The 144,179-nt window shown below is 36.4% G+C and overlaps 2 protein-coding genes across 6 annotated transcripts; one reads left to right on the top strand and one right to left on the bottom strand.

Annotated features, from left to right (window-relative positions):
- Positions 1 to 55,388: 55,388 nt before the first annotated feature.
- CCDC59 (coiled-coil domain containing 59) lies at positions 55,389 to 62,479 on the bottom strand. Its single transcript, XM_061454693.1, has 4 exons — positions 62,218 to 62,479; positions 60,818 to 61,043; positions 58,311 to 58,410; positions 55,389 to 55,639 (listed from the first exon to the last, which is right to left on the bottom strand). Exons 1-4 carry the CDS (start codon positions 62,339 to 62,341, stop codon positions 55,478 to 55,480), a joined length of 612 nt encoding a protein of 203 aa, XP_061310677.1. The 5' UTR covers positions 62,342 to 62,479; the 3' UTR covers positions 55,389 to 55,477.
- On the top strand, positions 62,461 to 123,587 carry METTL25 (methyltransferase like 25). 5 transcript variants are annotated; one of them, XM_061454692.1, is made up of 12 exons: positions 62,461 to 62,695; positions 69,761 to 69,925; positions 74,707 to 74,807; positions 80,679 to 81,215; positions 84,142 to 84,286; positions 101,675 to 101,769; positions 104,266 to 104,295; positions 105,373 to 105,446; positions 107,852 to 107,945; positions 120,973 to 121,047; positions 121,667 to 121,738; positions 123,321 to 123,587. In XM_061454692.1, the coding sequence occupies exons 1-12, from the start codon at positions 62,461 to 62,463 to the stop codon at positions 123,417 to 123,419; spliced, it is 1,722 nt and encodes a 573-aa protein (XP_061310676.1). In that variant the 3' UTR covers positions 123,420 to 123,587. The 5 variants fall into 5 exon arrangements, 3 of the variants coding, with proteins under 3 accessions (XP_061310676.1, XP_061310674.1, XP_061310675.1); XM_061454690.1 differs by having other exon boundaries at positions 80,679 to 81,308; XR_009743625.1 differs by lacking the exon at positions 123,321 to 123,587 and having other exon boundaries at positions 80,679 to 81,308; positions 107,899 to 107,945; positions 121,667 to 121,739.
- The last annotated feature ends 20,592 nt before the right edge of the window (positions 123,588 to 144,179 follow it).

Raw genomic sequence — 144,179 nt, 5'->3', positions numbered from 1 at the left:
GGAGCCACACACAGGGGAAAGTTCCTTACAAGATATATAAGTTGTCTGCAATTTATCACAAGTTCTGCAATTATATGTATTTACTAAAGACATCTTTCACTGGATATCAATCAAACAAAATCAGTGAGAAATCTGTTAGTGAGTCAGAGCTGTGTCAATTGATTTTCAGTTTCACTCCTTGGAAAGGTGGATAAGCAGTCATACAGACTGCTCACACCCCATCAGCAAGTCCAAGGGTGGAATCCCATTTTGCCCTGTGTAGCAACATATTACAGGTCTCACTGTCAAAGCTGAAGCAGATTTATGCCAGTTTTCATTTATGCTCTTACCCCCTGACTGTTTTGCATGTTAGCATGAGCCCTTCCTAAATCAAGAGCCCCTGAGCTATTACAGGACAGCACTGAGAAGCTATCCAGCCATAAGCATGTCTCTCACATGTAGTCTGGCAGCTCCTATTGTAACACCTTCCTGAATTATGTCATGTCCCTTATTATGGGATTTGCAAGAGGAACATTGGGAAAGAAATATACACTGCATCTCCAATCTAATAGGCTGTCTAACAGAATGAGTCCCAGTTACCACATTCAAAGGATGGAAGTAGAGAGTGGGAGTAAAACTAGTTTCTTTTCAGTCTTGTTACTGAATCTTAAAGTTATTTTTCCTGTAACATGCTTTCTGTTAAATATACAGATGGGAAAAAGATACAGCTAATAGTTGAATGCAGAGATAAATGTATCTCTAGCTCAATCTGTGCTAAAAGGAAGCCTGTGTATACAAGTAGCTATGCAAATCTTTAAGGAGCATACCAGTAGCTGATGGTCAAGAAATACTCAGATGCTTAAATGCCTAAGAAGAAATTACAGAAAACAAGTTGTGTAGAACAGAAACCATGAGCAGTAAATAAAGAGTGGCATTTTTAGACATCTCGTTAGATTTACCATGTCTGTGGTTTGCCCTGGAAGAGAAATGTCTTTTTTCTTTACCTTCAATTTGCCGAAGGAATATTATAAACTGTCATAAAGATTTCCAAAAACATCTTCTTCATCTTTGTAATGGGGTAAATAAGCTACATCCTTAGGGAAACAATGTTAGGATTAAATCCTCTACAAAACTACTCAGCTGCCTGACTTTGTTTTAGACATTTGCAAAAGAGTACAGCTGGACTTGCTGAATGGACTTCAGACTGATACTAGTGTTCTTTAATAGAATAAACATCCCTTAATGGAAATGTGCACACAAACAAGTAAAAAATGAGCTCTGTGTCTTCCCTACTGTAATCCCATGGTATGGTGAGTGCATCACTGATTATAATGACCTGATGCAGAAAAAAGAGAGAGTGGTGATCCATAAAACAGTAAAATGAAGATAGGCATCAGTAGCAGGCTCAATACCAATGTTCAGCACGCCAAGACAGGACCTCCATCTTGTGGGCAAAGCTTTGATGAAGCCAATAAGCTAGCTGGGAAATGTGCTGTATTGTCAGCACTTTTTTTCCTGTTTAAATCTAAAGGCAGTGAGAACCAGCAAATGGATGTTTGTATAGCTGAAAATGTAAAACTAACACATGTGAAATTGGAAAATTGCATTTCTTTTTAGTAAAAGACAGGCTTGTACTGACACAGCAGAGTGTGGAAAAAACCAAAGCAGTTGTATGAGGCATACACTGTCCCAGGAAGCTAATTTAATCTTAATATGAGCCATAGACATCTGTCAAGCCAGTAACATTGGAAACAGATGTAAGCTCTATAAAAACCCACTGTAGGATGAACAGCTGATTTACGGGACATTGCTTTAAACACAAAAAATGAAAAGCAAAAGGTAACCAGATAAATGAAACTAATGGATTAGTAACAAGGAAAATCTTACTTCCTGACAGCTGAGAGAAGCACAGGCTTGAGGCAAACAAGATAGATAAAATGGAAAATAAAATTCTGTGGGATGCAAGTCATTTCATTAACAAGGAGTAACAGGAGTATTTCTCCTCCAGTGAAAATATTAAAGCAAGCCTCAGAGAAAAGTGTGCTTTTTAAAATGGGTGCTATGATGAGATTCTGAAGGGGTCTTTAAAACCTCCATTAAACAAAACATGTACAATGTCCTTTAGCTACGTTCACATAGTCAGTTGAAAGAGCAGACAAAATATTGAATAAGAATAGGATGGCTCAGGAACCAAATCCAAAGACCAAGGATTGTATTAAAAAAACACTGATTTGGAGCTCCATGTGTCTAATTCAATAAATTTTCATCCCATGCTGATTATGTCTACTTCCATGCATTCGTACAAGCTGAGATTTTCCCATTTTACAGTCTTTTAGAGAAAATGGAGTATTTGGCTCTATGCTTTCAAAGGACCATGAAATTTCTTTCAGTTGTTTTACATTTTATGCCTAAATACATTATGGAGCAGACATACAGACAGGTCCAGATACCAGGACATACTATTTGTTTAAAAACAATGTTCAATTTCTACAAATTTATTTCAAAAGCTAAGTCTGGAAGCAAAAATTCATATAACTGCTCAGTGCTTAAAACTGCAAATTCAATGGACATGCAAGTTATGTAATACACCCTCATTTGTTTTCACCCTGACATTATGCTAACCCTTCGTTCTCGTACAAGTTCTTCATTTGTTTACCTTGAGGTTGCCTGCTACTTTTTCAACCATAAGCTTGTACACATAAAATCTTGTCTGTTGATTCCAGTTACCTCTGTTAAGCTAATAATAGGTTTTGTTTTGATCCATTGCTAAATGTATCTGGCATTTGTAACTTGTGAGTGTTTTGTTCTCTACTTTTAATAACTTTTTTTTAAGATAGGGTTCCATGTGTAATAGCTATATTCATCAGCAGAAATCCATGTTAGCAGTTTAGGTAGCCATTGTAGTACTACTGTAAAACAGTAATTCTGTGGATTGCAGAAGAATGTCATATAAAAGCAATAAGTCCTTGCTTCTATCACTAACTGCTCTTTAAAAATTTTATGATTGCATATTTACTTAGACATCTGCACTTGGATGTCACCCTATAGCATTACCACCTAAAAAACCAAAGGAGCTTTGGCAGACAAAATTGTCAGTAGTTTTCTACATTGCAGTTTATAAAATGATAGCTAAAATAAAAGCAAATCTTTTCTCAGTAGATCTGAACTCTTCATACTACAGTCTGCATCCCCTCTAAGGGTGTTTTGGGGGGGGGGTCTCTAACTCAAAATTTTTGAAAGGCAAAACAAAAAATTATGCAATATATCACAGGGGAATACTCTTCTTTAAAAGTAAATTAGGATTGAAAGACTATCTTTATAATTAATATGTTAAAGAATATGACAGATGTGTTGTAATTATGCAGAAGTTAACAATAGAAAACCCCAAATCTCAAAAGTAAAATTACTGTTAAGTAAGCAGTTACTAACTCTGATATAGGTTAATATCATGATAGGGAAAATGCGTATAAACTCCATTATTTTTTAAAATTCATTTAATCTACTTCATAACTATCCACAACCAATATAAATAATCGATGAAAGATATTATATGTTGCCATTACATGGAAGATTTATGGAACTCAGATGCTTTATCAAGCATTCATTCAATGCTTTATCAAGCATTTTCTTCTTTGCATAAATTCTGTCCTTAGATTTACATTTTGTCTAGAAATACATTCATTAACAATTTGCAATAGCTTGTAACAGAATAGAGACAATAAAGGGTGGTGCCCAGTGCCAGAACCAGAGGTAATGGGCACAAACTAAAACATAGGAAGTTCCTTTCGAATAGCAGGAAACACTTTTTTACTGTGAGTGTGACAGGAGCACTGACACAGGCTGCTCAGAGAGCAGTTGTGTAGTCTCCATCCTTGGAGACACTAAAAAGGCATCTGAACATGGTCCTGGGCAACTGATTATAGGTCGTCTGAGGAGGGAAGTTGAATCAGATGCCTCAGTCACTCAGCAAATCTATGATTCTGTGAAATTACAGACAAGACACCAATTCCTTGGATGCATTAAAAAAAAAAAAAGAGAGGAAAAAAAAGTACCTAATGATTTTTTGTAATACAGTAAGTATTGTCTTTTGTAATTTAATTCCAGTCATTATAATTAAAAAATAAAAATAAATTAACAATAAAGGAAAAATAATAACAATAATGGAGAAATTCTAGATCCAGTGGTCAGTAAGATTTTACTATTTAATTCTGAAAAAAAAAGAGATCAGAAAAAATAATAAAGGGTTTGGTATTTATTCTTTCGTATACTACAGTACCAGAGTGCTCACATTCTTGGGCAGCAATTTACATCCTATAGAGGACATTGTTCCCTTAAATATAAATCCATGTTTAGGACATCTCATACAACTATTGTAGCTAAAAGTGAACTAAACAACATAAAGAAAATTGAATAACTGCAAAGAACATGATCAATATTGCCATCATTAGAGGCATGCTAAATTAAGACAGAACAGTTAGATATTATACAAATATAGGTTGCCCTATAAGTGGTAAATGCTCCATCCCTGGCAGAGTTCAAGACCAGGTTGGACAGAGCCTTGGGTGACATGTCTGGGGTGAGGCATCCCTCCCCATGGCAGGGGGTTTGAAACTAGATGATCTTAAGGTCTTTTCCAACTCTAACCATTCCATGATTCTATGATTCTGTATATAGTATGCAGGTATGTACGTATTTTTATATGTAAAATATATGTGTAAAATACATGCACAAGAGCAGATATATATATACTGCTGTACTATGGCTATGTAAAGGAACTTTCCAGGGATCCTAGGAAATCTGAGAACCTTCAAATAAGAGAGTATTTGGGATAAAGAATAAAACAAAATTATCTTGAACCAGATAAAAGCATGGGTAAAATATAATGTCTTCAAAGAATGCTAATATTTATCTCAAAAAAGCTTACTCTGGTGGATGGTCCACAGATGACCAGATTATTTTAGAAAACAAAATGTTCAAGGTGAACAAATCATATAAGAAAATATATATTCATGGACAGTCTTCAGAATGTGTTAACAAATTAAAGAGAAAATTTCAATGGAAAAACCTAATCAACGTTGTATCATAGGATCATAGAATAATTAGGGTTGGAAAGGACCTTAAGATCATCTAGTTCCAACCCCCCTGACATGAGCAGGGGCACCTCACACTAAACCATGTCACCCAAGGCTCTGTCCAACCTGGTCTTGAGCACTGCCAGGGGTGGAGCATTCACAGCTTCCCTGGGCAACTCATTCCAGGGCCTCACCACCCTAACAGGAAAGAACTTCTTCCTTATATCCAATCTAAACTTCCCCTGTTTAAGTTTTAACCCGTTACCCCTTGTCCTGTCACTACAGCCCCTAATGAAAAGTCCCTCTCCAGCATCCCTATAGGCCCCCTTCAGATACTGGAAGGCTGCTATGAGGTCTCCACACAGCCTTCTCTTCTCCAGGCTGAACAGCCCCAACTTCCTCAGCCTGTCTTCATACGGGAAGTGCTCCAGTCCCCTGATCATCCTCGTGGCCTTCTCTGGACTTATTCCAACAGTTCCATGTCCTTTTTATGTTGAGGACACCAGAACTGCACACAATACTGCAGGTGAGGTCTCACAAGAGCAGAGTAGAGGGCCAGGATCACCTGCCATTGATCAGAATCATGTAACTTCACCACCTGGGGAATTATCCATATTGTCCACACATCAACAGGTGAAGCTGTTTCTAGATTGGGCACAAGACAGCAACAAACCCAGATGAGCTGAGCAGATACTTCTTTTTTTAGTTCACACTGATATCCTATACCATACTGCTGTTTATGTAAATATTGCCTTATGAGCATTAAAAGGAATTGTACCTTGGTATTTGGTCTAAAGTGCTGTCTAGATAAAACATCACTTTAGATCAAATTGTTCTAGTTACCTGCCCTTGCACTGTTAAATCAGGATAAAACACAGGAAGCAATAAGTATAACCCCAATGCTTTAGCCCTATGACATGTTTCCAAAGCCTCTGATGTTCTTGTGTTTATATCACAGCTGCGATACCAGAATATACCTATACTACCTGACTGCTGATTAAAGTCAATCTTTATTACAGTTTAAAGATAGGTAGGGTACCCGAATAATCTGCTGAGAGTCAAACGTCATCTTGAGATTCAGCCACGTAATTATATTTCTTTAACAAACTATGCAAAGCCATGTTTTTGATATGGGATATTCTATGGAAGAATAAACACATAGCATTTCCTGTTCAGAGTGAAGATGGATCTGTGCTTGATTAAGACTTAGATGAAAAAGCATGTGGGAATTCTCCGTGAAATCATTGCAAGAGTACTCAGCAGACAGAAAACTGAAAATCAAATGAGTGGAATAGGTCTGGTATACAAGGGAACATCCAGCAGCTCATGTGAAAGGAAAACTCTACTGGAGAAGGTATCCACTACTCACTAGAAAATGTCCTGTCATTCAAATAAGTAGAAGTGGAAAAATGATGAGATTAATTTTCTTATTCCACTAGCCTTTACAAATAGTGTAGTCATATTAAGTTGACTAGCTTTAAACAGAAATCCTGAAAAAAAAAAGTTAAAGATGCATCAAATAAATTAGAATGTAATTGTCTATTATCAATCAGCTGTAAAATTTTAATTTATATTAAAATTGCATTTAAAATTACATTTAAAAATAAATGTAAATTTACTTTAAAATCAGAATAAATGAAATTTAATTTACAAATCAACTGAATCGTATACTCTATGTCTACATCTGACTGATATGATAATTTCACTTACAGCTAAAGAAAATAAAAGAAAATTTCCTCAGCATCTACTGTACAGATAGCTTTCTTGAGATATAAACGTTTGAAACTGTTTGATAAATGTATTTCTTCATTTAAAGTGTACCTGTATGTTTTGACCTTTATCTGATTGATGCTTTAATCTTGAATTAAAACCATAAAGGGCAAAATTCTCTCAGCTCAATATCATGGACACAATTTTTATTTCTTTATTCATTTCCACATGCCAAAATATGACTCAACATCACTGTTAAAATCCACTTCTGTTCTCAAAGAGAAAAGTTGTGCCTTTGGCTGAAAAATTGTATATAGAATAATAAAATATTGTTAACTGACTATTTTTTCCTTTAAAATTTTATTTTTAATATAAGTTTTATAATCTGCTTTGTGCAACCAGCTTTAATCCAGTGAGAATGAATTTATGTACAGTTCACCTTTGTCACCCTTCCCAGTGCTCTGTTGTGACTCATGTCTAGCAGCTCCTTAATATAAAATGTATAGGTAGCCCTGGGAGCCAAACCCACAACCCTCTCCTGTTTGGGTTGAAGGAGCCATGTTCTTTCTACTCTTCTGGCTTAATGAAGCTTTCTTTCCTTTGACGTGAGACTTTCCACAGAAGCCTGAAACATCCTTACCCTTCCTCTTCCTTCATCTGGTAGTTATGCCATCTCATCAGAAATGGAAAAATATAGATTCAGATTCCTGAAGCTTAGAGGTTATAAAATACAAACTTACTACTAATGCATGTTGCCGCAGCCTCTAGAGCACAGTAATTATAGATAAGGCGTAAAACCAGTCCGATGAACCCATTTGCTTGTTTCTCCCACAAGAGACTCGTATGCTACTCATATTTGCAGTACTGCAGTTTTGCTCTGACTCCCAGGCCTTATTAACCAAATTAACAGAGCCAGAGAAAAGCTGTGGAAGGGCTTTGGAGGTGCAAATGCGACCATAATGAGGCAGGGAAGGGGAGGGGGAGGTGGTGGTGGTGGTGGCGGTGGTGGTGGTGGTGGCGGTGGTGGTGGAAAGAGCACAGAAGACCGCTACAAGAAGTGCCCCTTTCCACCCACTCAAAAAGGCAATATCCTGCTGTGTGCCCAGTGGGAACTGGAGAGGGGAGGGAAGGGAGAAAAGCAAGCTCAGCAGCCTCCTCCCCTCTTCTCCATTAATATCAGGATATTTTTGTACCCACAGCTGTGTTACTATACTTGCTTTTTCTTGTGTTGAGTCTAAGGAGAGTCACATCTCCTGCGACATGGGGAATTTGTCGTGTACAAATAGCAGGGGCATCAAAACCTAAAGTGAAATTTTGGAGAACCACAAAGGTTTAGCTACTCAGATTGGAACAGGAATGTGAATAAAATGTTACATATCTAATTTTTGGTAAAAGTCCTCGGGCTAGACCTCAGTTCTGAACATTACTCCTTTATACAAATATATCTTTGTAGTTAAAGAGGAAGGACAACTTCCAACAGCCACCTTTACGCTTTCCTTAGTATTCTCCACTCACTCAGGAAGTCCATACTATGTTTTAAGCACTACATCAGTAAAGATGTAGTAAATAGCAGTATTTGCAGCATTAAGCAAAAAAAAAAAAACAACCATCTGTGAAAAAAGCATATCAGTATATCCTGGTTTTCAGTACCAGGAGGCACATGCCATTTTAAGTTGTGGGTTCTCAGTCTGTTGTCCTAAATATGGCATCATATTGGCTACAGATCATATATCAGTAGTTTAAGAATATAGTTCACTATGGTGAGAAGTAAATTAATAATTATTGTACGTATAATTGGATATTTAAAACTTCATCCACATGTGCACATTATACGCTTGTCAAAGTATGGAGTGCTCACACTTGCTGATACTATTTGCCAAATTGAGGAACTGAATAATTGTTTTCTTTCAACAAGCACCTGTGTGCACCTGCTGCCAGCAAATCTTTCTTGGACTTCTTATAGCTTACCAGCATTTAAATTATGCTATACATTTAACAGTACTTTTCATACCGTTGTCAAGACTGTAGGGACTCAGAGAAATGAGTAGTCTTTAAGAAAATTCCCCACAAAGCTTAACCATTCAAACCACTGATTAGAAGATTTGAGATATGCAGAAAAAAAAAAAAAAAAGCAGAAAAATAGAGTGGAATAAGAATTATACCCCATAGAAATTAATATAAATACAAAAAATTCAGATTATGCTCATGAATATATACTCATACATGTGTATATATAGATAGGTATGTATGTATGTATGTACATGCATATGTTGTCACTTACTGTGAGTAGTTACTATTCATGCAAAAACAGCTAAATTAACGGGTTTAGTCATCACTGAACTGTTAGTATTGAGCATTCTTACATTTAACCATACAGAACCCTTTTAACAGCAAAAAATATGTGGAAGAGGGTGAAAACCATTACTACATTGAAACAGCCACACTGTGAAAGGAATATGTTGTTTTCTGTATGAGAACATCCTTTGTCTTCCTTTGAACCAACCTTCAGTTCATGCTTGACCCATTTCTGACAGAATTTCGCATCACAGGAAATTTAGAATGGTCACAGCCCTCAAAGGTATTTTAACTGCAAAATCTGTGTCACAAGACGTTTCTACACTACTGTATAAATAACGGAGAAAGCATGTAAACAACAAAAAGACTAAAGCTTGTCATTTATCTACAAGATTTTTGCCTTATACAATTTGGCATCTTTCTTGTATTTTGAAGAACATTAAGGTTCTGTCAGAGCAAGCAATAGGTTTGCAACAGCTAGGACCACTTTTATCTTATACATGTAAACATGTGAAAATCAATTCATTACACTCAAGTACTGATGAGAGCTTAAAAATATCTCATTATGCATTTGTCAAGGTCAATCTTTTGTTATCTTGTAGAGAATTCTAAATTCAAGATGTTTCATGTCAAAGCTGTGTACTTCTGAATGTATCCCGTTGTCTGCTTTACGCAAATGCTTTGGCAAGTGCAAGCAACCTGTCAAACAAAGAGCATTACACAGGAATAAGTATGCCTTTCATTTTCTGCTTAGTTGTACTGCTTCTGTATTCTGCTTACCTGCACTCAGTTCAGCCCCCTTTCCTTTCAAGTAACTCTAAACTCTCTAGAGCAAATTGGCTCAGTTCCAGGTTTTCTCTTAAGGATATTTTAAAATGAGGTGTTACTACTTTTAACTGATTATTAAAACAAGAGCAGGCACTGGAGCATTTTATCGTCTGTCTTCTATTTACAAATCTTTTAACTTGCATTACCCCTTTCTGAAAAAAAATAGAAAATATCGACTCTTGATACTAGTAAATATTTCACATCACTATTAGATTAATGTAAACAAAGCCTTTCTTTCTTTCTCTTTTTAAATGTGTTACTAAACTAAAGTAAAAATTCCTTTGAAGTGGGAATATAATATTGCCTCTTATTAGGAAGGCAATAATTTTAAATATCATGAAGTGACTCAAAAATTAATCCTGTTCACTTCTGTGGTGTTTTAATGTGAGAAGTTGAAGTGTTTAATCCTTGTGAACCATACTGAGCAATTATCCAAAGCTTTGTTTGTACTCTGTGCAAATCATAAAAATAGAACTCATATAAACATGGAGCAAGTTCTGATTTTGCTTAGTAATTGTTCATTAAACTAATAAGAAACATTTAAGTAGCCCATCTCCTCCACCCCCTATCTTGAAAGTAAAGAAAAAAATTGCTGCATTATAAATTATTTGAAACCATGCTTGTAGATATTGCTTCCCAAAATGAGGTGTGAAATTGACAAGATTTGAATTCAAATGAGTCATTAATCAATCAATCAAGCTTCCTTATATCTGCCAGTAATATGAAATATGTTTTAACATGTAATTGAACAAGGTTAGGGAAACACATTGAGGTAAACGCTGAGATCAGAATAGCTGCGACGTAATGAGGTATTACTCTGCAAGTTTTCAGTCTGGAGGGAAAAAAGAGTGAGACCCATTTTTTGCAAATATATTTTGCTATAGTGGCACAAAGTGCATTTCAGTTTCATGAAGATGTTTTGGGGATCTTATTTTAAAATATGAATTCTACCTCTTGCAAAAGCCATTGTTTAGTCTAGGATTGTAAATTATAACTGCCTTTCAGGAGTTGCTCATAAAGAGATTTCCTAAGTCATGTCAGTAGGCATTTTGGCAGACATCTGAGCAAAGACTTCTGCTCAGACACAGTCTAAACCTGAAGCTGCTATACGAATTTCTTAGCTTGTCCAGGGCTGTTGCCATTTGATACATGCGTGCATGTGCCAGTCTGTCAGCAAATCTGCTTAAAAAGCAAAGTCCTAGAAGAAGAAAGCCCTCACCCCCAAGCTTCCTAATGTGAAGTTTAAGACCTCCTTATTTTTGTCTGGTGATTAAAAGAAGATTATACTTAAAAGGGTGAGACTAACGGTATCACCTTTGTTTATAATTTTTAAAATATGTATAATTAGGAAAAGAAGCAAGAGCTATCTAGTCACTTAAATGCTGGCACTATTTTTGTGTCCATCCTGTGACCGATACTGCAGATGCAGGACAAAATGCAAAGTATATGCTGTCTATATATTAATTTCATAACTTTCTGAGTAAGCATTGAACTTTGGACGAAATTTGTTCCCATCTAACGATTGGACTCCTAAATTCCTTTTAACACCCTAAGATGACAATTATAGCCATCTGAAAATATAATTATAATTAAAAAAAAAAAAGAAAAAAATGTTATCTTGCCTCCTACATAGTAAAAGGAGAGGAATAGGCATTTCTGAAGGACAATTGATCCTTTCCTAAGATATGTAAGGCACATTGCCCCATGGAGGTGTTTTTCTGCTTAATTGCAACATTTTTTAACTTTTTAAAACTACTGAAAAACTAATTGAAAACAGTTTGGGCTTGATGAAGCATGAACATCCAATAATATGTTTTGAAATTCTGTCTAATAATCATATATGTCTTATTTGTATTAAATGTAATAAAATTTCAGATCATCTTGAGAGATCCATTGGTGGTGGCTTTGAAGCTATATAATAGAAGCTTATTCTTTAAAACTTTGCATTTTGCTTTATGCAACACTGTCATACAACATGGAAGTTTCATCAGAATAATGAAGAAGGTCCAATGGAGAATGCCTTTAGCTAATCATAATTCAGGAACTTAATTGCCTATGGGCACATGCAGTCAAAGTGGAAGAGTCAGTAATGCAAGTAGTCTTCTGGTGACAGAATGACCCAGCTAATGTTAAAAGACAGAAAATTTACCTTCTTACAGGTCAAGAGTAAGTTTTAGAAATATAGTAATTGTGGCATTAGTAGCTTTAAAATAATATTTATGACATAAGCCCTGTCCCTGCAGTCCTTTAAACAACAGAGCAGAAGAGAAAGATTCAGGAGTCAGTGAGGACACTTTCAGAGGTATTTCACCTAGAGAAGAGGCAATTTTTTTTCCCTAAACTGCATGCCATAATTTCTTTTTTAGTGAAGTGCTTAATTGCAGCATGCCTGTCTGCATTTTCTAGCATCTGTAGAGAACCTGTGGATGAAGCACTCTATACACAGATAGGAAAAGCCTCATGCTCACAGGCCCTTATTCTCATGGGTGACTTCAACCATCCTGACATCTGTTGGAAGGATGGTACGGCCCGGCACATGCAGTCCAGGAGGTTCCTCGATTGTGTGGAAGACAACTTCCTTCTGCAAGTAATAGAGGAGCCGACAAGGAGAGGTGCCATGTTGACCCCGTCATTCAGTGTACTTAGTACAATTTTCATTTAAGCATGGAAAGATGTAGACTTTTATAACATTAAGACTCAATGAGACTTGAGAAAGAAAATTGCAAAACCTAGCATGAATGCAATAATTTATAATTAAGGAAAGATGATCAAAGCTTTTTTAACCTATTGTCACTGCTGCTAAGTAGGTAATTCAACAAAAAGTTTTTTTTTCCTATTTAAGGGGAGAAATTTTGATTAAAGCAATAGATTAAATTATTAAAGCCATTATTAAAGCAATATAAGAAGGAAACTCATTTTAGTTTGAAAAGCTCTTATTGCATCTTCCAATCTATTCTGTTTCCGTTCTCAGGAAATTAAGGTGAGGTTTCACTGTTTTTTTATTTAGACTTCCATCTCACTAGTCATTATGCTGATAATTCTGCCTGGTCACATCAGTCAGTTTGTGTAAGGACGTAACTGGGTGCAGTGCATCACAGAGCTAAAACATCAGACTGAAGAGAATGAAAAATAACCTGCAGCCTGAGGGACTCCCAGAGACATGATTTCAGATGAACCACACTCTGAAAAGAAAATTAAAAAAAAAATTGGAGGGCCTGTGATGAATCTGGTTTGTCCTTAGGTGTACAATAAAGAGGACAAGGTAACATTTTTTTTTTCAGCTACAGCCGGTACCACATTTCTGAAAGCATGTGTAACAATAACAACATGTCAGATTCCAATCACTCTTACTTCTTTTGATGCAGGGAAACTGGTGTGCTTGGAATGAAGAAATAGGTTGATCCTTTATACAGGATTTTAAGATTCTAAGGTGACCCATGCACGAGGTCATTGAGCTGGTTTGTTTTTAAATAGACTTAGTTTAAATCAATGCAATCCTCCTCTTAGACAAGTCAAACAATTATATTCTAAGCACATAATTTTGGCTGTTCAGCTGGATAGTCAAAACAAAGCAATGTGAATCTCTCTCATATCTTTTTGATTTAGGTTGTAGTAATTTAAAAAAAAAAAACAAACAGCTTCACACAAGGGTAAACTATATGTTCTTTAAAATGATTTTAATTATACAAAAAAAAAATTCATGTAAATTTTTGTAAATAGTGGCCCTGCTACAGTAGGAAGTTACTCATACTAGTGAACTAGGTAAGGCTTTGATGCAGGCATGAATACTGGCCTGTTGTCACCCATGTGGCCCTGTCCAGGCTGCTGCCAACCCTGCTGCCAACCCTGCTGCCAACCCTGAGCTACGCCTGGACATGGTTTGGGTGGTGGCTCAGATTAGTGGGTAGTGTGAAGGAAGCTACCCCATTTCAGGGCAAAATCACAAATTTAACTGTATTGATACAAGCAGTGTCACACAACTTGTCCAGAGTGTTGGAGTTATGAACTCTTTTTTTCACTGGTGTAGAACCGAGATGTTCCTGTCTCTTCCTGCTTTTCTTCCTCCTCAGGTAATACCAAAGCAATTCTTAAGGTTTGTCTTTGTCTAAATATAATGATGTTATACCATTTAACTACTGCAACTTTATGTTTACTTTCATTTATTTAATAATGTACAGTAATAGAGCTTTATGCATTAGTATAATGGTTCAGACAAGACAATAAACTAAAGATAGTGATTTTAATATAAGGGAAATTGTAATTATGATGAAAACAAAGAGCACTGTATTTCTTTGTGTATATCATTACAGTTAAAGCAATGCAAGACACTGTGTATGTTGCAATGAAAAAAACAATGAGGAGGCAGAGTAGTAAGTCTTGGAAGAGGTGTAGAATGGAAGAGGTGTAGAATGACATAAGCCCAATAGTTCACAAATAGATGATGCTACTTACTCCCCTTGGACAGTAAATCTTTATCTACCTGCACGCATATTTGTAACCAAAACTCCTACCTTATTTTATTCTATTTACTTTTCAGCACCAGACATTGCGGTTTTGTCATCAGACTGGAAATACTCATCCTTCACATTCCATCAGAAGCTCACAAAAATAAGTTTTCAGTAAACATTTTGCTTCCTTAGTAGCTGTATGGTACAACTAGTATTACTATCCTGACAATAAAATTCATATGCAATTTCACTGAATTCAAATATACCTGAAGGCTCATCTTTGGCATGTTTTTAGCTGAATATATATCTTGCTTCACAAATGTTGTGAAGCTTAAGATGCAGAAAACTTAAGAAGAAATCTTCAAAAAAAAATGGCTTTGTACCTATGTAGAAAACTTCTTGAAAAATAAAACTATAGTCATTAAATACTTAATCCTAACTATCTATATTTGATAGAACCTGAAAACAGCTTCCCATTATATTACATATATTTTCCCATTCATCTTGTATATCAGAATTCCAGGAATTATTAATGTAAGGAACAAATACATTTTCTGGGGAAAACCCTATGAACTCAGGGTCTTCACATGATATAAAATCCATTAGGAAGCTGTAAGGTACCAGCATGGAGACCAGCTGATGGTGAGACAAGCATGACAGAGCTTTTATTTTTCTGGTCTTCATAGGATTTGTTTTGAATTGTTTTCAAAGACAAATTTCCCATCCCATGGCAGACATCTGAGGGTCCCTTGGCTGACACAATGTACAGTTTAGGGTAGCCTCCTAGCCTCTTCACTTTCAGTGCTATGTAGTCCCACTTTGTAACTTCAGTCTGTTGGTGGGATTTCTAAGCTTAGAAAATGGTGGACATTTAGATACTGCAGTGATTCATTTGAGTTTTCTTTTAAAAGATACTACACATATTTGATACATGTAGATATTAAAAACTAATAGTCTACAATTTCATTTGCATGTGTGTCCTGTACATATGCATGCATACGTGCCCTAAGCATGTATAAAGTATGCATGCATATAAGCTTGACATGCCTTCAAACTTAGGAACAAGTGGTGATGTCAATCATAGGAAGGATGCAAGCTCAGGAGCATATAGACAGAGGTACATTTGTAGTTCCTTGTACTAATGATGGTAAATTTAGCCTCCAAACATGCTAAGTTGAAAGGTTATTTTAAACCTTTTAATAATACAAGGTTTCTTTTCATGTCAATAGCATACACATTAGTACATACTTCAGAAAGAAACGTTCAATTTAACTTCCAGTGTGCCTGACATGTGTTTCTTCGTCAATAAATTAAGGCCTTGCAGGTGCCTGTACGTACAACCATCCATTTGCTAGACGTGCTCTTTTGCTTTACAATGTGGAAAAATAGAAATAAAAGACTTCAAAACTGCACAATTTGGAAACACCTTACAATAGGAAATTAACTGGTTTAATTTTGTTATATTAATGTAATAAGGATTTTTGGGTTACCTACAGTATGATCAGGAAATTGGACCATTTTAAAAGATCTGTCTCTGGGAACCAATTATCTTCAACATACCAACAGGATTCCCCTCAGTCATTAAGTCTTTTAAACATGGGAAAAGACTGAGGTACTGAAAAGATAATTTCATTCATCAAGTCCTTAGGTTCTTTCAGTTCTCCATGGCACTATGAAACTTCACATTTCCTTAACGTCCTAAGACCTCTACTATAAAATTACCCAGGGTCTACCTGGAAATACTGGAATAGCAGAGAACCCTAATGTGTCTCTGTAAATTTTTGCACTAATGAAAAGGAGTTTGCTGACTCCTCAAGTATTTAATGATTTCTTTTCCATGCAGGATTCCTTTTTCAGAATAATATTTCCTTTATTTTATTGAACATGTTTACAACAAAATAAACTAAAATCATGTCAAATTGTATAATCCTTAGACACATGCATATGCCACGTATAATGAGAAAATGAACATGAGCCGGTCTCAGTGTGCACTCTCAGCCCAGAAAGCCAACCGTATCCTGGGCTGCATCAAAAGGAGCGTGACCAGCAGGTCAAAGGAGGTGATCCTGCCCCTCTACTCTGCTCTCCTGAGACCTCACTTGGAGTATTGTGTGCAGTTCTGGTGTCCTCAACATAAAAAGGACATGGAACTGTTGGAACAAGTCCAGAGAAAGGCCACGAGGATGATCAGGGGACTGGAGCACCTCCCATATGAAGATCGGCTGAGGAAGTTGGGGCTGTTCAGCCTGGAGAAGAGAAGGCTGCGTGGAGACCTCATAGCAACCTTCCAGCATCTAAAGGGGGGCTATAGGGATGCTGGAGAGGGACTCTTCATTAGAGACTGTAGTGATAGGACAAGGGGTAACGGGTTAAAACTTAAACAGGGGAAGTTTAGACTGGATATAAGGAGGAAATTCTTTCCTGTTAGGGTGGTGAGGCACTGGAATGGGTTGCCCAGGGAGGTTGTGAATGCTCCATCCCTGGCAGTGTTCAAGACCAGGTTGGACGAGGCCTTGCGTGATATGATTTAGCGTAAGGTGTCCCTGCCCATGGCAGGGGGGTTGGAACTAGATGATCTTAAGGTCCTTTCCAACCCTAACTATTCTATGATTCTATGATAATATAAAATAGAATATACTTGTTTTGATAAAAATGAGTAACAACGTTGTTTCAGAAGTTGAATAAAAAAGTATTAATGAGACTGTGCCGGCAATGCAGCTTCATATTACTCTGTCAACTATGTCATAACTTACTGAAGTGTGGTAGGGTTAATACAAAGAAAGAGTGTCTGGAAATGTTTAATCATCATAAGGTTGTTTCTGCTCATGACTTCTAGATAGCTGCATTAACCTTCTAGATAATATTCCTCTGTTGTATTAATCAGGTCCTGACTATTTCACCAGTGTTTATTAAAGCTCAATCTTTGCCTGAAACTTTCAATGAGTACTGAAGTTACACGTAAATTACTTCAGATCTTTAAAGAGAGAAACTTATGTAATTTTCATCAGTGTTCATGTCATCTGTGTTGGAATGGACCCTTCATCTGTTCCTGCAGGTAAGGTCAGGCAATTTCGTCATGCACAGGACTCAAAATACATTGAAATTAAATAACAGAATCTGCTCAGTATCTCAGAAGCTGCTCATTATGGTCTTCATTTTTTTTTCACGCTTCCTGGGATTGTTTAATCATACAGCACTAAAACAAATGCCCATCATTTTTATTGTAACAACAGAAAAATTTTTCAGGGGGAAGATTTCATATTTTTAATTATATTGTCATGAGTTATGGAAAAGTTCTATTCTGTGCGTAGACAAATATAGCCAGATTAGAATTCATGTGATCCATGAACTGCAGTCTAAGGCTTACCAAAAATTGGTGGCTTTGCTTGAAAATGAGTATGATGTAAATCCACAGATGCATTGGCGCATACATATCTATCCACACCACAGAAAAATACGCTCAGTGAGGTGTCCATCTTCTGGTTTGCTCCCCATGGATAGGCATGGCTTCTGGGGCACTGGTGATCCCAGCAGCCCTCCAGGAAGCATGGCACGGACAAACATGCTTGGTCAAGGATGGCTCAGCTCAGCATAGGGTTGAAAGAAATGAGCCTGCCATCATTACAGCCATAAGATATAGCCTATGATCTGTGGAAAAATATGAACCTGTCTGAAATAAAGCATACTATCTGATGGGTGACATAAGTAATTGAGCTACTGTTAAGATGTCAAAAAGGTATTGTATTGTTAGTCAGAAAAATTATTCTGGCTCCTATGTTTAGACAAGAATGTTTAATCATTAACCGTATTTCCGTGTAGTCATCTATTATTGATGTAAAAAATGACTGCCTGCAGAAGCTGAACAATTCCTCCTTTTATTTGACACCTTTGAATTGCTTAGTTTCTCTGGTTAAAAAGTTAAGAATGAATTCATCAGCATCGGTATATGCATTCTGTATTAATTACCCACTGGTAGTACTTCAGAAGCTACTTCTGTTCATAGTGATACAGATTGATTTCTGTGTTTTATGCTAGGTAGTTCTATTCTAAAAGCATCTTCATAACCTTCTGTAAGTCCAAGTGATTCCTGAATTTATGAAGTTTATGAGTTTGGAGCACTTTCAGAACTCTTAATCCACATATTTATCTACATATTCATTTCAAATGTTGTGAGGATCCAGATGCAGTTCTTGAAATCTTGATTTCTGGGCTCTGCAATGTTTGAAGAAAAACTTCTGTTGACTCCACTGACTAGAGAAATTCTGACTTGGCAAAATCTGCAAAATATACCAGAGCACAGGGAATAAAAAGATTATTTTTATAAACAATTAATTTTGAATCTTCTAATGTACCTTGTGCTGATATTTGAATGAATGTGTTTTCTTGCAGCTTCACTGTTTGGTTTAGCATATGACCTGCAATACATTATTTATACATGTCAGTATATAATATATGTACAAACTCCTTTACATTTCTAATTTAAAACATTCAGTCACATGCAGGTATAAAAAAAATTCTGTGATTGTTCACAAAAGCTATTATGTCTTGTTTGGACAAAAACACAGAAAAGATTTTCAATGGCATTCTTCTGTCTTTCTGTTTTTGTATTAAAATTGCTTGTACAACACTTTTATATTTATCCTTATTCCTATCTCATGTAACTTCCAAATACATTCCTTTGTGGTTAGGAATAGCATTGCAGTCATCATTTAAGAGCCAACAACGTAGATTTCCATGTCACAACATTCTTTCTTAATGGGTTTCAGAAGCAATGCAACACAATAAATTAATTATGAGAAGTTACTTTTGGGAGTTGAACCCAAAGTTTCCTAGATAACTCCATTAGCTGGAGCCAGCAATGTGTCTTTGTTAGTATTCAATCAATGCAGACTTCCTTTCATTCTGTTTCCTCTTTTCAATCAGTATAATTGATAAACCCTACAGTTTGTAGTTTGATATGCTCCTTCTTTGTTGTGCATTTTGCCGCATCCTTGTGGTTCTTTTAAAGTCCAGAAGCAATTAAAAGCAAAAATAACTAAAAGTATGGGTAGTTCTTTGAATATTCACAAAAGGTTTGTTAGCATTTCAGACACAGTAATCTGAAAAATCTCTTGTATCTGTGGTTCTTTCTTCTCCCTTGTTCTTTGTGGAGGAAACAATTTGCAGCTTTAGAATCTCACCTGCACTTGCTCATCTAAGAGGGCTAAACTTCATGGTGTTTGCCGCTGTGTTTCTGTAGCTTTCATCTGTAGAAAGTGCCTTGCACCACATGGATGGATTTCTTTATGTGTCTTTTTACCTAGCAAGAGCTGAAGTTTAATTTATCAGCCACCAAATATTACCTTATTCTTCAGTGCTTACATTTCAGCTACCTGTTTCCTACTTGAACAAGAGAAAATTCTCCCTTTTCTAATCTACCAATAGCAATGTTTCACATCGGTGGAGTTTACCGTGGTTCTATATAACATGTCTACAGGAAAGAGCATTTATTTCGTTAAAAAACACAAACCAAACCAAAACAATTAAGACAAATTTTTCTCAAGGTTCAACAGATCCTAAGACTTCCTTAAAATTGTCAGGTGATTATCAGGTGACTGTATTTCTGTCTTTCTTGCAATAGAAAGAACATAGATATGCAATTTGGTCAGGAAATTTAACTTTTAAAAAGCTGAAATTAGATGCAGTCCTCTCTCCTTCTTTAAACAGAAGGTTCAAATGTATAAATCCAAAGTGCACTGAAGCAATTGCAGCTTGTGTACTAAGCTTGTGTACTAACCTGTGTACTAAGTGTACTAATGCGGCTGTGAAAAGTACTTATGCAGCAGGAGATTAGAAGGGAAAAAAAAGGCGGCAGTCACTCCATAAGGTTCAGCACAGGCTCAGGAATCCATCTAAATAAGAAGTCTTGCAATACAACAGACTAAAATGACATTGGATCAAGTAATATTTTATAGTTATGGATTGGGTAGACTTGATGTAGACTTCTGAACTGTCAAAATAGATGCAACCAAAGAACAATGATTTGGATGTCTGTTTCTCAGAGTTCAGTGCAGTTGTATTAGCTCTGCAAACTGCATTATGAACCATCATAGTTTTGAACAGATTTTATTGTATGTAATCTCTTTCTTTTTAGTCAGATGTTGACCCTTAGTAATAAACAGTAATTTTCTCCTAAGTAGCACATCAGCTTCATTAACTCAGCTGGAATTAGTACAATCTCTTGGTTACTTAAGCTGGACCTTATCCTGCTAACACAAAAGTAAAATCAGTTTCATGAACTGAGTTTGTTATATACCAAAAAGAGAAGAAAAACTTTCCTTCATTTTACAATTATGCAACCATAACAGAACCTTTTTAAAAGATATTAATACTGAATATTTATCACACAAAAGTGCACTACCATAGGTAGTGGAAAACAGAAAAGGTGAGTTGATTTCCAGTTTCCAGCCTGCAAGGGAAAATGCATGAGGACTGAAGAAGATATAACAAAAATACCCATTGCAAGTAATGTATGGATTACATTTAAAAATTGGAATTAGAAATTAAAAATGTTTTAAGTGAGAGTTACTAGTTCAGCTTTCTTCAAAAGCAGTATGTAAGGAGTAATGGTGCACATGGTTAAATATCAGAACAAACCATCTGGTGACTAGGTGAAAGGAAGAAGACACCCATGTTTTAGCCACTATTGTGAGTGTCAGTCTTTATGGTTCAATAGGTTTACCTATTCACTTCAAGTCACATTTACTTTTTGGTAAATACTACATTAACCCAAAATTTACTTTTGTCTTTGCATTCCATTTTTGTTCAACTACTGTATTACTCACTGTCTTTCTTGATATTTTTCAAAGGATTCTAATTATATCCATATATCTCTAGTTTGTTTCCTCTTTTTTTCACTGAAGTTGTTTCATCTCATGCCAAAATAGTGTTTACATTGTACTCTATTTTGGTAGCTATTTCATGGAGACAGTTCTGATTCTTTCAAATGGTTCTGAAATGAATCTTCTGATCCTCCTGTCATCTGGTGTATATGACCATATTTCCACTGACTTTGATGGGTTATAGCAATTTTTGGCAACTGACAGCAGCAGCTTTTCTATACTGAAAAATACCATTGATTTATAAGAGAATCACAGAGCTTACAAATTGAGTTATCCCTCTGAAACTAATACATTTACTTATAAAAATAGTGTTACAATTGTAAATCTTTTTTATCTACTTAAAAACAAGTAAGGACAAATAAAATAGCTAACTATAAGGCGTAGTTTTCATCTGTTTTTAATGGTACAAAAAGTACTTTCAAAGTAAATATAAATAACTTTTTAGAATACATTGTTTCATTTAACTTTTAACAATAAAATGTGATTAGAATTTTTGTCTAGCATGTTTAAGAGCCGGATTTTTGCCTAATCTGCTGCAATGTATAATGATCAGATGCGCTGATAATAGCAGCTTGCTGTAAATAAGATGAGCATCAGGCCTGAAAAATATCAGTCTATGAGTTTTTTATTCTGACATCTTCAGGAAACCAGCATATCAAACATCACAAGTTAATTTGTTCACCAAATTAGATGGGTGTACTTAACTGTAGCTGATCCTTTTAATTTTTAAGGAAATTTTTGGTAACCATGTTAATTACACCAAAAAAAAAAAAACACCAACAAAAAAATTAGAAAAACGTGGCTGGAAAATAGTATCTAGTTTAAAAAAGAAAATGCAGAATTTCCATAATATATTATGCTATTATATGCTATGTATATAAACTTTGTCATACTAAACTATGAAATTTTGAGCATTTGTTGAGTTTGTGTGGAAAGGTGTTGGTAGCGGTGAGTTACAGGAGTGGCTTTTATGAGAAGCTGCCAGAAGCTTCCGTTTCTCTGACAGAGCCAATGGCAGCCATCTCTATCTGGACCCACTGCTGGCCAAGGCTGAGCCCATCAGTGAGGGTGGTAGTGCGTCTGGGATAATACAGTTAAGAAGGCAAAGAAACTGCTGCACAGCAGCAGCTGGGAGAGGGGAATGAGAAAATGTGAAAGAAACAACCCTGCAAACACCAAGAATGTGAGAGTCCTCCCTTGAGGAGGAACGAATAGCAAAGTCAACATGTGATAAACACTGTAATCTGCATTCTCTATTCCCCTGTGCTGGAGGGCTGGGGGGAAGGTTCTCCAAGCGCCATCTAAATTCAGTCTCCTAACAAACTGTTCTGTTCCCAGGACATGGTTTTGATGCCTTCTCAAGTGGCCAATTTGCGTCTCAAACACCAATGATGTGATAGTGCCTCAAAGACAGCAACCAGCTTACTCATAATTCCACTCACTGTTCACATATGGGTAGATCTGTGTTTAGAGCTGTATGTGTCGCAAACTTTGTTCTCCTTTCAATCCTCTTCTTACCCCCTTAATCAGAGGAACACAACGTTCCTGCCTTAATAGGAGAAATGGCCCACCCTTAATCAGAGGAACACAAGCCAAGTTTTGGCACAAATGTAGACTGAAAAAAAATCAAAATGCAGTTGAGATACTGTTTATGTTAACTATTACTAGTTAAAATAGCCCCTACCATAAATACATCTCATATCCTATCCAGAATCAAAGAGTTATTTTAAACAAAATCCCTAGTTAAATTGGTATTGAGTTTTACAATGACAGGTAACATATTATGGAATTTAACAAACCCATAGTGAAAGTCCATACTTAAAGCCTGGACATTTGGGTTTAACTATGAGGTAAATAGGCTCTATTCTCTCTAGTTATATTTGCTGAAGAAAAGAGTAATTTAGATCTTCCTCCTTTTCTTCTAATGGAAGCATTGTAAAGCAAGCTACATAAGAAAAATTGAGCTTCCTGCATATAAAGAGAAAAATCTTTGTGGGTAATGATCTAAACCACAATAAATAAAAATATTTCATTGTATTTTTAATATAAAAATTCTCACTACATACATTTGGCTTGACAGCCTGTTTTAACGTACGTGATTTAATATTGTTAGCAAAGACACAAAGGCTAGGTATGGCCACAGACAAATATTTTCTCTTTCAGCTGTTAAATAAATAGGTCTGTCTTTCCTTTGTGTCTCTCTTTAAGATAATTAAAATGGTAGGCATTTATCTGGCTCTAATGTTCATCATTATATGCATTATTGCTAATTAATAACATTGTCTGAGCAGTAGAATTGCTCATCTAATGCAAAGTAAACAGAACTCTAAAATCACTAAATCAGGGAATTGAACACATCCCGACAGAATGAAAATAACAAGTAGAAGCCGTTGTTCTGTTGTGAAGAATTATTTCTTTTTTTTCTGCAAAAACAGGTTTTTGAGTACTGGGGGCACAGATTTGTAGGACTATGTTCCAATGTAGTGGTCTCAGGGGTTTACTTAACATGCTACGTTAGTAGGGAGGAGTATGAGCTGTCTTCAAGGAGGTGGAACTGGGTAGAATAGTCTCAGGTGGATTAGAGATAAAACTACCAAAAACAGGGCCTTAGGACTAAATCAGATGTTGAAACACAAGGCATCAGTGAGACCTGTACTTACCAATCAAAACAAGAAGAAGCCACACCTGTTAGCTGTAGGTAATGTTTATAGAAATAGACATTTTATAACAATAATAAAGGGAAAAAATGGGAAAGTGTTAAGTGTTATAGAAAACCAACCCGTTAAAAAGAATATAATTTGTTATTGAAGAGCTAATTTTCATTTTAGTTTTCACTCTAAAGTTAAAGAATTATAACAAAACAGTCATCTTCAGCCTCAAACTTACCACTTAGCATATTTAGATTTATACAAATGTATCTTTGCAATTTCCTCAGCTTACATATTCATAGGTGCACAGTTAATTTTATGACTTCTGAGTACAGAAAAATAAAAACCCAAGGGTTTTTATGACAACTAGTTCTCTCCTTCCTTCAAGCTACTTCCACAAAGGTTCTGTGTTAAATGTTGGCATTGTCAACAATAGAGTTCTCAGCAAAAGGCACCGAGTATTGCTGGTGCTTTCACTACTAAATTTCAGGGATCTTATCTCAAAGAAATTGATTGTGATTGCTGTGTCAGATTATGGATATCAAAGAGATGGTGATACAAAGTCACAGTACAGCAAATACTAGAACAAGTTTAATGTACATGCTTTGTGAAGTTTCAGTTAGAACATTGCTTTCAATATTAAGTGGGTGTTCTGAGTTATGTTGCAGTTCAGATGCACAGACAAAAATTGCTTATTTGAAAACCTAGCTAAAATAACCTAAATTCTTTCTTGCTTTTTTACCTTTTTCTCTAAAATGTTTTATTATCTCTTCCTCAAGTTCCCCAGCTAGGATTTTTTACCAAATGTTATCAGAGCTGTATACTTCAAGTGGCTCATCAGCTTCTCTTTTCAAAGTCATCAGTATAACTTTTAAGAGAAAACCTATGTATTTTAAGAACCAGCTAGCTCAAAAAATAAAAAGCTTTAAAACCCATGCCAGATGTAATTATTGAACTGCCATCTCCTTCCACAGAATGTACACTTAGCAGCAATGTAATCAAACCTCTGTCTCTCAATAACATGTTGATTTTTGATTTCTGATTTCTGGAGCAATATATTCTCAAGTTAGGGCATAAGTGCCACCTTTTATTTATTGTTAATTGTATATTAATCTATCAGAATCAGTTTCCCACAAAGAATACACAGTTTGGATTGTATCTATCACTTAGCAGGCACATTTCTTGTCTTTCATAAAGAACTGTTGAAGCACACAAAAAACTTCCTGTGGCTTTACCTGTGGACCAATGCCTATCACACAGCAACATCTGCTAAGGAGTATGTTGCAAAGATATCATCATATTTTTCCTCTCTTCCTGGAAATAAATTTGTCTGCTTCTGGGAGATGCATCCAACATCTTCACAGTCCCTGTAACACTCACAGTAAACATTTGAAAGTGTAACATTGCAAACAGGCAATTGGCAGGTATTAAATACAATACCCTGGCTAATATAGTTGAAATGGAGACAGTATTGAATATAAATTCCCTATTATTTACATCTACAGAATTTAGCAGGAACAACCTTAGAGCAGAATTCTTAGAAGCCCTACTCCTGCTAAATGCAACATTAGAAGTACAAGTTATTAATAACTTGAAAGAAAGTCTTTGGTATCTAAAAAACATCATCACCCTGTAAAATATAGCAAAAAAAAAAAATTTAAAAAGAGTGGAATTAAATTTATCTGGCTCCTTGCCTTGGTTTTTTGCATATTGAGCAGCCCTCAACACATTTGCAGTAGTGAAAGCTACACTTTCATTTTCTTTAAAGATAGCTTGTATCCCATTCTTTGAACATCCAGTGTAGAATTATTCCTTGGAACTCAGTCCCTTTCTCCCGTGTACCATTTGTGTAATCCCAGTGCCCTCAAGGGAGTTTTTTTTGTGGCATGCACACATTTATGAGAGCAAATGCTTACAACCAAGACAGATTTGTTTGTAATTGTCTTTCGTACTTCAAACAAACACTTCTCTCCACATATTGAGAATTCACGGTAGACAGGAAAATAACCATTAGGTTGGATTTGGCATTCACAGGGAGCACTTCAGAACTTTGAAACTTGTAATCACCTGCAGAATTATTCAAGTCATTAAATGAGCTTGCATCCAAGCAAGCAATAGGAGAGCTAATTATTTTACTACAATGTCTAATACCTGAATTAACACACTACTGTATATAAGCATTATTTTCAGCATTTCTGAACATCAGACGAAGACACAAGCCATGAGCTAGAATATTCTTATATAAATCCATATTTTGCAATGCAATTTAACACCTTTACACCTCATAAAGTGGGGAGTAATTAAAAATAACTGTTAACACTCAAAGCACTATAACCAAAATTGTTATATATTTTATAATTCCTGAATATATGTTATATATTTAAGCTTCTATCTTTAAAACAAAATTAAGCTCAGCCTTATCTGGCCATAGCCCGTTCATCCCTCACTAGATGTTTAAAGAACAATTAATAGTCCGAGAACCAGCTGTCTAAAGACTAGAGTTCAGACTGTGAATCAGGGACCCAGTTCTGCTCTGCTATGAGACACATCTGATCACAATGTCTATATGTTGGCTGGTAATAAAATGTTAGTGACCAAGAGAATGAATTTAACCGAAGCACATCAAAAGTGAAAATGTTCAGTGATTACTTACCTCACAGGTTCTGACAAAAATGTAGTTTTGTGAGGTCTACTGGGTTTAACTGGAGTTTAACTGGAAAGCACAAAATGTTGAAGAGAGGGAAGAAAAATTATATGCATCATTGATTTAATGCCTGATTTCAATTTTATGAAAGATACTAAAACAAATTATGAATGCAAGAAAAAATAATGGCCGGAGAAAAATAAAACAACATGCAGCACAGGATATGCAGAATTAGATTGTGCCACATTAATCTGTGAGATAACTTTTTTGAAAACCAAAGAAATGCAGTGAATCCGTTCTGTCTGAAGAAGACCACAGAAAAGACTTTGTGTTACTTTTTAAATCTGAAATGTACATTTTATTATAAAAGTCATATATATAATAATATATAATAAATAATATATTATAATTAAATAATATGTAATAAATAATATATAATATATAAAAGTCATGTATATATAATTTTATACCACTGAGTGTAATGTCCTGAGTTCCTAAATTTTAGTTAAAGGAGAAACTTTTGAATTAAAGATGGTGCACTGTGCTTTGCAGAAAGAGGTACAAAATCTTGTTTGACAGAGGTTTTAAAACACAGCAAGACATAAACTTTGCAACATGAACATCTTGTATGTGCGACCTGCTAAATCTGAAAAACTAGCAATAAAAAGATAGAAAATCAGTCAAACTAAGCATGTAACGCTAATATAACAAGGTTTACCTTGAAAAAGAGACAAACTCAAATATAAGTATACAGCAAATACGGATAGAGCTATAGCAAACCAATTCGCAATGAGAGACACAGGCAAAATCTGGTAGCAAAGAAAAGCAAAATAAATTTTAAAAATCCATTACTATTTGTAATTATCAGTTCTAAACAAGAAAGAGTAGAAAAAATCCTTTACATTCATTTTCAAAGGAAGAAACCATTCTTTCCTCTCCAGAATGGCTGGAACAAGAAATGGATATTTTTCTACACTGTTCTACCATGGCTATAGTCAAATTGAAAACAATGAATGCAAGTTTAAAAAAAAAAAAGGTCTGAAACCTTGTCATTTCACCTTTTCCACCTCCACTAATAGCAGTAACCCTGCATAAAGGTTGCATAAAGCTTAATAAGTTAGGACTGTCTACAGCATAGGAACTTTCTGCTCTTATGCATCTTTACCCCAGCCATGTTCCCTTTCCCATGCTCTGAGAGATGAAGCAATTTGTGTGTTTCAATATTGGCTTTGAACTATCAAAACAGAACCGATTTGAAAGAGAGGTCTTTCTGTCAATGGTTCACTTGTGTCCCTGGCCAGAATCAAGAAGTAGCTTTGTGCACAGTAATAAAACCTTGTCTTCATGCATACGAAAACACTTAAGCTGCTATTAAACAGAGCTACATCCCCTTCACGAAGCCCCTGGAAAGAATTTTGCCTCTAGCAGTATTTCTTCAAAAATTACTACGAGCTTCCCTTGCCTGTATGACAAGCATGTCAGTGACAGCATATCTTGCTGTCCTGCTTAAGGAAGTTATTGTGCTAATATATATATCTGCATGATAAAATGTGTATTAAAAATTACAGGGCTGTGCTAAACAAGTTCTAAAACAAACAAAAAAAAAAAAAACAAAACAAAACAACTAAGCATACAAATTGATCAGTCATTTCTTCATTATTTTCCTGGACTTTCACTCATTTTTTGAATAACATGTTTGTGTTTAATCTGTAATAATCAGAAACTCATCACTAAAAGTCTAAAACCTCATGACTGGAGAATATTGAACATGAAAATACTTCAGCAAACTGTTAACTATGCAATTGTGAAGAACCAAGATTAAAAAAAATAGGTCCTAATAACTGTAAAAAAAGCCCCACCAGCAACAGCACCCAACAATGAAAAACCAAAGCAAAAGTATCCTTTTGAGAGCTAAATATTTCCAAAGAACCACTCAAAATACAAGCAGGAAGAAACAGCGTCAGTATGAAAAAGGAGTTCACAGCCAAGGTAGATAGGGTAAAAATCACATTAGATGATCATCCAGAAAATGACAGGGCTACTCACAACGAGAAGTCTGCAGTGTGGTCCCTCAGCTGATTACGGAATGCTTTGCATACATTCTACTTTCTGTAGAAGCTATTACATTTCATTGCAGCAAATGGCAGAGTACAACATATGGAAATCCAGTCAGGTGAATAAATGTTAAAGAGGGATAGTACATGTATGGTGGCATTGTGAACACATGTATATATCTGTATATAAGGGATCATTTTGAGTTTCTTGCTGCCCACACAAACCAGTACACAGGCAAGTTAACATTGCTCTTATAGATGATGGATTTTTTTTGGACATCAGCCAAGTCCCAGTTTCTTGTGGCACTTAGCTCAGGCCATTGACAATCATTGCTCTGAAGATGCTGATATAAAGTTGTTTGATTGGGATATTTTGTTTTACTTCCCTCCTCTCCCATCTTTTCTCTCTGCTGTCTCCCTCTTCCTCTCCACTGATAGAAGCTGTCTTTCCTATACTAGTGTTTTACCCAGTCCCTATCCTCACATTCGCATGTGCACTAAAGATTTGAGGCATTTTGAGCAGATATATTTTAGTGAATGCTTAATACATGTAATAATACCATGTTTCGCTTTAAAAAAATTTAGCATTAAAGTGAACTGGTTACATATTTTGCAGGTCTTCCCTGCTCAGTCAGTGTCCAAATGAAATTAGGGGTTATTTTAAAATTACATTTGCGAATACTGAAGACTCCACAACCAAGAACTCCTGATGATTGAATACCTGTGAATATGAATTTTATTGATGAAAATGGCACCATTTTAATTTATAGTATTAAGAATGTTTACTAAGATATGTGATATAAAATGCATTTGGGTACAGTTTTTCCGGCTGTCCTTACCGAAATGGAGCTTTTGCATACAGCTGCAAAACCCCAGTTAGCAGACCCCTGTGCAAGGTAAAAGTCCTTTTCTCTGCAGCAGCATTCTCTGTTGAGTGCAGTGTAACACACAAATATATTATTCATATTATGATAGTGTTGAATAGCCAAAAGTCCATCCACAGCCAATAGCACTTCAATTCCTCCTGAAGGGTGGAGCTCACGTGAATGGTGAAAGATGGGAAAATGGCATGACATAACATACAAGCAAAGTGTCAGTAGTGTCAAATGGAATGTATTTTCTTAATTCTCGTATTTCTCCAATTCTTTAAATACAGTTTTAACAAGAAAACAAGAAAAATAGGAAGAATAAGAAAGTAAGGAAAAAAAAAGTTGAAAAAGAACAAGTTTGATGACTTCAACATGGAAAAACTTAGCATAAAATAATCAGATTATATATATCCTAACAAACAAAGAAAATGTGCTACTGGACTTATTTTGGCACTGAAAAATATGTCCCTGGGTCATTCAAACATACAAAGGTTTGAGCAACAGAAATCATCCCATGATGTATGATAAAATAGAGAAACTTAAATAATAGAAAGAGGATAGAACAGAGGGAAGAAATTGAGGGAAATGAGGCAGAGGAGACAGGGAAGAAACAGGGAAGGGGAAGGAAGCAGTAAAGAAAGGATAGGAGGAACTTACACGAGCAAGGGAAGGAAACAGATACCCAAGTAGGGATTATTGATCCTGATAAATACTCCTTTTAGATTTGACTTCTTTGGTAGCAAAACATCTACATGGGACAAATCTTGACCACTTTCTTTAGTCATAAAACTATCCATAGCTTGCACATATTTTTCCTATGTAAGAATAAGAGGAACAAGGTTTTAAAGCCTATTTCAACAGCCCAACCTATTCATTTCATTTTGGAGGTAAGCCAGTTCTGAAGATTGAGCACGATATGTAGGGATTATCTCACCCATGTTGACAAACAGCCAGCACTGTTGGTAAGAAACCACTTAATGACTGCAAAATATTTTTAAGATGGGGAAGGAGAATAACCTTAAAACTGAAACAAGCAATTCCTTTTCTATATTGGCAGCACACAAATGCTGAATTTTGAATTTTGGTTTGAATTTTGGCCATGACATTTGTGGCTCAAAAGGAGAAATTGTTGTTGCTAGGTCAGTACTAAAGAAATGAGGGGGGGAAATATCCAGCATTTATCAGTTACTTCAGTACACATCTGGTTTTCCACAAGTATTCTAAGAGCTCTTTTTCAGGATCAGGGGAAAATATGTACACACAGCAGGCACCAGTATGGTTGCCACACATATATGTAGGAATGCTCTTTCTGAACAGATGAAGCAATAGCAGAGTTACAAAGGACTTTACCATATCTAAAATTGTCAGCTCATGTTCTGTGATGGCTTCTTACTGCCCTCTCTTCAGAATTCTCATCTTTCATCTCTTTTGGTCTACAAATTAGTTAGATCACAAATAATCCAGTTATGTAAAAAAAAAAAACCAAAAAACAAAAACCAAAAAAACGCGATCATGGTGTATTGGTAACTGGGGAGTTGGAAGAAATGAGAGGGCTACAGCCCAAGAGAACATTTAATTATCCTCAAATCTCTGATGGGTTGCATTGGAGTCAAGGTAGCCTCCAAGGAGTGATTGCTCCTGGCTTTCTGAAGCTGGTGTATCAGCTTCGCCTGGCTGGATTCTGGCCAACCATCTGTCAACAGAGCTTGCATTGTTTAGCCTAGCAAAACAAAAGCTGAGAGGGAATACAGTGACTCTGTATATAAACACTTCAGGGATAAACAAGGGAGACAAATAAGAACTATTTAATCTAAAGGACAATGCTGACATAAAACCAAATAGAAACAAACTGGACTTGAATAAATTTTGGTTAGAATTGAGAAGGACTCTCATGGAAGTACAGTTCCACTAGATCATTCCTGCAGCTGTAACAGGAGTTAAAACAAATTCAGGATTTTCAGAATTGAAGTTTACTCCATTTATGAATAGAAATTTACTATGTTGTTTCCAAAGACAAAGTAAAATGCAGGCACTTCCTTCTAGTCTGTTCCTTCAGTAAAATTAGTTACAACTGCAAGCTTAACAAAATAATGATGTCTCTGTACAGAAATATTCACCACTTATCACTACTTCCACCCATATTGACACAAAACAGTTGGCTTTTCAAATCCAAATGAATGTTAGTTACATAAGACTATGCACTTCTGAACATGCACTTTCAAACTTTGCACAATCTATTTGTTTTAGTACAAATTCTAGGGAGCAGCTGAAGCAAAATAAAATTAATTCGGTGGCAAGTATGAGTTCTGTCACATAAGTGGCATTCCAGTTCTATTTGCGCAACTGGGGGTGCTGTCACAGGTAACTAAATATCACCTTTAATGCAGATCCTGGGGGATTTCAGAGTAACTTCTACATCATATGACCAAGAAAAATATGCAACATGATCCAAAATACTGACTATGAGGGACTGGAGGGAATATGTACGTTCCATTAACTTTCTAGGTAAATCCTAACTCAACTACACGAAACCTTGATCTAACTCAGTAGGTAAATCCATGCTTGGATAAATCTGTAATTAAGACAGAACTCCAGTACTATCTTCACAGAAGTTAGTTTCAGCAAGGCTGCAGGCAGACACATTGCAGAACTGACTGAATGCATCTATTAGTTTTGTGTTGTAACAGTAGTGTTGCTGTGGTGAAGTTTGCTGCTGATTCCAGGATTTGTCAGGCACAATTTGCCCTTAGTGAAGTGCAATTAGTGATGAACGTCTGAAACAGTTCAAAGATTTGGGGTGCTATGATATATCCAAAGAAGGTGTCTTTGTGTCCAGAAAGGGGCTGAGGAAGTCAGATGTACATAATTAATTTATTTGAGATAAGTTTGTGTGATTATTCATATAGAAATCTTTTGCATGCATTAGCTGCATATGAGAAATTCTTTCATATCTTTTTTATTTACTCAGTATGGACATATGAAAGAACTGAAGACTTGCAGCTTTCATGAAATTGAAAACTAAATTGTTCTTCATTCATTTAAACACTGTCCTATAACAATCATTTGCAATCTCTTACTCTGATCCTGAAAAGACATTTCTGTAGAAAAACCTTGCAACTGATTAGATTTCTTCTCTTATTTTACTTACTGTGACAGTCAACTAGTAAATTTACATTTCATGTACGCATAATACTATTTTTGAAGGAGACAGCAACCACCAGTTAGATACTGGTGCAGACAGCACTGAATGTAGAAAAGAAAAATGATGGCAAACATTTCCTGGGGCAACCTTACCTCTTAACAGAAAAATGTAATGGCTCTTCAGAATTTAGGTTTAAGCCAGTATCAGATATACACTAGAAAAGTCTTCATGTGCTGTACTACTAGTAACTACTTTTTCAGCTAGTGGGCAAAAGTTACATTGCCAACACCATTTAGAACTGCTAGAATAAAAAAGATGAATTAAAGTTTGACCAAAATATTTTCAGATATGAGTAACTCAATCCAGCATGAGTGTTATCCCACTTAAAACATTTGCTGTTGATCTTCATTGGTGAGTTATGAAAATGCTCTAATTAAGCATGGTAGACCTCATAGGAGCCAAGAGTTGGACGGCAGATTCAGCAACGTCTTCATACCTGAACATCAGAGAATTTGAATCTACCTATAGGTTTCCCATTTGGAAATGCAACGGAAATCACTTTTTGCTGTGTTAATCCATATGCAGATATTGGAACTCATTATTAAAAATTAAAATACCAGATAGAAAACAGATGCTTAATGGAGCTAAAGGTGCTGTGTGGAGTCAGTTGAAAACATCTGACATTTCAAAGTGACTGATGAAAAGGTCAAAATAATCTTTAGCACTGTCATGTGAATCCTACTTTTAACTATCTGTGAATCTCACAAAAATGCTCTTATTTTCCTGTGGTGGTGAGACACTGACAGTCAAACCTTTGCAGAACATGCTTATTGTTAATGCATACTAATTTTTTTGCTGTACAACAGTTCTTATGGAATGGAAAAAAAAATGCAGACATAGCATAGAGTGTAGTAAATGTCTTTACTCATTTTTTCAAGAAATTCTGTATTATAAAATAATCCAGACACAGCAGTGAGAACATGTGACTCTCACTAAGGATGTTTACCAACACCACTCTCAGGGACTTGTGGGGACTGGGACTCCCTCACCCTTCCCATTGCTCAGGACCTCATTTCAGCCCCTTGGAGCTTCACCTACCCTGCCTAAAGCCCAGAGCCCCATGTCATGCCCCCAGAGACATCGGCCCTTGCCCCAGAGGTGCCACAGCAGGGCTAGTGCTCCATCTCCCAACAGCCCTACCCTACCATGGACCCTATCAAGCTGGGCCAACCCACAGGCCCACGTTCCAGCCCAGCCTCAAGCCCATTGCCACCTCCATAGTCTTGCTCAGCCATCCCAGGGCCATGTCTGCCCCTGTCCTGGTGTCGTGGCTGAACCTTGGACCCAGCCCATCACCATGATACTGTCTTATGCTATGGGACCTTGATTGGACTTGGCCATGATCTGTGGGTCTGCTTCCTCGCTTAGCTGTACAGCTGAGCCCTGGCTTTGAGCCCTGGCTTTGAGCCCCTGCCTGGATGGCACAGGGACTGTTGGAGCTCCCTGTCCATGCTTTGGCTGCTCCCTGACAGCCATGTCCCCTCCCTAGCCAAAGCTATGTAAGAAAACCCATAAAATTTGCTGCTTGGCAGCTCTTTTTCAACAGAAGAGATATTTTACATGGTCATTAAATAGTTAAGATAGTTTTTATTCTACATTCAGTTTAAACCATATGTACAAGCTATATACACACAGGAAACTAGAAGGGACAAATGCTGTTGCTCAGCAACAAGAAACTGGCAAAAGCTCAAATACTCTACATTTTCAACAGACAACGGCTCTCAGAGCTCAGCAATCAATAGCATTTGATGCAAAAGAAATGCCCAGTTTATCACACTTGCTGTCTAATAACACCTCAAGAGTATTTGTAGATGACATATATAAAAAACATATCTGAACTCCAGCTGTTTGAAATATGTATTGAAAATTTCACCCTTTTTTGTTTGAAAGGCAGTTACAACATATGAGTTTGTTATTTGTAGGTATTCAGTGAATAATTTATGGAAACAAATGCCACCCTATAGGTTATTAAAGAGATTCAGTTTAACTATTCATATGCCAGGTTATTCAAAGATGATTCAAGTCAACCATAAAATGAAAATCTGAATTATGTCTCCTTCTTTGTTCAACAGCCTCTTCCTTCAGAGTTCTTTATATATCACCTTGGTTTTATGAATACACAAATAAGCCCCACATTCTGTTTCTTCTGTTACAGATGTCCTTTTCTTGTCTCTCCATTTCCGTTCAGGCTTTTCCCTTCAAGTTGTCTCTTGGTGCTTCCATCATTTCTTCTCTCCCCTTAGGGACAACTAGTATCTGCTTAGAAGCTGAATTTGTATTATCCCACCCTCATATATAGCAAGCTGCTCCTTTGAGGCAGCAAGTTTCTCATTTGGTACCTGACAGAGGCTGCCATAGCCCCACAGGCTACTGCAGAGGTGGAGCTAGGAGCTGCTGGTCCTCAGGGAGGAGAGAAGGTAGCAGCACCAGCAGACAGGAGCCATGGAGCTTGGAAAGGTTCTGCTGCCAGTGCCAGGATACAGCACAGAAACACACCTTAGAAAATATGAATTTCCTGGTGTTGAAGTACTATGGTGATGAGAATTTCTTTACAAATGAGGTTTATTGTTCTTCATTTCATTAATAAAACCTAAAGCATCATCTGCTTAATGCTTGTCATTCAGATACCACCAGAGTCAATCATGGGAGAGAGCCATTACTAGAAATCATACTACCAGTGTCTTTCACCAGGGGGACCCAGTGTCTGGCATTGCTTATTTTCTCCATGGAATACAGAAGGATCCAAACAATTAACTTAGACCAGATGCCTAAATTTAAGAAAGTGAATGTCGGATGAGATTGATCCCCTCCAATTTTCAAAATTGCACTGACAGTCCATAGGGTTTAATTATTTTTTTCCTTGCTATCAGAATTGCAGGTATGGAAAAAGACATTAGGCATGGGGTTAAGAATTATTTTAGGCATCCCCCTGGAAATTTATAGTGTTGGAGAGAAAGCTTTTATTAAACGTTGCAGTGTTTAAATGTAGGTTCCTCATGTGACCTGAGATATGCTGAGATTGACAATATATGTTTATGTTTAAATGTATTGGTATATGTTTAATTTAATTTCACCCAAGAATTATGAAAAAAAAGTTATGTCAATGAAGGAAGAAACTCAGGAGAGTAGGTTGGCCTTGTGGGGATTATATTTTACCATTGTGTGTAGAATGGTCCTAACAAAAATGTTAATATTTAAAAGCCCCTTTGTTCCTTTTATCTCTAAAATATAACATTTCCAAGCCATTCAACTTTTGGTTATTAAAGCATCAATATTAGTGATATTATTATCCTATTAAAAAAAAAAAAGTGGTCTTAAATCAAGCAAATTTTGGTTTGTGGATATACAGACTGCCTAAAACAAAATAATAACTTCTAGATTTTTCCTACCTGCATTTGTCTGGAAAGTGCAAATTACATGAAGGATATAATCTAAATTAGTGCTTCTCATGTCTTCATTCTTCATAAAGCTAAACAAAAGTCTCATTTATTTGCTTTTATAATGCAAAAAAAAAAAAATCATCTGTAAGACTCAGGGAACTTTCTGTTTCCTTTCAGTGAAACAAAATTATATCTGTCTTGAAAAAAAACTGTTTCCCTCATGTGTCTTAAGATTTTACCTATATCACTGAAGGTATAACCTCAAAGAGGGTAGATCACAAAAAAAACAGCTGTAAAAAAAAAAACACATAACCCTTTGAGGTTATTTTTATTTATTTTCTGGATTGTGTGCCTTTATGGGCTTTTTAAGTCATATTTGCTAGTTTTTATCTGCTTCTATAAAGATGGGATGCTTAATAAGGAAGACACACAGAAAACACTTGCAGCTGAAACACTTAACTACACAAATGCAGGAGATGGTTCAGTGTGATTAAACCAGGAGATTTGGAAAGGTATCATTTAGGGAAGTAATCCTGGCTTTAGGTTTCAATGACACAGTCAAAGTTGAACATGATTTGAATCCGGATGAATTACTGGATAAAGTCAAAGTGAAGTGAAAAAAGAAACTTACAAAGCAAAATCCTCGCTTCTCTTATAGGAACACAAAATTCTCTACTGATATTGAGTTTTCTTCTGCAATTGATATATTTTTATTAATTTCTAAATAACACATTCTACTTATAAAGATTTAACAGAATGTGTTGGTTTTCTGCATTGTTGTTACTATATTATTTTATCTGCTAATATTACCATTTGTATTTTCATATGAAATACTTCGCGTTGCATGAGAATGCCTTTTAATGGATTTTTAGTTTATGGAAGTTATTTTGAAGATTTAGAAATTGAAATGATACATTTTATTGTATTGTTTTATTTATTCTTATCTATTTTGTTTTTATGGCACTCATTAATTTAGTACCTGAGCAAGTCACAAGTTACAGGCTTTTTCTAACAGTATCTTTGTGAACAATAGCAGTGAAATATAACAGTAATACCATCACTTAATGGTGAAAAACTAAAGCAAAAAAAAAAGGATCAGATTTAATAAAATATTTAGGTACATCCAACAAATGTTAAATACTATAATACAAATTCTTTGATGTCTAAAAAAAAAAGAAAACCACCAAAACAACTTTGAATAAAGCACTTTGCTTATTGAGTTGCTGGGACACACAGTCAGCAGATAGCTCCATGGACTATTCAGAAGGCAGAAGGCAAAGACCCCAGCAGAACAATCAGAAAACAGAGGCATGCCTTGTGGCTAGAGTCCTTCTCTCAGAAATGCTTTTGCCATATATTCAAATTCTTTTTAATAAAAAGTAAAACTACCCATAGGCGTAGAGGATAAAAATCTTTGATTACTTATTCACATGGGAGCACCCAAACCATCATGGTCCACCATGGTCATGCTGCCTATTAACCATTAAAAGAAGAAGTTAATTGCTGTAGAGTGCATAGCTTCAACTGAAATGCTGGAGGGTATTTTCCAAAGTCCCTAAACAAGGAGTTAAATGACTTGCATGGAATGTATCTTAGTTTAGATTTGAATCACTTTAAGAGGAAGGGGACAATTAACCCAAGATGTTAGCTGTATACCCAGTGCTCTGATCACTAATTTTCTGTATAGGAAAGGGTACAACATGCTGGTATGTCATAAAAGGTGGGGCTCACCATGACCGATTTTTAAGTACTACTAACTGTATTGATTTGTAAGGTAGTGAAAACATGTAATATTAAACTTGTCAAAAGAGATGGTTGAAAGAACTGTCACTACCAACTTCAGAAAGCCAGTGCTTATGCCTGGACTCCTATTCCTTCTCTTTCTTCCTCTATTTCATTTTCTGAGTTGAAGATATCTATTTAAGTCATAGCTTTTATAATAATTATAAAGAATCCCTGAATAAATCCCAGATCCTTTAACATTATTAAAATAGCAATGGTAATAAACTAGATTTTGCTTGTAGTCTTGGTGAGAAGTCTGAGGGTTGTTGTCTGGTTTTTGTTGAAGCAACCAGAACTCGAATGTCCAATATTTGCTTACAAAGTTTCCTGTGACCAACAAAAGAGAATAACTACTTGTCAGATCAACAAGAAAAAATAAGCCAGAGATATAATTCAGGTTGATGCCAAATATTTCAGGTAAAAGTACCTCTGATTTGGCTGCTTCTCTAATGATACAAGACACTTGTTTAATAAAGTTGATCTAGCTGATCACCAGAGTAAAATGCCCATGTACCCTAAAAGGCAGGATTTTTTTCAGAAGACAGTTACAGATATAACTAAGACCATAGCTATAAACTGGCTAAACCAATTGACCCAGACGATTTTGATGGGCTAATCCCACAAGACAGCTCTTTTAAATCAAACACATGCTTTATTTTGTTCAGGTGTTTCTTGCTGTAGGAGACAGTACACTAACCTTGTGGAAACAGCAGCTGAAGAATGCTTTAGTCCTAGAATAGCTGTCAGTTAACCTGTAGAAAGAGATTCATTTCCAGTGGTGGAAACTTCCTAGGATTTGTGGAGCAATAATTTCTCATCACTTGGATCAAATTCTTTTCCTAATGCTTTCAGTGATAAATTCTGACTAATTTTGGTAGGATTATGATTTCTAATATTCTTCTGTAGGATATTGATTAACAAGCATTCTATGCTCCAGTTATGCACATAAATATTCAGTTACTCTTCAAAAAATCTTCATATTCTTCCATCCTTATCTCCAAAGTATTTACAAGTAATTATCTGTGTTAAGGAACATTAACAACTCCAAGAGTTATAGAAAAACTATGGGAGTCATCATCAGCTTCTTTAATTCAATTTTTCATAACTTTAGTTTCCATGACAACAAAGGAGGCAATTCCGCAAATCCAGCAGCTCATTACTTGAGACAGTTTGCTGTTTTCTCTGGAGAAGTGAGAAACTTTTTTTGAAGTCTCTTGTAAGAAATTCATAATTCAGTGAATGAAATCTGAAGCAAAAATAATTAAAGTGAAGGCCCTCTTTGGAAACAGGGTGTATTTTGTGAGGAACACTTACTGAGCCTTACGTCGGTTCTTTCTCCACTCTCAACTCACTGACTTGTTTCACTAGTATTTCTTCTGTTGGTGACAAAATCTGACATAATTTGAACTCTCACTGAGACATAAATACTTCTAAGGTCAGGAAGAAAATGTTTTAAAACACAGGATCCAGAAGAACTCTGCAGTTCCACAGTCAGTGACTGAGCGTACTGTCGATCTCAGCCATGTGTGTCCTCTTATTATGTTAGGAAATACAAGCTTTAAAAAATATATTTTTATTACTAAGCAAGATCCCAAGTTCTGCTATGATTTTTTTTAAGGAGTTGTTTATTCTTATGTGGTACATTTGAAGAATCCACATAAAGGAAAGCATTTTCCTGAAGAACTCCCAAATCTGGTTTGTTATGAAAATACAAACAGTAAAATAAGGTTTCTTTGTCAATGATCTGATTCTATCACTGGAAAAATGTCCTCTTAGGAAGGATATTATTGCTGTGAAGAATATGGCATGTCTTCCATATTTTTCACTAGTTCCACATGCAGGCAAGCAAGAGAAAATAAAAACCATTGTTAACATTTGAATCATGAAATGTAAGCAGAAAATCCTATAAGACAAAGTTTTTCATGTTATTATCACCATTTAAAATGCAATACCATAATACATGAATATTCAATTTCAGGATTTGGTTCCAAACAAATTCTTCCACATGTTTTAAAACGTCACACTAGTGGTGACCCTGATTTAATCAGATCTTGTAGGAAATTGTTATTTTCTTCACAGTCTTCATATATCATTACTGAACAGTCCTTTTTATGGCTTGAAGACAGTCTTATTATTACAACTTTGGGAATGTGGAAAGCCTGACACCTCTGTTGAGCAGTAAATGTATTACTTTCAATGTTGCCTGCATTTTCTTGTTTGGAATAAACCAGATTAGCTGCACAGAAGTTCATGTCTGTTAAATCTGAATTCACCCACAGTTTGTGTTTCCTGATATTGCATGATATCCTTGGATCCTGGAAGTTTTAGCTAAATGCCAGAAAAAAAGAAATTAAAAACTTTGTCAAAAGAGAGGAAGTGTCAAGTATCATTGTAGTGACATGGTGAGGTCTTTCAACAAAAAACACCCAGAACATTTAGTAAAGAAAAATGGCCCATGCAAAACGTAGAGTGGTTTCAAGCAAGGCAGCGGCAGAGGGATGTAAGATGGGACCAACTCTTCCTCTTCTTCAGCAATAAAAACACATAATCATAGTATCAAGTAGGTTGGAAAAGACCTTTTAAGGTCAAGTCCAACCTTTACCCCAGGACTGCCAAGTCCATCACCAAACCATGTCACTAAGGGCTTTCTCTACACTTCTTTTGAATGGTTCCAGGGATGGTGATTCCACCACTTCCCTGGGAAGCCAGTTTCCCTGCAAGTGATTTCAAACTTCTCAGATTATTTTCTGGTGTGATGAGCACATCCAGCTCTTCTTCCTTAGACTCTGTTCCCTATCGTTCTCATGTGACTGCCCATAAATATATCCTTTGATATGGATGTCACTCTCCCTATTCCTGGTGACCTGAATGTCTTCTCCTCAGAAAATTCTGCCTACTGTTTTAGGTCAAAATGCTATTTATGAAACCACTACATAATGAAAATGTTGATTTAGAAGGGATCCATCTAGAAACACTTCTAGATAAAAGATGTAGCTGAAGATCTGATATACTACCCTATTTTCCCTCCTTCCTGAATGCGATTTGTAGCTGCTGGTTTCAACCCTTAGCTGCTTCTGTCGACCTTACCATCCAGACCACAGCTATAAGTAGGATTGCTCAATAGTAAAGACTGCTTTTTGGCTTGTGATCACACATTCGCAAGGTTCCATGAACTACTTCTAGGGAACTACCAAATTCTGACAAAACTAAACCAAACCAAACCAGGACTATCGATTGTCATGCAGCAATCTCTTTGTCTGGGTTTTTTTATAAAGTGGTGCATGCCATCACTGGAAAAATTCATGTGTGTAGACCACAACTAGACACAAACCTCCTCTAATAATGCAACGGTACGATGTAGTAAGATTGTAACACGTTTTAGAACTGATGAATATAAGCAACTTAGATGTCATTATTTTTGACTGAACTTTATGCTTCATTTTAGACTAGCATGAAATTCTTCAGTGAATTGAAATCCATGAAGCAGTAAAATTAGTAACTACATAAGTATTGAGATTCCTCTGTAGAATTTTGCAGTTTGTTTTCAGAATCGAGTTTTGTAAATGTTTTATTGACCTTGTGATTGAATGTAGAGATGTATTTATTCAGACTATACATTTTCTAACAGTGCTAACATTTTGTCTTTCTATCAAGAAAATGTTGTTTGGAATGTGCAAAGGGAGTCTGGAGCCGTATGATTTCTGTTAAGATTGTACTTTATTGTTTCTGTAGAGGATACAAGAAAGGTTCATTCTTCTGCCTCAGAAGTGAACTGAGAGCATCAAAATTAGTTGTTGGAATTCACTTCCTTTCTGAAATGCACTGAAATGCTCTCTATGTACTGCATGAATGCAGCCTGTTCTATCAAGTGCTTTCCTGTATCATTGTCATATTACCAAACAAATTTGCCTTTCAAAAAGGTGGCCCTGGGTGCCCATATGAGGTGAGGCATTTCTTCCGCAACACCAGAGGGAAGGTGACTTATGTTTGTTACAGGATGTACTACCCCCTGTACACTGACACATGGTATTTCCCAGCAGAGGAAGAAGTCTCTCGCTGTAACTCTTTGAGGGCAGGAGGGGGTGGATGGTTGGGATGGTATAATGAAAAATCAGTGGTTCAGTATGAATTGACTGCATTTTCCTTTGAGGTCATAAAAATCTGTGTGTTCTCTATCACAGAGACAGCAAGGTCTTGACACACTTTGTTGGTATTACATCTTCATACACTAGCAAGAAGAAATAAAATATGTTCATCTGGAGATGTGGGTTACAGTTTGAAAGTTACTGACACATCAAATTAAGAGCTATGGTCCACCAGATCTATCAGGTCTTGTGATCAGATCTTTGAACTCTAGCATTCCAAGAAATGAAAGACTGGAATGGGGGCAAAAAAGGTTAACAAAAGAAATAGAAGGGAGAAAACCTGACACACTGAAAACACATACTGAAAATCCAATTGCCTTCAACAGAACAAAATTTCACTCCAAGAATCAATTAAATACAATGAAGTTAATAAGCTGACTCAATTATGACTAATCACCACACTTAAGCTTATGCCTATTTTTTAAATATTAAAGTGTCTGGACAATTTTACTACTGATACTATGTCTTTATGACAGAAATTTAATTTTCTTTTAGCAAAGAAATTTAAAAAAAAAAATATCCTATATTTTCTCATTAGAATGGTTCTAGTGAGTTTAAAAGCAATTGAATTATCTTTTGTTACATTATTTTCCAGGAGATATCATGATTGTTATACTATGCTAACATATAATGTGATAAAAAGGATGCTAACTCCATAGGGCACTCTACCTGGCATGAATTTTAACCTTGTTTGAAACCTACTGAGCAATGGCCTCATCTTACATTAAGATCTGTCACTCCCAACTTCTCTCTTGATCCATGTAACTACTTAGAGATTTCACTTTATTCCACATTGGAATAGAAGATTAATTACTTTATGGATCCAAGGTAAAATCAGACAGCGGAAAGTATGTAATAATGCTGAGTATGTAACATCTTCACATTTTAAATATGTACACACACATACATTGTCTTTTTAGTGTTTCTCTGCAGGTCAAAACTGCAGAACATGTAATGCTACAGATAATCCTAAACCACCTATATTGACTTTATGAAAGTACACTGGGGGAAAAACAAAATCATTTGGTAGAACAATCAGAATATATATACATATATATCAGCTGAATATAAGTATATAGCATTAGCTTCAATTGCACCACAAGTGGTTGAAGATTTGCATAACATGCAGGCTGAATTGTGTTTCATAAAGCATTTGATAAACAGTGCTGAATAACTGATATAACAGAAAACAGGAGAGTCCCTTATTATTTGCCTCCCTCTCTCCTGCTGCTCACGAATAGACTGATTCTGCTGGATGCTGTTCAAAGACAAAAAGACTATCTACACCACACAGGAGAGAGCTGAGACAAGCCAGCATCATTCCTACCTATTAGGTTGGCCTCTCAATATTAGCAGGTGGGTACTATATTTCTGGGGGTAATTTACAGAAAGGAGCAGATTTGGCAACTACCTTACCCTCTCCACTATTCAAACTCAGATGACCCTTCAGGCTTCACATGACAGACACTACGCTGCCATTATGGGTTGATCCTCCTCACTGTGCCTCACTCCAGGGCTGCATGAATTGCTACTTTACTTCGTCAGGTATGGCTGTAGCCTACAGATTCTAACCACAAATAAGCATAATTGAGTGGGTGTCAAAGAAATCACGATCCCTAGAATTCAAATTCAATGGTCTACAAGGACTGCATTTTCAAGAGCCATCTGAAACAAAACTTGACATTTAAAAGCATTCGCTATTATAAAATGTTCACTGTTGCACATACATTGTTGTTGTTAGAATACTGCTAGAGCTCTAGCAAAAACAATAATCCTTCAACTATAGTTTTCCCCAGGAATTTTTCCATGGGATGTAAGTAATCATACCGAGGACTTTGTCAATCAAAGTATGTAAACAAGCTCTTGGTTATGAGTTCACTTGGAAAACATCTATTTACTGTTAAAAATGGTGAGAAAAATCAAATTTGTAAGTTGCTACGGTTTATGTATACCATACATTTTTTCTCAGGAGAAGAATAGTCAGGGAAAAAAATCTTCATAAATGCATAAGGGCACTTTTTCTTGTAATGTTCTGTATTGGCTTAGTTCATTGTAAATCTACAAGTTAAAAATTTCAGAAATCAGAAACAAGGTATCTAGCTATTTTACAAGCTTATACTGTAATAACCTTATATTATTTTGCTAGAATTGAGATATCCTTGAATAGGCAGTCATGGTTTAGACCCAGACGGTAACTCAGTACCATACAGCCATTTGCTCACACACTTTCTTTCCCCCCTCCCCAGGATTTCAAAGAATGTAAACCACAAGGGTTGAGATAAGAACAGTTTAATAACTAAAATAAAGTAAAATATAGTGATAATAGAAATAATATCAACAACAACAATAATAATAGTAATATTAAACAACAAGAGAAGAAAGGAAAGCTGAGAAAACACAAGTGATGCGCAATACAACAGCTCATCACATGCAGACCAACACCCACCCGGACCCAAGCAGTGATAGGGGCCTTTCAAGTATCTCCCCCCAGTTTATATACTGGATATAACGTGCTGTGGTATGGAATACCCCTTTGGCTAGTCTGGGTCAGATGTTCTGTCTCTGCTTCCTCTTGGCTTCCCATGCCCCTCCTCACTGGCAGAGCATAAGACTGAAAAGCCCTTGATCAGAGTAAGCATTACTTAGCAATAAGTAAAACACTGGTGTGTTACCAGCATTGTTCTCAGGCTAAAGTCAAAACATGGCACTGCACCAGCTACTAGTAAGAAAAATAACTGCTACAGCTGAAACCAGGACAGAAGTGTATGGCAGGATAGTACCTTTTGAAGTGTTACAAGCTTACCACTTGCTCAGCATGAATTTTGCACATCACAAATACAATCAAGTTGTGATCACTGGAACTAAGCTACAAAAATTTGTAATTCTGTGATGTAACTCATCATCTGTCAGGATGAAGAATAAGACCTAATATTACTGTGCTGAATGAAATGATTTCCAAAATAATTATGTAAGAATTTTAGAATAATCTTGGCACAGAAGGCAACATTGGTTTTAAAATTTTCAGTGAAAAGGCCTCTTTTTTCCCAGCTAGATACTATAGATTTGGAGCTCTCCAGGGTAACAGAGTGGATCTTAGAAAACAGTATAAATTACTCTTTAAAATATTCTTGTGCTTCAGGATTGTTAGGTATTACAAGTATAACAGCTATTACTATCTTTATGAGGAGTATCACTGCCTCTTTTACGATGCCCATTTGTTTTCAGTAATACTAAATGAGCTGAATTTATGCACATATATTAGTACTTCTACATTTTCAATTTTATTACATATATACATCTCAGAGTTTTGCAGATAAAAAAATCCTCTTTCTGTTCAAGAGAGCAGAAAAAGAGAAAGATGATGAAATGAATATCAATAAGAAATTGTAGAAAGTCAATAGAGGAAATTAAAGGATAAAAAGGAAGCTCTATAGCTGGCAGTAAGGAAAATAAAGCTAATTTAAGGTCTACTTAGGACAAAAGGAATCCTAACAGTGTTATTATAGGAAAAAACTGACTTAAAAAATCATAAACAAATCTAATTTTAATAAATATTTTTTCCACTACCTGGGGAAAATGCCAAATGAGATAAACGTTGCATATTTACTGTTTGAAAGGTGATTACAAAGCAGACTATTAGACAGGTAAAAAGCTTCTAGATGACTGCACTCAGAGGGTCATGGGATGCTACCTGGAGCTGGTGACAAGTGGAGTACCACAAGGGTCTGTCCTGGGACCTGTGATGTCTAACATCTTTATAGTGACCTGGACACCAAAGGGCAGTTACCAATCAGGCTGCCATGAAAGTGCTGTGAGAAGGTGTGTAAAGAGACAGAAAAGATGAAAGTCTCATCCAGGGTAGGATTGTGGAGACAGCACCATTAGTAGCTCAAAGATACAAGACAGAAAACAGGAACAAGGAAAGGTTCAAAGTCCTAACAGGAAAAGAAAGAAAAAAGAGTAGGGACGATCATTTAGCTGTGAAGCACTGTGTCATCAACCCAGTGTCATCAGGGTTGATGTGGTGGCAGACAGCAGCTTGAAGTCTGGATGATGTGTGGTGGTATCCAACACTTCCCACTCCTGACTGATGCCAGCCTCTCAACAAAGATCCGTCATGCCAGAGGTGGTGAGCACACTGATGCTTAGACTAACAGCTCATTAACTCTTAGATGTTAACTAATAAATTTTTGCTTTGATACTTTAGAGGTGCATATACTCTGACTGCAGAGTGTCTTTGTGCCTGGCGGAAGATGTCTGAGTGAACCAACCCAAGTAAGAGCCATAACAAAACTGCAGCAGCACAGCAGTCACTTTGGTTAACCTTGGGTCTCTGACTTGTCTCAACAATGGGTCAATAATTGCCAAGACTCAACTTACTAACTGGAATTCCTCTGGAAACCTTCTCCAAGCATTTTCCAGGAAGAAGGAGCACAGAGCAAGCATTTGGAGACAAAATTGCAGTCTGACCTTGTGACACTTGTCCCTCCATTAAATAAAGTTGAGACTGTCAAGCATCTAGAGGACTTATTCAACTTTGCTTTCTCCCCCAAAACATTTCCACAGAGAAGAGCTTATACAAAGTTGCTTTGAGATACATCAACAGAGGAACAGTCAATGGCAGATGTCACTGCCATTACAGCTGAGAGACAGAGGTCTGAAAATATGTCCAAGGCTCAGGAAAGAAGATTAGGCAGAGATTAGCAAACCCCAGCACCTCACAGCACTCCATTGAAAATCACTATATAGATATATACATATATATATATATATGAAATGGGTGTCAATAGACTGCTGCTGGCGCACCACCCTCAGTTCTGTCTGCGAGGTCACCAGCCCTGTTGAAGCAACTCTTCCAGCTGAAGCAGCACAGGGAGATGCAGGCACACCCTCTGTGTCATTTCAGGTTGGTCCTCAGTAGAAGAGGCTCACCTGTTCAAAAGCTTTTGAGCTGCCTGTGACACTGCCACAGGGGGCTGCACATGTGGGAGAAAGCTGTTCAGGGAAGCAGCAGGGAAGCTGTGGAGCTGTAGTTAGCTTCTGCTGCTGCTCTCAGTTTCTGTTACATGTAGGGTTGGTACTATTAACTGGGCTAATCAAGTTCAGATGAGAAATTGAGGGGTTATGGATAAGCCTCTTATTTGGCATGGGATAAGTATATAAGGTGTGGAAAACAACGTGTGGTGCAGCCTACATGGCTTGTGGAGCAGTTGGCCTTGCTCAGCTTTGGTGTCCCTATTAAGAGAAAAATGTTGATAAAGTGGCATTTAGCCCTCAGAAGAGCCAAAAAATTACTGAAATAAATAGACTCTATACTGCAAGATTTCAGGGTTTCCTTCTATATAGATTAGGAAGCATAAATACATATGTAACATATATAAGAAACAGTATTGTTCATGTAAACAGCATAGCTAGAGCAGGATATGGCCAAGAGTGTAATTGACCAGCATAAGATTAAATATGAGATACATCTGAGCAGTTCAAAAAAGTTTTCCATAGATTCTCTAATGCCAGAAATAATTTAAAGTTATAATCAGTAGGTTTTAAGGAAGGTGTGCACAACTTCCAATAATGATCAAGTCCTACAGACTTTGTTAAGCAAGTCTACCTAGTTTTGATCTTAATGTCCCTCTTTTTATGTTTGTTAATCTATGAATAGCTGCGTCCTCATGAGATTCAGCTCCATGCCTCCACCCAGTGGCCTTTTCTTCACCAAGAACAAAAAGAGCCCCTGAAAGGTGCTTGCACATATGCAACACCAGGGAAGCAGAAGTGCTCAAATTATTTCTTTCCATCCTTTCTGTGGCAAAGCTGAAAAGGAGACAGGTATTTGATATCACATTCTGAAGATAGATAACCACAAACATGAGATCTTCAAAAAATATTTTTAAATTGTTTTCATAATAAGTTTGCTTTTGCTATAGAAACAGTCATTGAGAAACACCAAATCCAGTTGGCATCAGGGAAAACTTAAATTTCAGAGTGTTTGGTTGGGGGATTTTTGTCTCTTCTTTTTGTTGTTGTTGTTTGTTTTTTGCTTGCTTGTTTGTTTACTCTAAAAACCTGAAAGGAGCTTCAAGTTTTAAAATAAGTAAACCAGATCACAACACTGGCTTTTGGTAATAAATAACCCTTTGCTTTGCAGTACTTATTTCCCACACTTCAAGTAGGGAAAAGTATTTTCTACTTTTCTTTCCCCAGTTGAGATTATTTAGCTACTTGCAATGGCATCCCTGTTTTAAAGTCAAAGAAATAGCCTCGATGTATACCCTAAAAAGCTTATAATAAAATAAGTTCTGTAAATGTAAACTTCTCTGTTAAACTACATGAGTGAGTTTTTTCACTAAACATATGCACTGGTTTTCTAAAACACTAGTTTGTATGAACCTGTATGATGATTATTTTTATTAAGACTTTGACACAGGCAAACTTTAATAAGGCAACTTTTTGTGCCTTTCATCCCTTTCTTTTCTGTTGGTCCCCGAGCTTTACTGTCATGGGTCACTTTCCATTGAAAAAAATATAAGCTTATGAGGAAGTGGACTCTTAATGTGTCAAAGAAGAAAACACGGTTTGGGGAAACACTTGTGTCCCAACCCAAAAAGAATAAGATCTCTTCCTCCATGCTGGTTAGAGAAGTAAAAAATACACTTCTCTGATCTCCTATCACTTTAATGGCCTTCCTCACATCTAATAACAAAACCAGCCCAGAATAAATCTCTCCTCTCACACACAACAGCCCTGCTACCATCTGCAAAGAACTGTTTACGATTTTATACTACCGTAGAACTGAAACTAAAAGATAATGAAATTAAAGGGCAATGAAAAGCTTTTCTGCATATAATTAATCCACAACTGTTAACAGATGCAAAAGTCTGCAGTCTTCAGTACAAATTAGGTTTTGGTGGAGAAGAAATAATGCCCCTGAATGGATAATAATTCAAATAGCAAACAAATCATCATTGCTGATATTTTTTCCATTGCACACATCAAAGAATCATTTCTGTATAAAGTTTACAGTATTTAGACAACACCTCTTTGGGAGATACCTAATGAAAATGGACTGACAGAGGTGTTTTTAGTTGTTCCTGCGTTTGTTTTGGGGGGGTGGAGGGGTGTTGTTTTGTGGTGTTGTGGGTTGTTTTACGGGTACCTAAGGACCAGAGTAGCTTAATTTCACACTTGCCAAATGACATTCTAAGGAAATTAGAGACTGTGACAGTCTTACCTGCACATCATATTTTCAGGTAAAGCTTACCTCTGATTATGCTTTTTCCTGGCTTTGCTGCTCATTACAAGTTTTTCCTTAAACAGTAAATATTCAATCTTTACCATACCCATGTTTTTGTTTGTCAAATCCAAGGCAGGTGATGACCTATTGTGAAAGAGTTACTAATATACCAAAGAATCTTCAGAAAGTTAAAAATATTAGAAAATTAAGGGTGCTACTGTGAAAGTTGTGGCATACATTACTTTTGCAAAATACCTCCACCTTTCAGAACCAAGGAAGGTGGCAAACAACCTTCATTTTTATCATACACAGAGTATTAAATAGAAATTCACTTTCTAGCCAAAAAACCTCGCTAATTCATCAGTTGTGAAAGTTGAATGTATGAGCGATATTCAGAATTTACTTCAAATTTAAAACTTTCATGCAAAATCCCTCCTGTATGCCATTTATGACCTCAAGATGCCCACAGAAATATGCTTAATTCTGATATCTCCTGATAATGCACCCAAAAATCTGGTGTTTCAGTGAGCTTCCAACATGGTACTGCCCTTAACGAGCTGTGCCTGCTTATCATCACGTAACTGCTCATTTGCTTTTACAGAGCGGTCAGGTGTGGTGTAATGAAAAGTACTCTTCCAGACAGAGTTACAAACCCATGAGACAAAGGTTCCAACTTAAAAAAAAACAACCAAACAGCACAAGAGGTCAGAGGATGGATGAGGCAGCCTTTTTCCAGCTTGTCTTACTTTGTATGATGAACTTTGTTTAAGGCCCACTGATTCAAGATGAAGCCCATTCCTAAGTGTTGCTCTGAGCAGGGATGGGAAGCAAGGGCATGGGTTGGAAGAGTTGTCTTTCCCCACTTATGCAGCTGAAAATTTGACACCTTGCTCTACTTTAGTTATGATTCAGAAATGGAAAGTGCTCCTGTGTGTTGTAACTGGGTTTTGCCCTCTTTGTACACTCCCAGAGAAAATATTTGTTAAATACAAAGTGCCATTTTTGGCATGATTTATTGCTCTCAGTGTGAAAGCAATTTATCGGTGTACCTCCACTGCCTTCAGAGCAGAATTCTGTAAAAAGGGACAGCGGAGCAACAGCTCACGCACTTGCAGATTCAAAAAGTGAAATTACCACAAAATGATGTGCATCTAACTGTTTTTAAAATAACACTGACAACAGCAATCACTACCACCTGGACAATGGGACATAGTTTCAACATTAAAAATGGCCATCCTAATTAATTACCTGAAAATCAGTCAACTGCTTAGAGATACCTATATGTGGGCATGGATGTGTACGTAATTTATATCCCTTTTCCTCTGTTTTAATCTTGAGCACAGTGGATATGAAATACTGTTTTGTATTTTCAAATCTGTAACGCAATCCAACATGTTGGCACCTATACAGCAATTATAAAAAACAAACTTTGAATACATTGATATTCTAATGTGCATTGGTTTATCAACCACTAAGTGTATTTTAATACACAATAGATTATTTATAAAAGAACACTGTTCACTTCATTAAATCCAAATCCCATTTTCAACCTAAGGTACCAGTTTTATTTATACTATTTATAAGGGGGGGGGGGGAAATCCCAAAATAAAATAAATAGCAGGAAAAAAAAACCATAAATATCAGTAGAAATTATGATACTGCATGAGTTAATGCTTTTTATACCTATAATTTCTACAGACAGATCATTATTTGGAGACATCAAAAAAGCATTAAAAAAAGCTTTCACTGCATTGTCTTTGGAGAATGAAATGTATGTGCTGTATTCAAAAGCAGAGATTATATTATATCATATTTCTCTGAGATGACAAAATCACACATTAATGATTACAGTGGAATATAAAATATTTCATATTACAGCTTTATATAGCTGAGAGGAGACATCCTACCTCCAGCAGACAAATGCTTCATGATCATTAGTGAAGAAAGCAGATGTTTTCAGCTAACATCAGAAGATACAAACTGAAAAAGGACACCAAAGCAAAAGCAACTGCACTTACAAGAAAATAATCTTGACCTTAATTTATTAACAGGTAGGGTTGTGAAATATTTGGTGTTGGTGGACTTTTTGCATCCAGTAATGTCTTCTGGTGAAGTTTGATGACCTAACATTCTCACATAACTTTAAAATATCTAGTAATGTGGATGCAGATTTGAACACTGTGTTGCCAACTGTCAGGGATGCTGAGCAAGCTAATTTTGTGCCATGTATGTAAACAGCAGTAAAATTTCTCAAAGCTTTAAATGCTCAGTATCTGTACAGATCAGCTGTAAAGCTTCCTGCCATAATTCTGGGGCCAGATCAGACATACTGTGTGCAGTGAATGCAGAGCTTGTATGTGCACAGTAAATCTTAAATGCTCTAAATGCTGAGACCAGAGGCATTTCCTACCAGTAAGACAGCCACCTGTGGAGGGCAGCTACGTCCATTCCTCCCTGGAAAATCCTCAACAAAAATACTGCAGTCCTATCATCCGGGAGCAAACCCAAAACTGGAGTAGGTAGGAAACATAAATTATATCAGCCTGAAGACTGTTTTAATTATAAGCACTTGGTGTATGCAGCTCTTGGGGAAAGAAGTTTTAACAGCACCAGCCTGACTAGCTGGGAGTATACTTCTACATCCAAAACTACATCCAGCTCTTGAAACTAAGAGCAAATTTAAAAATTCATTATTAAGTATTATTAAGTATTCTTAGGATTCTATTCTAAAACAAATCTATTTATTTTTTCTAGCTTAATGTGACAATAAAAGAAATTGAACATAAACATTAAACATTAGTGATTGAATGAAACATCAAGGCCTTACCATAATCTAGCATTATCTTGCTACTGTACATGTTTCATCATCTGGGTCTCCTTAATGACATCTAAGCCATAATGTGTAACTGATTTGAGTTGGCTGTTTACCTAAAACATACTATCCCTTACACTACAGTTTTAACTTTTTAAAACGTTAAATAGCTTCCCAAATTATTAGGGACAGCTACTTCATTTTGAAGTAGCCATCACTAATTCTGCTGGTAGCTACAGAACCACTGCTCTTATTGGTCCATTCACAAACCTGCTGTGTAACTTGACCTACAACATGCTAATTGCTCTAACTTTTATCTATAGCTCTGTCATCAACTTTGTTGTTTTCTATGTAGTTTTTAATTAATAGCAATTTGGATAATTATTTTCAAGCCTGGCTTTACATATTTTCCCAAAAGAGAGACACGACAGAGCTGTAGACAAAAGTTAGAGCAATTAGCATGCTGTAGGTCAAGTTACACAGCAGCTTTGTAAATAGACCAACTATTTTACTAAGAGTTCAAACTGAACTACTTTACTTGTTTTTTTCTTTTACATATCCCGTAAAGGTTTTCTTCAGAGGGAAGCCAGCAAATTTGCTGCATGGCTTTCAATTCATTAACTACTCCCGTCACTAACTTCCAGAAGGTATGCATCAGTTAATAAAATTATACGGCAAATTGATATTTCAGAGCTCTGTCGTGTCCTTACATTTTTCTTATGCTCAAACTTCTTCTGTTCATTAATACATTTCAAATTGCGTCTAAACTCTTTGATTAATGACTTAAAACATTACTTTATGAAAGCAGAAACAGACGCTGAGAATAACATCAAGTTTTTTACTTAATGTTCTTAACCTTTCTTAGTACAGGCATAATTTATCAGACTGTAAAGATTAAAAAGAAAAATCCAAGTCCACATTGCCAAAACCTTAGTATCTTAACAGTGAAAGGATGTTTTGGCTCGGTTTTCTTCCTATTAGTGGCAAAAAAAAAATAAGTATTTCTAGATGGGTATGGGTTGAGAAAGTCCCTGTTATGTCAAAACCGGCTTAGTGAGATAATCCATTGAAATTACTATTATGATTTCCCCAAGAAGTTACCCTGCAAAAGGAGCAAGGGAAGCTTCACATTCTCTTCCTCAGGATTGAAAAGAGAAAATTAATGTCTGTACCTGATGCTTTCTTCTCCCCTTTATTTCTGATTCACAGTTTCACTGGTCTATAATTAAAGAAAATGAAAATAGTAAAACGTCTAAAGTTGCCTGCATTCACCGATCATCCAACTTGGAGAACAGAATTTCAAACTGTGCAGCCCTATCTATCCGTTCCACTTCATCTTATTCAGAAGATATACTGGAAAGAAGACATAACTACTTGAGATCTGCACGCTTTCAGAGAATAGAAAACAAGCTGCTAGAGAGGTTGAGTGTGAGTAGGGGAAAAAAAACAAACCACCAAAAATACCATGAAGAGTGTCCTGGGTTCAGCAGTAGCAGTCGTTTTTCTTCTTAGTAGCTGGTGCAGTGCTGTGTTTTCGACTTTCAGCCTGGGAACAGCGCTGATAACACCGATGGTTTTAGTTGTTGCTCAGTAATGTTTAGTCTGACCAAGGACTGAGTCTCATGCTCTGCCAGGGAGGAGGGGCACAAGAAGCAGGGAGGAAGCAGAGATAGGACACCTGACCCAAACTAACCAAAGGGGTATTCCATACCACAACACGTCATGCCCAGTATATAAACTGGGGGGTTACCTGGAAGGCCTAGATCACTGCTCGGGTCAGACTGCGTATTGGCCAGCGGGTGGTGAGCAATTGTATTGTGCATCACTTATGTTTATTGTCTTGTTCCCTTTCCCCTTATCATTATAATTATTGGTGGTAGTAGAAGTAGCTTTGTATTATACCTTAGTTACTGGAGTGTTCTTAACCCGTCAGATTTACATTCTTTTGATTCTTCACCCCATCCCTCAGGGAGAGCAGGGAAAGTAGGGGGGAAGTGAGTGAGCAGCTGCATGGTTCCGAGTTACCAGCTGGGCCTAAACCACAAAAAACAGAAACAGGATTTAGGCTGCTCTTTTTCACATTTAAAATCACAGCAAAGTTTAATAAAAAACCAATACAAGTTTAGTATCACATTGGACTAACTTCTCACATTTAAAATCAAAACACACAGTTGAAAGCAGCAGCTTTGCTTTTACAGGCAGCCTCCATGAACTCATATTGGCTACTGAACTATTTCCCTAATTGTCACATCAAAAAAAGTAATCTGGGCTTTATTTCCTTCCTTAAAAGATCCCTTCCCTTCATTCTTCACGCTTTTCTCCATACAAACATGATGGGTCAACTGCTACAGTGCTACTCGGCAAATGAGAGCAAAGGTTCCATTCTCTTGGCTACCTGCATGACCTTGAGCCACAGCGCATCACCACTGCTGTGTTGCTCCCTTCCAGTGGTACCAAAGTAATTTAAGTGGCTTGGCAGTGCAGAAGTGTGGGCTCATGAAGCAGCTGAGACACTGGAGTGCTCTGGCTTCTGACAACTACTATGCTGGGCTGCTATGTCACAGTAATCAGCAAAGGACAGTATCAGGAAATATCCCATTTTAACATCTTCCTTTTAGAACTGGTACATAAAAAAAACTTCCAGTGGGAAAAACATCTCTCATATGAATGCCTGTGAGAAGCAAGGCTTACCTACAAGCCATTTTTATCTCCAAATCAAATAAACCTATGAAAGAGGGAAAGTGCTGGGGAAAAATGACAGAAACTTCTCCTCCTCCTTGAAACCAGCAATGCTGGGCCAAGATCAGGTACTTCAGTGCTTTTTTTATTATGCACTCTGCCTGATCAGGTTATCTGAAGCACAGGGGAAGGAGGCATTTTCAGTGCCTCATCAGAAAAACTGTTTCATGTTAACTATCACCAAGAACATGGAATAAAAAGACTAAAGATGTTATCACCAAGCACAAAGTATATGTTAAGTCCAGGAGAATGACTAATAATAACCCTCTGAGTATAATTTATATTCTTTGCTTTCATATGCCACACCGCATTCAACAGCACACAAAACATACTCTGAGCCTTGGCAGTTCATGAGGTATCAATTATGTTGCATTTATCATTTCACTCCTCTCAAGTAAGTATAATTTTAGTAATCACAATTGCAGGAAGTGTTAGAGCTAGAAAAAAAAAGCTTTATACTATGCAAATTCATGTTCAAATGGTCCTAGGCTCTAATGATTTGGAATTCACAAGATATTACTTAGCTAACAGAATTTAAATTTAGAAATACAGACCATTTATTTTCAAGGTATCAAATCTCTCTCTCTCTCAGCACAGAATACCTATTTTCATTATGAATATCCTCCAATGTTGGACTGATGAGATAAAATAAACCAACAGCAAAAGTCATACAGAAGTAAAGATATCATTTATTAAAAGTAATTTAATAAAGTGTCCACAGGTAACTCAAAACCTGCAATTAAGATGTGTGCAAAGGTTTATGCATTTTGTTGTATTTTCTGAAGAAGAAACTCCACTTGTAAGTTTAGATTTGGCTGTCCTCTTTTTGTTTTCTTACTCAATATTTTATAAGCTTCCATTTTCTTCTGTTTGTACAAACGCTGGGCTTCTTCTCTTTGTTGTTTCCTTTTTTCTGCTTCCTAAAATTAAAGAAATAAATAAGATTAGGAAATAAATACATACATTACATAATTCATATAACTATGAAGCTATCTATAAACAAGATTTATTTTTGTAAAGATACTGGCAATTAGGTATTGTACTGACACTAGAAACACCAGTAATCTTAAAGGATTAATCAGGATGCTCTTCCAGCATGTACTGCAATCAAAACATTATATTGCCTAAAGCTTAATGAGAAGAGCCAAGTTTTCCTCAGTAGAACATCCTATGATAAGGTTTGTTGCTAAAATCCATTCTACCTTTCTGCGAAATGAGCTCCTTGACTTTTCTCCTTAAAGGACAAAGTGGAAAAATTTCGTACTTTCTCCTCTGGAGTGCAAGAAAGGAAAAAAAAAAAAAAAAAGCCATTCAGTGAGCCCCATGTAAATGTCTTGCCAATCCAGATGTGCTAGGATACTGGACACATCTGCATGGGACTGGCAGATAGGATACGGGATGTATCTGTAGCTAGAAGTTGGGCAGGTCTGTGATACTACAACAGCATCACAAGAAGCATTATCTAGGGCAACCTGATCAAGACAAAACTGTTAGTGACCTGTCATCTTCAAAGCAACACAGACTCCTGTCTTTACTGAGAGAAAGGAGGTGGGGCAGGAGATGACCAAATTTTCAACTGTACAAACTTTCCATCTTGAGGGGACAGCACATATGCAAACAAAATACTAATGGAGGCACTTAGACTACATGGATAATCACCATGGCAATATGTTCAGGTTTTTATCAAACAGCTTATGCCCCTTCTATAGTGTTCTAATTTTAGCAAGTAATTTGGTCAAACATTTACAACAAGCAACTTAACTAGCTTCCTTCACATGTATCATGCCCTCTACCAAAATATGCAAGACCTCACAAATCAAACTGAAGGGCTGGCTGCTTCATATCATTTAGATGACTTCTTCTCAAAAAGCTTATTCTTTGCAATGAAATAGCTGCTGACCACAAAGGCATGTGTTTCTGCAGAATGCCCTAATAAATGATAATTTATCAATTACCCAAATAAACGATAATTTATCAATTATGTTTTTGTTTTTCATGGCATAGTAGGCTTCCGTGATGTACAAAAATTAGTAAGAATGCCCCATGATGTACAACATAAAATTAACTAGAAATAACACAAGAAAATATTTCTAAATAGAAATCTAAGAGACTACAGGGAAAAAAACAAACAACAAAACTGCAAAGCTAACATCTCTCCATTCAGCACACTTCAGTTATCTTCCTGTAACGATGATAAATACAATTGATTCCTTTTTTTTTTTTTTCAAACCAGAGTAGCACCAACTCTAACTTACCTGCAATTCACTTCCCATCTAATAATTTTACTGCTGCTCAGCATACCATTGTAAACAACATCCATTTAAGCTACCAACCAAATGCTTACTCAAAGCAAGAACATTCATCTTCCTTAGGTGGCTGTTACTTACATTCTGATCTGTACTAAATCCTAGCTTTTTTATATAGTGTGGAGGCTAAAAGTTGTACCTTTAAGCTTATTTCTTTTCCCAAAATACGTAACAGCAAATCCAGAGTTTGCTAACATATGTGAGGGGAAAGTATGTGATCATCACACAGTATTCCCCATAAATGATAACTGTTACTGTGGACCTTGGCTACGGTTTGTTTTGCCTAAATATCTTGAAAAGACAAAAAATGCTAACACCTCTCCTCACATAACTCTTATGTGCTGCTCAAAGAAAATTCTCTGCAGTCTTGCTGGGTTTTTGTGTATTCCCATTTCCTCTAAATAACCTAGTCATAAAATTAATTTGTTTTAGCATGATCTGCATCTGATATTCAAAACAGCAACTCTCAGCTGAACAACCATGTAACTCACCCACAATCACAGACCAGTTGGCACAGAATTACACTAGTTTTCAATCAGCTAAACTGAAGAAATAATATGTTTTATCCAGCTATATATTTCTATAGTATTTAAACAGCAGTTACTGAAATTTAGTTGGTTAGCAGTGAGTTACACAACTTCTACGATGTTGCGATGTGTGCCATTTTACAGTGCAACAAGCAATGTACAGGCAAAGAACAAAACTATTTAAATAAGGATGCCTCAAATGAGTAAGTCAACTGACTAGTCAACAATGTTAAGATATGCCCTATAAAAATAAGTCCCACTAAATCAGAATGAGGGTACAAATGAGATTTTGGCCATGGATACCATTACATTTAATTGTTTTGCTGTTGGTCAAAGAACATAAGAAAGTAAAATGAAGCCTGCATTATGGTAACACCTTAAGATATAGGATGGATATTTCATTTTTCATCACAAGATGATGGTCTTGTGTTATTACTTCCCCTTCTATAATATTTAAGAAGTCTAGTATAATTCACTGGGCTATGCAGATGAAGCTCTAAGTTTTGCTTGATGTACCAACTGACATAACAAAATCCTGCTCATGGCAATTGCAAGACAAAAATAGTAAGAACAAAAACAATGATAACTTTGAAGACCTGCATGCCTGAATATTACTGTCAAGTTCAAAAAGACTAAAAGAATACCTGTATCTGTGTTCCTCTCCTATGGCCCTATTCGGGTCCAGATGGACCCAAAATGATAGAAATGGTAATCTAGTCTTTGTTTACAATCAATAAATATATCTGTTTAAGATTTACCTCTTTCTTTCTAGCACGCTCAGCCTTTATTTTCTCATACTCTTCTTTTGCCTTCTGATTAGATGTTTTCTTTTTACATTTCCCTTCAGTCGTAACTGACCTGTAAGAAAAAGTCACGTACTTCAACTATGGACTATCACCAAGTACACATAACCATGTATCCCATAGCCACTACAGAATCAGAGCACACTCCTCCACGATTTTGTACATATTTGGGGAAGTTTATTAGAAATACAGGTTTCAGAAGGCCCATCCTTCCACACTGATGGGTCACCTATTTGCACCACTCTTACATGATGCCTAACACCGTTACATGTCATGTAACAAGCAGCTCACATGAAAAGACAGCAAAGTAAACTTCTTCAATGCCAAGTATACCAAAGACCAGCCTACACACAGCTTTTAGGGACCAATATCACTTATCTGCTGCATCTTCACATGGATGATGCTTCATGAAGTTTAAAGAGTGTCTAAAAATTTTCTTCCTTTATCATACAAGCTCTTCAGAGCTAGAAAAACTGAATGCACTAGCTTAGAACATATTATGTCTTTATAGTTCTAACATATGGATGCACCTGCAGAGATATGAGGACAGCCAGTTGTTAGCAGGCTGCCTGCCAGAGAAATCAGGCTAACATGGCAAGGAGAAAATGCCTCCTTGCAATGCTTTCCTAAAAGTTTTTTCTTGAAGGAGATGGCATTACTATTGTCCTTAATGTTCTGAGATTAGGAACTAAAATTACATTCCCTCAAAATTTCAGTATTAAAAAACTGCCCAGGTATCTTTCACCAAATAAAACAGTTCAAGAAAACCAATTTTGTTCATCTGGCATTTACTGACACACTACTTTGAGTGGATTTTTCTTGTTATTTAGTCCCACATTATTTTTTCTTCTGATTCACAACACATCCATTACATAAACAGTGTGGTAGCAAAGACATTTCACAGTTGAAAAGTACATGCCCTGTTAGATACTTAAGAACTGCTCACAAAGTAAGTTTTTGATGACTCTATTACACTAAAAAATCTGAGAAGTTGCCATTGTCATCTAGGAGATTTCAGACAGACAATCAAAAAGGGAAGAGAAGGTATTTGCTCATACTTTCATTTAGAAGTACCACTCTTTCGGAGAAAAAAGAAAAAAACAAAAAATCTTTGCCTTAGTCTCATCTCCATCTTGTGGCAATACTATGTAATGACATTTCATCGTCTCAAGCACCAAACCACTTAAAGTAACAGTACGTGCTAAAAATAGAATTATGTACAAAGTCTTACTTTATATTCCCATAAAACACTGAAGTCTATCTAAGTCTCTACGCATCACACCACCTCAATGATCAGCAGTCACATGCATGACGAAATATTAATTGTAGTTTACAACCACACTGACCATAGTTTAAGTAAAATTAACCCCCCACTGGTTTAAAGAAAAACATCAGGCCTATTTTGGTCACCTCCACGAATTAACTGCCTATTCCAGACAAAAACTCTACCTTTCTCTCCCTGATGGGCTTAGGTCTGACTGCCTTTACCCACTCTCCTGATTGTTCTTCTCAAGAAAGTTCAAATACAGATACATCTTGGAATCCAAAGACTTAGGACACTCCTTGTACTGAGGATAAAAAAGATTAACTCAGTCACAGTACTTTAATGTTGTTTTAAAACACTGTCAAGACAATGTCAGACCTGAGTGACTACACTTTTCATTTTAGTGACATACCTAACCAACATTTCAGGGGGAATTACTGTCACACAGGGAAAAAAAAGGTTTAAGTTGCTGACATTTGTTAGATCACAAGTGAGAAGCTCCACTGGACTTTTCTCAGTTATTATAAGTAAATTAAAAGCCAAACAAATAACCCCCAAAAAAACTCCTCACCAATGGCAAGCTATAATGACATTTCTGTTGTTTAAAATTATTACTTTGATAAACAACACTTTACTGCCTTAAGATTTTACTAAATCCCTTTTTTTTTAAAAAAAAAAAAGCTCATAGTTATATTCCCTGAAAATTAGCCATGCCATGAAAGTATAATTGCAGAAAATATTGCTCATTCTAGCAGAAAAACAGTGCAATATAAAGAAGACAATCTATCAAACTGGGAACAACCTTTCTGAAAAGTGGCATTGATTTTAAAATACTCAGCATCAATTCAAAGGAAAATTCTGCAAATGCAAAAGCACATTACCTGAAAGGCAGGCTCTCATCTTTGTAGATATGGTAAGAAATTAGTCAAACATTTATTGCTCTTGGGCTGAACCTTGTCTTTAAAGTACAGTGGTAACCTTCTGTGGACTAAACATCATTCATATTGCTTTCCGATTCTGATTCAAACACAACTAAGCTGTAGGTTCAAATTTTCTAACAAATAAGAAAAATATTTAAGATCTAATGGCATTTTAAGGAAATCACTATACTGAAGTTCATGTAAAGTGTGAGATCTAAAATATTTCTTTAATAATGGAAACAATTACTTGTTCTTAGAAACACATTTAAAAAACTTACTCTACTGCTTCATTAAGTTTTTCTTCTGATAAAAGTGAATTATCTGGAGCCCTGCGCCGCCGTTTCTTGAGCATTTCTTCCTCAGCTAGGTAAAGATGCTTCAAGTGCTCTGGATAAGTATCAGTAAACTGATTATCCTGTTGTGAATGAACCTTCTTTCCCTTTCTCAATAATTTCCTGTATTGTCTTTCGATCTTTTGTTTTCTCCGAAATGCAAATCCTCGTCCTAAAAACATAAGAAAAAGAGTGAAATACAACTAAAGTAGTATCAAACCATTCAATTATTGTCAGGACCATTTCAATACATTTACTTTACAAAACCAGAGAAACACACTACTTGTGCTAATTTTAATAAGGAGCAGAAAAAATTCAAGGAAAAACCAGTTACAAACCTGTCTCCTACTGTAGCACTGCAGCTTGTACAAATTTTCTGAAAATTATTGCCTAAAACCCTTGAGAGAACATGCCATGGTAAACATACTTCGTAATGCGTTCTCAACATGATATACATTCAGCAATGCTTTTTGAACCTAGTGAAAAAATGCATTAACATTTCACTTGCATTTCACTTCTCTCTTCTTACAGTTTCATAAGCAATATCAACGCAGATTCCTAAAGATAATCTCAAGAAGACACTGACATAGTAACATCAGATGCTTCGGTAGTCTGCAGCTGTAATGCCACAGGAAAGAAAACAGCCTCTAAATCACTGTATTACATTGAATTAATAACCCATCATATCTTTCCATACAAATAGTATTTTTATTGCTACTACTTTCTTTCTACATACGCCCAGGAAGAGCTCTTCTACACTTCAAAAGTATGCTACATCACAGAATGATTTAGCCTGAAAGGAAACATCAGACAATGGCTGTTTCAGTCTCAATCACTGTATAATGACGTTGAAGTCAAACATGTTCTTTTCCTAATATCATAATATCTTATTTTTATTACATTAGTCTTAAGAGCTACTGACTTTTTATAATATTAATTTAAAAACGTTTCCAAAGGCAGCAAGTCCAGATCAGTCCAGTCACTACTTTTCCTTTGATTCTTTCTCCAACGTTGATATTTCAGGAAAGTGCTGCAAAAGTCAATGCTCTGTTTCCTGTTCGTTTTTGACACTTGCTCAACTACCGTTCAATAATCTGAACCTTTTTCCACATATGCTTCTATCTGAAATACGCAGCTCACACCGGACGCCCCGGCCAGCTGTGCAGACACCGGTCCTCATCCGGTCCGCCACGGTCGAGCCAGCGCGGAAGCACGCGGGAGGCCTAGGGCTGCGCGCAGCGGGTCTGGCCAGTGCCGAGCCTCCCGAGGCGCCGACTCTCCCGCCGTGACACCGCCTCAGACCCGCCGGGGGGCAGTCGCGGCTGCACCCCCATCCCCAGACTCACCCTCCTGGACACTTCCCACGACACTGCGCATCAGGTCGGGCCTCCACACCCGCTTGCGGCGGGGTCCTCGGGCCGCGCCACTGGCATTTTCAGAAGCTGACGCCCCGCGCCGCGCCGCCTCCATCGCTCTCCGGGCGTCGCGCAACGAGATGGCGTCACGGAGGTGCGCCGCCGTCTAAGCCACTCGGTCCTCGATTCACCTGCCTGCGTAGCGGCAGCCCCGGCGAGCCGAGCGCAGGCCCCATGTCGCGGGCGGCCCTCACGCTGCCGCCCCAGCTGTCGCCGGCGGCGGCGGAGAGCACTCTGCGGCGCGTGTCGCGATTCCTGGCGCTCGCGCTGCCGCTATGCCGCGCCCACACGGTGGAGTTCTACACGCGCGGGCTGTGGGACCGGATGGTAGAGCCGCGCCCAGACGCCGTGCTCGAGGCGCTGCGGCGCCCCCTGGCGGAGGCTTCCGGCGCCGCGGAGGCGCGGTGGGGTGAGTCGGGGTGGGGCGAGTCGGGGTGGGGCGAGTCGGGGTGGGGCGGGGAGGGGTGGGGCGAGTCGGGGTGGGGTGAGTCGGGGTGGGGCGGGCAGGGGCCAGGGCGCGGGATCGCGGGCCCAGAGGGAAGGGCCCGTTCAGGGGCGCGGCCCGATGTCGGCCACGGAGCCGTTGCTCGGGGAGATGCGGCGATCCCCGGAGCTGTGGCGGCGGCGGAGCGGGCTGCTGCTGCGCGTGGGCTGCTGGGGCCGCCTGCGGAGCGCTCGGTGGCGGCGCCGCCATACCCGCCTCACGGTGACATGCCTCATGGCCCGCCTTGCCATCGCGGTCAGGCCTCATGTGTTAAAAGCTTGAATAAACGCCACCCTGCCGAGCTGCTCTGACTTTTTCTACCCTCTGCCTTCTTGCGGCCACCCCCATGCCGATCCATTACTTTACCGTGTGCCGAAGCTGTTTCTGCCCTTTGGTGACAGTGCTGTCGCCATCACTGCTAAGTTGTCGTACCCTTTTCCGGGGTAAAAGGGGTGTATTTGGAACAGGTAAGGTATAGCTATGTTGGGAGGAGTTGCTCTTTAGGAGCTGTCGGTAGTGGCAGTTGTGCTGATAGTCTCATTTATAAGTTTCATCTTGTTCGTTCAGAAATGAATCTCCTGTCAGGCTCCTTTGCTGCGACCAATTTCTGAAGAACAGAAATAAAATGAACCCCCACAAAAAAACCCTTCACAGGAGTGCAAAGATGTAACAATTAAAAGTCTTTCAACTTGAGGCTCTGGAAACGTGGAGGACAGCTGGAAAAGGCTTAAAACACTGCTTATCTGTAATACTGTGTGTCTGGCAGAGGAAGAGAGAAAGCAGTTTTGTTTCTGACAAGACCAATTTAAGAGGCACTTCATATTTTTAGCAATTTTCAAGTAAGTCCAGAGGAAGCCAGCTATGAAACTGTGTGACTGAATTTACTGCAGTTCAAGCAGAAGGGAAACATGCCACTAGTACGCTTTCAGTCAGGGCACAGAAATGAAGATAAAGCATCTGAAAGGAATGGTATTTGGGGGGACTGAGCCCAGGCGAAGAGATCCATTTCAGAACTAAGGTAATAAAATCTCTGACAAAGCACTTAGCTGAGAAAAACCTGTATCATGCCAAAGCTTGCAGAGCAGAGATAGATCTCATCTAGCTTTCGCTGTGAAATGCTGCGTTAAATGACATGTGAGACAGGAAAGCACGTTGAGTGCAACAGAAGGGTCCACAGAAAGCAACATGTGGCGCTGTGCACTTTTGGCATAGAAGACAGCCTAAGATAATGATTTGGATTTGGAAAGAGATTGAGGAGCTGTGAATTGCTACATCACTTGCAACGTTTCTCCAGACCTTCAAAATACTAACTGTAAGACTCATTTTTAAAGGGTTGAGATATCTGGGGAAAAAAAAAGAAAAACCCCAAAAGAGTTTATTTGTGCATGAAAAAGATACTGGAGTATGAATTAACTTTGAGAGCCAGATGGAAACAAGACCTTGTTTCAGTCAGCAAGCAAAAGTGTTGGGAAGCAGTGAAGAAAAACTACCAATTTTTTTGACAGGGAATGTCAGAGCTAGAACTGATTCAGATCAACAGGACATAAAAGTAAATGTAAATAGAGGCTGGCTGCAAAACTAATTACTAGATGAAGTCATTAAAAAAGAAAACACTAAAGGAAAATTACCCTGATTTTACCTTTTTCTATGGGAAAACACATTGAATTATTCAGACACTGAAGTAGTGGCCAGTAGAGCAGGAAGACAACCGGGAAGGCAGAGCATTGTTCTGCAGATTTTTAAAATTGGAAAATCATTTAATGATCTGTATTCAAAATGCATGTTGCAGAATCTGATACAGAAATTACTGGAACAAAAGACATGATTTACGTATCTTTAAAATGAAGTGCGTGTTTTAGAAAGGTATGAAACTTTCATGTTGTGACCAATATATAACATTTGTTTGTTGATTTCTGCAGGAATTATTTCTGATTATTAAAAAAAAAAAAAAAAAGAGGCAGAATTGCTCTTTTTTCCTGGCTTCAAAACTATTATGTGTTGTTTAACATTCAAAAGATTTTGAGACAATCTGCAAGTTCCGTCAGTATTATGACAAAATTGGAGGCAATGTAAATGAATGGGCATGTGCTTGCTGATTTGGGAATTCATTTCTGAGTTATTTGACTGCATGGTATCTGTCCACCCAGTCATATGATGAAAGTACATCATAGTACAATATGATTTTTTCAGTGAATATAACCACAAACACCTATATGTGAAAATGAATGCTTGTTAGCCTGTATTAAAAATAGGATTGAGAAATTTACTATCATTATTTGAGTGCATCAATACAACTTAATAACATTAGAGATCAGAAGCGAAGCATTAGAGAGCTTGAAACCCAACACGAACAGAGTGACTCTTCCTTATATTTCTTTTAAATATCAACTGTATGTGTGGTTGTCCTTCAAAATTGACAGATACATAAATATTTGTTATTTATGTTTACCTTGTAAGGTCCTAAAAGGCTCTCATAACATGCTGTCATTCATAGAACTACCTTTTTTTGGAGTGTAGCTATGAGCATAGATTTATTTTGCATGCCCAAATGACACTGTGGTAATGTACCCCAAATAGCTTACTCAAAATATGTGGTAAATGACATTTTGATTTCACATGGTAAACACTTTGCTTCCTAAGAGTTTGAGAAGTTTCACATTTATACATTCACAATCTCCAAACTATTATGGCAAGTTTTCTAGAATCTGTTCTATTACAGATCCCAAATTAAAGTATAGGGAAACATAAGCTACATTTGACAGAATTGATGTGAAAATGTGAAGTTGTCAGTTCATACTCATGCATCTCTGCAAACTAAAAAGTAACATTATTGCAGATTGGCACAAAGCTGTTACTCTGCATGATATTTTATGTTACTATAGGGATTTTGACAAATATATGCTGAATTATAATTTTAGAAGCTAGCAAGCAAGAAATTACAATTCTGTTGTACAGTATTACATGCAAGAGGATAATCATGCTACAGAACATTGTGTGTTCTGTAAACTAGTTTTAAAGAATATTTTCAGATACTCATCAGATGATATTTCATTATAATGACCATATAAAGGGTGGAACCCTTTTTTTCAGTTGGACCTCATAGATAAATTTCAGATCCATTTTTAGGTAGAAAAAACTTTTATATTTTTATACATCAAAAAGCTGACGTTTGCCATATTTCATCTTGTTTATCATGTCATTGCTGTAAATTGGACACAGGCACAGAAAAATCTGTGGTTTAAGTATTTTCATATTTTACTGTAAATTACTGTTTGTAATTCCAATTTTTTTTGGCATATGTTTCTTTCCTCTGAAGATTTGCAAATGTAGGGACTGACTGATTAAAAGACATACTAGATTTCATCTTCTGAGCAACCAAAGTAGAAGCATTTTGAGAAAACTAACCTTTTTAATATTCATAAATATCATGTAGTGCACAAACTGCTTGAAGTCATGCTTCAGGTACCTTAATATAGTTGGATTTTTCTTTCCTTTTAGTTGGCAAGCTGGGACAACAATTTGTATTTGGTAGGAGTGGTATTGCAGATGATATACTAGTGAGGAAGTTGGGGCTGTTGAGCCTGGAGAAGAGAAGGCTGCATGGAGACCTCATAGCAGCCTTCCAGTATCTGAAGGGGCCTATAGGGATGCTGGGGAGGGACTCTTCATTAGAGACTCTAGTGATAGGACAAAGGGTAATGGGTTAAAACTTAAACAGGGGAAGTTTAGATTGGATATAAGGAGGAAATTCTTTCCTGTTAGGGTGGTGAGGCACTGGAATAGGTTGCCCAGGGAGGCTGTGAATGCTCCATCCCTGGCAGCGTTCAAGACCAGGTTGGATGAGGCCTTGGGTGATAAGCGTAAGGTGTCCCTGCCCACAGCAGGGGGGTTGGAACTAGATGATCTTAAGGTCTTTTCCAACCCTAATTATTCTATGATTCTATGATTCTGTGATTATTCATGAGATCCTACTAGTTCTGTTCATGTTCTTCCATCAGATAACTGAATTCATGAAAGTTGTAGAACGTAAGTATTGCTAAATTTAGTTTCATTTAAGTGAGGTTTATAAGAAGAGTTAATATATGTTATGTCAACCCAAATAATTGACTGGTTTGGGTTGGAAGGGACCTTAAAGCTCATGTAGTTCCAACCCCCCTGCCATGGGCAGGGACACCTTCCAATAGACCAGGTTGCTCAAAGCCCCTCCCAGCCTGGCAGGTTCTGAGAAAGTGAAAGCAGACAAGTGAGGGGTTATAAGCTTTTCATGAGTTCTGACAAAGAAGCAGACAAGTCCGAATTTCAGTAATCAGTCTTTAACTTAGGAAAGTTATGAAGTTTCAAGATAAGTTGTATTTTTGTGATATAGTGGAATCAGCAGGCAGTAAGGTGAAAGCAAGATTGGGTTACTAAATCTTGTGAGCTTTAAATCTGCAGAATATTTGTTTATGCTGTTGATCTTCGTGAGCTGTTTGACAGTTAGATAGCAAAAATAAGGATAATTTTCTTCAAGGGTATAGGCTTAATGTTTTCCCATATCAGTAGCAGGGTTGTTTGGTGTAAGATGGGTGTGTGTGTGGTTGACCATAGTCTTCTTTTTATACTATAGCAAGTTTGTATATGTAATTCTCATTATGGTTATTTCCAACAGTGAGTCCATAAATTTTCTGAAACGCTGTTCATTCATAGAAAATCTAACATAAAATAAATGAGTGAATCTCCCTTAAAAATTAACTGAAATTTTCTTATTCAGCAGTAGTGTCAGGGACAATAGATAATGGTCCGTGGTGGAAAACACAAAGATAGAAAAGTACTCTTTTGTCTGCTTTGGCTCCTCCCTGGAGAGTCCTGCTTTGGCTGCTCTCTGGAGAGTCATGCTTTGCTTCTTACCTGGAAATTTCTGCTTTAGAATTCCCTGGAAAAGTCTCGACCCTTGGAGACCTTCCTAGATGTTGCTAGCCACTTCTTCCAATGTAGGCTGGCCCCCTGTGTCAGAATGAGTGTGCATTCTTGTTAGTATAAAAGCCCGAGTCTCATGCGATGCAGGGGAGGCAGAGCCTCATACCACCCAGGTCAACGTTGCCTCTGCGGGACGCCCGCTAAGCTTGAACCTGTCACCTCGCACTGTGATGATGATCCTTGGAGCTCGTTTCCTGATCGTCTTCACAGAGTCCTTGGGGTTAGTAAGATATACACTCTTCAGAAGTATCCTGTACTGTATCTGTTAGATTCTCTATATTTTCCTATATTAATAAAGTAGTTGAGAGTTCTCTATTTGTCTCTTGTTTTCTCTCAGCTGGAATCTTTGAACTCTGGAACAAGCAGTTACTCAAGCTGTGACATTTTCTTGTAAGAACTTGCATAACATTTACCCAGCAGAAAGCAAAAATACTCTTTGTGTGTAGATATTCACCTCATTTTATGGTTGTTGAAACTTTTTTGAGGAAAAAAAGTGCAAAACAAACAAAACACCCACAAACATCTCCCACTCCCCCAAATCCAAACAATTCCGTACAATGTCCAAAAGCATTTTCTTACCCTATTATATTGGTTTCTTCCATTATTTGCTTGACTTGAAGGTATTGTCAGGAAGGAAATTTGCTTTTTTTCACTCATTTCAAAATGCACACATCTAATTTTTTCCCTTTCTGTAACATATCTTACAGAGACATAGGAAGGCAAAATTACCCCTTCTCCCTAAAATCTGCAGTCTTTATTCTGGTTTAGCATTCCTCTTTATTTATGTTCTCTAGTATCATTTTACACCTTTATCCTTCATGAAGGTTCACTAATTCAAAGTTACCAGATGTTCAGAAGTTCAGATAAATTGTTTATAGAGAAAAGTTGCTTTCTTTTTGTATTTTGTAGTAGAAGTAAAGTAAGAAGCGCCATGCAGGTGCTGAAATAATATTGATTCTGGTCATAGCTTAGTATCCTTTTTTAGGTTCAAAGTTTGCTGATTTCATGCCTTTTTCATGTAATACAATGAAAATGAATGTGTTGACACTGTTGGAACTGTTTTAAGTAAGTTCTAATAGTATGCATGACCTTTAATTGTGGTCTTGCAAGAAAATTAAGAAAATTAGAGGTGAGGTCAGTCAAAACAGTTGTATCTGTTGTCATGTAGGTGGGTAGGCCAGATTTGAGAAAGCTACCTCATGCTATGTTATGTACTTGCTCAACATCTACTCATGAGACAAAAGGCAAACCAGGAGACATTTTCTAAATCTTTCTAACAGTTTGTTTGCTGGACTGGTTAATTTTTATATCTTTGAAAAGAATTACAGATATTAAAAAATTATTAGCAAAAGCATGTGGAATTCACAAATTGTTTTAGCTGCAGTAGATAAGAATTAGACAATAGAAAACAAACTCAGAATTAATAATTGATTCATATTAATATGTTTCACTTAGAAATAAATGTACATTTCAGACACTAAGAACTAAGTAGTACTAAACTGAAGCATTTAATCATGAGTTAAACAAAATATTGATTGGAATTTAACTTTTGCTCACACCTGATCGGTAATAAAAATCATTTATTTAACTCTCCCAGCAGAAGCACCAGCTACAAAGCAGCTTGGAAAGCATGTAGTGATTATAAATCCAAATATTTAATACATTGAACAGCTGCATTTCTTAAGCAATCTAGTAGCATGTATTGTCAGTTGGGGATGAGGAGGAAATGTTTTATGAGCAAGTTTGTAAACAAAAGAGAATCGATCATGTTGACTGAATTCTTTTATTGATTATACTAAAGTTGCTCTGTTAATAGGTTTTTTCACAGTTACACTGGTTCAGCTACGAGCAAAATTTGACCTTGGTTCTGAAGGGGGAATGCAGCTGAAGAAAAATTGAGTTTTCTCACTTATGGAAGCAAAATAAATGGTTACTTCTGGCTGGTACTAAGTATTTATTGCTTGTAGTTTTTTGTCAGCCCTGTTGCAAAAGATGTTAAGCAATATTTACAGACCTATTTCCTTTTCTGTACAGATGATGACACATTTTCCAATGTGTTTTGTGAAAACTCAGAGAAGCTTATCAATGTACATTTGTTTGCCCTCTCTGCTAAGTATTGTTCTTTGTCCAGCCTTGGAGTGTGTACCCCATTAGAAGACATACTTGAAGCACTGAGAGGAGACAGTCAAGGAACAACAGGTATATTTACATCTGTACTTACATTTTTACGTGTTCGCTATAGGACCTGCTGAGTTTTGGGTTTGGGTGGTTTGTTGTTTGTTTTTTGTTCAGTTTTTTTTGTTGTTGTTTTTTTTCCCTATATGCTTAACTTTTCATTTGTTCCTAATAAGTTTATTCGTTGCCTTTGTTTAAAAAATGGATTCTCATGCTAAAATTTGAGCAGAAGGGTCACAGCATTCAGTACCTATAGACCCTTCCTGAGGTTCAGTTTTAAAGGAGATGAGATAGACAAGCAGACACACTGTTATTTGAGATACCTTGTTAATTCCTTTTGTTTGCCTTCTGCCTGAGCAGCAGGAATCATGATTTCTATTCTAGTTTTTTTTAAATTCTCACTGTAAAATCTGGCAAGTAGGTTTTCTTTTGTTTTATGTTAAATGTGTATTTTGGTGTTTAGCTGAATATGGCCCAATAAGTGTTTGATGACTCAAAAAAAAAAAAGCTATTCATTCTGTATGTTTTGGACTGATACCAATTATATGTCATAAAACTGCAGTAATTTAATTTTCTTTAGTTAAAGAAATTGAATTAAAACAGTCTCAAGTTGGCATCAAGTTAGATACTGGAAGGCTTACTCCTGATTATATTTTTTTTGTATATGATAAATTGGCATTTTTACTTACTTGGGCTTCTGTCACTTTCACTGAAAATGTGTTCTTAAGGGAGTCTTCGGTCTTTGTAGGTCTGTCACTGTCTTTCAGTTTTCTCATTAGTTTTTCAGAGGTGGACTGGGCAGCTTTCTGCCTTCTAGTGTGTTTTACCCCCATAATGTATTGAAACACTGACATTTCGTATCCTAAGTGATAATGCCATTGTATATACTGTGCATCTCTCCTAATTTCTTCAGCAGTTTTTTCTTTCCAGTTTTGCCATTTTCTATGGTTGGCTCCCTACTTTTTCATTTCTTCAGAAGTACTAAAATGCCAGTTTTAATGGTAATTTTAATGGTTTGTTGTGGGTTGATCTTACTTACTGGCTTCTTTCCTTCTGCAGTTTGTTCATCTGAAGCCCTTTTTTCTTATTTGACTACTGTGTGCTGCTTTTCTTCTGCTTGCTTTTTAGCTCTTCATTTTTATTATGCTCTCATTCCCTCCATTCCGCTTAATCTTCCATAATTCTCTAGTTTACCTTGTTATATTCATACCTGAGTTCATACCTGGATTATCTTTCTTAGACAAAACTCCAAAGATTCTTTCATCTTGTTGTCACGCAGAACTGAGCATCAGGAATAAGGCAGTTGCTCAATATTTCTGTGTGTTGCAGGAGTGCTGCTCAGTTGAGTAGCTACGGCCTGGGTTTGTGATGCAGTAATTCTAAGTTCTACTTCATAGAGAAAATAAAATGTCTTCCAAATGTATACAATGGTATTATAATTCAAATCCTTTGTGTTGACTTGGCAGTAAGTATCAGTTAAATTAACTTGATTGAAGTTCCTGGTAAACATTTGGCAGAAGCAAAATACCAAATTATGGATTCATAACATGCAAATTTCCAAATGAAAGTTGTGATCTTTTAACTTTAAGCTATTTTAGATTTTTTGGATTCAATTCTGTATTTCCGAAAATGCATTAATTTCCTCACATACCAAAGCTTGCAAGTCAGGAGAGGTGTAAGTCTGAGAAAACTGTAACTTTACGATGGTCTTGCTCATATTCTGAAAAGTATGCAGCAGGATAATTCCATTTATGCTTCAGATGTTTTTAATACATTTTCTTGTTCTAAGACAAGCATGCTTATGGGCCTGTTCCCACAGTTTGTGTACTTGCGTAGTTCTCTAACTTCCTCACCATAGCGCTGTCCTCCCTTGGAATAATTGATAAGCGCAAACATCTTATGCATATTGTGGACACAGCTACTCAGAATGGAGTTGTGAGTCTAAAGGACTTTCTCCATTGCTTCTTAGTAAAGGACACTGTTCTTACTGCACCATCGGTTTGCTTGCACTGAGTGAATGGGGTCCAGAAGAGCCTGGCCCAAGGGGAAGAGGCCAGCCAGGAGCATTTCTGTTGTTACAGGATTCATATCTGATACAAGAAGTTAGGGTTGTTAGAGTATTGGTTTAAAAGTGCTGTCTACCTTTGCAATGTGTTTATGGCCAAAGTAGTAGTCATGCAATGACTGTTAATAAATCTGTATTTATATTGCATGTGCTAGTATATCAGTCTGCCTCAGTGGTGGTTTTTTTTTTTAGTATATGGTTATCTCAGCCCCTCACTCTTGCTTACGGAATTAAGTCATAGTGAGCTTCTGTATAGGTGGTGTTGTCTGGTGTGGACTCGGAATTTCTGTTTTCTCTGGTGTATCTGAATTTACACAGGTAGCTGGGGTATAAAACCCCGGCACTCTGCCATAGGAGATCTTAGGAAGATGTGCATTAGACATGTATAAAAGAGAGTCTCTCCTCAGTTTGTTCAGCTTCACAACTAGAGACGTAGTTGTAAATGGCATTATAGAGTTGAAGCAGTTTTTCAAATGGAAAACAGCTACCAGTGCTAGGACTTCACAATGGGAATAAGCAAATTTCAGTATGAAGATTAGTAACATTAAGCTTTCTGTTCCTGTCTTATATCCAGGGTACTTCTGTGAAGGATTCAAGCCCCACTTTCTTTTTTCATCACAAAAAGATGGATCTCTACATTTCTTACGGGTTTTGAAGTTAGTTTTTGTTCTTGCATTAGTTGTACATATAATAAGGAAATCTGCATGCATAATTATTTGTTTCAAGAAAGTAATTTTATAAGAGCAGAATGAATTTACACAGTTTATTTAAAATCAGTATACATTTTTTTTTTCAAATTTGCAGTTGGCAGTATAAAACTGTCACCACATTCAGTTTTCTATTAGACTGTAATATGTCTTTTTTAAAAAAATAATGTAAAAAAAACTATCAGAATTTTGCAGAAAATGCAGCAACAATAAAATTGATTGAAAATCCATAATTTTCTGCAAACAGTATAATTTTCCTTGAGCTAAAATATAAACAGAGCTTTTGTTCTGCAAAAGTAGGAGAAGAAGTCTAAAAACAGCTAAGAAACTTCAGTAGCTAAACTGATAAAACCTTTGTATTTGTAGATATAAGCAAACTATGAAATTTCTGCCTGGAACCTCAGCTTTTATAAGCTGTTTTTTGTTTCTGGATTTCTGGATTTCTTGCATGTTTGAAATACTTAATTTGGCTTAGGTGCTCTCTGAAATGGTACTTCACACAGCATTGCCCAATTCAGTCTTTTGAGTTCACGCCTATAGCAAAGACTGAAAGGTGCAATATGTGATGATAGCTCAAAGTGACAGTGCTGCTTCGGACAACAACCAACTTTTATTTCTGTCAAGAACTTAAATATCTATTTCTTCCTGTTCCCATTCTGCTGCTCCTGATGATGAGACTATCCAGACACAAAAATGTTCAAATATCAACAAAAAAGACACCTTTTTTCTTTCTTTAAAATTTTTCCCTGTCTTTTTTCCTTTCATTTCAAATGCTTACAAATTAAGAGTTTTTTAGGACACTGATCTTCAGAGTTTTAATGTTAAGCAGAATCTTCAGTGAAATTACAAACACTTGTTTCTGCTGTATATTTTGTTTAAAAGTATTAGTCTATTTTTTCCTTTGTCAATTCATAGAGTCTATATTAGGTTTTAAGTATTGTCATAACAGTTTATTATAAAATAACAGATGTTTAAGAAGTAGAGAAATCCTGTGGGCTTTGGGAAAAATAGAGAAAACACTAGGTTTCTCATGAGCTCAGTTCAATTCCCCACTCTCTTTTAAAGAAGTAACACTCCTGGCTTTGTTCCCAGCATGATCTGATCAAGGACTGAATATAGTTTTTGCCTAATGATCACTTTCTGGACAGATGAACACATACTGTACAAAAAGCTAGAATGGGAAAGTACATTAATCTGCCTAGTCATGTAGAAAAATCTTGTTTTCTAGGAGCATGCTCATCAGTAATGGTTCAGTTTCTTCTACCATCACTCATACTTACAAAAATTTCCATCAATTTACTAGAGCCAGGTGTACTGTAGTGTTGGTCCCCTGTGAGAAATGTGTGTATTTCTCCCAAGGGAGTGACTTCTGAGATCCATCTTTACTTGTAGAGATGTAGAGATTAGCAAGTGGGTGCTTGGTATTCTTCACAAGCAATAAATCTGTGGTAGAGATTGACTCCAGCTCATTAACACATCCTCCAGCAACGCTGAAATTAGTGATTTTCTACCATAAAGTTATAACAGTTCTACAACCAATCCATAGGGTAAATAAAATAGAAATGCATCTTCCTTTGAATTTCTCGAGCATCATTCAAATTTCACTGAAGATGTCTCCCACTTGATATTGTGAGCAAATCTGCAGAATTAGCAAGCCGCACCATGTGATTATCAATTGTCCCTGCTCTTATATTTCATTTATGTAAAGGTAAATGTGATGAACAACACAGAAATAAATATTTTTTTAATGAACAGGAAGTAATAGTACAGTTTTATAGAAGTAGCTATTGTCTGGTATCTGGTCAGATGCTTGATATGCTGCATCTTTTAAAAACTACACTAATAGTACTGAGTTTTAGAGTGTGTAAATCAGAAGTTTAGCCTTGTAACAATTTATGAGTTTTTAATTAAAAAATGCTATCCTTAAAATAGGAAAATAATATAGGATATTTTTAGGCTGGTATTTTTTCTGATTGCTCACAAATCTTTTTTAGTATGGATTTTGTTAATGTGTATTTATTAATCTGATACAGGTATCAAAACTGATGAGTTTATGAATAATAAGAAATCACATGAAGTGCAGGTGATGTCAGAGCTGGTAGTCAACATAGCAAATTATTGTGATATAAAGCAGGTAAGAAAGCATTTCTTACTGTATGTTACTGTGTACCTTCCGAATTGTTCTCCTTACTGTATTTGAAATCACCATTTTGATATTCTTTCGCTGCTGTTCTTATTTTGCTTGTAAATAATGGTGGCTAAAGAAGAGCCTTTAGGGCCAAGGTGAAGGATAGTTCTGTTTACAAATATTGTTTCTAAGGAGCTGCCTTTCAGTGAGTCATAATCATTTTGTGACACATGAAAGAAAATTAAGACATTTTAATCATCCTCTATCTGTTGAACAGCTAAAAATTGTACTTCTTTTTGCTATGAATGGGTACTGCCTTGTTTATCAGTATTATACTGCTGGCAATTTACCATAAGCATCAGTAGGAGAGCAAAACTTCATTTTTCTCCTCCTGTAAAGCACACAGGAGTACCACATAGGGACCAAAGCAGAAAAACCTGAGCAATTTTGAAAGCTCACCTTGTTCTGGCACAGTGAGTTTAATTGTTTCCTATTGTTTAATGCTGTTCATCTTTACCTAACATGGATTGAAATCTATCACTTACGAATTTAGTTATGACTTTTTTATATTGGAGATGAGATTAAACAGAGATTTATGTAGCAGAGTATGCATGACTTACATTTGGTAGAACATGGGTGAGGTCTGGACACCCAACACTGTTATCACCCAGCAGTTACTCTATGAATTGGCTGTTTCATACATCAGATGGCAAGTTCATCCTTAGATGGTGAAGAATTGCAGGTTTCCTTTCTCAAATTTGATTGTAGCTAACTTATCCCTTTTTTGGTTCTTAGGGTTTTTTTTACATGTAATTATGACACCACAGTGGGTAGATCACTGTTGCATTAAAACCTTGTAGATGTTTACTTATGGATCTGTTGACAATATAAGCAGCACAACAGTACTTGACTTTTTGAGTACTGTATTTCACATTCTATTAGACAAAAGAACAGTACCATTTCCTCAGTTTACATAGATGTAATTTTTCCATAAGCTCTTTTGATGTTAAATTTTGCATTAGATTCCATGTCTTAGAATTTTGTTAAGATGAATTTTTTAATCATTTATTTAAGATGAGTTGGTTTAATAATTTTTATCATCTCTATAATGCTAGTAACTGGTTAATTTAGCTTTACCCTCTCTTTAAACTGTGGATGGCTCTGGACATGGCATTTCATTTCTTTTTATACCCGAGATGCACTTGCTTTCTGTGCAAGGAGCTGTAGGCATAAATGGAGACTAATTTCCTCAAGGCTAATGTTCATTCCCACAAAGATTTATAGAGAACAAACTGTATTTGTTTAAATCCAAAGATTAATAAAATATTTACCCAGATTTTATGCTGAGCATATTCCCTCTGTAACTTCTTTTTTCTGAAGTAAGTATGTCTGAGTATAGTTTAAAATTAATACGTTGGATGTGGGCAAGGAAGGAGAGGCTGCTGCAGGTGGGCAGGTCAAGTCTGTATTCACAGAATCATGGAATCATAGAGTACCAGGTTGTAAGGGACCTCAAGATTCATCTGATCCAACCTTTCTAGGCAAAGCATGACCTAGATGATCCAGCACCCTTTCCAGCCAGATCTTAAAAGCATCCAGTGTTGGGGAGTCCACCACTTCCCTGGAGAGATGATTCTGATGGCTGAGTGTGCTCTTTGTGAAAAATTTTCCTCTTGTGTACAGTTGGAATCTCCCCAGGAGTAACTTGTGCCCATTACCCGTTGTCTTTTCCATGTGACTCCTTGTAAAAAGGAGTTTTCTTTGTAGCCATTCTTTAAATACTGGAACATGGTGTTAAGGTCTCTTCCAAGCCTTCTTTTCTCTGTGCTTAACAAACCCTATTACCCTGGCCTCTCTACATCTTGTTCCCTATTTTGTGCATGGTGTTTGTAATGGGAAAGTGCTAGTTGCCCTGCCTCATAGCTTCACCAGGGAGATTGCTAGAAATCAATGGTGTGGTCAGTCATATTGCCAGAGTACATGGCTGTGCTCTGTTCACTTCAATGGTAGAGGTTAACTGCAGTGTCCCAGGTTGCTGCTACTGCTACTGTAGACGGAAGGGCAGGCCCCAGATCTTGACTTCATCTCTGAGTTGCTGAAGCTGAACTTTGATTAGGAAGTTATTTGGCTCAGACTAAGTTTAATTTAGATAATGGAAATGATGCAGTACACTTGATATGTTTGGGTTAGGCCTGTGGATACTGAGATAAAACTCTGAATCCTGACCGTCTGTTTTGTGAGGAATGACTGACGAAGGCAAAGTTTTAGGCAGTCTTCTCCTTACAGCTGGGTTTACAAAGTAAATAGAGAGCTGCAATTAAAGCCAAATATTACTGCATGAGATGCAATCAGTTTGTGAGCATCTGCGACTGCTTACAGCAATGCAAGGCTATTTCTCCATCAGCTCTTACAAAAGCCAGTGATGGTGATAAGTGTGGGTGCCTGAACAGCCATAACGTGTGTGTGCTCTGTAAAGAACAGAGATACAGTAGCAGCAGATTTGTAAAAGTAATTTATTCCATCTCTAGCATTTTTTTTTGCCTTGCATACCTTCTGCTTTAGGCAAGCATTAGTTGTTCAAGTGTTGAAGATTTTCACATACTGAAAAAACTGTAGGAGAGTGTTGTTTCCTTATAATACAATATTAAATGTCTGAATTTGCTGGAAGGTGGTGTTTCATATAGTATTTTCATTTAGATTTTAAATAGTTCCTGTGAGATTCAGGAATGAAAGGAAAAGAAAACTCATGTTCAGAGATAAAAAAGTAGAGTCGCCTTAATGACCTAACCTAAGTCCCAATGTAGCTGGTTACTAATAAAATCTCAAACCAGTCATTATTAAGAATCTGTCAATATACTGCAATTTCATCCAGTGATTATGAACTTTTATCAAATGGCTTGAAGTATCTTTATGCAAAGGATTATTTACTGTTTATTTTTTTTAAAAAAGGTAACATTTAATGAAAAATATTATTGCAATATATCACTGAATATAAAATGCTGACTGCCCTATATTAACTTTTTTCCGTCTTAGTCATACACTGTAACAAAATTTATTTGTGCAAAGTTACAAATCCCTAATATATGAAAAGAGCTTTCCAGTTACATTTAAAAAAAAAAATAAAAGACTAAAGAAAAGCCTCCTCAGTTATTAAAAAGCAACTCCTTTTGTTTTGGTTACCTTTCAACTTAAAAAAAATACAGGAATTGTAAAGTTTTAGGAGAGTTTTTTTTTCCTTATTGATTTTTTTCTATCCTTCTCACAAAACAAAATATATGCAGCATTTAATTAAAAAATCTAGAGCTATGAAAGCCCAACACATGTTTTACAACACCATGTGTCCTTAGGGTGTTTCTTTCAGATATTACAGATCACTGACGGCTTGAAAAATGCCCTCCATTTCACCTTCGTACCCATGGTATATAATGGGTGGTAGAGGATATTGCTCTCATGTGGTATTTTATAACGTAGTATAATAAATAGTAAAATGAGAATGAAAGCAAAAAATTTATTGCTACTGTAATCACCTCTAGGTTATTGGTTTGAGTTAAAACATTAAAGGAAACTAGCTAAAGGTTTTTTTCAAATGTTTACTGCCCCGTTTAAGTATCTTTCCTATCATGCAAGTGGAACTTTTATAAAGAAGTTCTTGATTAAACTATGAAAAGAAACCTGTGATGGTTCCTCTTTGCTTCAGTGCACATTTGATTTCTTTAACGTATTTGTGAAAGTTTTCCTTGGAAATCGCAGCATGTGCAGCAGAGTTGCAGTGTGTAATGTTAAGTATGATGTAGTTCTGCATTCAGCAGCCATCAAATTTGTCATTTGGTTCTGGGAAATGTTGGAATGCTCCTGGAAACTGAGTTCTTGATTCCTCTGTGCCAGAAACATTGTTTAAGCATGGTACCCAACTCACCATGGACAAGACCTCTGGCGTTCATTATATCATGGAAATTTCATTTTAAAAGTTCTTGCTTGGCAGATAGGCTGTGGGTTGCTGATTACCTTATGTAATCAAGGGAAGGTAAAGTGGGGATTAATTTAATGTGGTCTATTTGTTTAGCACAAGATCACCGCCTGCTTATTTTTAGTCAAACTTTCCTTTCGCTTTAAAACCATTCTCCTAGTGCTAATTCAACAGCGTATTACCGTTTCTTTTTACTTGGAACGACGGGAAAAAACCTTACCCGAAGAGCAGTTTGTCTTTACAACCACTAGAGGTCACACGTAGGAGTTAGGGGTAATTCCCTAGCTGAATTGTGTCCAAGTGCAGCCTTTCACAGAAATATTTCAAAACCTGGTAGAATTGGAGGTGTACATATTCTGCGCAATAGTTTTATCTGTTACATAAAATGGGAAAAATTATTCCTTGAACACTTCTCTTTCCCCCACTTTCAAATCTAGGAGAATATTAGTGATAAACGTGACAAGTAAATGACATTTTCAAAATGTATGCTTAGATTATATCAATTCTATTTCAGTAAATCCACTTCTGTAATGATTTTGTACAAGAAACTTGAGGATTGTAGCATACCTAGATGATAAATACGCAGCAATATTGCATGATGAGTGCAGATGAGAAAGCCATGTGTACCCTGGCTAAACAATTTTTACCTAATAGTGTGTATTCTCCACTGTTTTACATAGTTTTTAGTAACATTGCTTTAGATCTTTCTTTCTAATTTCATGGACATACAAATCTTTAACTTTCTTAGAAAAAAGAATAAATTATTTCAGTAAGAGTATTGCCACACAGTGTATTCTTACCTGGTAAAAAACTGTGCAGTTGAGTTTAAGATGAATTCGTGCAGTGTTTGCTGTTATTTGGACTTACAAATATTAGTGTAAGCTTTCTTATGAATGTGTGATAGACCAAGAACAAGACATAGATGTTCTTGAATCAAACACTTTCAGGAACATTTACAAAAAAGTCATTATATCTAGTCAATATAATTTTGGGGAGATGCCTGAACAGAAGTGAACATTATCATTTTCTTTCCTTAGAGAAAAGTCACTGCCCATTCTTGTAAAATATTTTGTTATATACTTTTTTACAAATTAAACCACACATGATATAAAGCTGTGATTATGTTCTTAAAGGTCTTGGGTTAGTCTTGTTTGTTTTCCTTCCTTGTCATATCAATCACTGAACTAGCACGTGCTATCAGCTGTGAGACAAACTAAACTGGCCCCTCTATTCACTCCTTCGTCCAGAACAAGAAGTAGAAAGCACATGTGACATATGAGCCCCTTTGTTTTATTACAAAAGCATCCTCATGTTAACCAAAACTATATGAATCATTTTCACAGAAAACGATTAGCAGTAGAAAGAAACATTCTGACATAAAAGAAGGTATCAATATCACCTGTCTTTAGGTCACATCTGAAGTGATTAAGTTAGGTACTGAATCTAAAGATACTTATTTCTGTACACTGAGTGGTAGTAGGCTGCTCAGTATCAGAGTTAGGAGCCTGAAGCTAAACACTGTGTCCGTTTTCTTTGCTAACTCTATATCCTGACCCACTTTAATGAGGGCAGGTGGTGGTGTTGGTGGTTTATGGTTATTTTCTTTTGCAGAAGGAAGTTCTGTGTCACAAAATATACGAAAGAGTCAGGACATGTGCATTGCTTAAGCATTGCAGTGTCTGTTTTATGGAGCAAATCAGTTAAGTTCTGTGTTTTAAAGTCAGAAGGTGGACCAACAAAGCAAAATAATTAAGTATACTAGGAGGGATGATTCTAATAAGGTAGCTATTAAATCTATGTTTAAATTCTTACGGGATTATTTTGCATTTGATTGAAGTGTGTCTTGTTGCTCATTAATATATCGAATTTATTTTTTTTTTTATTCCTTCCCTCTCCCTACCGTTGTCTAGGTGATAGATATAGGTTCTGGAAAAGGCTACCTGAGCTCATTTTTGTCCATGCAATATAACCTAAAAGTTTATGGAATTGACTCCTCAAACGTCAACACTAACGGTGCTCATGAGAGGAACAGAAAATTGAAGAAACACTGGACAGCATATCAGAGTCGAGGGAAAGCAAACCTCAAAAGCCAGAGGTTAGAAAAGGCAAATGACAGGCCAGTGGAAAGTGAAGTTAAATGTAAAGCAATCAATGGAGAGCCCTTAAATAATGACAGCAGTCTTCAAAGTCAGGACCAAATGGCTATCCAAGATTTAGTTCCTTCCTGTGGTTTCACAGGAATAGCTACATGTGAAATGAGCAAACAAACTGAAGCTGATTTGGTGGCTTGGACGCAATCTGATGAGAACAAACTTTCTGAAGAGGTTCTTGCTATTCTAAACATTCTGCCTGCTGATGCTGTAGAAGTTTCTTCATCTCAATGTAACTGTAGGGAACTCTGTGAAGAGGACAAGGCGCAAAGAAAAATGGCATCTCTCAAGGCGAAAGTGAGCAAGTCAAGTGAATCAAACTTGTATTTTCCATTGACTTCTTGCATCACTGCAGAAACAGAACTCAGTGACATCATCACAGATCTGGAGGTTATTTTACTCATATTTGAATTAGATTGTCTGTTGTCTTTATATTGCCATTTTCATATCTACAGAATATTTCCTGTGTACATGGAATACTATTAGTGGTGTAAATTAATATTCTGCCCCAATAATGTTTTTCAGCCAGTTAGCAGAAGTATGTCTAGCACATACAGATTTTTTAATATATGTTGGGATTATTTTGAATACGTAAAGCAGCCTTTAGAGTTTATGGGGTAGATAATAATCAGCTGTCAAAGTTAACTATGTATATTAGCACATTCATGTATTTTACAATTATGCTTATAGCTAGCATCTAACTATTATGAAAAAAGTTATATTTACAAAGTAGATGGATATATGAGGCATTGAAATTTCCCTGAAATTTCTTATCTTTTAAGTTTTATATTTTTGTAATTTCAGTTAAACTTTGAAGGCATAGGAGAATTTATTGTGTATAGTCCTCAACATAAAGAGTTTGAAAAGAGCTCTGTTTGCAAATAATGTTTTTATTTTTTTACTTTTCAGAATCACTGTAAATTATTTAGTAATCTACTAGCTGGCAGGGATTGTGGCTACACAAACAAGCACAAAGCTCAGCTGCTCAAAGACTGTGACACAAGTCTAGAAGCTGTATGGCTGTTTAGTTCCTGTGCCTGAGCTAACACATTGATGGGGTAGATACAATCAGTCTTTTATGGAAAGATAAAAACCTGTCTGTGTTCAGTGGTAACTGAACAATTATATTCAGGGGTGTAATTAATCTCTGTTTCAAGACTATAGGTTCATGCTGATGGTCCTGTAATTGGAGCTAAGAAGTCATATTGACTATCTGAGAACGTGTGGAGCAAGTTCTTGTCTGTCTGCAAAAGCCACCCTGAGCAGCAGGGTTTGTTGGTGAAACATACATTTACACTTGCACGGTTGCATTTTGTATACTCTTAGTATGTAATTTGCCTAATGTAGAAGATATCACTGCCTTTATTAAAAAAAACCAATACTGTCAGAAAAAGCAAAAGCTTCATTGTGTTAAAAAATAGTAATATCCATACCACATTATGTGTGATGAAGGTATGTGGTTAAAACCCTTTATAATGTGCAGGAATTTTCATGTTTTAAGATATTTTCACAATTTTTACAAATGAATTTTTTTAGAAATAGTTTTATGAATATTTTCCATTTTTTATTAGAACCATAAGTTGATGGGGTTTTTTTCTCAAGTTTTCCTAAGCTAAGGACAAATGAGGAATGGATAAAATTAGTAATTACTGATTTATGCCATAAATTCTGAAATAAATCTGCGGGTGAAATATGGGTATAGGAATGCATGTTTGTATATAGCCCAGGACTAATATTAAGATATCAAATCTTGCTATATATAAGCCAATGATCCAGAAAGTACTTGCAGTTATACCTAGGCAACCTCACTGAAGTCAGTAATGGTCTCAAAGTATACCTGCCACAGTCAGGCTGACCTATTGTTCAGAAGTTTTGAGCACTGTAGTGTTTCCTCTATCTTGCATGCAGTAGCCATCTTCCACTAGCTTTCTCCTGAAAGAATCTCTCGTAACTTTTCCTGGCCTGGGATTTAAATGCTGCCCTTGCAAGTGCACATCTTCCCTTAGCTTCCAAACTTTAGCGTTGAAAAAAGATTTGTGGAATGGTGAGCTGAAGCTGACTGCTAGGGAAAAAAATCTTTAAAAACTAAAATGGACTGAAACTGAACTTTTGCCGCCTAAAAATGTTGTACAAAGTGAGGGCAAGCGCAGAGAAGCAGAACAAAAGGTGTGAAGGGTGGCAAGAAGAATTGGAAAAAAAAAAAAGGAAAAGGGAGGTTTTACTGTTTCACACATGCAGCTTCTGTATAATAAAGATGGGTGAATAAATCAGACACAGAGCAGCAAAAAACAATGTGAATATAAATTCAGAATTATTATAGACGGGTATCCCAGTTGGGCTAACTTCTTGTTGATAACCTTGTTAATAAATAAGGCTGAAATTCAAAGCAATGCCATGTTGTTTTGATTAGATTCCAATAGATTCCAACTAATAATGCCAAAAAGGAAATATCTTGATAAGAAGGGTGAGAAGAGGGATAATTTGGATGGAAAAGTAGATGGAAAAGGGAAATTGAGAAAAAAAGGAAAGCAGGCAATAGAATACAGTGCATCTGAAGCTTAAATTCTGTGTGTTATAAAAGAAAATGCTCATTTGTTGTTGAATAGTAGTAGGCATATTGCAAAACTGAGGCAAAACTACAGTTTTGGAAATAAACAAAGCCTGCTTTTCACAGTATGTCTATATTTAGGAAGTGGTTTTTATTTCAAGAGCTTAAAGTAGTAGAAATTCCATAGATAGGTCCAGCCAGATTTATAGCAGTAAATCCCAAGTGAGAAAAGGAAATAGCAGTAGTATTAGTAACAATGGCAGAAAAGCTGGAAGGGCAAGAGAAATGGCCCATATCCAGTCAACTCATAGATGTTCCCTTCCATGCAAGTAAACCGGCTACTATTTACCATCTTGAACTTCTGCTTCCTCATGACTGGTGAAGGTAGAGTGCGTAGATGGGTAGTTCCTTACCTGACCAAAGCAATGAGCAGTCTTTCTATCCACAGAGGCAATGCACCATGTTTTCTTAGCACTGAAGAGCTTTTATTATGCATTGAAAAATTCTAGAAGAGAACAGCAGGAGTCCCCATGGAGTTGCGTATTTAAACCTTACAGCTCAATAACCATTTGCAATATAACTGGGTTTTGAAATTTGTTGTTGTTATTCGTGCTCTTTCAGTTGAAGAAGGAGATGCTTTATTGTTGCTTTGTTTTCTTTTGTTTTTTTCCTTAGGACTGTATGATGGTGGGTCTACATACATGTGGTGATCTTGCTGCAAATACACTACGAATTTTCACTGCCAAGCCTGAAATCAAAGCAGTTTGCAGTGTAGGTTGCTGCTACCATCTGTTGTCAGAACAGTTTGAAAACCAAGAAGGTAATTCTTCAGCTTAACTTGTGGCTGCCAGTTTGTATGTTGAGAGTATTATAACTTCTAATTAATAACCTCCTTGTGTTTGTTCCTTTCCAGTGGCTTATTTAGTACTGGTTTTAATTAAATTATGTGGGTCATTCACTCCCGGATGCTCTGTAGCTTTTCTGTTATGCCAATATTCCTAATAGTCTTACTGAAATTAGGGACATTAATGTAGAATGTTTTTTATGTGGTTATGAATACAGCTGGTTTTAGTGTATTACTTAACTTGTAAAATGTGGAGGCTTTTTTTAGTCCAGTATGTTTTCATTCGTTTGAAATATTTCGTACCAGATTTTGCCCTTGGCTGTCTGCATGCAACATCCATTTATGTTGAGTTGTACATACACAACTATGAGCAGGATTAATGCTGCTGTTTAACAGTTAGCTGTTCAGGCAGCTAAGGTGCAGCTCCAGTCTGACCACGACACATGGTAGATCTTGCTTGCTTCAGTGATCTTTTCATGTTGTTTTTATCTGGCTTTGCAACAATTTTAAGAGTTTTTGCAGTGTATTAGCTTCAGTTACTTCACAGCACTTCTCATCCCAAAAACAAAGAAAAATAAAATACAATTGACATTTCTCAGTTACAGAAATGCAATTACTAAAAAATTTACAATTCCTTTTAGATAAGAGTTTTTAAAAATTGTTACTTTTTCAGGTATTTGTCATTAAGTATGTGTGTATGAAACATTTGGCTGTTTCTTATTATTGCAAAGAGAACACAACTTTCTGTTTGTAGTGGTAGGATTATTTTTTTCTAGACCAGTGCATAAGGCTTTACTAAACTATTGTTACTCAGGCACTACCAAAAGATCAGGTGTGATAACCTGTTTCTAAGTTCAAACAAACAGATGTACATGCATGGTGGTAAGAGATACTGCAGTTTCATAGCAGCATGTAAATGAAGACAAATTGCATGTTGGAATTTCTAGCTGTTTGATTTTTCTCAGCTTGAATGATAAAATCACTCTCTATGAAGAACCTTTAGACAGACAAAAATGTAGTATTCTTTTTTTTTTAAGGGGAGAACACATAAATAGTTCCAGTAATACTAAAAAAATTGGTTGATTTTTTTTTTTTTACTATTACTATGAAGGTACATATCCTAAAATCTATAATGCTGTTGTATTCTCCTGAAAATGTTTTTTTTTTTCATAAATGTATGGTGGAGGGGTAAAAGCACAAGGACTGACAGTATCTTAAAAGCTAATACTTCTTGAAAGAGAAAATGGGAACGAATTCAGACTAAAGCTTGTATCTACACTTACTATGCATGGATTTCAAATTGACAAAGCATTGTAGAGGATGCTAGAGGACTCTGTAACTAACCAGATGGTATAGATCCAACAACTCACTTGTAAAAGAAGTAAACTCATTCATCTTGTAGCTGTCTGAGACAAGTGGATTTTGGTACTGCTTCTGAAATAGACTAAATGATAGAATCAGGATTGAATAATTTAACTTGGAAGTGGCTTCTGGAGGTCAGCTGGCCCAGATCACAGTGCAAGACAGTGTCAAATCAGGTTGTTCAGAGCCTTGTCTAGTCATGTTTTGAATGCCTCCAAGGACAGTGGTTCAGCAGCCCTTTACAATGTTTGCCATCACCATTAAGTTTTTTTTCTCATATCTATTCACAATTTTCAGCTCTCATGCATTATCTATTGTATTTTCATTGTGCACCTTCAAGAATAGTCAGCCTTAATCTTTTCTGTTCGCTTCCCTTTAGGTAGTTGAAGACAGCAGTTAGATATCTCCTTGACAGTCTCTGCAAGCTTGTAGTCCTCTTGCCACCACTGTAACCCAGTAAATCAGTATGGTGTGTTGGAGAGCCCAAAGAAGCACTCTAGATATGCTCACAAGTGCTAAAAAGGGGAAATAATCACATCCCTTAACCTGCAGGCTTTACTGTTAAGCTTCAGAGTCCTGTCAATTTTCTCCTCATCTTAGAGTCTACCAGAGTCATATCTTTCCAATCTGTCTATAAAGATCGTAAGGTAACCTTGCTGAAAGTCTCACTAAAATCAAGGCTTTCCCTTACTTCATGGAGACAGTTACTGCATCACAGAAGTCAATAAAGTTTGTCAGTGCTTGGTGGATTCCTGACAGTTATTCTCCTTCTTGTTCATTATGGGCCTGGGCATGGTTTCCAGGAAAATTTATTCCATAAGCTGATTGAGAACTGAGGTTAAACTGAAGATGGGTGTGATGTTTACCTTCTTCCTGTCACCAGGAACTGCCCCTGATGGATGTGACTTTTCAAAGATGGTAGAGCGTGGCCTTTGTGTGACACCATTCGGTTGCCTCAGCTTCCTGAAATGCATCCCATATGGTCACATGCAGTTGTATTTCCAGTTTCCTTTTGTTGTCCCTGAGACAATATAATCTCTATTGTAGGTAGTCCTTCACTTGTCCAGGCTCTGACAGTGTAGGGAAGCTAATCTAGACCAAAAACAGATTGAAGAGACATGTAGAAGACCCAGATGGAGAGAGTAGTTTCAGTATTAGGAAGCAGCCTTAGAGCTAGATCTCTGCAGTAATGGATAAAAGTTCTTCCTAAGAAGCTGAGAGAACTGGGGAGAATTTGCTGCAACGCAGGAAATCACTTACTTGTTTGAAATCAGTCCAAGCAAGGCAAGCAAGGGCTTGCCTGCAAGGACACAGTGGGAAGTTCTCTTATAAAGCATTTTATACTTATTTTATCTTGACTTTGCAGCTTTGAGACTTTGAAGGTTTTTTTTATTTTTTTTTTTTTTTGTAAATGCCATTGCTCTATTTTTTATTTTTTATTTTTTTTTGCCCTGTTTAAAAGCTTTCTTATTTTCTTGAGGTTTGTTCCCATAAGGACAAGGTTGAAGCAAGTCCACCTCAAAACTCCCCCCGAGTAGCACATTTTCCATCTTTGCTGCTTCTTTAATGTAAAAGTAGCTGGTTGTTCTCATAAGTCTAGTTGAAGCAGATGTGCCAGCTCACAAGCTGCTGTGGACTGATGGTTGCCATAACTTGAGATGGCTGGGCTGTATGTTGTTTGGCAGTTAAGTTTTATACAGTACTAAGGTCAGTCTTGTTTGAGGCCAGTGAAAAATTGCTTTTTCACTTCGTATTAACCGGAATTAACTGGTATTCATGAGAAGAAATGTTACCTGTTTTGATGCCTAACCTAATCTTTATAAGTCTGAGGTGGTGAATTGACAAAATATCAACAAAATCTTATTATGCTATTTTTGGCAGGATATTCAATCACCTTGGTTATCACATTTGGGGTTTCTTGCTTCGGAGGAGTTGACTACAGGGAATAATGCCTTACATTTCTTTTATATTCTGAAAATAGTAAGGATATTGCAAGACTGCCTGATTCAGTTTACCATTGGACCCACTGTGAATACTCTGGGAGCATTTCTGATGAAAGTGGTTCCCGGTAGTCAAAGTCTGGAATATTGCAGTCATTATACAGTGTCCTTCTATGTGTCTCTAAATGAGCTAAATTCATCAAGAAATTTTTGTAATGAGACTGCATTTCAAATTATGCTGGGAATAATTTTAAACTCTTAAGATCATGAAAGCCTTTGTTTTGATTTATTAGTAACTACAACAACTAAGAGGTGCTGTGTAATGTCAAATTCCAATTCAGTATTAAAAAGCTGAGGCCAGTGACTTTTAACACCTGTCTTTAAATTTCACTGCTGTTATAAGCTGCATCAAATACTAAATTTCAGTTAATGAGGACTATTATGACAGCTGTTGGAAAATTCTAAGTAGTTTTTCTTTGGCTTTCTCTAAGGAGAATTGGCTGTTTATACACAGATTCTTCTATGGATAAAATGCATTTGGCCATTGATATAATTGATTCCTTTGGGGTTTTTCTTCACTGTTACTGCATCAGATAGTCAGTTACATCAGCATAGTAATGATTTTACTATTTGAGACTTTTTACATAAACCTATTTACATAGTGAACCATTATGACAATTTTTCTGGAAACAGTCCATTTGCTAGTGAATTAAAACAAACTCCATGCCTCTGTTCAGGAGCTATTGTTAGGATTTCTGAGAGCTGTTTTATCTTACAGTTAGGTAGTACATTTCTGGGGCAGTGTACCACCTGGACTATAATTATCCCTTAACAGACAGTAACTGCAGATTTAAGATGTATTCAAAAAGACTTGACTTTCCTTAGAAAGGAATTGATTTGTTTCAGTATTCTAATTCTCTTTCTTCTGTCCTCCAAACCACTAAACACATCAGTGCCAGTATAGAAACCAATAAAATTTTTCAATATTGTATCCTCTGTTTTGAGGAAAAAACACATGAGCATTACTATTGCTAAGGAGCTACTTATTTATAAGTATTTCATAATTTGAAATAAGACATCAGTGTAGTTGTATAGGTAGCTTCAATGATAGCTGTCTGATAGAAACCCTTTTTGAGGTTAGCATGAGTACTGCAAATCACAAACTCCAGCTTTTGTAAGGATTTCCAGGATCAGGTCACTGTCCTAGGAAGAAGAAGATACATGCTGGGCAACAAAGGTCTAGAGCCTTCCTGGAAGCTGTGGAGAATACCTTCTCAGTAAGGCACTCTGCAACAAGTCAGCAAGCCTTTCGCGGAAGAGTAAGAGCCTTGGTCTCTCAAGTTACATAAGTATAAACTTTTACTACATTTGTTAAGCTCTAACTTTTAAAAGCTAGTGAACATAAATAGGAGAACTAGAAAGGATGCACAGGATTGTCAAAATTCACATATAGAATTTTAGCAGATTTGTGGAAACTCAAAAGGCTTTGAATAAGGTGCATTTGGCAGACAAAAACTTCAAAACTAAATTTCCTAAAGGATTCCTTACACAAACATAATGGCTGCATATCACTCCATTCCACTGAAATATGGAAAGATCTGTCACTGTTTTAGAAGCATTAGAGGGCAGATGATTTATGTGTTGCCTAGGTATGTTTTCAAAGATATTCCACAGCCAGTGTCCTAGAATAGCTATCACTGATACCATGGCAACACAGGAAAACACTTTGAAGCAAGAGATCAAAATGCTTGATTTCCTTTCCAAGGCATCTGTAGATATTGCTGCACAGGGCACATTTAATGAATTTGTGACAGAGCTAACAAGTCACTAAAACCCAGATGGTCTCTATCAAAATTTATCCTGAAAAAATATGAAAATATTAACTAGGTAAGTTTTACAGATGTTAAATAACAGCACTACCTATTTATGTTATTAAAGTATTTTTCATTAATAAATGTAGAACAAATATATCAAAACTGGAAACTATCTTCCATTTATAATTTTGCATGGGTATACACAGTAAGACATTATAATTGAGAAAGCCAAGGTTTCTAGAATCATAGAATGGTTTGGATTAGACGGAACCTTAAAGATCTAGTTCAAACCCCCACCTGCAGTGGGCAGGGACACCTTCTAGTAGACCAGGTTGCTCAAAGGCCTGTCCAACTTGATAGTCTTGAACACTCCAGGGATGGGGCAGCCAAAACTTCTCTGGGCAACCTGTGCTAGTGTCTCATCATCCTCATAGTGAGGATATTTTTTCATAATATCTAATCTAAATCTACTCTGTCAGTTTAAGGCCATTTTCCCTTGACCTGTACCTACATGCCTTTGTAAAAAAGTCACTCTCCAGCTTTCCTGTAGGCCCCCTTTAGGTACTGGTGTTTTCTGTGTTTTGTTTGTTTGTTTGTATTTTTTTACTTAATTCTAAATGGTTGTGGTTTTTTCCTTTTCTTAGTACCAGGTTGATCTTTTTATTGAACTGTCAGGTCTCAGTTCAAAGCCGTTCATTGTGTATTTAAAGTTAATATTTTTCCCAATTCGAATAACTTTCAGCTACGTCCAATTTTTAATGGAAATTGCTCTATTTTTTTTATTACCCTTAGAATCATCATAAAACTTTGTCGTACTCTTCTTAACTGTCTCAGACTATTTGTGAATTTGATCAAAAACTTGTTCCAGCAGAAGTCTCCTTAGGCCTCTTCTGGTGATCTCTGTCCTCTGTGAAAAAATGATACTTTATTCCCATCCATTGTTTCTGTCAATTACTTACCCATAGGAATACTGTATCTTGTTATGTGTTTTGATAGATTCTCTAATGGTCTTGTTGAATACCATTTGGAAACCTACTCTATCTTTCTTGTCTAAGTGTTCCTTGAAGCCTTAAAAGAAAAAATTGCAGTATGTTTGTGAGATGACTTTTTAAGAAAATCACACTGGCTCTTTCCAAATATATTATAGTTCCTCAACTACCCAATGACTCTATTCTTTAAAATACTTGCTCTCTATAAAAATGTGAAGCTTCCTGTTTGGAAACTCCCTGGACCTTCCTTTGAGCTCTTCATAAGAATTAAAATTACATTACCTGTTTTCAGATCTTTAGACTCAAAGAGTTTTGATCAAGAAGTTGCATACTGCAATTTGACAATTTCGACTTGGTTTTTGGTTTTGTATTAATGCTTTATGGTCTTGGCAATTTTTTGCTGTTTACAACTTAAGTTTTTCTATAACTTCTAGGCATTCTTTAGATACTATCCTTTTAGATATTTCATCTGATGAGTCCCTTCTCTGAAGCAGAACTGTGGCTTCTTTATAGTTTTATCAAAATTGTAGTCCTATAACTGCTATAATTTTCTATTTATAAGAAATTCTGTAGGCAGAGATCTGCAAAAGGTTGAAGAGTTCTGAGATTAAAATTAAAGTAATATTGAAGTCCATAGAAATTATTATCAAAGAACATACAGAATTATGTTTCACTTTTATAACCATTGAAAGAAAAATGTTTTTGCTTCCTTGTGCCAATTGCACCACTGACATAAGACAGTTATTTGTTAATAACCTTTTTTCTTCTGTCACTGTGCAGAATACAGTTAAATAGCTTGTACTCTCTCAAGGAGATCCAGAATAATACTCTAACAATTTCATTCTCTGAAATGGAGTCAGAATATTTACAACATAATAAAAATTACATAGCTGAGAAGGGAAAAAACTTCACATTTTTCATTATGACTGTTATTGAGATCAAGTGCAAAAAGACTAATTTTACTGAGAAGATAAGAATTGCTAAAGCTATAAATCCTTGGTAAGCAAGATTAATCTCCTGTTGGGATGGTAGTATTTATAAAACTGTTGAGGCATGGTGTCGCTGTATATTTTCTGCTGGTCTAAATAGGGTAATTCCTTTCCTAACTTCTATAAGAATAATCTGTGCATAGTGACAGCCTTTGTATGTCAAGAGCAAGGAGCTTAGGGTATGTTAACTAATGCCTGTTTGTCCAGCACTTATTAAAAACTCTGACAAGAATTCTCTGGGAACATAATATGAAAGTGATGAACTACACATGTTCAATATACCATTTATTTCAGTAACATCTGCAGGAATGTAAAAATACTCTTCTGAATAAAAACATACCAAATAATTGTCTATTTACCTTTTTTCAAAAAGAAAAAAAAATTCAACATAAAAATCTTTTATGTTTTGCATTTTATACCAAACTTGGCAAATAAATGCATTGTCTATTTGAGAAGTGAGAGAAGCAGAAAAGATCTTTGAAATAAGACAGGAAAAGAATTCTTTTAAAAGCAAGGGCCATTTTCAAATACAGAACTTCAGAAAACTTTCTTCCATCTTGAAATGTAGTTTCTGTGAAGTCATTTAAGGTATCTTCCACAGTTTTAGTAACAATGATGTATCAGGGTATTTCCTTTTTATACATCTTTGTAGCATAATGTCAATGTAAATATACTACATGTAAATGTACATGTTCTAATCCTTCAGTCTACAGCATATAAGTAGGCTACATAATTTGTGGTATTTGCATGACTTCAGCTGGGTTCCTTTTAAACAAAATATTCCACACGGACTATTGCAATCTCAAGGCCTTTGGGAGAAAAATCTAATGTACAATGTGACCTTTGAGTGTTAATACAATGTGGATGTTACAGGGTTTGTCATGCAGAAGACTTCTGATGTATTATAATAACAGTAGTACAAACACTCCTACAGTTCTTGCATCGGCCTGTCTCATGTTTGTTACGGAAGACCTATTTCCACTAAGATAATACATAAATTTGCCACTAATGACAACTGAGATGAGGAGAATTAGAAGTAGGAGGTATAAAATACAGTTCTGTTAGTGTTACTGGTTACATTAAAAGATATATAAGGATAACTTCATACTGTGCCTGTGCATATGTTATACTTCTTTCTCCTACTTTGCAAAGGGGATTTTTCTGATTTAGCATACAAATTCTTTCACTTTTTTAAATTTGTGTCACGCCTTGCTAACGGAGTGCTATGAGAGGTGTTCAGTAGTATGAGAAGGTGGTTAATTGGCTTCAGTGGGAGTTTCCTCCAAGTGAAAGAGGTACACAAGTCTGCTGCATAAACCAGTCTTAGTGTTGAGATTCATCTTCTTTTTGTTTGGAGTTTATTAAACGCAGCTGCAGAAAATTTCATTGTCCAGTCTAAGAAAATAAATTCTTATACACAAGAAAATTGAGAAAATTGTTGGAACACAGTAGAAGGAGTTTATATAAAAATACTTTTCCTTTAGCTTACACATTTATAGGGCAGTTTATGGATATTTGTATCCCATGATTCCATTTTATTTTTACACTAAAAACAGTTTATACATTTGCCATGTTTACTGATAAAAATTAGATTTTTTTTCCAGATAACTTAACTTAATAATTAGGGGTCATTTTCCTTTCCAATTAATACAGTTATATTAGAAAAAAGGTAACATTTTTAATATTATAGTTACAATTTTGAGTACCAGAATATAATATTCTTTTTACTAGTAAATATTTTGGTTTGTGCATATGGAAAATGACTACTGTCTCTTGAATCATCATATAAGTGGAAATGGCATAGCATTTGATATATATATAGATATATTCCTGTTAGGGTGGTGAGGCACTGGAATAGGTTGCCCAGGGAGGTTGTGAATGCTCCATCCCTGTCAGTGTTCAAGACCAGGTTGGACAAGGCCTTGGGTGATATGGTTTAGTGTGAGGTGTCCCTGCCCACGGCAGGGGGGTTGGAACTAGATGATCTTAAGATCCTTTCCAACCCTAACAATTCTATGATTCTGTATGTCTCCAAATCAAGGGTCGTGTTTATTTCTTATTCAGTGGGTGTTTGTGTTGGAGTGTCATGTTTCTGTTGTTGATTTTTAATATGACTAGTGCTAAGTTCCTAGAATTAAGTAACTGGTCTGGAAAGCAATATTTTAATACAATTTTAGCAAAGAATTTATTTTCATTTCCTTTCACAGCTACTTACCTCAACTTTTATGCCAGTTGCTGGGTTTTTCAGTAGAACTAGAATGAACTCTGTTTTCTTCTGGGAGACCAGGCTTATTCTTCACTGAGCTACTTCTGAGCCTGAGCTTCTTGTCTCTCTCTTCACTCTGCTTCTCTGATTTGTCTAGGTTGTTGTAAGTCCTTCTAGGCCTTCCAAGTGGTAATCAGTCTAGAAGAATGGGGGTCCCTGCCTTCCTTACTGTGACCCTATTGAAATGCCAGTATTGACATAAAACTGTCAGAAACCATTTCTTCATCTTTCACTTGCTGTGTCCTGTCAAAGTTTTCTTTTAGCTTTCAGTAATTTTTCTAGTATTAATCATATGTTATTGTGCTCAAAGCAACAGATACAAAATCCTTTTCCTTAGTCTTACGAATAGCGGCTGAAGGAACTGGAGTTGTTTAGTCTGGAGAAGAGAAGGCTCAGCGAGGACCTTATCACTCTCTACAACTACCTGAAAGGAGGATGTAGTACTCTGGGGGTCAGTCTCTTCTCGTAGGTAACAGATGATAGGAGAAGAGGAAATTGCCTCAGTCTGCGCCAGGGAGACTTAGATTGGATATTAGGAAAAAAATCTTCACCAAAAGGGTTGACAGGCATTGGAACAGGCTGCCCAGGAAAAGTGGTAGAATCACCATCCCTGGAAGCATTTGAAAGATGTGTAGGTGTGGTGCTTAGGGTCATGGTTTAATGGCAGACTTGGCATTGCTAATGGCTCATCTTGATTGTAAAGGTCTTTTCCAACATAAATGATTCTATGATTCTGTAATGAAACTGAGATCAAAAAATTGAAGAGAAGAAGGGAAATTAATTTACATTGCCAGTTACAGTTCTCAAATGTGCCCTGCTGCTTCCCTCCCTTTTTTTTTTTTTTTTTAAATTAGTTTTACACTTCTAGGAATGTTTACTGTCTTCCTTGGAAGAAAGAAGACAGTATTTAGATCATAGCTTTTTATATGATTTTAAGATGCAGTTTGGGCATTTACTCTTTAAGATACACTGTCTAACAACTTCAAATGCAGAAATAGGAATGTTGGGACAGAGAATAATAAGGAACAAGTGGAAAGGAAATAATTTAGTCCTTGGCCAAACCAAAACATCTCTATCAGCTCTGTTCCCGAGCCGAAAGTCAAAACACTGCACTGCACCACCTACCAAGGAGGAGAAACATGACTGCTACTACTGAACCCAGGACACTATTACAGCTTTTCCTTTTACCTGACCATCAGTATGTCAGGATCTACCCAAGCAAGGATATGTTTCCTGTCGCTGTTATCTCTCAGATATTGCTCTTTGAATTAAATAGCTGAAGAGAAGATCTTAGTGCCAGCCTTGAGGATTCAGCCATACATGTTTTAGGTGCCATGTCATGTTACCTTTATCTGCTTGTCTTTGATAAGAATCCCAAAGCATTGTTGGCCAAGAAATGTGTGATTAATACAGAGATTTTGCAATGTGCTTGGCAGTCTTTGCACAATTGCCTCACAGTGACAGCTGTGTCTGATCTCCAGTCAGTTGTGCTTTTTCTGTCCAATTGGCACTCATTTTATTTTTGGCTTGAGTATTCTCTAGCTTCCCAGGAGTAGTTCAAAATGGAGCCTTCGCATTCTACATTTATTTTCATCTTTGTTTTTGAATTTTCATTCATGATCACAGAAAGAAGTCATAGATACTCAGGTACGCTAGATGTGAAGTACAAATATGCGACTGAATTTAACTAATAAGTGTCTGAAGCCCAGGTTTCTCATGGTTTGATACTGAGAAAATGAAAAAGAAAAAAAAAAAAGCCAATAAAACCTTTGAAAAGCAGCTCCATAAATTAATGGGAATTGCCATCATAAACACCTAAATAATACATTGACGTAGAAAGGCAAGTTGGGGAATTATAATTCATAACTGTAGTGGAATTTGGAAACTGGAGGTACAGAATGAATCAGCTGAAATAGATGGCAATATTGAATTAATAGCAAATGGATAGAAGATGTGACGTGTACTTCTACATTAACTGATTAGATTGCTACATGCAATATTTTACATTGGCTGATACTGATCACAGTTCATAAATAGATGTAGATGTAGGGTGTTTTTATCCAATGCAGCTTTTAAGTGGTAAAAGACAAAGACGTATTTAAGTATTTAGAACTGACAAGATTATACTGTAGTAACTCAGTGAATGGTATTATTAAGAACTACTCATAATACACCATTTTGAAATATCTTTCAAATTCTTAATATTAACATTTTAATAATATCATTTCAAATCATTAATACATTTCTGTATTAAAATGTCAGAAACTGATAGATAAATTTCAATACAGAAACTGATTTCAGTCTTCATGGTAATTTTTAAAGGAAATTTAAGATTCTGTCACTAAAAACTACCATTATAGTGGTTTCATACAGCACTAGCTGTGGGTGTACTGTCAGCATAACTGTATTAAATTAGAATAAACTCTCTTTCTGTTGAAGTTATGTTCTCATGCTGATAAAAAATCAAGAGACTGGTGTTTCACAACATTTCAATAATAATTGCACAAGTAAAGATAAAATTTAGGACTGAAGTGAGCAATCTTTTTTTTCTAAGGAGAATATGATTTCTTAAATAAAATACAGTGAGTGGGAACTTCAGCCTGTGCACTGAAAGGATATTTCTGCCTTCTCTTTGCCACATGCTGTTTACAATCTAATGAACTTCATTACTAGAAAATAAATATCTTCTGTTCTCATTATGAATATTCTAGAAAAATCTTAAAAATCTTAAAATAGAAAGATAAAGTGCATTTCAAGAAAATCAGAATCCTCTGCTTTATAGTACTTTGCCATTTTCATAACTTATTTGTACTACTGTGCTTTTAAAAAGATAAAAAGTTTCCAAACAGACATTATAATCCATACCACAAAGAGTGATTTTATGGTGGTTTTGTTGTTTGTTTTTTTTTTTTAATAAATTGTACATTAACCATTGGGATAGGCAGTGTTTTGTGAGTGAATTGGGATTGTTTCTGTTTAAAAAATAGTGTTCAGTGCATTATCTTAATAAAAATATCTCTTCTAGAAGATGAAGCAGAAAACACAGTAATTTAGTTGTTGTATTAGTAACTGCAGTTCAGAATAGTTGGGAATTGCAAGAAATTAAAAAGATGAGAAGTGTAAATGCACATACATTTTTATGAAATGTTACCAAAGAAAGGTAAAAAAGAAACTGAAAGACGACATGATATCCTAGTTAAGCTTATTTCTCTTGTAACAATGAAGAGTTTTGGTCCTGATATTTCATAGAAACTATATAGTGCCATAAAGCTGTGCAAAGTAAATTTTAAATATTAACACACTAGAAGTTGTAGTTTTTTGCTTAGAGATGAACTATGGGAGGCCAAATATTAAAGATAGTGGAGTCGCTTGTCCTGTTCTCTTGAAATTCCTTGGAAATCTCTGTGTATATACAGAAGGATTAGCTAGTAAAATCATCTGACTTCTACTGCCAGATATTTTTCCTGTAACTACTAAAAAATGAAACAAATAGAAAACATTCACTGTTGTGTAGTTTGGAAAACCAGTGTCCTAGGTACACAAATGGTTTCGTTAGTTAAACAACTCTTTAAAAAAATGTGTTTGACGTAATGCTGAGCCAGTAAGAGTCTTACTGGATCGATGAATAGGATGGTAACAACTATAAGGCTCACCTAAAGCTTTTCTCTGCATCTAGACAGAATTAAATAATTGAAGTTGTAGTTGAACTCACTATAAATAGATACTTATTGTGATTTATACTTTTGTTACTGCTCATTATAATTTTTTCAGTGTATCAGATGTCCATATGTATTGCCTTTTTTTTTTCTTGCATTTTGAAGTTGAATAGAAAGAAAAAATATCCTTTACAAAGTTCAAAATAGTACGGGTGCTCCAGATAGCATATGCCACTAGTATTGCAATATTATAAATATTGCGCAAAATGGAAGTTCAGTTCCTCTACAAAACTTAAGAGAAATTTACTAATAGTCTTATAAAAAGTTCCAAATAATTAGAGGACAAGAAATAACATAAGACTTCCAGCACCAAGTTAAGAAATAAGACTTCCTTCTGACAAAATGTTAAAATACAGAAGTAGTATTGGGTTCCCAGAAGTGGGAAGGTAATCTGACATACCTTATAGAAAATTTTGTCTTGTTCAGTTGAAGTATGAGACTTTGCTTTTATTTAAATTTAAAATGTTTTACAAATATAATACCTGAGGGTTTGTATTCCTCTTTGCTAGACAGAGCTGGGGGAAAAAAAATCTATGAATATTTTTCTGTTGTGGCTGGCATCTGGATGTATTTGCACTTGTTTCCCAAAGTGTTAATCTCCTCCACAGCATTTCAAGTATGTAATAAAACATAGACAGCTTCTCCATACAGTATATGGTACAAAGAGTGTGAGAAGTCAGCTGCTGAAGGGTTAGTCATGAGACATCTGTGTGATCACAGGAAGAGTGAGTAAATCCATTGAAGGATTGCTTAATGTGAATATTTAAAGGATTTTCCCACCTATGTTTTAAGATTCATAAAGTTCCTTTGTTTTTCAAAAGAGATTAAAAAAATGGTAATGGAAAAAAAGTTGGTGAAAATTTTGAAAAAATTCTGTTAAAATCCCTTTCTGGGAGAGATGTTATGCCTACCAGAAAAATGTTCTTTACTATTAAAAAAAGAATGGTAAGAACAGCATTAGTTTGTTTAAATATATTTTATATATATATATTTAAACAACTCTTCCATGAAACTGTGAATGTTAGTAAGCTCAGTCAGAGGGCAATAATAGGGTTTTTTTTCCTTGGTTAATGACTGGAATTGTTCTTTTCTGTAGCATTATACATTTTGGTGTTATCTACACTTTGTTTATCCTGCTGTGTGTAACTGGGTGATTTTGATGAGAATGTTTTCTGACTTCTGCCAGATGTCTCCAATTTATGGGGACAGTGAGCAATAACATCAAAGTATCTTCAAGCTACCTTAATCAGTGTTTTATCTGTGTAGGTTTCCAAAGAACCACACTCTTGACAAAGCTGAACTAGAATACAAGTTTGTAGTTGTTCATGATGCTGCTTTAACTCTAACATGTTTTCTATGTTCTCTTCCTCTGTAAGTGATTTACTGTGAAATTATAGTTTGATTTATAGATTTTGTTCTAGAACATAACTTTTTTTTTTTGCAATTGTTTATTTTGTTGTAATATAAAAAATGGAAAATACACTGTTTTGTTAAACTGAAACCTGATGATGTTTTTTAATGAAAACATTTGCTCAAAGAAAGGATTTTTTTTTCCTTTTTTTTGAAGATAAAAATGTTTTTCTTAGCTCTGGTGGCAATTCTGTATCATATAATCTGCCTGAGTCTGTAGAGTTGAAAATTTTACTTGTGCCACTGAGATAGATTTCTGAAGAAAGGGGTGCAGAGATTCAGTGGTGTCTGTGAAGGTGACCTACCCTGACCCAAGCACATTGGTCTTGACCAAGCATTGGAATAGGTTGCCTAGAGAGATTTTGAAGTTAGTTTCCTCCCCTGGAGATATTCAAGAATCGTCTGGACACTATCCTGAGTAATGTGCTGTACGTGACCCTGCTTGACCAGGGAGGTTGGAGTACATGACCTCTGGTGGTCCCTTCCAATCTCAGCCATTCTGTGATTCTGTAATACTTGCAACAATTCGTTTTACTAAATGTGAGATTTAGTCTTTTTTAAGAGGTTAGTTTAGAGGGAAGTTATAGCTATTTAACTAATAGATTCTAGGATTATAACCCAGCATAGCTTCAGCTCAGTTCTTCAAATGATTACCAAGATTCCTCAGTTTCTTAACTTTTAATTGAATGAATTCTGTCTTGATTGGTTGCTCTATATTGAATTATAATGTGGTTGCTTCATGCATTGTTGAATGTTTGAGCTCAAGCTGAGCTTGAGCTGTTTGCTGTGAAATCTTCCATAGAATACCCATATTTAAAATGTTGCTTGAATGTTTTGGGAGATCTATACAGATTGGAACAGCTGCTGTCTATTCAGATAGATGCACAATATGGTAATTAGCTAGCTATATAATATTAATTATATCTGAAAATAGTTGCAGGCATTAAAAGAATTTCCTGCAGTTTAAAATGTAGCTGATAAACTTTATAATTTTATAGCAATATATTCACCCTACATTTTTTTATTTTTTTTTTTTAATCAGCAGTGTGCTTAAGAGTGGCCTGGATGTGGAAAACTAAATGGAACTCAAGGCAGTACTGTGTATATGTGGTCAATTTTAGATATACACAAAAATTTTTGTGTTAGAGCATTAGTTTCCTTCTCTTTTTCTCCTGTTTTACAGCTTCAGTAAATTAAATGAAGATGGTGCTTTGCCTGATTATCTTTTTCAAAGGTATCATAAAATCTTCAGAATCATGCATGAGTACAGTGCACTAATACTGAGACTGTAGCTCAGTGGGTAGCAACTTTAACTTTCATGAATGATTAGTTTGCCTTGAGGATTAGGGTGTAAATTAAAAGGGTTTACTTGAAAAGATAATGATTTCATCTTTCTAACTCAGTTTGCAAATTTTTTGTTAAATATTTTAATAAATGTATTAGAAAGACTTACTAGTGTGACTCACACAGTAGGAGCCATGGCAGTAATTGTTGTCTTTGCAACAACAACAAATATATATATATATATATATATATATATATATATATATATATATATATATTTGATAAGTGCTTCTTACAGTCCCTGCAGTAGAAATACTCAGTTTTATTCCAGGTACTCAGTAATGAGACTTGAAGTTAATGAATATTCTATAGCTTTATAGCTTGTCATTAGGCACTTATGAAGTAGAATTAAAATCCTATTTTTAAATCATGGTTCTCAAACCAGTATTCATCTGCTAAGAGCCTTTGGTATTTCTCAGTGTGAGGTTGCCTGCAGAAGATTGCCTTGTCACTCTAGACATCAGGAAAGACTGGGAACTACCACTAGAAAACAAAAGGATTTCGCTGTGGGGAGGAGGGTCGTATCCTTTATAGCTTCCTATTTCCCTTTTTGTTTGCTTAACTTTCATGAAATGAATTCTACTTACACATATGTTTCTCAGACTGGTAGTAAATTTGAAGAGCCGTATTTCTGCTGTCCTCTTTTTAACCCTGTTACATGATTTATCTTCTAATATGCGCTGGTCATCTTTCTATGCTAAAAAGCCAGGATCCCAGACGATTTGGGTTTTTTAGTTGGTTTGTTGGGGTTTTTTTAAAGTTGTAATTCTTATTTAGCATTCTAAAAAATCAGCTGACAAATGTGCTAATGAAAATTCAATTGTAGATTTTGTCTACATTAAAAGTGGGTATTATGAACATCTATAAAGTAATCCCTGTACTTTAGTTTTTCCACATTTGCACTAGTGTTAAACATGAAGAATTGTGTTGTTATTCAAAATATAAATGTTACTGAAACACACTGAGCACAGACTGTGATGCAAATGCCTCTCAGTGTTTTGAAGAAACAGCAAGAGCCTTTGCAGCTGCTCTTTTCTGGAAAACAAACAATCTGCCTCACAACAGAAAGGGCCTTCAGAACTGAAATAAACAAGTACTGAAATAAACAAGTTTCTGTGTGATGTTTGGAAGATGTTTATGATAGCAGAAGAACCCAATGAGAGCGATACCAAAGTCCTGCTACATTAAATGACGGCCAGGCTTACATTTTCTGACTCATGGCATGGCGTAGGGTGCAATGAGTATTTGCAAACTCTTCTCTTGTCCCCTGGAATTTTTTTTTTTTTTTGGTGGATTTTTGCAAAAGCAAATAGTTTTTGAAAATCTGATGTTTTTAGGAATTCAGCAAGCTAAAAACATCTGGTGCAGGGAAAATACATTTTCTATAGCATGACCATGGGTTTTGGTACTGTACTAGAACAGTTAAGTGTTTCTGCTGCCATTAACTACTGTTCATTTTGCTCAACACTTTGTATTCTGTAAGAGAAAAATAGCCCATGAAAGCTGTGCCTTTTGGTTTTTTTCCGTTTTGCAGAATGCTCCAATGAAGTGTGGGGATTTCCCATGTGTCAGTACTTGAAGGACAAAGGCTGGTGCTGTGGTCGCAATGCTAGAATGTCAGCATGCTTGGTATGATTTCTCTTCTTTTCTTTTTCCTACCGAGAGCTTTATCCAGATGTTACAGGATTCATTGTTTTTGGCTTCTAATCCTAAAGCCATGAGTTTAATCCAAGACTCTACAAAATAACATCATTAATGTTGTAAGCATGATGAATTAGTTCTAAAAAAATAGTATTGACCTTCCAGCTTTATATATTTTATACTTGCTGAAGGTATGAAAAAAACAGAGTATTGACAGAAATGTTTTTTAAGAGGGGACAGAAGGGCCAAACCTTTGTTGAAACCTAAACAAGGTAAACCCTCAGGGTAATAGTTCCTGGTCAAGGATTTAGGGGGAGCAAGATAATTGTAGAAGGGTTGCAATCAGTAACTCCCCCAACACCTTCATGATTCATAATATTGAATGTTCTGACTGTATAAAACCCAGACAAACCTGCCTATTCCAAAAACTAGAAGAGCTCTAAAATCCGTGTGGCTTAAGAGACTGGAAACATCTTTTTAATATTGCACCAAGAGACAAAGTGCTTTTAAAGACATAACCTCATCAAGACAGTATGATAAACTGTTGTCTAATTTGAAAAAAACAGATAAGTACTGAACATTTCAACCACTGTTTCAGTTAGAAGCCCACTATTCCTTTCTGCTCTTAATTTTTGATTTCTGGTATCAAGATGAATCACATCAGGTCCTGGCTATCTTTTGCTGCTAGCTCTGTGCCTCTGTTACAGAGAGCAGTGTAGAAAAAAGACAATTTAGGCTAATGCATAAGGTTATGTAAACTTGAACTAACATGATAGTTAAATGCTATCAGGAGAAAGGATAGGAGGACAGTTGTTTAGTATTCATAAGGCTTAAATGTGTTACTCTTGGCAAGGTACAAGAAAAAAAAATGTTCATTTTAGAGATGTTACTGTAAAACTAATCATGAAAAGCACTTTGTAAAAGGGATTTGCATTTTCTCTTTTTGTTGTCAGTGTCGTGCAATACCAGTTCTTCCTCAGCTGACACATTAGCTATTTCCTTTCCCATTCCATTTATTTTGGAAAGAAGTTTGGGCTGTTTTTCAACAATGGTAGGAAGATAAATTTTGTAAGAAAATGACCCCCAAGAGACAGTACCGATCGTGACATATATATCTAGATTTCACAGAAATCACAGAAATTTGGCAGTTTAAAACTTTTTTGTTTAAGCATTCACAAAAGGCAAAGAGTTCTCCTGTGTCACTAGATACTTTTCCTATTATTATATTTGTAATTCTCTATGCATTTTTCATTAGGATTTCACTAGGATTTTCCTTGTCTTCTAGGAGGTACAAGGGAAACAGTGCAGTGCAGCTAGGCACCCATCTTCCTAGGGGTAATGGCTAGCTAGGAGAAAATGAGTCTGCTGTGCAATGATCGTTATTGCTGATGTTCATTATTACATGTCATTCAAACTGGTTAAAGTCCCAAAGGCCAAAGGTTCTGCATGAGAGTTTCAGTTTCAGACCCCTGCAGTATATATTAGAACCCACATCCATTTTCTAAGCAGCACCAGATATATGCTGGTATGAAAGTTACAGCTTATACAGCAAAAGTTAGACCTGAGAGTCAGCCAAAGCCATGAACAGAGGAACTGCAACTACTTGGACCGTGTTGAAGAACAGTCTGAAATACAAGATCAATTCTAAAGCTAGAAGAAGAAGTGGGTGATTCAGACGCAGACTTATTTACTGTAGTGGAGATTGGGGACTAAAGGTGGCAATGACCAGTAAATTGTTAGGCAAATTTTGTTTACCATCTAATATGTTGTGGTGTCAGATAATTTACTGAATTTTCGTCCTTGTTTCCAGTATGATCTTTAATACTCGGTTGAATTTTTTGTAAACACTATCTTTTCAAGTGTGGAAAAGTATTCCATGCTTTTAATTATTTGTCATTCTTTGTCACTATGGATCATAAAAATCAAATACTTTCACACCTGCATTAAAATTTACGATATGAAGAATCTAGTGAAAGATAGTTCACAGTATTTTAAACGGCAGTCTCCCTGAAGTTTTCATTTTCTCTACATATGGTAGTTCAGAACTTACCTGAATACCAGGGACTAAAAGTATTTAAAGATATTTTACATTGAACTAATATTTACTTTAAAATAGCTGAATATACAAAGTGAATTATTTGTATGTTGGTATGAACAGACTCAAGAAAAATGCATTTCTGTTTAGCAGTTCCACAGAAAGTAATCCTCTGAAATTCTTTTACAATACTAAGAAAAACAAACAAACTTTGCATGCATCTATTTCCATACAGTTGTCATTGCTTCTCCTATAAATAAACCAAAACAACAGGAGTGAGCTGATTATGAGTCCCTGAAGGTATTAACACGTTAAAGTGTGCAAGCTCATGTTATGTCACACCATTAATCTTTTAAAATGTCATCTCCTCTGACTTTTACACAATGTGTTTATAAAATGTTCTGATAAAGAATAAACATATCAGCTATTTAATTCCTTTACTCTTAAAGGCTTTGGAGCGAGTTGCAGTTGGCCAAATGGTAAGTAATATTGTTTATTTTAGCCATTCTAAGATAAAATGTGCTTTTCCTCCTTGAACGCTCTTAATCCCTGGCCTTTTATTGAACTTCTGCATTTCTGGAATCTAAAAGACTAGCATATACTACATCGAATCCTGATAGATAGCATGTGTCATTGTGAAATCACATCTCAATTGGTGTGATTGTACTTAGTGAATCTGTTCTTCTGGCAAATAAGAGTTTAGAGAAAAAGCACAGCTTAAAACTTAAGGCATTAAACTACCCTTCCTACCTCCTTTCACTCTTTCAGCTCAGACATAAATTCACTATAAATGTCCTTCTGATATCCCTGTTTTGGATCACTCTGTCCCAGTGTTTTATCAACTAATGTAAAAATAGAAATTGTTATGACAAAAGCTTGAACCCGTTAGAAGCATCATCATTCTCTTTTTTATCCTTGTATGTTTTTTCCCAGTGAATACCTTGAATTGTTGTGCAAGTTATCCTTTTGGGGGTGGTGGACACCAACAGTGCAAATATTTAAAAGCCAGGGCTGAGAGACCTCTTCTTTCCATATGTAAGCCCACTGACCCTAGTAAATGCACTTTGCTGTGAATTTTTAATTGGGAAGCATTAACTGGTTTTATACAAACAGATCTCTCATACACAAAGATATTAAGTTTCCAGTGTAATCTCTTTTTTATGAGCATTGTACTTTCTGCATGGTTCAAACTACAGTGTATGGTGATTCATCTAGGGATTACTCCTTTTGTCTTTAAGACAGCTTAGGTAAATTGTTATTTTCATTTTGCATAGTAGAATTTAGATCATGATCAGTACCTTTTCCCTCTGCCAACCTTTGAACTTCTACTTCAGAGTTTCAGGTTTTTTCTTCCATTCGTGTTTTTGTTAGAATCTGACCCAAAACATAGTTTTAACTGGATGCAAGAACATGAGTAAATTGTCCTCTTCAACTTTTATGACTGATTGTAAAGAATACAAGCCAATAAGTAGTCAAGGAAGTCAATACTGTTTTGTTACTCTGATCTTAATTTCAGTGCCAGTTTTAAATCCTTGCTGTGGTAAATTTTTTTTCAGCTGCCTACAGAATCATTGTTTTATCGAGCTGTTCTTCAGGTTATTATAGAAGAAAATTATGGTGTTACTAAAAGGTAAGAAGCTCTAAATTAAGAGAATATGAACCAAAGATCTGATTCTTTTTTTAACTCTATTATATAGAGAAAGTATTTATTAGAAAGCTGAAGGGTGTAAGAACCAGTCTTAGTCTTGACTGTATATGCATTGTGTTAGTAAACTGCAGAATAGTTTCATTCATCCTAAATCCATAGTACAGATGTATTGCCCTTCCTTTAGCCATTGCTGAATTAGGTCCTCTTTCGTAATGGACATGTGAATAAAACTTCACCAGAGAACTTGACAGCGAATTCACTAAAAAGTCAACCCAATCCTGGGCTACCCTTTTGTGCAGAGGTTTTGGCAACTTTAGTAATTCAGAAGACAAAAAACATTTCCATTTGTCCTGAGAAAAACTGCTTAAAGCTCAGTGGCCATTGTGGCTGTAAAGGGCTACTTACACTGTCTACCCTGGCTCGTACTGTGCCCTTGTAGGGTGGGATTTGGAGAGCTGGTGCTGAGGGCCTGTCATCTGAACTATATACTCTTTTTCTGGAGCTGTAGTTGGATTAGATTTTATCTAATTCTGTGGAATGTATATCCATTAGCACTTGGAGGACATTCAGAAGCACACCTTCCAGTTTAATTTAAATTGAAAATAACCCATTCTGGGGGCTCTGATCCTATCCCACAGTATGAATAAGGCATTAGAGGTGGGGAAAACCATAAAATTCATTTTAGAATTATATTCCTGATCTGAAATAAGTGCTAATGCAGATACCCCCCCCAAATCTTTTGCTAAATGTAGAGCCAGACAGCTTACCTTTCAGAAGGTCAAGCTCCTGAAAGAAGAAATGCTTTTTAATTTTAGAATTATGTAAAATATCATACATAAGATCATGGCTACTAAACTGCAAGGAAAAGAAGTGTGAAGTAGATCATAATATGTTTCTTTTGTTAAACGAAGTAACTTGGCAGAAGTAATTAAAATTACACTTTTGAAATAGAAGCAGTGACTACCTTGGGAAGACTCTCCCGGCTTTATTACTGGGCATAATGTTATATGGTGTAGAATATCCCTATGGTCCATTCACATCAGCTGTCCCAGCCATGTCCCCCAACATTTCTTATGCACCCCCAGCCTACTTCCTGGGGGGCAGAGGGAAAACCAGAAAAGTCTTTGATGCTGTGCAATCACTGTTTGTCAGTAGCTGAAATATTGGTGTGTTACCAGTGCTATTTTAGTCACAAATCCAAAGCACAGCACTATATGGGCTGTTGTGAAGTTAGGTCCATCCCAGACAGACCAAAGTTTCTTTCTACCTAATCACAGTAGCTTGTGATTAGGAAGCATAAGCATATTCATAAACATGAACATAATGCATAAACAACATAATCATGAATTCATTTTCAGACTGCATCAGCCCAAATGTTTAGGTGCATCTGAATATTAAATATGACCACAGAAATGATTCTCAATCAGTGAGAGTCACTGCCAGCTAAACAGCATTAGAAATACCACTGAATGAAGTCTTTCTGTTGTCCTCTTTAAATAAGGAGAAAGGCAGTTTACTATGAATAAAGAGGATGAAAAGTTTTGAACTAAGATTTTTCTACACAGTTTTTCACTGGGGGGAGGGCAGTGTATTTATTCCTAAGTAACTGGGTAGCTGAAAATTCTATAGCTGAAAATTTAACTCTTGCACTGCACAGCTGGAAGAGGAATTACATTAGGACACAGTCAAGAAAGAGAATTCAGACTAACAGAAACTTTGTGCGTTGTTTCTCCAAAATATTTTAAACACAAAGAACAAATGTAAGTGTCCTGTTAGGATAAGGTCTTCCTTATTCATTTATTTATTAGTTTTCATGCATTTTTTTTAATACGCTTTCTGAAACAACTCTTATTTTTGGCTTCTTTCAAAAGCAGACATTGAGTTGTAAACAGGAGAAAATTTTGGCATCATTTACTGAAATAATTGCAAGGGTAAGAACACAAGGTAACAAGCAAAAGTGAAGTTTTTCTCCAATTTGGCATTTGATCTTTCCAGTGGTTAACAGTAAATAAATGTCAGCATCACTAAAGTAAATTATAAAAGTATTATAGTAGTATAAAAGGAAATATATGTCAGCAAAAATAAGAATTTTATAGTTCATGTAGGGAAATAAAAATATGAGGTGAGAAATTAAATGCAACTTTCAACTATCTAATGATAACCATACTATAGCTATAGTACAATTGCACAGTTGCTGTATCTAGAAATTTCTTCAAGTACTAGATGGCTTGTTTTCCTTTAAGTAGTAGAGTTAAAAGAAAAATTGTTACTAACTTGGCAGTAGTAGCCATCCGACTTCTTTCTCCTCAATTAAAAATTAAGTTAAAAATGTGTCTGTTTCTGTTATTGAATGTGTAAAAGCCTGCATCTCAATGCTGTTTTTGCAGTGATCGACATGTTGGAAAAACTTTCTCTAAATCATCTTCCTTCGTAGATTATGTCAGAAAGTCTCTGAAAAAGCTGGAACTTGATGATTCAAAGGTGAGTCACTAAATAGAGACTGGATAAAATTCTTATATTCATGTAAGTCAGCACCACAATGCAGTGTTTAAGCCACTGAGTTGATTTAGTTTATATATTACTGTATAAATATATATTAATAGTAATATAGGAAATCCATACTTACATATTAAAAAGAAATGTATCAAAGTTGAGTATTTTTAATGTTGGGTTTCTTGTTTTTTTTAATAGACTTCCATGTATAAATTTCTTTAAAGATTTTGTTTTCAGATTGATATATTCTAATGTCTTTATATACAACCAATCCTTTTTTATACATGGTGCTCATGATCGGAATTTTTTTAAGCCTTTCTGATATTTCTGAAGTTAATCCTACAAATCTCCTTCGAGGCAAAAAAAAAAAGAATCAATACATGCTCTATTTTATACATGCTGTCATTTAGAGGTAAGTATACTTTTCAGATGCCAAGTGAAGGAGACATGAAGAGCTTCTTGCTTGCGCCATTACTATACATCCTGATAAAAGTAATTCTTATACTCTTTTAAATCCATTTGAAATACTGTTCTATACAAACACGTTGCTTTTTTGTCTGTACTTAAGTTTAAACTGCATGTGATCCAAAAAAAGATGAATAATGAATCACATAGTAAGCACTTTGACCCCTTCTTATTTGCATTTTTTTCTGCAGCAATATTATCTTGAACCCCTTGGACACTTTGAAACTGGAAAATGTAACATTATAGCAAGATAGGCAATTCCATCCAAGCAGTATGTTTCTCTTACAATTTAGTTCCCAAAGTATTTCCAATTTACTTTACCCTTTAGACAGTCTCCTTAAATAGATCTCTTTTTGAAGATCTTTGAAGACCAAATACTATTTTTTCTTTAAATGAATAGATGTTAAGGATAAATACTAAGATTTTTAAAAACTTTCCTAGATAAAGAAGTACAAATATGAGATTTAAACTTATAAAATATTTTGGATTTTTTTTTATGTTCGTCTGTGTTTTATCTTAGTACTACAACTGCTAAATTGGTCAACAGATGGCAACATCACATCAGGCATGGAATATGACTGTGTGAAGATTACAACATTGTGACAAGTTGTGCAATAGAGACACTAGAGAGTATTAGACAGATTATTAACAAATTTAGTACAAATCAAAGAAAAAGTACTAGTGGCAAGTATGTAAATTATTTAAGGTAAATGTTGTTGTCATCTTTGGTAAAGCAATGCTTAAAATCTGTAGGCAAAATGCCAGATCACTTAAAATTTTCCAGGCACATCAAACCGTGAACTAGGGGGAAAATGCAAACCCAAGTAAGCAAGTAAATGCAAATGACATTGGAATCATGTTTACAACGTTTAGAAAAATACTTATGCCTGATGTTTACTGGCTTTTAAAAAGGTTATATTTAATTCTACTTGCAAATTGAGTTACCTCTTTGCTTTTCTGTATAAACAGGACTAACATCATGCATTTACTGCAGCTGACAGTAAAATGGTGTCTTCCTCAGTATGCATACGATCACCCAAAAGCAATAGTCGGCTGTTTGTGCAATAATCAGTTTACTCAATCACTGATTAAACTCTGCTGGTAGAAAGCTATAAATTCTTTTCTTTAAAGCCAGTAAGCATAGAAACTTTGCGTCAGTATGTCTGATTTTAGACATGCTGCCTTTTGCTAGAAAGGGTCTGGACAAATGCAAAGTGCCCTTAGAGAAAGATGTCTGTCAACACTACTTCAAGCTGCACATGTTTGTGTGCTTGCTAAAGACCTGATTCAAGTAAATCCTCATTTTTACTTACATTTCTCCTCATTTTTCTGTACAGCTGGCTGCATACTGAAGACTGAATTTTATGCTAATATAAACAATATTATTTTTATTTCCCAGCTATGCTGAAATCTGCAGCAGCACAAAACCAGTGCTATTTTGATACTACTGAGAGGAAAGTTGTTACTGCTCCCTCAACAGTGGTTCTGACACTGCAGTTTTCATTTTCCAGCACTATATCTACACAATATTGGAGAATGCATTAAATTCCTCTCTTCAGAAAAAAAATACTTACATGGCTAAAAATGTGATGAAGCCTAAACATTTGCTCTCATAGACAACAAAAATCAAAGAGGAATTTACGCAGAATTTGTTTTCTAGCTCTGTTGTTAAAAATTAACAAAAAAAACAGCTGTACTGCATAGACCAAATGTCTACTTTGTCTCCAGCAATGGCCAAAAAATGATGCCTTGGGAAGCATATAAGGCAAGAGTAAGTTTACATGAAGGATACTTCCAGAATTTTTTGTGTTACACTGTGTAGTACAACCAGAGAACAATGAGGAAATATTATTTGCATTTGAGTCTCTGTTTTACATGTTGAAAAAGCATTTTCTAAAAACCAGAAGTCAGAAAACTGTGTCTCAGGTCTTTTACTATGTTTGTCAGAAAATTGAAGTGAGTTTAATCTCTACACAGTAATAAATGTACTGGGAAGTAGAGGGGCAACGGCACTAGGTTTCTAGGAGTCACTGCCAGGGTTCGGTAGCTTGGCATGTATTGTAAAGTCATCGACGTTTTTGATCACTGTGGCTGGACTTTTGGGAATAAACATCCTTCCAGACTCATGGTTCATGAACATCACAGCTGCCTCCTTTTTATACACTAGTGCCTCTGTAGCTCTGGTGCAATCATTTTCCAGTAATGATATGTTCTTTAATCCTGCTGATTCTTCATATGAACAATCTTCTCTGCCTCTCTCACTTGTGAAATAGATGTGAAGATCTTTCTTTGCTTATTTGAAGACCCAGACCCTTTATGAAAAGATTAGCAATTGCAAGTGAGTTAGAATAGTACAATAGTTTTTCTACAAAAAAAAAACCCTAGCATTTATCAGTCACCTAGAGCCATTCATTATTACAACTTACTGTTCAGGGACTGACGTTTCTCATTACTTTAGCCAAAATAATCTCCTCTATTGTGTTTGTTTTCAGTGTGGAAGAGTCTGTCAAGTCCAGATGAAACACTGAGATACAAACAAACTATTTTTTCTGCCCTTTGGTACAGGACCATCCCTTTCACGTATCTCTCCACCTCAGTAGTAAAGCTGAGACATACACCATGACTACTGAATGTCTGACAAAATACTCCCAGTTTGTGAGGGCAGAGGGAGGTCTTTTAGTGTGAGCGTGATGCTTCACAGGTGTAGTTATATTGCTTCTAGCTTCAGAACAAATGGAATTGCTTTGTGGGCCATGAATTCCTGAACAGGGCTTCAGTAACTGGTCTGGATACACACCGAGACAGTATTTTATTCCTGGTTGTTTATTTTGTCATAGTTCATTCTGTTCCTATACACTCCATGTTGTATGGGAAGAATGTTCAGTGTCACACTGATATGGGAGAAATTCTATAAGTAAAATTTCCCTTTCAATTACTGTTTCACCTAATTTAACATGAATGTGGGACTTTCACATCCCTGCTCCTTCTCCTAGGGGAGCTGGCCACTCCTACACTTGTGTTGATTCTTTCAATCAGCAAAAGCAGTTGCTCCTTCCTCTTCAGCAGAACATGTTTCAGCTCTTTGGCTTAAGTGCTACAAATGGCATTGCCACAGCAAAAAGTCCTTGTATAAGTATTTATGTATTTCTAGAGCATTTGAAGGGGGAAAAAAAAAAACCAAAACAACAACAAAAAGCTTTCTTAAATTTCTTGTACTTGGGTATATTAGCAAAAGATCTTTTACAGGGCCAGTTTTTAAGGTGATTAAAGGGAGAAGCTGCTTACAAGGCTAAGGCATGGCTGTATGTCTGGGAGACTTAGTGATCTAGGATCCATTTCTGCTAGTAAGTGAGCCTTAGCGGGTGGAGCTGTTTAACAAAGAGAAGCTGGCCAGGATTCATGCAAAGTGCAATCTGGGAGTAAGGAGAGAATTCTATTTAATGCCGTGTCTGATTGCAGGAAGATAAACAGGGCTGGGAACACTCCTGACACATCCACAAAGATCTCCATCTTCCATCTCCTGCTATATTCATACTATAGTTACTGCTGTGGGATAATAGCATATAAGATGGTTGCTTTGTCTTGGTCAAAATACTTCACAAATCACTTAACCCTTTGAGATGTAGACATATGCTAAAGACATACAATAGTAATTTCAGAGGTAGGGTCACCTTAGCTTTCACACACAAAAAGAAGTTTATGTGCCTGTCAGCAAGTGGTTTTTTTCCGATTTACTTGGTTTTGCTCAACGAAGCTTCCAAGTCTGCTGTGACTGGTGTATTTCAGTTTTGAACAGTCGGGTGTCTGCACATAACTTGAAGCTGCTGGGGCTTTTCCCCAGGAAAAAGTCAATGATTTGGCATGTGCCCCGTCTAACAACCTGAGATGAGATCTGCAACAAGAAACAGATGCTCAGTTTCCACCATCCCTGTTTGCTCTACTCTGACCAGACTTCTTACAAATATGCTGCCCACGTGTTTTTTCCTGAGCTGTGCTTCAGGTAGAGCATCCCAAAAAGGCACAGCTGTCAGGTCTCAACTGGCTGTTTGGTGAAGGGCACTTTCCATGAGACATTCTACCCATCACAGTAGTATTTGCATTAATAGCATAGAGAAACTCACATCCTGTAAAAAGCTCATTTATTGTCTTAAGTAATTTAAATAACTTTGATATTAGATACCTTATGCCTATCAATGTTAGACTCAAAATATTTCAAATCCTTGATGTAGCTATGTAGCTAATTTTTTATGTCATATAGTCCTGTGTATTCTGCAAAGAATTTAGAATTATATTTAATTGAATAAGCTTGTCAGTGCTTTCTTTCTCTACAATAACCAAAACTTCTAGGTTTGTTTAAATAAAAATTAATTTTATATAATTTTGTCTGATTTTTACAAGAATCTCTGAAAATATTGCTTATCATTAGTTTATAAAGTGATCCTTTTCCTATATTAGTTACACTTGCATTTTAAGATAATTAAACATCCAAATATATCTAATATGCATTGGGCTTACTAGTTCAGCTATACTAAAACTCCTAAATTACTTCCTCTTGCTACACTGACTTCGTGATTTTGCAAACTCCAGGCTGTTTAGTTTTGAGTGATAAAACTGGTAAATAATACTGAAATCAGAACTTGTGTGAAAATGTAGTTTCTTTTTCACTAATTGTTTATTTTTTAACAGATTTTTTTTTTTCCCTTGGGAAGCTTTTTATGTATTTAGTGTAAATAGTTGTTATATGTTTCATTGATGGGCCAAGGCCCACGGTATCAGGTTCAACACGTCTCAGTGCCAGGTCCTGCATTTGGGTCACAACAACCCCACGCAGTGCTACAGGCTTGGGGAAGAGTGGCTGGAAAGCTGCTCAGTGGAAAAGGACCTGGGGGTGCTGTTCAGCAACCAGCTGAACATGAGCCAGCTTGTGCCCAGGTGACCAAGAAGGCCAAGAGCATCCTGGCTTGTATCAGAAATAGTATGGTCACCGAGACAGGGGAAGTGCCTGTCCCTTTGTACTCATCACTGGTGTGGTCACACCTCAAATCCTATGTTCAGTTCTGGGCCCCTCACTGCAAGAAAGACATTGAGGCGCTGGAGCAGGTCCAGAGAAGGGCAACAAAGCTGGTGAAGGGTCTGGAGCACAGGTCTTACGAGGAATGGCTGAGGGAACTGGGGTTGTTTAGTCTGGAGAAAAAGGCTCAGGGGGCACCTTATCGCACTCTACAACTACCTGAAAGGAGGTTTCAGTGAGGTGGGGTTTGGTCTCTTCTCCCAAGTGACAAGTGACAGGACAAGAGGAAACGGCCTCAAGTTGCACAAGGGGAGATTTAGATTTGATAGGGGAAATATTTCTTAACCAGAAGGGTTGTTAAGCACTGGAACAGGCTGCTCAGGGAAGTGGTGGAATTGCCATCCGTGGAGATATTTAAAAAACATGCAGGTGTGGCACTTCAGCACATGGTTTAGTGGTGGACTTGGTAGTGTTAGGTTAATGGTTGGTCTGGATGATCTTAAAGGTCTTTTGCAAGCTAAACAGTTCTATGATTCTGTGATACTATATAGCAGTAGTGTTTTTTTTAAAACAGTGATACTTTTTAAGAAAATACAAGAGCATTGATATGTGACTTTTTGCTTTTATTTTGATGATCCAAAGGCCTACAAATAGCAGTAGCATACATATAAAGCCTGAAAACTAAGTAGCTGAGCGGAGTGATCTCAATGCTGTAACTGTCAAGTGAAAAATAGTCACAGGTCCATGTTTTTTATGACAAAATAAATTATTCTGTTGATTTTTTTTCTTATAAACAAGGATCTGTTAATTTTAAAAATAACTGTGTTTACACTTGAAGCATATTAAAGATTTCAGTGATTTATCACTGGTTTAGAACTGCAGTTTTAGTGCATGTTTCCTTTTTATAATTGCTCAGATGGCAGAGTGAACATGTATTAAAAAGATGTCATCTCTTATTTTAAGATTGGGCAGTTATTCATGTTAGCTAAATCTATATTTAAGATATTGGGCTTATTATATTTAATGTATTCAGCAGACAATTTATGCTGTGCTTGCTTTCATTTATTTATACGATATTAATGCTCTTTTTAAAATCAATAGAAAAATAGTTCAAGTTTGCTTTGCTCAGATTCCTATAATGTTAGGTGGAAACACTAGCTAAAGCACTGCAAAGCCAAGAATTTGAAGAGAGTACTTCCAAAGACTACTGCTAGGAGACTCAGATGTCCTGATTCCGTAAATGCTTTGTGAAAATGCATAAGTGGTAAATTATTGCAGATAATTTCACAGTCAGTGGCTGGGAAAATATTTGGAAACACCTCCTGAGTTTCTTGGAATCTATCCCTAAGATCATTTTTTCCCCCTTTTCAGACCAAACCAGAAGCCATCTGACAAGCCTTTTCAAACTTTGTAGTCTGTCTGAGGACCATGCAATTAGAAGGCCTGTCCTCCATGCTGGCTCTCAGTCCTACCTGTGTCATGACCTGTCCTTTAGTCCCTTATCATGTTCTACTCATGTAATGGTGAGTAGGCTTTAAGGCTATTCCTTTCTCTTTCCACATACATGCTTCTCATATGATACCATTTTCAATTTATCACATATATCTCCTAGTCTGGTCCTATGCCAGCTGTGCTTCAGATGTTCAAATGTTGTTCTGATTCATTGAACACAACTATGTCAAACTATGTTGAACAGAATGTTCTGCATGTTTTTTCATAATTTTAACCCACACAATTAAGAAACACTGCTCTGTACACATCATTGGCAAGCAGTGTTGTAATTAAGTGAGCAGGTGAGCCTTCTGTCCTTATGTGGCTTGTCAGGGTAAGTTGCATTACAGTATTTCAAAAGCTGCACTTTTTTAAAATGAGGTGTTTGGGCAGTTCTATCCTTCCTAGAAAATATTTAATAAGGCTTCCATGGCCATGGGAGAACATTCTAAACTAACAGACTGATCTTTACTTCATTCCTTACAGGCATTTTTAAGTTTTTTTGCAGGCAAAATAATTTTTCGTATGGATTTCTGCTTTACTGACCTTACAAGATTTTGACCAAAGGAGTTTGGTATTAGCTAAACCTATCCCAAAGGATTAGTTGATTGAAGAATTTCTAAGCTTACATTTCAGCACTGATATGAACTCTTTAACCAAATGGGTTTATTTTACTCCCTAAATTCAAATTGCTTAATATGTTGTTCATTTCTCATCTGAAAACTGAGTCTTAACTAGAGAACTACTACTGGCAAATTCGTAATTTAAGTTTTAGTGCGATGTACTATTTGGGATACCAATAGTCTTAACCAGTTTTGTTGTCAAATAGAATCCTTGGAAGAATGCTTAGCGCCTCCACAACGTTTTCTGAGAACTTGGTGGGTTTTGTGATGGTCTTTTTTTTTTTTTTAATTTTTGTCAGCTCCGTTGCATTGAAAGAAGCTGCTTTCTTAGAAGTGAAATGTTATTAAAGTAGGCAACACTGTTGCTACTGTGAAAAGAGTGTGACTTTGGAACTGTCAGTAATGGAATTGTATAATGCATTAAGACATGAACTAACCTAAATATATACAACTATACAGGAAACTAAAAAGGAGAATTTTTGAAGAAACTGGAAAAGAGAGGACTTTCAATCTAACAGTTCTTACAATCTTAATGTCTGCCCCTCACCAGATTCAGTGTTGGCATCTTTAAATGACAGTGAATACCTCAAACTGGCTGATCTTTGCTAAGATTATTTCTAATTTTGATGGTTTTTATTGTGTACAGCCATAGGACAAACATGGAGCCAAAGCCAGAACAATACTCTCCACTTTCCCATGCATTCTAACATGGAGTTGACTGAGTCTAAACAGTCAAAAAATGAAGGCTCTAAATGAATTTACACACTCAATTCATTTTACAGTTGTTGAAGATTTGACTTTCTCTACTGTTTTCTTGGACAGAAGGAACTTAAGCTGACAGATTTCGTGGTTTGTTACTTTGCTTAATACTGAATGAAAGCTCAAGTAACACCTGTATTCAGCTTATAAAGTGTCTGTGCTTAATGCTGTTTTCAAATATAATTGTTTTTTGAACAGACAAAATACTGTCCCAGTTGTGGCAGCATAACATAATCTGACAGAGAATCTTAAGAGACGTGACTTTTATTTCAATTAGATATAAATAATATAGGTTGAATTCATTTGAAATGCATTTCAAACAGTTTTAAATAAAATTAAGTTTCTCAGAAATTTCATTATCTGTTTTACATTATTTTACACTATATTACATTAATTATGCTATTTTTAACTAACTTTGTCATGGGAAAATTGTAAAAAGTTGCTGTATGGTATTGCTTTCCTGATGTTTCAAGCTGATTTTAGACACTGCTTTGCTAAAAGGGTTGTCTGACTGCTTTCTTATACTCTTGCTAGTGTTCATGATAATGCTGGTACAAGAAGAGAAAGGAAATGGAAATGTGCAGTCAATGCAGGGGAAAGCAGTTTGTTTAAACAGGCTGGAACAGCATCCTTATTAGGCTGTCTTCCCTTTGTAGGGCATGTGCAGTGTCAGACAGTAAACCAGACTTTCATTCAGTCAAAATACTCTTAGTCTAGGGAGATGCATGACTCTGAAAGAATACTCTCTGGGAAAACATTAAGTGTGGTATCACTATTTGTCACGCACCTTCTGCATGAATGTTTTCTTTTTAGCCCATGCTCAGTCATGGGCTCAATGTTTGTGGGATTGCAGTCTAACTAGGGTGTGCTCAGGCATGTAGCATCTACCGTGCTCCCAGGGCTCTGTTGACAGTCTCCTAGTGGTCATAAAAGATGAGTCTGGCCCATAGTATACTTTTAGTGCCACCACTAGGATATGGTATAGTTATAACTAGGTCAGTGGAGACCTTGCTGCTCCCTAGTACTTTTGCATGGCCAACTTCAGTGTCTAAATGGGGCTTGCTTTGCATGTGTAAGTACAATTCTTTTCCTGAAAGTACAGACAGTAATTTACTCCTACTTTGCCTTGAAAAGACAGCTGAAGATTGGGTTGGGAACCTTTTCAAAACTGAAACCAGGTGGCAAGCTGTTGCAGTTTCAGACAAAGCCAGTGTTATCTGGGTTTTAGTGTTCTTCCAGTAAACTGACCATATAATATAGCTAGCTACCAGTTACCCTTTTCATTCTTTTTTTCTGTCAATGCTTTTTGGTGGGTGCTTTCTCTCTTTTCCTGCTGGGCTGTTTCATTGAATTGGTTCACTCACCAAACTTTTAACTGAGGCATAGTTGCAAGAGTACCTAATCTATCCATACCTAATCTAATAGTACCTAATCAATACACATCAGAATGTGTAGTAAGCAAGGGTGGAGTGGAAAAGCATTTGGGCCTAGTATTTCAGTATGACAACATCCAGGAGACATTTTTGACACAGCTTTTCATCTGGCAAGCATTTCACAGATTGCTTTCTTTTAATTTGAATGCTTCATGTTAAAAGATGGAGAACGTAAAGGAAACAAAAGCAGAAAGGTTTCATGATCACATTTTATAATATGGAACTTTGTATTTTAATCCCAAATAGCCTGTAATTTCAAAAATCCATTATACTAAACCCATTGTAGGTCTCAGTTGAAATGAAAAGCTTATAAAGCAGAGGTTAAGTAAACTATTTTGTTTATCTCATGACTGATATATTTTAGTTTGTTTGACTTCTTAGAGGGGGAGAGAAAAACAAATTAGATATTTACAGAGATTTGCTGAAAATGAAATACCAACAAGATCAAAGAAGTGCTATTAGTCCACATTAGTACTGCCAGATCAGCTATTCAACTTCACCTTCATAGCTGGGAAAAAGTGCTTTATAAATTTAAAAAATATGGCTGAAAGACTACAAAAGTTTTTGTAACCATCCCCCTGTTTTAAGGCAGAGTTAGAATTTTGTGTAATTCTTGGAAAATATTGGTCAAATCTTAAAGTTTCATGTGATGGAGACTGACAACCTCAGTCCTTAATTAACCTCAAAGAAAGAAATTTTCTTCCAGTTTTTGGCTGAATTTTTTTTTTGCTGCAATGCAAGCCCATTAGATCTTGTCCTATTCACCATAGACACAGTGAACAAACTGTTCCCTGATTCTTGGTGATAGCCTTGTAAAACCTATGATTATGCCCACTTTCAATTTTCTCTTATTTAGCCTGATCAGTTCCAGTTGTCTCCTTCTTTCTTCATGGGTCATGTTTTCTAGATCTCTGATCTCTTTTCTCTCTGAGGGCTTTTTCAGACTGTTTCTTTGAAATCTGATGCCCCAAAATGGATGCACTATTCCAGCTAGAGCTTTGCCACTGCCAAGCAGAGTTGAAGGATTACTTCCCACACTTTACAGGCTGCTCTCCCATACATGTTGCAGAATGGTGACTGAGTTTTTTTTCAGTAGCTCAGCTGTGACTCCCACTCAGCTTGTGAACTGCTGTATCTCCCAGACTGTCATTTGCTGTTCCCCATCCTGAACAGCTATTCTTTCTGCCCGAGTGTAGTCCCTTACGCTTTTCTGTACAGTGTTTCAAACTTCACTTCTAATCAGTGCTCAAATTTCTGAAAATTGTTTTCTTAAGTTCCAGCAATTGGAAGTTTTCTTAAATTCCAGCAATTAAGTTCCTTCCTGTTGCACATTTGCAGGTTTAGTTAATTTGGTTTTTGTTCAATTTTCTGAGTTCCTAATGGAAACACTGCATTGTAATGGACCTCCAGTCAGTAGGTCTTTTTAATTGTTCAAAGACTCATTAATAACTACTCTCTGTTTATAGTCATTCAAACAGATTTTATTCACATTATATTAGTTTAATCTAAAACATTTTTCTTAAATTTACTAATGAAATGATGTGAAATGGTGTCCAAAATATTGCTAAAATCAAAATCTGACAACAAGTTGTTTTTTTGTTGTCTTGAACCCTTTCAGCTTCCTTACAAGCAAAGGAGACTGACTTATGAGTTATTCTGTACAAATTCATGTTGACTATAACTCATCTGCTTGTCTTTCAGTGCTTTTAAATTCTTTATTTTTCAGGTTTTTTCAGTGTATTGAATTTGAACTTACTGCTCTATAATAGAAGGCATACATCTGCTAGCCACCTGACATACCATCTTTGAGAACTTCTCAGTGACAATAAGTCATAAATAGTTTGGGGCAACTTCATTCCCTTCTTTGTTGCCCTAGGATAAAGTTCATAATACATACCTGATTTGAAAACTTTTAATTCATAGAAATGTTCTCTATTTTTTTTTCTTATTTTATGCTGAGATTTTACTTCTTTGCAACTGAATTAGCCACATGCTCTCAGATGACTCTTCTAATAAATGTGTGCAAAAATATATTAAATACTTCAGCTTCCCTAGTCTTTTGTTATAGAACCATAGAATCATTCAGATTGGAAGAGACTTTTCAGATCACCGCGTCCAACTGTGAATTTAAGAGTGCCAAGTTCATCATTAAACCACGTCCTTCAGTGCCACATATACATGTCTGCCATACCATTACTTTTCTGATGAGTTTTGGACTAGCTCTTTCCATAGCTGCAACAGAGTAGCCACACTGTAAACAAAGAAGACTTTGTACCGAAGACAAAACATCAGGCTCTTTCACTTCTGCTCTTTCCAGCAGCCTCCATCACCAGTAAGGTAGTAAACCTACTTCCTCTCCCTCTGGCAGGTTACTAACTGTCTTGTTTAGCCTCCAGGACTGTGGAGAGCAGAAGAGTAGATATCATGACTTTTAAAAACTGGAAGATGATGTGATCTGGTTGCCCTGTAAAGAACAGGCTTTGTGAAGGCCAGTTATGCTCATAGCTCTAGCTACCTCTGTGGTGCACTGGCCACTAAGGGCTGAACTAAGGGAAGGAGTATTTGGCTTAGTCAAGTTCTTCAGCTGTCACATTCAGCTCCAAATTGTAGCATTTGCAGTCATAGTGGCAGTGCTGGCAGTGTTGCATGAGGTGATTTGGAAAGGAAGAAGGGGAACGTGTAGTACGTCAAAGTAAATAGAGGAAGTTTTATTTTAAAGATGAGTAACTTGAGGCATGTAGAAACAAAGTAATATTTAGAAATTCTGATAGTAGGTTTACTAATGTGAAATACCATCCAGGAGTCCTGACTGATGCATGTTACTCTCACACCAGAATCCACTCAGCTATTTAAATAAATCTCTTCGAGATGGGGGTGAAGAGGGGGTAATATATATGAGAAAGGAAATGAGAATGTTACCTCCACTTTACTGTATAATACACAGTTAAGAATGGCTAGAGCTTTCTGAATAATGAATGTATCTCCGTATTTCATGTCAGTACAAAATGCTGTCTGAATAACAGTTGTTGTAAATGAGAACTGAGGAACTCCTATTGGGAAATTATTGTAAACCTTAGGAAAGTGATAATTTGAAAAACAAACACAGATTTCATTTTGTAGTGAGACTTTCAATTCGGAAAAAATATTTAATTTTAAAGTTCTCTTGAGAAAGTAACCAGAATAACTCTGATATCATTTTTTTGTTCTGTTTTGTTTGTTTCAAACCCTTGCAGCTCCCAGACAGATGTATAATGGATTACTATGAAAAATACAAGCACAGAATGAATGAGCTCGAAGCTTTTAATATGGTAAAAGTTATAGGATTAATACTATTACCTTGTATATTTGTGCTAGTCTAGAACAAAGCCCTGTTAAGTTTTATGTGGAGGTGGACTGTCTTACGCTGTGGTATGCAATCTCAAAAACAAAGCAGCACTCTCTTCCAAACTCTGGAGCATATCCTAGTCCAAAACTATATTAGGTGTCAGTAAAATAATAAAGTGAACACATGGAAGATTCTTTTTCAAGAGGGACTATTACCCTGAAAAATGAAATGTTAGTCTCCTTTTAAACATAGACTGGTCTCCATGCAGTTATTTCATAAAAAATCTTTTTATTAAAATTCATTATTTCCCTCTTTAAAATTGTTCTGCTTCATGTAATATCATTTTCTTGCCGGATAATGTCTCAAAACCAACTAAATAACATAGTTTCCTGGTTTTACAGCATTCCATATATTTTTGATCTTTAGTATAATCTGTTTTGAAGATGCCCATCCCAAAGGGAAAATTGGCAAGGTGACATTTGTACAACAGAACCACTGGAAAATGACTGACCTTCCTGGAATTGTTCTGTGGAAGTATAGCCATTTGGAAGTATATTGTCTCTCATTCCCAAAATCATTATAGTATCTAATCTTTCTTTCAGTTGAAGGTTGTTCTGGCTCCCTGCATAGAAGTTTTGATACTTCTGGATCGTCTTTGCTACCTCAAGGAGCAGGTATTTTTTGCATTATATTTTACGGTACCTAGAGGCTACATCAGTGAAATGAGACTATTTCAGCCAAATTATTACTCTGCAGACCAAAAGTCTCTGTTGCAGAATTATTATTCTCATCATATTTGCAAAAGTATAAGCATTCATTCCATTATGTATAAACATATGCCCAGCAGATGTTTTTATTTTCAGCAAATCAGCAACATTAAAGTTTATGTTCTTTTAATTGTATGGTAATTACTAGTCAATAGACAGTAAAAAAGAAATTAATTAAATATGCAACAAATCTCATTTTATACAACATACTGAGATATTTAATAATTAAAAAGAATATTGGAAATGCTAAACAAACATTATGCTGCAAACGCCAAAGCTTACAATTTAGATCATGCAATTCAAGATATTTTGAATTAGGTCCAAAATATTTATGATTTCATTTATTGTTTCTTAATTAAGATCAATGATGAAAGAGGGTGCACTTTTTCCAACTGTATGGGTCAACTGAGGTACATTTGACATGTACAGCCTGGATATATTTTACAAGTGTAGACCTGGGACATAATAAGGAAATGCTACTGCATTTACTCCATAATGATTTATATTACAGTGTTTCTTCTAATACTAATTTTGAGCTTGGCCTGATTAACTCACAAGCAGCAGTCATATTTTCTCTGTGCCAGAAACATTTTCTGGACAAATAATAATTTACTAGGAGGAAATGGTAGCATCTTCCAGCTTCTGCTCTGGGCCAGGGTCAAAATATAATTTAAAAATAAAGTTTAAACCCATTTGTATGAATAGCTCTGTTTTTCCACCATAAAACTTTGATTTTTAACAGCTCCATTTTGTCATAAGTAAAAACTCACTATATTTTCTGCCACGGTGCACTTGGAATGACTGCATCGTAGTAAATATATGCTTTTATTCTAACTGGTATTTTTAGAGAGAGATAATTTGAAATATTTAAATAATGATGTATTTTCCGAAATATGTATTCCCAAATGAAGTTTTTTCCCGACCAGTTCTAAATCACATAGAGATCTGTATGATTTCTTAGATGGGAAATCAGACTTGCTGCGTTAAGCGCTAATTTACCTTTTCTAAATGTAATACATGCATTGATTTAATCTTGGACTGGTTGATTCACAAAACGTGTTTAGGAAGAAAAAATAGAAATGATAAAAGCCATATGCAACAGGAAGACTGGATCCAGCTGGCCTGATTCATTTGAGAAGTCAGTTAATTAGCTTCAGTAGTAGAATGTGCTGCATAAAATGAGTAGGACTTGGTCCTTAATTTTTTTTGCTATAGTGCAACAAAAAAAAAACCTTAATTGGTAAAGGGGGCGGTAAGCTAACATTTGATAGTGCCAGAAATAATTTAGTGACTTGAAAATATATCCTGGTTTGGGTGTTCTTTTTTCACAACAAACTTCCTGTGATTTTCTTGTTAGTGTTTTTCCTGTTTCGCATCAAGGATTTATTTTTTCTTTTAATTTTGTATTTCAAAATGTGGACCTAATACCATGTCTTAGCTTTTAAGTCAAACACATTTTCATGTACTTCAAACATGTATCATTTTACAGGAAAACATTGCCTGGTCTGGACTTGTGAAGTTATTTGATCCCGTGAAATCCCCCAGATGCTGTGCAGTTATTGCTCTGAAGAAACAGTCATGTTTTTAAGTGGAAGCAAAGTGCAGACAGTTTGAAATCTCTGAACTGATACTGCTCTTTCCTCATTTTATTCTGTTATTTTTAGCTGATTCCTCAAGAAAACTGCTTTTCAGCTGCAAAAGGAAAAAGTGCAATGCCTCTTTGAATCATGAGAAATAAATATCTCCTTTATAAATACCTTTCCTTCCTTATGTCCATTATTAAAGTGTTGCATATCTAGCTTTATTATAAAATTTATGACCCATATTATGTGATTATTATGTTAAAGTAATTTTTTATGTTTCTTCTTTTTAAAGCATTGTACTAAGTATCGATACCCTTTCTCATGCTATTTCTAATCACAAGATCATACCTTCCTAATTTTTACCAGGGGTTGGCACCAGAAGTCTCAGAGTAGCCTCAACTTTCTCTTTTCTGGATTCAGATGGTGCATAGTAAAAACAGAAAAATAACCTGCACTGTAAACGAGAGATTCATACACTAAATAAGATCTTTGTACTTCCCTACTCTTCACATCTTCAGGACCACCTTCTTATAGAGCAAAATAGAAGAGCCTAGACAGTAACTACCTGCAAAGAGCAGTTTTGGATTGACCCCTTCTTCCTTCAGGGATGTTCCTGGCGTGCACTTCTTTGCCTGTCACTCTGGAAGAAAAAAATGTGTGTGCTCTAACCCAGTGGGAGATTTCCCAATACTTAAGAATCAGCTGCCCTGCTGGGGTTCAGTCTGTAGTCCTTGCGTTGTATCAGAAAGCTATTATCTAGCCAAAATGTGTTGGGTAGAACTAATTCGGTACTTGAGTGAATTGAAACTTGCTAGGCAGTTTCTCGTTCACTGTACTGCATTCATGTGTGGGAAATTTATTTGTTGATGCATTTATCTCAATGGGTAACCTAATTAAACTTGCAGATTTTCCATCAATTAAAAAAAAGTTTCTATTCCAAGTCCTAGTGCTTTTATTAGAATTTTCCAGCATACATAAAACATAATTAACTACCAGCGCTCATAAAGAAAGACAACAAATAAGTAATAAAATACAACACAGAAAAGGGGAGAATGCAACTTTGGTGGGCAGAAGATGAGAATAACAGAAAATATTTTTATGTTAGCTGTATAGTGACAGTAATAGTCATGGGAATCAGACTGAAATTCAGACGTGAGTAGGAACAAATCTGACTCTGTTTCAGTCTGCAAAATGTGAGACCTTGTGAACATGGCCACTCAAGAATAGAGAAGTAAGGTATTTTTGTAACAGGTGACATCTTTCATGATGTATTCGCTAGGAAGAAATACTGGGGTTTTTTGGTGATGGAAGTTCACTGCTGTCTATTTTAGGACTCACAGTCCTTATTAGCTCCATGGATCCACTGGGTTTCTCACATTTGTTTGGTCCCAGTACATTCAATCCTTAGAGCTACTGAACACCTACAATACCCAAGGAAATTAACAGAAATTGCAGGTTCTTACAGTATCTTTGGAGTAGAGGTAAGAAAAAAAATGAGGCCTTCTATATATGCCACTTTTGTTATACAGGCAGTACTAAGGAAGCTAACAGGCTGGTAGATTCTTTTCCCAGGACAGGAATCAAAAGAAATAAAACCCTTTAATAAGTATCTGGAAGGAAAGAAACTCACTAATATCTGATTTGAAGAGGCAATGTAAAGTACATGATGTTAAAAAAAGATTAACAAAAAAGTCTTGAAAAAATAGGTTTTATTATATTATGTTCTACTAAGACATAATGAGTAATTATTAGTGAAGTGTTAAGAGTGTTGTCATCAAAGTCTCATGTGCTGTTGGAAAAACTTACTTGGTGATGAATTGGCCTTTTTTTTTGTGTGCTATGAATTGTTTCCTCTGCTTTTCAGACCAAATACTGTTTTAATTTGACCACAGTTGAAACTGAATAGGGTATACAGACTACTGCTGTTTTCTTGTGATATTTTAATGTGTGTGATGCTATCTAAATTCAAAGTTAAATTCTTATTACTATTTTAAAAGGACATTTGAATGAGTTTAGAATAGCAAGCACATCTCTAGGATTAGTCAAAGTACTTTACCACTGATTCAAAAAAGTCTGAATAATTTTGCATGCCCCCCCAGCAACTTCTTAGGCTCTTTCAATATCTTTCATGCACTTTGTAGTCTATGCAGGCAAAGGCAGAGGCGTTGTGCTTCTTAGAATAATAACTGTCAAGAGGTTTATATGACGAGTTTGCATTCAGCAAAGTCAGTTGCTGTCTGCTCTCAAAGCTATTTTGAAGCTTTGGATGCCTGAATTCCTATGAGCTGTTGTTTACATAATTGAAGAATCCCTGGCAGTAATCACGATGAATAAAATTATTTTTCTTCATGGTTATTGCCAGAAGTTCTTCCATAATGTAAACCATATCCTAAATATGATGAAGTCTTTTGATAGAAAAGAATCTCAATTTGCTGTCATTGTGACAGAGAGCTATCTATCTTAATATGCTCCCTGAGGAATAGTGGATATACCTGCTTTCCTCAGGTGTTTGCCTGATTCTGTGTGTGGCACACCTATGAAGTCTGTAGCAGATTTAGCATATTGTATTTGTTTTTCGTAGGGCTGAAACCTGTTCTTGGGTGAAGGAACAAGAGTATATGTAAGGTATGTGTGCAAGCTTAACACCCAAGAGTTTGTTCTAGCCTTAAGATCTCCAAGCATGCTTTTATGACAATAAAATTTAATTCTGCAATTCTGATTCATGCCTTAGAACATCACACCACCAAAAAAAAAAATAACCAAACCCAAGAATACCCCCCCTCAAAAAGTGCTGTTTTAGTTTCAAGGGTTTTTTCTGATTAAATACTAAGTAATTTTTATTACAAATTATCTTCTTCATTGACATTCTTCATTAATTTACTGTTAACAACTGTCTGCTTAGAGTTAAAATGTGTCATGATGCAGTTAATCTTGAGACTCAAAATCTGTATATCCTATGATGGAATTAAATCTGCACAGGGAAACCAGGCTAAATGTATTGGGCTTGGTGGCAGCTGTATGTCTTTCTGATGGTGGAGGTATTCTTTTCTATCACTACTTATTGCTTCAGATTTACTTTTTTTCCTAAAAATCATCCTAAGTGTGTCATTATATTGCCAGATACTACTGATACTAAGAGCAAAAGGTAAAACAGGACCAGCACCAAGAAAGTCTTCCCTGCTTGTTTGTGAAATAGACAACTTAGTATGGTGCTTCAGACTTTCTTTTCTCTTTGAAGTAACTGAATACCCAGTCTTTGTTAGCATCTTCAAATCTCTTTATCCCATGTGTCTTATCATTCTTCTGATATATGTCCTTCTTGTTGCTGATATATATCCTAGTGCTCTGAATGGAAAGAAATCCATGCTAGGTTGTGAGCCACGAAGAATTTTCAGGGTCCATAATCAAATCATAACTGAAGTATGGTTGCCCAGACATTCAAATTGGCCAGCGAAGCCTTAGAACTCTGATTTTAGCTTCCTTAGTTTCTGAGATCCATTCAAATTTTGCAGTTTCCAAACTGCAAGGCCATACTTCCCATACTTCCTGCCAGATGGGAACATGGCTTAAATCTCTAAATCTCTGGTATCCAGTTCCCTCCCCATGTGAAATAACCAAGTCAATTTGGTGGCTCCATATTCTGTATCTCCAGTCAACTGCTGAATAAGTTGGTTTCTTTGGATTTGCTTAGTGGTTGTTATCGTTGTCAATGTCGTATTTCATTGTACTCTGAGAAAAGGACTAAAATCCCTCTGAGATTTAGGATCCCTCAAAGAAGTTGCACTGCAGTTATACTTCTTGTTGCTTTCTCCCTTAAAGCCTTGAAATTAATTCCTGATGATCACACAGACTCATAAACACCAGACAGCCTGATAGGCATAGGTTATAAAAAACACTATGACCATTATCTTCTCTTCAAGAGTCCTTTTAAAATCAAGACCTCTGAGAGATATCCTTCACAGAAATTCCAGTGCATATTATTGTTAAAATCAAACGTCCAAGGAAACCCACCAACATAATGAAGATTTCCCTCAAACTGTTAGAACATACTGTCGAACACCAATCTTCACAGTATGTACCTGCATCCTGTTCAAGGCTGTCTGCAATGTCTGCATCAAACTGGAGAGTTTTGTCCTGTGGTTTATGTTTCACAGGTAGACCTTTCTCATAATATCGTTTTGTTACTCATCAAAACAGGTAATTAATTCAGTGAATTGCTGTAAGTGGGAACTACCTCTAGATGCATTTTTTGAATTTACAATAATTTTAAATTATTTTATGCAAGTGGAATCCTACAATATACCATCATTTCCCCAGAACTGAAGGAAATGAGAAAATGGCTTCTAGGTTATCAATGCAATTTAGAAGAGATTGAAATTGCACTGTATAAGTGTGTTCTTGGGTAGGAAAGCACAGTATATGTACAGGTTACATCATGAGGCACACTGTTGACCAGAATTAGTTAAACTCACAAACAAATAACATATAGGTAAGATTATATGGACAAAATATCTTAAAGATTTGCAGTTTCCATAAAGTATATTGCTATTCTTTATAAACTGTAGAGAGAAATGGAATTATCTTATTCAGAGGAAATACAAGAAATCATGACCTTTCATCAAGTAAACAGGAGATTCAGATTTTAAACTCTCCTAACATCTAGGAACTAGCTGCAAAAGTGAAAAAAAAAATTTAGGCAACAATCTGATGTACTGTTCACCCCAGGAAATGAAGCTATTTTCTACACAACATTAATTTTATACCTGTTGTATAATCCATAGTTTTGGTCTATGGTTGCTTTATTATTTTTTGTTAATAGTTTATCATTACAATATCTCTTTTCAGTATTCTGCAATTACAGTCACAGTAAGCAAAAACTTTCTATTTCCTCTTGTATTTAACACATGCTAACAAGATTCATTCATTTAATATCTGTTTAAAATGAACAATGACTGCCCAAAAGAAAATTATCACTTCTAAATTTAGCTACAGTTTATCTGTGGATTGAAAAATTCTGCATGTGAAAACTTTTTAACTTTTCATTACAAAATTCTCAGTTTTATGTAGTCTGTCTTTGCATCTGGGCCAATATGAACTTCCTCATGTAGATAAAGATGTTGTCAGGGCATCTGGTATTGGGTTTCACATGGAATTTATCAAGAAAATCAAGATGCAGTAAATCTACTGAGCCCAGAAATCAGATTGTTAGACTGAAGCTCAGATTGCCTTAACACACTGTCAACTCTTTCATGAATCACTAATGAAAAGAGCAAAGCTGTTTGCTTACTGAAAAACTCAGTAATGTCTGGCACTAAAAGAGAAAATTCTAAACAAGAACAGTGATCACCTCTCCTGAATACATAAACCTTCAGAAACAATAATTAAAATGTACAGTTGTAAATCTGTGTTATTACACCTCCTATTATTAATGAGTAAAGACTGACAGCAGAATCAGCCATGTTGTTTCTCAACTATACATCCTAAATTCACTTGTTAGTCTTAGAAAGGCTGAAGCAATCAAGAGAATGCGCAGATGTTAAAAAGGGTAGACTGAACTATATATTACTTAGATAAATTTGTCATTTGCTAACCTATTTATACTCTAAGGCATGAATATCAATTCAAAGAACCCAACTCACAAAATACTGTATGGACAGCATATAAATCAAGTTTTATCAATTTTAACTTGTTCAGTGTTTATTTATTGGCAGACTATTGTTAGCTAGCAAGGGCTATAGGGGTGATTTCAGCTATGCTAATTTTTATTATTAAAAAATTTTAAGTAAAAGCAAATAAAAATTATAACTCCTTACTTTCCCAGAAATTTTAGTTTTAATTTGAGAATATGAATAATGGTAAAGAGTCACGTAGTGAAAATGCATATCAGTAGAGAATTCTCCTAGATGTAATCTTGATTTAAGTAAAAAATATCTGGCCAACAGTAGCTTTAGAGAATTTCTCCTTTGGTTTCTGTTTTTTTTTAGGTCACACTTCTTTTTAAAGCCACACTTATGTAGTGATGCTGTTTTTTTTTTTTAAGTAAACAGAATTCATTCAGTTTATTTAGAAAAATAAGGTATTCAAAGAAAAGAAGCATCACTTTGTTCCTGTTCTTATCCTCAAACAGTACTGCAGAAGTGAGAGAAAATGTAACAGATGTATCTAAGAGGTGATTTTTTGGCTAACCATTCCATTTGCAGTAGTTAATTACATTAATCAAGTATAATGTCATCTATCTAAACACCAGTTATTAAAATCATGAGTTATGGAGAAAAGATAATTTCCTAAACCAGACATTTAAATAGCATCGAAACTGAAATCATCACTTTTCTGAAGACATTTATGTCCTTTGAATAACTGCGATTTGTCTATATAAAAAAAGAATATAGAAAAGAAGGACAATTCCAAGTATTCAGCATGATACAAAAAGTCCATAGATAAAACATTAACATTAAGATGAAACAATCCCTTACATACACTTACACAGTGAAGACCTGGGTCGTGAGTCACTGGCAAATTTATGTTGATTTCCCTGGGAGCAGGCTTGGGCACAAAAGCATCTCTACTGAAGACAAACTGAGTGGATGATCAAACATCTTTTGTACAAAGACAGTTCCAAATTTACATATGTGAAGGCAAAGAGATTGTGTACACTTCCTTTGTTGTACATATTGGAGTTGAACAGTATAGAAATTATTATGGATACTGGTTCAACATTGAAATCTTCCTGATGTAAAGTAAAGGAAGGTTCAAATGGACTTTTCTTCTTTTTTTTTTTTTTTTTTTTTAATTTCAGATAATGTGCTTTTAATGCGTTTAAATTCTCAGGATTTTTTTTTCTCCACTCATTGGTCCTTTAACAATAAAAACACTGATTACAGTAATACAGAGTTAAATAGCACTTACGGTTCCTAAGAATAACTCAAGTGTCACAGCTTGTACTTTTCACAGAAGCCAATGGTAAAATTCACATGAGGTCTGTTTGTATGAGTAAAAAAAGTAAGATTTAGCCTTAATTCTTCAAAAAGCAACATTTGTTACAGTACTTTGATGGAATCTCTTCATTGCAAGATTTCACTGTAAACCTGTGTTTCCCTTCTTCCTCTGTGCAGAGGCTTTATAGAACGTTGTAAAACAAAGAATTGTATTTATATAAATGATATTGTTTCCCCAATTAGCCACCTCCATCAGCACTTTTCAGGCAGCTCATCCTTTAGTCATGAACTATGTGGTAAAGACAGTAATTTTAATTAATAACTCTTTCCTCACAGCCTTTGAATTCAATACAGAACCTATAAACATAGGCTGTGAGACATAAATTTTGATTGATTTTTACAATTCCATTCAAGATGTATTTTCAGAATGGATTTCTATGGAAAATATTTTTTTAAATGTGATTTTATTGAAAAAAATTCCAGCAGAACTTGAAAACTTGGTAACTGAAGGTAGGATCTCAGAAAGAATGAAAATATTTCAGGTTTTCAATGGGAATAACTATTTTTTAATTTCCTGTTTGTTACGATTTAGCATTTAACTTTAATACAACATAAATTAATTAAGCTTAAAATGTATCAGAATTATTCATTGACTTCTAGTGTAATATTGAAATCTTGCAGTTTCATATGTTGCTTATTTATTTTTTCCTTGGCAGACCATACCTAAGTTTCTGGAAGAGCAAATCTAGGAACATTCATGGTTTTTTGCACTACTGTTTTACAATTTTATTGAATGAAATAGGAGCATTGCGGTGTGGTATGTTAAATAACACAGTGTTTCTCCATTAAAACAGCTGCCAAAACAAATCTGAATACATGCAAGAGATTACAGTTCACAGTAAGCACTTAAGTTCTTTACCAGTTTGTCATCAGAAGTTAATGTCAGCTTAATTCACTGCTTTTTAGTCAGTTATGCTTTGAGACCAGCTTTATGTTCTCATTCTCCAGCTCAGGAAAGGAAAGACAGCTCTGCTTTGCGCTATGTAAAACTGCAATATTATTGCCTTAGGTCCCAAAGGCCACATAAGCCTTATAGTAGCATATTACCCCAAATCAGTTCTATGCTTTGCAGCATCACCAGTTGACTGTGGTGAAGTGGTGCCCTGATATAAATATTCCTACTGAGTCCAGGGGAAGAGCAGGTATGTCCTCTAAGCATCAAGCAAGTTTTTGAGACAAGAACATGGTCTAGGGAAATAAAGAAGGAAGAGATTTATTACTTCTGTTCTCCCGTCCACTGCCTGTGTTATCCCTTCAAGCACTTTAGGCTAAGATTTTTCTCTTATTTTCCAAGGGTAGCAAAGAACAACTTTCACAATGCTTGTGGCTGATGAGCAAGCAGGTCAAGCATGGCTCCTGTAGAGCTGTTTCATGTAATTAGTGTCTGGGACACACTGCCACCAAAGGCTGAGTAATTCCAGATGTGGAAGTCAGCCTGATTGGTCCCTGATGTGTCCACTCATTGCAGTGAGTAGCCTTATTAATGCAGTGAGGTGGTCAGCCGTTTAGGGAACTGTCCTCTTCCACAGTGAACTAATCCAAGCTATGCCTGTCCTCAGTTCATGTTGAGGATGGTTTAAATTTTGTATATCTCAGCTGCAGGGGAGTTTTGGCATGCAGTTAAGTTCCTTAAGATTGAGGACCTCACATACTCACCAGCTGATCTCCGGGATTTTTGCTCTATATATTTTCTCTGTCTATTTTGTGTTTATACACACAAGTGATTGGGTCCAGCTGGTGAGAAAATAGTTAAATCATTGTACACAGAAACACAAATACACCACAATCAAAAAAGCTAAAAATCAAAAAGCTCCTTGTCTTACTCCAATACCTTCAATTAGAACACTTGTCTGGTCTGAATATCAGTTGTTTTTCCATCACTAAAACTAAAAGTATTATATCAGAAAGAAAAAAAAATCTGTGCTTGGAACAAGTGAGTGACTGAATGCACGTGCTTTGGTATATCTATTTGAAAATATGTGACTAAGAACCCTCATTCCAGTTCTCAGTTTGGAGATAATTTCTCATTAATTCTTCTCTTCTTGCTTCCTTCATATTTCTATTATTTGATTTCTTCTCCTGCCTTTATGGAAGGCTGGAGAGAGATATGAGCACTGCTGTATATTAGCAGTGACAGCCAGAGCTCAGTATGCAAAATACAATGACCTTTTCTTTCCCAAAAAATCGTTGCAGGACTTACTTTCTCTTCTAAGAGAAGTGACACTGCTTTGCAATAAGGTGTGCTGTTGTTATGATTTAAGCCCAGCTGGTAACTCAGAACTATGCAGCTGCTCACTCACTCCCTACCTTGTTCCCTCCCCCGCTTCCAGAGGGATGGGGAGGAGAATCAAAAGAATGTAACTCCCAAGGTTTGAGATAAGAACAGTTTAGTGACTAAGGTACAACACAAATCACTACTGCTACCACCAATAATAATAATGGTAAGGGAAATAACAAGGGGAGAGAATATAAAACTAAAAAATGAGGGGGGAAAAAACACCAATAAACAGCAGTGATGCACAATACAATTGCTCACCACCCGCTGACCAACACCCAGCCCAACTGGAGCAGCGATATGGGCCTCCTGGATAACTCCCCCCTGTTTATATACTGGGCATGACATGCTGTGGTATGGAATACCCCTTTGGCTAGTTTGGGTCAGGTGTCGTCTCTCTGCTTCCTCCCTGCTTCTTGTGCCCCTCCTCACCGGCAGAGCCTGAGACTGAAAAGTCCTTGACTGGGATAAGCACTACTTAGCAACAACTAAAACATCAGTGTGTTGCCAGCATTGTTCTCAGAATAAAGCTGAAATTACAGCACTGCACCAGCTACTAAGAAGGAGAAATAAATAACTGTTACAGCTGAAGCAAGGACAGATGTACTATTCCAGGTTTTTCTGAATGTTTTTTTATTGAACTGGAGTGCTTCCCTTGGACAGTGAATTCACAGGCTTGCCACTGAACATTGCAATACATATTATTATTCCCAGGTTGCCTAGAGGACATTATTAGAAAGAATCAGAAAATAAATAAATCTAACTTCTGTTCAGAAAGGTCAGCATTGCTGTGTGTGATAAATAGTAAACATTCCCCTTTAATGCAGAAAAGCACCTTGGATGCACGCTCTGCATTATCAGTATCTTTGCATTCTGACAGTCCTCTTCAAACCAAAAAGTTCTTTAAAGTGCTGTTCAAAAATTGGCCTTCACTCTTGAAACTATCTTGAAGTCTCCTCAGGGAAACTATCCTTTTTGTATTGAAAATGCAATGTTTTTCTTTGATATTTCATTTCCATGGGCTTTTCAGCTGTTCTTTTTGGTTATTTTATTCAATTGTGTGATAATGGACTTCGGGAGAGAAGTACCATTTTCCAGTTGAAGTCAAAGTTTGCAGCATTTATTTTCAAGTAGTCTAAATAAGCTTTCACACAGAGAAGAAATCTGAAATTTGTTTTGTAAGATGCTTAGAATGTCTGTGCCTATTACAGTTTTAGACTTACAAAGTTCTAATGCCAATATATGTAATCACTTTCTTCAGTTTGTAATGCACTGAGCAACAGAAATCCCAGTGATCCACTCTCCCAAAGACTGAGGTAAATTATTCTAGACAGGCAGTTTTATGTAAGACACAACGAATCAATGAAAACCTGAAATCCCCAATGTTTGTTATGAAAATTAGCTACAGCCCCATCAATATTTTAAACTTCTTTCCATTCTTTTAGTGTCTAATCAATGTATCTTCTGTTTAAAGTGATCTTGGAAGTGTTTACGTTCAGTTCCTGAAAAATTCTGTCTGTGGTCTTAAAAAGCCAGGGTTTTTTACCTCTGCAATTTGTTGCTAAGAGGATGCCCTAAAATGCACATAGGTAATAAATTACTATCCATAACAAAACAAGCATGCTTCAGCAAAAACTATCAGAACAATACTACAAAGTGTTCTTTGCAAAAAGAATGTTTTTCATTGAGTGTGTATGTGCTACATAGAAGAACAGAAAAAAATAGTGACAGATTAATAGATTAATATCTTTTACTTGGTTTATGTGAATTCTGCTCCTAGGTGTAAAATACCTTAACTAGTTAAGTCTAATTTAAACATTATTTGAAAAGCTAAAAAGCGGCCTGCAAGATGCCTATGCGATTCTGTGTCATTGCTTACTGCTGAATTCTGCCTGACATGAATTGTACTAGGAGATCATATTTATCTCTCATATTTGTTGTCATGAAATATATATTAATTTCTTCAGAGAATAGCTGTTGGCCTGCAGATGGTTCACAAATGGCATGGAATGATTATTTACATTTTCCACTGCTTTGTTTTCTGACTGGATAATTTCTGCAGCAAAGATCTGTTTCTGCAGAAATTGGTTCATCTGCTTAGCCTCACTACTCTAGTCCTGCTTAGGTCATGAGGCACTTCATTGTAGTAAAAATAAGCGGGGAATATCTTAGAGGATAGTGAGCTAGAGCATCAAGAATGGCAAATGGGGTAGGGGGATTAATGATGCAATATGAATTATGAACTATATTTCTGGCAACTATTAGAGCATCTGATCAAAATTAGCAGTTGCAGCTACTCACGTAATGAAGACCATTTACAAAAGTATTTATGTGACATGTACACAAAGTAGGCACAAACAAAACCAAAGAAATCTGTCTTAAAAATTGAATTGATAATTAAAGTAAACATTTCTGAAACATATTCACCCCAGACTTCTCTGCAGGACAAATTTAGTGTGTGCAATATACACATCTAATATTTATATCCATATCATGATCAAATTAGTATGCCATGAACCAAGAACAGAGAGGCTAGGAAGGAAATTTAGACTTTTGATGCCAGAAAGAACATTTCATGATATGCACACTGAATATTCAAAGAAAGCCCCAAAAAACAGCCAAATACATAGTGAATTGGACATACCACAGGATGTTTTGGAAACACAGCAACAGCAACAATGGAAACTTTTTAAACTTTGTTTAGCTAGAACAGAAAACAAAGACAAGACCAATTTAATTAATTAATGAAAAAAACATGTTGGCCATTTAGAACATAGCAAATGTAAACCAAAATAATTGAACAGAATGGAAAGGAGAATTGTTTCCAGTTAGTCTATCTATTTTTACACATTGTATGCTCAACACACACAAAGCTTTTTTAGATAATTATCCCTAATGGGAAAACTCTAAGCCAACTCAGTGGGCGTTAAAAATGTGAGGCAACATGTTTGACTCAAATCTGCTTGCATACAACTGTTTGATTTACAATAGTTATTGTGTTTTACTGTCATAGTGTATACATGCAACTTCCATGCACCAGGAAAGTCACCCCTAGTGATGTATGAGGCATTGTGTGTTAGCAAGTTGTAGACAAGAATATTTGTGGTAATATTTTATAACCACTTCTATCACGGATGCAAGAAGGACACATCACATAATGGTTTTACACCATTTTGACAAGGATTTTTGTAAGTTTTTGGGAAACAGAGATAAGTGGTTGGATTCCTCAGTTCAGGTTCTTCTTGCTGTCAAGTAACTACTTAAAGGAGATTTTTCTGCACATTATGAAAGGTGTTTGTTTCATGTAGTCCTTCCATACTCTTCTTCAAGAACATGTTAGATCTTTCTTGAAATACTTTCTTTTTTTTTTTTTTAGTATGACAATTAATCAGCAGCCAAATAAACAGCATTTCCACCTGTATTCCTACCAGTCCAGGATTTCTTGTACAGCCTATGCAAAAGCAAAAAGTGAACTGATGAAGACATGATTCTTCTCTGTGTGACCTATAAACAAAACCCCTTTTTCCTCCAGTGGAAAATATAAGGAATTTTCCTGATCTTAACACCTTTTATATGGCACGTAGCAACGACACCAGTATGTTTTCTATTACAAAAAAGTATCAATAATCTAGCCTAGTTCTCAAACATTTTTTTCCAGGAACTTAAAGATTTTATATATATATATATATACACAAATGTTTTTATTGTAGTAATATACAAATGTTTTATTGTAGTAATAAGCAGAAAAAAAGTAGAAATTAACCCAATGGCACAGTATCTTTTTGACCATATGAAACAAATTTTAAATGTCAGATTATCAAGCCTTCAAGGCACCAACTTCTAAAGCCACCACCCCACATTAACTAAGGAATGTTACAGTTATCTTAAAAATTAAATCCTTACATCTGCCAAGAAAAGAAGCTTAGATTCTGTCTGCTGGGTTTCCCTGCTTAGAGACTTCACATCTGTGCCTATGTATGCATAATCATGGGTGGTATTATTACATATTTTTAAAATCCTACCTGGACTTTAAAAGTCCTAATGGAAAAGAAAACTATGAATTCAAAGTATTGAATTAGAAGTTGATCTTGGTCCACTGGAATTTGTTCAGCTATGGTCTCAGGTTCCACTGAGTCTTTTGTTAACCTCGTGACTTACTCTAGTTCAAAGCACTGTCTACACAGTAGCTTCCCAAAAATGGAAGTGCTTGACAGAGGCTTATTGTACAAACTGAGCATGGATTGTTTTCCCCTCAAGAAAACTTCAGTTATGTTATACCACACTAATTGCAGAACGGTGACGATGTCACCTTGCCAGGTTTCTGGCAATTTTCCAGTCTTCTAAGCTTGCAGACCTCGGAAATCCATTTAGTTACCCACAGAATATAAATTTTAGCATTTGCACATGGATTTAGTTCACAACTGAAAGTTTCCTGTTCAAAATCCACCTATTCTCTCCCTGAAATCCAGACAGAATACCTGTAAAGGTTCAGAGAAAATATGCAGAGCTCTACTCTGAGAGTAAAGAAGGGAGATGTTACAGGACCATCTAACAAGGGATGGAAAGAATTACTTTTATGGTGATAAGTGCAGCAGATCACTGGTCATCACAGACAATCAGCTTTTTCTATCCTATCATCCCAGGCCTCCCTTGTCTCTCCATACAGTCTAGCTCCAAAGGCACAGGGTTCCACACCTCCCATCCTGTATTTTGTAAGATTGTCTTCCAGCCCTGTCCATAGTAAAACACAGTATACAGCCTTTCACTGAGCACAGTAATAAGCACAAAGCCAGTCAGAAGACGAGCATTAATATGGGATGAGTTCAGCATCTTCTCTGCACTTGACCTCAACTCATGAGTCTGCCACTCCTTCATCCTCATCCTCCACAGGATACATTGCCTGCGTATGCAAGGGCACTTAGGCTTCACTCCTGAAGGATGCTTTTATGCAAAAGAGATGGCACAGAAGGTGGTAGGTTGGCACAGAGCCAACACAACTCTAGGGAAGCTTGGTATCCAATCTAATAGGTGATCTTCATTCACTAGAATCAAATGAGCTAAATGATCCCTTGAGAGTCTTTCCAAAACCATATTTTTATGTCTCTGTCCCACTGTATAATCTTCCATGACTTTCCTTCTCAAAGCTGGAAACAGCAATTTCCACAATGTCACATTTCAATTCTTCCCAATCCTTTAGTCAACCACTGAGGATTTTAGCAAATTATGAAATAACGTAAGTACTGGAGTTCATAGTGACATAAAAAATATGTTCGTAGGTGTTTCATACTGTCCTGGGTTCAGCTGTAACAGTTATTTTTCTCTTTCTTAGTAGCTGCTGCAGTGCTGAAGAAGCCCTACCATTACAATAAACTGTCAGAAAGTGAGAAGCAATATATCCTGTTTACTGAAGTTGTGGCTGCCCCAACCCTGGCAGTGTACGAGGCCAGGTTTAATGGGGCTTTGAGGAACCTGGTCTGGTGTAAGGTGTCCCTGCCCATGGCAGGAGGGTTGGAACTGGATGGTCTCTTCCAACTCAAGCCAGTCTATGATTCTATGACTCTGTGATTCTGTGACAGGCTTTCCGAAGTAAAATACTCTTTGGTTAACCTGCAACCTTCTCCCCATCTACAACAGTGACTTCATAGATTAAAACTACAATATAAATTAAAGGCACGCTTGATAAAAAGTAAATTGGTAATTATTTTAAAAAAGCATTTTAATTATTTGGGTTTGAAAGTCAATTTAAATGTATTCTGATATTCATTAATTGTGTGTTAAAATTGGCATTCAGACCTAAAGCTATTACGATGATGCAGTTCTGGACTCTGAAATACATAGGCAGGGAAAACATTGACAGACTAATGAGAAACATAGTACAAAATGCAAAAATTTTTAACAGGTTTAAATTTAGTATCAAGAAGTCCTATATCATTGTGTATGGACAAAAATAAACTGTTACACATCTTCATCTTTGACCATGGCTCCTTTGTGAAACTCACCTAAACTAGTGGGGAGTTACACACTTTAGATAACCATGCAAAAGCCACAGGGAATGCATTGTGTTCTGCTGAAGCTCACATTACACTGTGCTGTTAGCTTACAAGTCAGGCACTGAGGTCATGGTCTGACTACACATTAAAGTCAAGTTTAGAGCCTATAGTGCAAGGTCAAAAATCCTGCAGTGTAAAGACAGCATTAACACCATGTTGCATGCTTTTAATTTTACAAAACAATGTTTGTGTGACCATACCTGACCTGCATCAAAAATACATTACTGGGTGATCTGGAAATGCATTGATCAAGTGTTAATGACTGGGATATTACAGCCTAAACTAGACATTTGTCAAGCACTTTGATACTTATGATTCCTAGCTGATGCAGGATGCCAGGAGGGAAGCAAAGGGAAAAACAATTATTGAATCATAAATAGAACAATTTTTAAATATCTGAAATCCTAGATGTGGAACTTTGAGCAGAACTTGACTGTCTTCACAAACATCAGGGTAAAGGCAGAAGCTACCACAGAAATGGAGGAATGTTCTTTATGTTATGTGAAATAAAAGAGGGGTGTTCTCAATCACAGAGAAAAGTCAAGTTACAAAGCTTTCTGACTTACAGAGGGCTGAAACACCTCAAGTCTTGAACACTAGGTTTCTGTATAACAAATCATATTTGAAATATGAATTAGAAGACAGTTATTAATAGGATATCCAGTTTCAACTCTTCTTCGAAGACGTGATTTTGACAGAAGATGCAAAAGAAGATGAATTACTGCAACAAGGAAGAAGGAAAGCATGTGGAGATGAAAATCAACATACATGAAACAGTTCCATGCATTGTGCTAAATAACTCCGCCTGGCCTTCAGAAGAAAATGCAGAAACTGTAAGTAATACATCACTTTCTAAGAGCTTACCGCTGCCAGGAGAGTCTGAAGGGCGAATGAAGAAATAGGGATTTTTGGACACCATTGCAACAGAAGATGAATTAACCACAAGTCCAAAGGCAAATGAAACATCTATTTGTTTTAAGTTGGACACAAGTGCACAAGCCTGTGTGCTGCCAGAAAACATGATATTATCACTGAAAGAAAAGCCACAGTTAGTAGAAGGTAAATGGTTAGATTTAGGGTTTAATAGGAGTGATCCTTCCCCTATTGAGAAAGGAAGAAAACTAAGTGTACAGGGAAAAATAACTTGGAAACTTCACAATTTCGGGGGGGGGAAAGTTTTTCCTTTTTTTAAATTATCTTCTCCAGAAGATGTGTTGTTGAGAGAAACAAAATATTGAGGAGGAGTTTAAGGATTCTTCCCAGGAGGTAACATATTTCTCAAAGGAGTACATGCCGGGCCTGACAGAACTGACAGTTCACACCTCCAGCAGAGTTCTGCTTACTGTTAGCAATCCGCACAAGACATCCTAGCCAGCAGAAATAAACATGTGAGCAAGACCAGAAGCTTGTATTGTTCCAGGCAGCACCACAGATATAGATCTAAAACCCCCCAATTTAAATTGAGCGTAAGGAACAGAAGCAAGGAAGGAACAAAGTACAACACACGGCAGCCCTTTGCAAGCTCTTGTGAGGCACCATCACTCACCTGTAACTCCAGGGGCATGTGGGGACCAGAGGAGGAGTCTGTGCCCACTCAGTCACTCAAAGCCACAACCTGAGGGTACAACTATGCCGTACTGCTACCCAATGGCCAGATGGAAATGTGATCTCTAGAGCACCAGAGATTAAAAGTGATGTTAGAGGGGGCTAAGAAACACATCTAAGTAAGGACCTAGAAAATCTGTAAAACACCCCGGCCAAGGGTGCTAGGACATTAAGGGCAAAAACCTTTGTATTGCTCATAGGTGATTAAGAGAAGATCATTCGTTCATGTGTGTGAAAGGCAAAAAAAAGTAACAGCTGTTGTCACGGAACATGCCCTCATGGTATCTCAAACTATGCCTGTTTATTGTTCAATAGAAAAAAGGAGAGATCAGGCCTGGGGAGAAGATTTGCAAAGCCTGTAGGCACAGGGCTAACTTCCCTTCTCCTCCAAAAGAGATGGCATGTTGGATCCTTGCCTATTTGGAATGGTCCGTCGCTCTGACTCAGGGTGCTGAGTGCATCAGGATCCTCAGGGTCCTGACCCCCTTCTCAGCACTGCTCCAACCCTGATCACAGCTCAGGACCCCATGCCAGCCCCTGGGGCCACCAGTGACAGCGCAGCAGTGTTGGTCTCCAGCTCCCCACAGCCCTGCCCAGCCACTGGCCCTGGTTAGTTGGACCCATCCACAGCCTGTGTCTCAGCCTCAGCCCCGTCCTCAGGGAGGTGACCTCCAGCCATCTGGCCCCAGCTGGCCTGCTCTTGGATGGGGTGGTGGGGTGGGATGCCATCTTGGTGCCCTCCTGCCCCTGGAAGCCCTGGCCCCCTACCACAAAGTTGACTGTCCAACACTGCTCAGAGCTGCTTCAGTGAGCGTTTAGCTTGAACCTGTGTCCTCTTACCACTATTTATGAATACCAGTCTTAATTCCAGTTGCACTCTGCTGGTAGCTTACAGATGGATTGGACAATAATTTTACATTTTCTCTGTTTTATCATGATTTTCAGTTGTTGATTTTCAGTTTACCTTCAGCTGAGGAAGAAGAGAGGGGAGGAATTAAAACTTCAAGAAGCTATTTTAAAGACACAGCTATAACTTCTGGGCATGAGGACTTGTTTTATGGCTTGCTGCTCAGCTCATAATGGGGCAGAAATGAAAGAACACTTTTCCAGACTTCTCCAGTGCAAAATCAGGAAAGGACTTGCTGGATAATGGACCCCTGTGAGAAACTGAGTTGCTTGAGCTGGTACCAGAGCAGCTGAAGTTGGAGTTCCCTTTCCCCAGAAGCAATCCTGTTGGTGTCACACCTGAATTTTAGGGTCTGAAATTTTGGCTCATGAATTTAGGAGGCCTCGGTGCCTAAGCAGTATCTGAGAAAGTTAAGGGATGCCAGAACTGTACACCCATATGCACAGTGAGCCATCTACAGCTCACCAGTGCACAGACAGGATTTACATTCCTTATTCGTTATTCTGTGAATAAAGAAATATTCATCCTTGAATTCCCCAAATAGGTCTACAGTATTTCTTGCAGCAAGTTAGCAAGGACTAGTTTTAAAATGCGAGTAACAGATGATAGAGTCACATAGCAATTTAGTCTGGAAGGGACCTTGGAAGGCCAGCTAACTGGGCTAACTCCAAAGTTAGACAAAAGTTAAGATGAAGAAGACGCAGCAGTCTCCATTTATAAAGGGAGACAATCAAGCACTTCTTCCTCCGTGCCATATTCTGAAAGGGTTTACTGCTTCACCTGTGTGCTGTATGGAGTGCAGGCATTTCAGATGTGTGCTGACCAGTCCCAGAGCCCAGGACTAGGGCTCTGAATCCCACCATTCTAATTTATAGCATCAGGCACAGGCAGCCCTGCTCAACCCTGCCAACATGAAATACATATGCACGTGCCAAGAATAAGAGCTACAGATAAGGATGGAAAGTCTGTGTTGAAAACAAGAGTGCCTACAGAGCTTAAGCAAGTCCAAGGTCTGTTAGCAGCTGTGAAGAGATTTACAGGATTATATTTTTGTATATTGGCACTTACATGTGACCTAAATTTCATTTGAAACACTGCCTTTTTTTGGTGCCTGTGGTGCTGCATTATTACTGAATGTAAGAACAGAGCCCTGCATCTGTGCAGGTTCGTCTCTGCAGGTCATTAGCAACACTCGTATGCTGCACTTGCCCTTCCAAATTCTCTTTTCAAAATATAATTTACAGAATATCTTTCTGCCCTAGTATATGTTGAAGCACTTCTGTGAATTCCTACAAATACAGACTGTGGTTTCTCTCATAATTGTCAAATTGCTTGAGGATGATTTTCTCTATTTCTCTTCATTATTTTATCACTGCAAAAAATTATGTCAGTCTTCATTGGAAAAACACTAGTTAAAATCTTCTAAATTGCTTCTGAGGAACTATCTATTGCTTTCTATACCTCTAGCACCTGATTTGTGTGCCCAGAACACATGCTTCATTAACCCCTTTCCCAGCTAAATATCTGCTGTTCCAAATGTAATGCAAATGACTTTTTAATGGTCACATTGAATAGATAGGAAATGCTTTTGTTGGAGCCATGACTTGTAGTTAATTAAGCCAATTAGCATGTGATATAAGCACTTCTGGAAAGATAAAGCCTAAGAACAGCCCTCCAGAGATGGTGGAAGACTTTTAAGCAAATAGAAATGTTACAGAAGGGAAGTGAAATAAAGCAAGAGGAATTTTAAAAATAATTCCTAAATGCATTCAGTACTTTTCTTAGTTCACAGTAGTTTCAGCTGAACCTCTGTGGGAAATCTCTTTGTGGTGGGGAGAATCTCCTAACTCTGTCTTTGTGTAGGGAGATAAAACTGGACTTTTTACTCAGCAGAGAAGATTGGCAATAACATTTCTGCTGAGGTCCTGCTTACATCATGAAGTTATCTGATTTATCAAGTGGACATTTGACTTCCTTCGAAGAGATTTTTGACAGCTTAACACCAGAAGAGAGAGCAACACATTCCTTGTCGGCTGGGTTTCACGTTTTGCTGTGAGGGTGAGGACTGTCCTTTCAGCAAAGTAAAAACCAAATTGATTTCTGGGCCTTTAAGATGGAAATCTATCACATTCCTTCTAACACTGTTTCCCAAAGAAATGGATAAAACCAAGACATTTTACAATTTAACGATGTTAAGTAGGGATGGCTGGTATACAAGAAGTCTCAGGAAGAAGTTGTTTCAGTATTTCAGAAGTTCTACTAAACTGGCTCCAAACATGATTTGAAGCAGTTACTGACCGAGATGTGTAAGTTATGCATTTGTTTCAGTGTGTGTTATACCTGGCATTCATTTGCTGGGAATTTCTCAATGCTTTTGAGAAAACCGTCATTGCTCAATGTACAGTAACAAGTCTTTGACAGTCCATCCTAATGCATTTTGAGCCTTAGTTTCTGCCACTTGCGTCTCCTGTTATATTCTGGAATGAAATGTCATTCTCAAACAAAAAACCCATCTCGTTTTCTCAGATAAAGTATACTAAACTGTTCAAGTGCTATTGGTACTTTAATTTTCTTATCCCTTCTAATTGAATTAATAAAAGTGTCAAATCAGCTGGGAGGATTTTGAACAAAGGAAACGAGATTTTATGTCTACATTGCATTCTTATGCTTACACCGGAAATTTTCTAACCTCTGTTGCAAACTTCAGCTAGAAAATTGCTGCCTATGCATTATTCAACCCTGCAATTTCGTTGCAACTTTCCTCTTTTTGTATATTTGTACCCTCTCTCCCGCTCAACCTGAACACACAAATTACAGTGTAGCTTAATTATTCATAAGCTTGCAATTGGCTTTATGAAACTGGAGATGACACTCAGTGACTGCTGCAGGATTTCATTACAAATACAAATGCTTGTTTGTGTGACAGACATCTT

This window comes from Pezoporus flaviventris, unplaced genomic scaffold (genome assembly GCF_033815535.1).
Source record: "Pezoporus flaviventris isolate CSIRO_AGI_PZ_B2104156 unplaced genomic scaffold, CSIRO_AGI_Pfla_v1 ptg000016l, whole genome shotgun sequence".
In the NCBI taxonomy this organism is placed as follows: domain Eukaryota; kingdom Metazoa; phylum Chordata; class Aves; order Psittaciformes; family Psittacidae; genus Pezoporus; species Pezoporus flaviventris.
This window is presented reverse-complemented; position numbering and strand designations above follow the sequence as displayed.

Excerpts from the sequence above, each read along its gene's own strand:
- CCDC59 (XM_061454693.1), bottom strand. The coding sequence starts at position 62,341 with ATGGAGGCGGCGCGGCGCGGGGCGTCAGCTTCTGAAAATGCCAGTGGC. Across the intron at positions 58,411-60,817 it reads AAACTTAATGAAGCAGTAGA|GTCAGTTACGACTGAAGGGA; the intron begins GTAAGTTTTTTA and ends TTTTTCTTACAG. Across the intron at positions 55,640-58,310 it reads AGCGTGCTAGAAAGAAAGAG|GAAGCAGAAAAAAGGAAACA; the intron begins GTAAATCTTAAA and ends CTTTAATTTTAG.
- METTL25 (XM_061454690.1), top strand. The coding sequence starts at position 62,461 with ATGTCGCGGGCGGCCCTCACGCTGCCGCCCCAGCTGTCGCCGGCGGCG. Across the intron at positions 101,770-104,265 it reads CTAGAATGTCAGCATGCTTG|GCTTTGGAGCGAGTTGCAGT; the intron begins GTATGATTTCTC and ends TTACTCTTAAAG. Across the intron at positions 104,296-105,372 it reads GAGTTGCAGTTGGCCAAATG|CTGCCTACAGAATCATTGTT; the intron begins GTAAGTAATATT and ends ATTTTTTTTCAG.